Source organism: Numenius arquata, chromosome 10 (assembly GCF_964106895.1).
Source record: "Numenius arquata chromosome 10, bNumArq3.hap1.1, whole genome shotgun sequence".
Taxonomy (NCBI): Eukaryota; Metazoa; Chordata; class Aves; order Charadriiformes; family Scolopacidae; genus Numenius; species Numenius arquata.
The window spans coordinates 23,648,904-23,756,838 of NC_133585.1; the positions used below are offsets into that span (position 1 = coordinate 23,648,904).

A 107,935-nucleotide genomic window follows, 5' to 3' on the forward strand; every position below is an offset into this window, starting at 1 on the left:
ATTACAGTAAACATTCACTACTATCCTTATGCTAACAGGCATCTCTTAAAGCTTAAATGCTGATTTCAAGGTACCCTCTATAAAATAGCTGTAACTGTATTAAAAGGGAAAAAATTCTGTGCCATAAACAAGCTTTTAAAAGAGACTAGTAAAATATCTTAGTAATAAAGTTTTCCAGGATAAAAATATTGCTTCATCCCTCCCACTCCCTGACCCCGTAAAAAACAAATACCCCAAAACAGTTGCAGAACTGCAGGAAGTACTGAGATTATATTTTTCTTCTTCTTTACTTTTTTTTAATTAAAATATTTTTATTTCAGTATTTTATCACATATTAAGGAAGCTGCAAAAAATGCAGCTTTATTAAATATTATTTACCATTACACAAAAATCTCACATATGTGTCCATGGGGTTGAAGACATTAGTGGTATTGTATGAGCTATCCCTTTTCCTTATAACTATATACCTTATGGAATGATGGAGAGACTTAAAAGACATTTGACAGCAACTGAGGAAAGGGACTGGAAAACTATTGGCAGAACAAAGAAAACATATGACAGCCTCTACGTCTCCTTGCTTCCTAATTTTAAAAGTACTTCAGCTTCAGTATTTTATTTGCGTCCCTGTTGTTCTTCACATTGGAGATGATTCAGGACATAAAGGACAACTTGATAGCAGAAAATGTACTGATCCTGCAAGGGAAAGGAAATCACAGAACATGTGAGAAGTGTTTGCACCACCTAAGGAATTCTCTCTCACCTGCACCTCACAGGTGCACAGCACTTGATTTCAATACTATTTCTACAGCAAAATAATAAAAAAAAACCCCCAAAAACCCACAAAACAAAACCAACCACAACGGAGAAATATGCAACCTCAACTTAAAACAAATACAGACACTCCCCTGCCACTAAAGCTGTATTTTTACACAGGACAATTATCCTCCTTTCACAACAAAACCACCTCAAGCAGGGTAAGTACTTTATATGAGTAGAAACAAAGACAGCAAGTGAATTTCAAGGTCTTGCATCCAATGCTAAATAATACAGAACTCAGATGACAGTGCGACTTCTTATCTTAATCTCAGTGACATGTGTGTGGGCTAATGCATTTTTGGGGTGTGACCTGGGGCTCCTACTTTTGTGGTTTGGTTTTAGGTTTTTGGTGTTTCTTTGTGGGTGGGGTTTTTTGTTTGCTTTAAACTATGATTTGATAATTTCTTCACATTCAAAGAAAAAGTTCAGATTTTAACAAGACCTTGTGATGTACACCTCTAAGGTAAAGTTAATTAGCTCTAGATCTAGATTATTCCTAAAACATTAATTTAACTTTTGGTTGAATTTCCCCAAAGGAGATTTCAAGATGTCTCTGTGGTAGTATCAATGATTCATAGCAGCTACAGTTAGGCCTTCGCTTCAGTTTATAATGCAATTTTTAGCCAAAAAAGCTCAGCTGATTTCCTCTGTAACGCATGCTTTTAAGAAAAATCTCCCAATTTTTTTTTTTTTTTAAATAGAGATCAAACTAGCACAGCATGTTAAAAATTGCATGCATTTATAACACTGCTACTCACTGGTATGCACCTGATTTAATTCTCATGACACGAGTGTTACATTAGAGGGCACAAAGACAATCATCGTGTGCATAACAGAAAGTTTCCTGGCACATCAGAGTTAGAATTCCAGTGCCCTTCCTTTCGCGTATACCTGGGGAAGCCAGAGACTCACCTCTGTCTGAACCATCCCATGTCTCTGCAGACGCATTGTGCGCACCAGGTCTGAGATGTCAAACTACCAAAACAAACAACAAGTTAAATACTTAAAGACATACATGCATATAAAGGAGACATCCCCAGCATCAAACCAAGGAATCCAAGTATGTACATTAAACATTTACTAGTGAAACAAATAACAATTCACTATATCCTATGCTTGTCTGGTAGATAACCAGCATGTGCTGTCTCTGGGCAACACAGATGTGGCACTCCTACATCAGAAAACAAGAGAAGGAGGGTGTCTTTCTCTGTGCACTGGCTCTCTTGATTACTCTTGCTGGGAGCTGAGTGTGCAGAAAATAGAGTCCCTTGGGCCAACCTAACAAAATGCTTTTTATTTCCCCAGGTCTATAAAGTTCTGGACGTTTAATGAGTGCCTAGATACCCTGCCAAGCTAAGCGTGACATAGCTCATCTTCTCTACAAATACACAAAAAGATTTGCCACACCAGGCCACTGAAGGACGTAAGCATAAGGAAGTTAGTACCCTCCTGTGGATCACCTCAGAAAACAAACCCCTGGTTGTGCTGGAAAAGTTAATTTACACACCTTCATCTCCAGCTGAGATGTTTGTACACTGGGGTTTTGATTCAGTTGCCTAAACAGATACTCTGGTTGGCTTCTAGCTACCCTCCAGCAGTTCATGGATCTCTGAGTGCCACAATTCTCAGCCTTAATGTCATTTAACAGGATAGTTGCACTAAGTATATCCAGCCAGGTAAGGCAGGCATTTTAACTTTTCCTTCAATTGCCTGAGTCATCACGGCAACACACTGTTGTTCCCAAGCCATACACCAGAAGTCTGCTACGGTAGGAGATGTCCTTGCAGCGTATCCTAGATTATCTCAAGCAACACCTAACAACGTTGGATTGCTAAAGTATCAACAAAAAGGACACTGGGCTAACCTGAGAACCAGTGGATGTTAGAGCTCTTCACCTCTGGGATCATCAACAAAGAAACATTTCACAGGCACTACTGTTTTACACCCTGATTTATGTTTCATTACGTCATGGCCAACAGCATGCTACTTTCAAAAGCATGACATATTGTTTAAAATTGAATAGATCCAATGGAATACATTTCCTGCAAGTCAAAAGCACAGCTTAGCCTATCCTCTTGGGTACTCACATTGAGGTCTCTGCTGATTAACCCTAGAACAACATCTAGACAGATAAGGGTCCCTGATCGTCCAATGCCTGCACTGCAGTGAGTTACGATAGGTCCCGATTTGTGGACATGCCGCATGTAGGAGATAAAAGTAAGCAGGTCATCTGGTTGAGAAGGGGTGTCATGGTCAGGCCAAGCAATGAAGTTCAGATGGGAAATGTGCCGTACTTCACCTGTCTGAGGTTTAAAAACAGCAATAACAACAAAGTGTAACACATGGGAAGAATAAAAAGACAAAAGGTACATTCCCAAAGGAAATAGTCTCAAAAGAGAGGGATTTGCCCAATGAAGTTGTTCTGTAATTCAATAAAATGAGAGAAACAATGAGCTAAACTTAAAGTAACTAGTAAGTAATGGAATAGTATAACGTTCACTGTGCAGACTGAGCTGATCACACAAAGGAATGAACCAGTCAGACTGAATTATTAGTTAATTTCATATCCCTATACGTGTTTCTGTGACCAAAGGCAACTTAGGGAGCCAAAATTTAGAGTCTCATTAGCATAATGAAATCATCTCCTGGCCCAACTGCCTTTGCCTGTAAGGGTCACAGAGTAGCACAAGCTGCAGCAAGGAGTAATTGCTCAGTAATGATTGCTGGGTAAAGAGAAGCAGCCCTGGGTTACCTCTTGATGTAGACATTGTGACTGAAAGCAGACAAGCTGGAAGTATAAGGATAAAAATGCCAAATCCTTGAAAAAAAAGATTTCTCAGCATGCAGAATTAGATTCACTTACCTGGATCTCTTCTAGCTCCAGCACTCTAATGATGAAGCCCTTCAGCTGCTGGAGTCTTACAAGAGCAAGCCGTAGTCTATCATTTATCATGGTAGTTTTATTGAGTACATCTGGCCAGTAACGCTGGCATTTTATCTTTTCTCCTTCCACCTCCTGAGTCATCATAGCAATCACAGTACAGTTTTGCTCCCAAACCATTTGCCAGAAATCTGCTACAGTAGTTGGGAGAGGTCCTTGACATGCAATATAAACAAACTCTTCATTGCCCACTGGCATGCGAATGAAGCTGGCGTTGATGTATCCACCTTCAATCCCAAGAGGTACTCTAGTGGTATCATCTGCAATCCCCACACAACAAAACACCCTCAATGTTATGTGTGCACATAATTAGACCATCACAAAATAAGAGACATTGAGTGTTACACACTCACACAGTACTTAGTTCAGATGCTTCCAGATCTTATTTTAAAAAAATAAATCACTACAATACTTGCTTTAGGATATGAATCAGTATTTCTCTTTGAATAAAGAAGATGGCTAGGGGAGAAATCTACAGACAGGCAGGATATGCAATTTGAACTGCAGCATTTCTGAATCTGAGGTTGCGTATTTCTCACTCAGAGCTAACCTTTGTCAGTTCTCACTTCTACTCACGTCTCCCACCTAACAAACAGAATTTTTTTGCAGGTAATTTACTGACAATAGTATACATGTCTGTTTTTCTGATTTTACATAGGTAAAACTGAAAAAAACCTTGTCTGGCTCTATATGTATATGTCATTTAAAACATAGGATCTGCTGAAACAACTGAAGAATCTGTGAACATCCATCCCTACCTACTACAATAGTCTATTGTTCACCGATCTTAAACTGCTTTATAAATGCTTGCTTTAGATGTGTAGAAAATGAGTGGCAGATTTAGTTTTTTCCCTACTCGGTAGCAGAACTAGGATTGGGAATCAAACTATCTTGCTTCTGATTCAATTCATCTGACCATACAGGTCGTAACAAAATATCAACAGTGAACTTCAGATTAGTTAGGACTTACAAGGAAGTATGTTTTTATATCTGTTCTTTTTCCTATTCTCCTTTGCTTGTCCAATCAAACACTGATCCAAAGGTTTTAACTCCTGAAGGTTCTGTAAAGAAGCAATTATACATGCATTAGAAAGCACTGAATGGTTAACAACTGTTAAGAGCAGTTATGTAACCAAGTCTTTTACAGAGTAAGTTTAAAAAAATCCTAATGAAGATATGCAAAATAATTCAGTCACAGGAAGGAATCTAATTTCACATAGCTAAGAAAATGAAACAAAATTTTAAAAGCCTATTACCCGGTAAATATTTTACCTCATTCTCCCAAAAAAGAGATCGTGTAACATGGTTGACTTAAAACTTTGGAAAGGCTGTTTTCACGTTCTGCTGCTAGATTTCACAGCATTAATTTACCCTGTCTAGCCTGTTAATGTCAGAGTCACTTGGTAATGTAGCAGAAGTAAGAATGATGTAGACACACTTTTGAATTGAGTTCCCAGTTCAATCTTATGTCTCAGTAGCTAGTGGGGAAGGGAGAGAAGTCTCTGGTAAAAGAAGTCTTTTCATCTCTTTAGAGCTGCAAATTAAAGAGCTGTGGTATTTAAGGCAGTGATGAACCAGCCATTCTATTTCTAAACGTTTCATAAGAGAAAAAAGGACTTTAAGAAACAAATAGTTACTCACTTCAATCTCTTTAGAAGGGACTCCCTGTTCCAGCAATCCACGCAACATCCTGATCACTGACTTCAATTTGGCTCCTGAGTACTTGCCCCCAGGGATCACATTCACAGTAGGGAGCGCAAAGATCTCTTCATTTGTCACTAAAGGGAAATCTAGCAGAAGAACAAGACTATTTATTTATTTTATATAAATCAATAAATAGCTAAAACTATGGAAACATAAACTGTAGTGTAATGTTGGATTTCCTTGTTGCTGTTCCCCACTGTATTACCTGTTTTCTCTAGAATGCCTCCATACAGCAGAGAGAATACAAACCTCTCAGTTTGACAGGCAAAAACAAATTAACAAAATGAATAGGGCACAAAATCAGCTTTGACGAATCCAGGAACCAAAGGGAGTATTTTCCTGAACTTCCAATAAATACACTGAAACAAGCTTCAAATACATTTTGTATCTAAGTTCTTTACATAATAACCTACAAAATTGATGAATGCACACAGGGGTGAACTCAGACCTCTCCACTTAAACATCACAGCCTGTGCCTTTGTTTTTAGCATTTACACTTAATATGCTTTTCAACTGGTAATCATAAGATGTGTTAAAAACTATCTTCTTTTTTTCAATAAAGCTTCCTTCTGATCAGGCCTCACTGCTTCTCTGCAGCACAGCAAAATTAAGAAACCAAGAGTCTCTCTGGTATCACAATTAAAAGTGTCCTAAATCTAAAGCTTTACGTGGATTACTCTTTTCTTTTAATGAATGCAGACAAAAGGCTGCTGTATATGAATTTCAGGAACTGACATTTGTTATGTTATCTCAACAAGTTAAGACTAGATTCTGCCAAACAGGTCAAATTGAGTAGTGTTCCACTCTACCACGCTGAGCAGCAGTGGGAGACTGAGAGTCAAGATAACGACAAAATACTACCTAAGATGAGCATGGAGTGCTATGTGAAGAAGATAATCTATCTATCTGATCACGGTTAAATATCTATATTGTTACAGCTTTTGTCAGACATATTATGGAAGAGAGCATCTCAGCTGGTTTCAACTCTACTACAACTACAAACACAACATTGCCAATATTGTTCCTATTAACTCTCACACATTTATTTCACAAAGCCGTAAAGATCCTTTCCAGTGGGTTGCTGAGCTGTTAGATTTCCCATGATATATCTGTCATTACACCCTCAAAACATATGCATATTTTAAAATTAACTTCTGACATTTTGTCTATTTAACGTGACCCTCAGTTTTCACTGATTATTTGTTAAAGTTCTTGCCTTTATTTACACGTTCCTGGACAACTGATTCAATTGGCAGTTCATCACTTCCCCATGTTATTTCATCTTCGTCTGCTTGGCTCAAGGGAGGTTGTGGAGAAGATCTATAAGAGGAAGAGGTATGGAATAAGAAAGAACACCTAGAAATAACCAACACACTTGCAATCTTAGAAAAAAATGGCCAGAAAGTAATTTATAGCTACAAGTATCTCTGGACTGGATCCATACCAGCAATCTCAAAAAACCCCACTTTTTTTCCTTTCTTAAATCCCCAGCAGAGATTTGAAAAAGGTAACAGTGGAAAAAGAGACAGGTAAAAGTGGAAAAAGATATAGTAATAACTATCACTGCAATTACTTTTCAAGGGCTAAGCAGTCAAATAACATCCAATAGCAGATTTGTACTATTCACATAATTCACTACCTATTCACTAGAGTATCTAAATTGCAAGTTTTCTAGCTTTGTCGAAGATGGTGATAAATGTATGAAGTATTTTAGGTCATAATGTCACTGCTTGTGCCAAGTCTCAACCCGAAACTTCCCAGAAACTTTATCAAAACGTAAAAAGAAGTTTGATTTTTTTTTTTTTTGAGCCATTTGAACACAGTCCAGTTACTTGTTATAACCACATATCAAAGGAACAAATAAAACTAGGGCATAGTAAACCACATAAAGCTGGATAGTATTCAGGCAAATTATTACCTTTTAAATAACAAGAATAGACAGAGAGCAATTCAACAAGACATTGCCCAGATATTTTATTGGGTTTGGTTTGGGGGTGGTTGGTTTTATTTGTTTTTTTTAATCTCATTCTAACATATTCCTCTTCAGAGTTTGAGACTTCACAGGTTTGCTTTCAAGCAAGACTAGAAAAGAAATCTTACCCTTCTGGCATAGCTTTTACTTCACAATCGTCTTCACACCCATTTATGTGTGTCGGCTAGTGGAAGAAATATGTCAAAACACATCAAAGGACATAGTTATAACACTCACCCGCTGTAGATTTTAAACAATTAACAATTACAGGGACTATTTCTGAAGGGTACTAAGTTCAAAGCAGCACACAATGAAAGACTCTACTCTTTTAGACACCTTATTAACCCAAAAAAACAGAGGACAAGAACACTGAGCACTTGGAAAGAGACTCTACTGTAACAAGGCCAAGAAGCTATCTGAAAATCATTCCTGACTCACAGCAGCAGTAGAGCCACCTAAATTTTCCCCAGTTGACTTTCTGTGTTTCTAATACTTCGAAACCTTTCATGAGGTAAGTTTGACAGTAAAAACTTTTGCCTCCTGTCAAGCCACCATTGCTATATAGAACAGGGCTTTACCTCTAAACGACAGGTACTCCTACATACGCCTTCCTCAGATGACGAAGACTCAGTAGAGAAGGTGGCATTTCAATCCTCCTTTCAAGAAAAGCTCTACTTTATTTACAAAGATACTTATACTTATTAGGCCAGCTTGCAAGCGTCTACTACCATACTCGGAGAATTTTACTTGTGGATCTCCTAGAGCATGCTGACACAGAGCCAGATTCCTGATTTTACTCTCAGCTCTACTAATGGACAGAAAGCTGCAACAGTCAGGATGTGCTGCATAGACAGAGTTCTGCTGATTTGAAATATGAGACAAAATCTGGGCATCCAGTGACTGATATAAAACAGGACATGCAATAATGTAGGGTAAACCACATATAGAAGTTGTTCAAGTTAATGCACGTATCCTAGCAAAAAGTAGGAGGAAGAGAAATCTCAAATTTACATTTCAGACAGTTAAGTCTCCACAGTACTCATTGGGACTGCTTCCCTTCTTTGAGCAGGAATTAGGGAAATCTTTTAGATTAAATGCCTGAAATAACATTTACACAGTAGTTTATTATCACCGTTTTCGAGAAAAACTGTTCAGCTTTATATGAGGAACAGTGTAAAATAACTCTATGCTTTGTCATCTTACGCAGCTGATTTATGATACAATAATCATACAATATTTAAAAAATAAATGTTTGTACACCATTTACAGCTACTACCAACAAAGATGTTTTCATTTAAAAGACATGTAAAGTTATTTCCACAAGTTCTATGCCAATAAAGCAAATAATAAATTGAAAAAGTGTCTGAGAAAGCAAAATCAGCAGACAAACGTCTGCCAGTTTATTGCCATCCCACCTCTGAAAAATCTTCAGGTAAAGATGACCCATCACAGTCTGTGTCTTCAGACTTATCTTCCGTCAGCTTTCCATTCATCTCTACTGGAACAGGGAAATCAGGAGATAGAGCATAAACAGACCCAAAGATGCCCATGAGTCACCTTCTCAGATGTGCATCCCATTACACCTGTCTGGCACTACACAGGGAATACAGGCGCCAGAATCACAGACTCCTCATGGTTGGAAAGGACCTCTGAGATCACCAAGTCCAACCATACACACACAAAAAACCCCTACAATAGACCATGCCACTAGAGCATGCCCTGAAGTGCACAGGGTCAAGATGGTGACTCCACCACCTCCCTGGGCAGGCCGTTCCAGTGCCTGACCACCCTCTCAGTAAAGTCATTCTTCCTAATATCTAATCTAAACCTCCCCTGCCACAACTTCAGACCATTTCCTCTGCTCCTGTCATTTTTCCCTTGGGAGAAGAGGCCAACACCCACCTCTCTACACCGTCCTTTCAGGGAGTTGTAGAGGACAATGAGGCCTCCCCTCAGCCTCCTCTTCTCCAAACTAAACATGCCCAGTTCCCTCAGCCTCTCCTCGTATGACTTGTTCTCCAGACCCCTCACCAGCTTGGTGGCTCTCCTCTGGACACGCTCCAGCAGCCCAATGTCCTTCTTGTGGTGAGGGGCCCAGAACTGAACACAGCACTGGAGGTGAGGCCTCATCAGTGCCCAGTACAGAGGCACCATCACTGCCCTGCTCCTGCTAAGAAACATCTTCTAAGTCCCTTTGCTACCCTTAATATATAGAATAATCAGACTTTAGGCTCGTTTCTTTTTTAACTGGAAGAGCTGTCATTACATGTGAGGTTGTTTGCATAGCTAACAGAGTATCTATGCCACAGCATAATGGATGGACAGGGTACTGCTAGTAAGTTATCAGATTCCCATGTCCGTAGTGTTTCTGCAATTCAGCTATATTTAGACCAGCAGTAGATCTAAACCAGGATTCTACCTGCTCTTTGTATTAACAAGACCTAGTTAAAGCCACTTGTATCTGTCTACTACAGTAGTTCCCTGCTGCTGTATCTTATGGAATCTATTCACCTTCAGTTGCAAAGGCCACATCCTACCCACAAGAAATTGGAAGTAACAGAGCTCCAATTAAATTCTTCAGCTAAGGTACTGGCACAGCCATTGCTAATGTAATGACCAATGCCAATAACCCAATGAACTTGAAGAGCAGCAAAATAGCTGAAATAATTATAAATTTGGAAGGTGTTCTAGAAGGAACCTCTACAGGAGCAGCTGAACTTTTGGAGCATATATACATAGTGTGACACCACAAACGAACTACAAATAATATTCCACACTAGGTTTCAGTTAAAAACAACCAGAGCTGAAGAGATGGAACAAAGGAAAAGAAAGGTGTACAGACAGAAGCAGGTATCGAAAAAAAGTTTTTCTAAAAGAGATAAAGGAGATTGGCAGATTGTTTAGTTTTGAGAAATCTCAACAGATTTCCAAGGTGTGCAATCTGCAATCAATGAAACGTTTAAGCATTTCAACATGACTGTAGCTGCATGACCAGGTACATCAACATGAATGCTTCTCTAGAGATGATTCCAGAATGGGATTCATTTTTCCAGATTACTTAATACAGATTTATCAAACCAGAACGTGACTTATTAAATTGCATCTGAAGTTCACTGGAATCAGGAAACATTTGTCTGTGTTTTACTTGGGAAAATTTCAGTTCACACATCAATTCAATGCCAACTCTCCTTCTTGCCAAATCAATTGCTTCCTTGGCACCTTGTTTCAAGGAGCATTTTGCTTTAATGCTACGCTTTTTTAATGGCTCATGTTACCTGGCAGGTGATCCTTTGATGCAGCCTTCTTGAGACGTAGAAGACTCTGAGTCTCTGAAGTTGCATTATTATGATTTAAAAGATTCTGGGCTTCCTCATCTACAACATCCAACAGATACTGGACAACTTCATTGTGATCATCCTCATCATAATACTCATCATCTGGAACCTCTGTTTCTAAAGAGAAATAGTACAAAATGACAACTTTTCCCAATATAAGATGTTTTAGGGGAAAAAAATTAAAGGGGCAGACACCGTGGCATTATTTCCAGCTGTTCCCATGGCTTTTCTTCATTTCTCTCTAGCACAGAATTCAATTTCCATAAATCTACTTCCAACATCAACAAACTCCTCTAAAGCACAGTACGCTACTTGGAGATTATCTTCTAAAATTGACTATCCACCTAATATTGACTTATTTCAGCCTATTCAACAATGCCTTGATTCTCTTGTACTTGGACACTAAAGAATAATGCTGTCCCCCATCTTACCTCCTCTTACCTGATTTGTCACTGTGTTTAGAAAATTCCAACATACGATTGGAAAAGCCAAAGGAAAGTGCATCTCCAGATCCTGAGAGATTCATTAGTCCTTCTGCATGATGGATACTGTTTTCTGTATTTGCCTGAGAAGATCCTAGGATGCTATTGCCATTTACCTAAGAAAGCGAAGAACAGTACAAATTAACTATTAAAGAGTCTGGCAGTTGGTTGAAGCAGCAAGCAACCCTTAAAAAGTTCATTGCTCTACTTAGCAACAAATAAAAAACCCTATTCATATCGTATTCTCATCTGAGATAGCTGGGTGTTGGGTGGGCAGCTTTTAGGTATGTTAGAAGTTTCACATGAAGAGAGCAAATAAAAGAGACTTAAAGCAACTAAGAACACATGGTGATGAAGAAGCAACTACTACCACAGAACATATAATATTTAACATTATTATAACCTCTATAAAACATACGTAGTCTTCGATACTTTTTGGTTCCACAACACGCCATTTCTCAGAAAACACAAAGCGGGGGGAAAAAAAAGAAAGAAAATCATCTAGTAAATGTAACATGCAAGCATCTACAGAAACTGTGAAGAGAATGGAGTTTTCCGGGTCACAGCCTTGCATCCTTCTCATAAGACCATTCGTCTTTTGATAAAGCAGCTCCCAAAAAAGAGAAGATCAATTAAAAAAACCTACATATTTATTATGATGACTGCTTATTCACATCAAGTGACAACAGTGGGTTTGCATACTTTCATTAAAGGATTGTTTAATTTATTTTTTTACTTTAAAAAAGTGTGTAAAGTAGATTCTTTTCTATGGTTAATGATAATAGGCACAATGGAGGAATACTTACCTTGGGCCCGCAAGCATCAGTTTTATTTTCTGTTTTGTCACAGGGGTCATCACAGGAACAGCCTAAACAAAAATAGGAAAAACCCAGCAACTTCACAGCAACTTTTTCACAGAAATTAAATTAGCCTTCATCAATCATTTTTATAAAAGAAACAAGGTATTTAATATTATGTTATAATATGAGTAACATTTCTGCCTTCCTGGTTACTGGGCATTGCCAAACTCACGTCTGATGGACTACTTTATAATGGCTTTTTGAATGTTACATTAAATAGGATCATGAAGCATGAACACTAACACAAGTAACAAACTCTAAGCAAAGAGAATGTTGCTAAATAGCTCAACAACATACATGTGCCTTTGGGAAACAGGGCATGATTCCCTTTCCCTTGATATGTACAAAATACAACCCCGCAATCACTTGGCACTAACTTTTTTTTTTGAATCATCATCTGACATTTGGGTCTTTGTTCTGAGGTACCTTTCCCTTTTTGGTAAAGAAAAGAGTGATACTATGACACCAGAGACCACCACCTAGTGGTGGTGCTATTATGCTATTAGTAGCATAATAAAGAGACAAAGCAGAACTAGTAGTTGCTGTATACCCAGCTACTAGTGAAGTTCTGGATTTTCATATACATTGTTTTTACAAATGAGGAAACTTGTAGATAAAATAACTGAAGGCTGAGAGTAACCTTATATCTTGTCATGACCTACGCATGACAAGTCATCTACAGGAAGAGAATTTTAAGTGAGGTCTTCCAAAATTTGGTTACAGGGCTTGTTCCTAATGAATATCTGACTAAGCTTTTTGAAACAAAATGTGTAGCATACTTGGAAAATATGTAAGTAACACTAAACTGTAGGAGTTGCAATAATTTTATTAGGCAAGATCAATACTCAGTTATTTAGACACATTAAAGGAAGCGTGAAAAACTAGACTATGATAAATCAAGACAAATGCAAAGTGGCACATTTCAAAGAAAAAGCAAATGCTTAAGATGCTAAGTAACCACAGAGAGAGTTGCTCTGCATAAAAGCAAATGCAGGTGGTAGAGGATCCTGAGTCTACACGAGTAAGCAAGGAACCATTTAGCAAGAAGTTGTTAATCTCACTCAGGATGTATTAACAGGAATGCTGTCTATATAACCCTGGAAATAAATCTTCCTGTCTGTTGGCACTGGTGAGCCTCACCCAATGCCATATGTGTGACCAGAAGCACCACATGTGAAGAGGAAAACAGAGATGTAAACAAACTGGAAGGGAGCAATAAAATCAATTTGGGCTCCTTTGGTCTTGAAAAAGAGAAGTCTAACAGGAGACCTGAAGCCCTTTCAAATATAACAAATTGGCATTTTTATGCCCGATCAGAGGAAACAACAACATAATTAATAACAATTACAATGATGACGATAATCGATTGCTTGGGTTTTTTTGGTTGTTTGGGGTTTTTTTGTTTTTTTTTTTTTTGTTTGTTTTTTTTTTTTTACTCCTTGAAAGACATAGGGTTGATATTAGAGAGAATTTCTAAACTACAAGAGAAATGGAATCATAAAGAGACTATTGCTTAATCTCTTTTCATGGAGCTTTTAAAAGAAAGATCAAGCAAACACCTTGGAGCTAATCTCAGTAAGTAGAGTTCTACTGCCACTGGGCACGGATGGGATCTTAAGGCCCATATCAGTTCCTTCATTTTTATAAACGTGCATTTCACTTGCAGTAAGTAAAATCTTACCATTAGCTTTCCTTGGCCATGGATTTGAGTTATCGGGGCTTTTGGATTTTGGAAACACTGCATGACCATCTCTATGAAAAGAAATGTTTACAGAAATTTTTATTAAAAAAAATAAATAAATCATGGTAATCATCAGATATTGATGTAAATATGTGCTGTTAGTAAAACTGCTAATCAGGCTTTCTAGTACAACAGTTTTGGAATACTTAAAATATTCAATGAGAGAAATTAAGCACTCGTAGTTAGGTTAGGTCCTACTTCAAGGTGCACCAGAGTTTGTTAGAGCTGGACTTTCCTTCTAGATTCTGACAAAAAGATAAGACCTTGCAGCCTCAGGACTTTGCAACTTCTTCCCCTTCTGGGATAAAATGGAGTGGGAAGAAGAAAGAGAGAAAGGAAGCAAAGAATCACAGGCATGGCTGGAAGACTTCAAAAATTAAGTAAATGTTTCAGTCCCAGGCAAACATTGACACAGAGTAATCTGGAGAGTTTTTTAGACTGCTCTGTTGCCACAAAAGAAGCAGCAGGGATCAGTGAAAATACAATGGCACACTAGGATCTGTGCCCTAAAGTTTTGATATTCACCAGTGTGCTGAGACATCCATGTGACAGTGGAACTACTTAAGCATGAAACAACATTTTATCTTCTTTTTATGATTATAGAACACTCAGTAGCAATTTTAAGAAAAAAGAGTAATGGTATTTAAATAACCTGTGTCATATTTTGAACATTTGCACTTCATAGCTGGACACAGCCTTGTCTTCCCAAGAAACACAAAGCACAGCAAGTACCAAGGACCCTTCTGCTCCACTGAAGCACAAAAGCTGTGTATATACAGACCCTTTTTGTGGCATCAGCCCTCAATAACACGCTAGGTAGTACTGCTCTGGTGAATTAGTTGTCATACCAGAAACACGTTTTTACCTTTCATACAATCATGCGAGAAAAACACAAAGTACAGGGAAGCATTTGCTTCCAGAATATACCTGGTTGCTTTGAGCACTACTTTTGGAAGGTATGTTTCCAGCATTCTTTTGGCTTCTCTCAGAGTCATTCCCTGTGTGCTTACTCCATTAATATAATGGATAATATCTAGTGCACGGAGACTCTCCTCTCTGGCAGCAACCGATCTGGGGAGAATGTCACTAATATACACAACTTGGTAAAGGCTGTCATGGCCTCCTGATAACAACAAACCTTTGCAGGAAAAAGGGAGAGGAAAAAAATAATAAAATAATCAAGTACTTTCTTTGTAACTGAAGGGAAAAATTTCACTTTAGAGCAAAAAGTAGTCTACTTCTGTGTTACCTAGCTCCTCCTTATGGCACGTTAGTGTAATATCAGGCAGTAAATGAGGCAACACTGGCATCTTGGGTAACTCCAAAACACGCCCTAGCACTAATTTGACAGTCTTTGGGGCAGCACGGAGAAAGTTTACTGCTTCAGTATGACTCATGTTAGTGACATCAATGTCATTAACCTGCAAAAATAAAAGCAAGAGATGCCCTTGTTAGGTTCTAAGTAAAACGGCTAGCACTACTGCACAAACATTTATTGTTCCTATTGTTGACATTTGACATTAAAGGACAAAACAACAGATGCTTTACTGCAGTTCATCATACTTACCCAAGGAGACAGAACACATAAAAGTAACACATAAAAGTGAAGACACAAGTTTACAGTCCAAACGTCAAAATATTAAACAATCTGAAGTACATTATTTTACTGTTCCTATTTAAAAACTTAGAATGCTATGATTGCATAGACAAAAACCTCAAAGACTGACTCACAACTTAATTTAATTTGACTTGTATTTGCCTAACTTTATTAAGGTTTAATAGCATTCAGCAGTGCTTCAGTGTCCTGATCTAGCAATGACACACACGTGCTCTGTGCAATGCACTTTGTCACTATTGCTCACAGTCCCTGCAAACCTAAATGCAAGTTTTTTGTCAATCAGAAACTAATACTGTAAGGGACAGGATGCCATTCAGAGGGACCTGGACAAACTTGAGAAGTTCGCCCACATGAACCTCATGAGGTTCAAACAAGGCCAAGTACAGGGTCCTCCACATGGGTCAGGGCAACCCCTGGTATCAACACAGGCTGGGGGATGAAGAGATTAAGAGTAGCCCTACTGAGAAGGACTTGAGGGTATTTGGTGGATGAAAAGCTGGACACAAGCTGGCAGCCCAGAAGGCCAACCATATCCTGGGCTGCATCAAAAGAAGCGTGGCCAGCAGGGCAAGAGAGATGATTCTGCCCCTCTACTCCACTCTGGTGAGACCCCACCTGGAGTACTGTGTCCAGCTCTGGAGTCCTCAACATAAGAAGGACATGAACCTGTTGGAATGTGCCCAGAGGAGGGCCACAAAAACGATCAGAGGGATGGAAGACCTCTCCTATGAGGACAGGCTGAGAGAGTCTGGGTTGTTTAGCCTGGAGAAGAGAAGGCTCTGGAGGGACCTTATTGTGGCCTTTCAATACTTAAAGGGGGCTTGTTAAGACAGGGAAAAACTTTTTAGTAGAGTCTGTTGTGATAAGACAAGGGGTAATGGTTTAAAACTAAAAGAGGGAAGATTTAGACTAGGTATAAGGGAGACATTTTTCACAATGAGGGTGGTCAAACACTGGAACAGGCTGCCCAGAGAGGCGGTAGATGCCCCATGCTTGGAAACATTTAAGGTCAGGTTGGACCTAGCTCTGAGTAACCTGATCGAGTTGAAGATGCCCCGGCTCATTGCAGAGGGGCTGGACTAGATGACTTTTAAAGGTCCCTTCCAACCCAAACTATTTTATGATTCTACGATGAACATCTGTACTACGTGGTATGTACCTGGTAAACTCTTCTACAGCAAGTCTCTTCTCTTAAAATTATTTCCTAAAAACATGCCAGCCATAGATATATTTGACCAGCAACTCCTCCATATATCTGAGCAACCACCTTATTTAATCAATGAATGCTTTTCTCTTTAATCCATTTTTTGCCATCATGAATAGTCGTTGCACACATGCTAAACTGTGGGACATAACCATAACTCCCTTCAGCAATCTTCTCACATGCTTTTATACTTACACTTCTTTTGTTTAAGTGTTATCAAATTATGCCTCTTGAAGGTGCATGCTTTTGTTCCTTAACCACATTTACTTAGGCCCACAACAGAGTTGGCTTTTTTTCTTTACTCAATGTTGTGCTATTCATGCAATCCCTGTATCTGAAAATTAATTCTCTCACTTTTATCAGTCGGTCTCCAGGTTGTAGCCTCCCATCACTTTTGGCAGGATCCTGAACAATGTCGTGAATGTAGCAGCCAATGTTATCATTGCCTTTGGTCACTGTAAAACCCAGACTACCCTTTTCTGACTTTGTCATGGTGACTCGGAGCTCCACCTCCTAAGGAAAGAACATAGTACTTTACAAAACAGACAAACAGAAGAAATTTGAATGCTCTACTGAATTTAAGACAGTTAGACACAGACAACTGATTTACCTATTGGTTTAAGTGGAACACAAGCATGGACAGTACCAAGACATGTCTTAGAAGGCTCAGCTTAGAGGTGCTTGCTTCAAGCAGCTAACAAATTCAGATGGACTACTGTTTTGCATGGAGTTAACCTTGGGCCAAAGGCCTATGATCTAAATAAAATTGCAAAGGCGTATACCAAAACTGTCACCTTACTTTACCCTCAACTAGCTGCCATATATAAAAAAGGCTCTGTATTTTTCAAATAAGACAACTCATCAGGAATTATTCAACTCAAGAAAGCAGGTGAAAGTATCTTCCTACAGGGAGATACAATACCATAGCTGATTTTGGAACAGAACACATGGACATGTTTTGCCTATTTTAATTTGCATGAATTTTGATTTGAAAGATACAGGTCTGCCTCATCTGCACAGAGACTCAGAGCACCAGGAAGGTTTGAGAAAAACTTCTGAAGAAGGGACTATGAAAAGGACAGCTTGCTTCTTCTCAAACTGGAGTAGGGGCTAGAATAGCTTTGTAACGTGAAAGACCCTCACTATTCAGACATATCAAAGCTCAATTTCCATATTTTTCAATCTATGACTAGATTATGTGAGGATGCAGAAGCAGAAGTCCCTTCTGATACACAACATATTTCTGGGGTGGCAAGAAGCTATCTCAGAAGGGTCTCAAAAGTATGCTGCATTTTGCAGCAGAGCAGAAAGTCTTTGGGATTCATAGATACAAACGAAGCAAAGAACAGGGCCTCCTGATGTCCCTTCTGCCCTGATTTATCCTCTGATCTCTGAACAACCACAAAGAAAACTAACAGGGCAGAAGCAAGATGTCTGCCACTTAAGCTTCCTCTGAGTACATGGGTTTAGAGGTAGGTAAACATTTCATGCCAAGTTTTCCAGGCTAAAATGTCACATGAGATAGACATATACACACCTACCTACATACACACGCATGACTCCACAGTCACAAAGAGAAACAGATCAACTCCTCAAGAGCCCTGACATAAAACGCCTCAGACATTTGTATGAGGAGCTGCCGTTCACTGGTTACAAACGGCACGTGTGTGTGTGCCATGCATAACACACACACCCAAGTTATAACCCATACCCCAAGTAAAACCTACAACTATCCCATTTGTAAATTAATACGCCTAACTTCTATCCAGCCACTCTCAATACCATGGCTAAAACAACTTCCAGTTGGCCACAACAGTAGGTACATTTATGCTACTGAAAGACAGAAATAGTAAATTACTGGCTCATATTCTTCAGCGTTTTTTTCCAACTGGCTGAGTAATGAATCCATTCCTTCCAGGTGCGGAGTCAACTCAGAAGCAGGAGTAGCGAAACAGTCATTTATTAAAACGGATGTGGTAACATCAGGAACAGTTCTACAGGTTGGGATCAAGGGCAAGTCCAATGGCAGATCACTACAGATAAATAAGCAAAAAAAAAAAAAAAAAAAGGATCAGGTTGTACAATGTGGCTGTCACCCATAAATGAATATATGGGCCAATATTGACTTTATGCAGATCTAAAAAGCAAAATAAAAAAAGTATTTCTATGAATAGGTTTAATTATTTTTGTAAACACCTTCTGCAGTATTATGAGGATCGTTATAAACAGCATACCTGTCCTCAAGCTCTGACTTGCTAGGAGTCTCTTGATCAGAATATAAGATGGTGCGCACAGCCTCCTCCTGACCACCATATGCCTCACACTGACTGCGTGCCTGTGTCATAGCTTCATCTGAAGTTTGGTATAGCGCAGAACTCCAGCCAAGGCCCACCTGTGCTGGCGAGTCTATCACCTCCTCATCACCACTCCTGCTGCTGTCACTGTAACTGTCTCTTCTAGACGGAGATTTCAGCCTTTTCTTGCTCAGATCAGCAGTTTCATTTTCATCTGAGCTGTCACCTTGCTCTGCATTTGATGGACCAAAAACTTCTCTGTTGACATCTGGAAATACTTGTGGGGGTGAATGGATGGGAGTCTACAGAGAGCAAGGACATTTAAGTCATCAAACTCCAGTTTTGCTGACAAAAAGTTGCAAAGACTGCATAAAATCACCCAAATCAATTAGCTCCTTCCATTCAGGTGTTGCCTCAACAGTGTAAACATATCATAGCACAGTTTCACCAAGTTCACCGCAACTTGGCCAAGACAAAGTGTGCAAAAACTTTGAAACGTATACTGCTAAAGAACTGCAAATTAATCTAATGAAAACAAATACTCTCTTGGCTTTAGCCTTTAAGCCCTCAGATGCCTTTAAGCTACGCCCAGCAGCCGTCTAGGAGATTACTGTGAAATCCCTTCCACCCAGAACACACTGCTGGAGCTTACAGTGCAACTGAAGGCAAACTGCTCTCACACAGGAGGGAAACAGGGAAGCTTTAAAGCAAAAAGCTACATAACAGCCTACAAAAACTATGATAATTTACACCAAACGGAGACTGCTAAGCCAAATTGTTAACTCCCATTAGAACGAAGGCTAGTTTTGCCACTAATCACATATTCCCAAGCATGATGTTAGCTAGCAGACACACAAAATTTAAAAGCTTCATTTACGCTCTTATGGCCAAATTCTTGTGTTCATGAACATATTGATCTGTGACAATGTTATAAAAGAATTGTCATTTGTTTATTGTTTTTTTCCTCTTCTTTCAATATACACGCTGTTTTATTAAAGTTATTCCATACTACAAACAGGTTAATTACAGGAGTAGTTATTTATATTATTAGTTTGTTCAGCTGCTTGTCTCTTACTCCAATTTTAACTTCACTTAAATTTGTATTCAGATTTGAATGGTTTTTTATTGTTTGAAAATGATATTAAAATAACTTAAATTGAAGACTTGTTTCCATTAGTTTCATACTTTCCTGTATTATGGAAATACTTTTCAGGCAAATTCCGCTCTACATTCCCTTTTGCTGAAACACATTTAATTTCCATTTCTTCCAACTATCCTAAAATGGGATTCTGTTCTTTCGATTTACTTATTGGAGAATTTTGAAAATATTCTTTGGGACACCTCTAATTTCCAGTAAGTAAATACGGCAATCTTTTCCCTGGTTTTACATGCATCAAAACCAGCCCAATTGGTGCTTAGCAAAATTATTCTTCAGATACGCTACAGAAATATCCGATTTCTATTTGGGATCAACTTCAAACCATTGGTCTGCAAAGAAAACCCCACCACAGAAACAGTGAAATAAGTTCTTTTTCAATGTCTTAAGCCATAAAACGGAGGGGAAAAAATTATTAAAGCCCTGAGTTCTTTTCACATTTCCACAAAATGCTTAGTACACTCCTGAGTTTTACACTTTGTGTAAGATTCGTGTAAGAATCACGTTTCTGTGAGTATCCTCCCCATCTTGCCATCTGCATCTTGCATTTAACTAACCCACCCACCAGATCGAATAAATGACCCTTCAAATAGCAATTTAAAAAAAAATAAAAATCATATGCCACACTCCTTACCAACAAAGAAGGATCGATGTCTGGTAGTATACCAGCTGGCGGCCGACAAAGCAGAAGAGAGACTTCTGGAGATGTTCCCCTCAGAGCAGAGATGACTTCCTATGGCCCCAGAAGAATTTGTTATTAGATGAAGACCCCCCCAAGACTTGTAGGAGTACCACAACATGAGTTCCACTATTAAGATACAAACCTGCTGGGATAAACCCTTTAGTGATGCCCCGTTCACTTTCAGAATGACGTCCCCAATTTCTATCTGCCCACTTTCTGCAGCAGGCTGCCCAGGGAAGAGCTTTTTCACCCTCACAATAGTTGAGCCCAGCTGCTCTGGTGTAAGGTTATCTTCACGGCAGAAACTGAACCCAAGGCCTGAGCTATTCTTCATCAGCTTCACCTCAAACGTGTTGTCTGCAAAAGAGACAGTAACTTATTATTTCCTACAGCACTCTGGCCACAAAGAAAAGTGGCTGGTATTCTTACACTAGGCATGACAACGCTCACTGTCCCCCTCACAGGGTTCTTCCACTTTACTAAGCACTAGCATTATCTAAAAGATACCTCCAATTTAAAGAGGACACAATGCTGATGATGACTTCTCAGTCTGCTGGCTTGCCCTGGCAACACCCACACTACACAGAAAGCAAGGGTGTCTCCAAAATACTGCTCCCCGGGAAGTCCATTAAGGAGCCTGTTAAAGCACAGAGTGACACAATCTTTCTGGTCACTGATCAGACAGTGAGAGCAGCAACTGGAGTTCCTCACAGATGGGATAAATTCCATGCAGGAAGACCAAAGGTATCTGCAGTGGTTTCCCCATCTGGGTAGGCTTCCCTCCACTTTCACGCGTCTCCAGCATGAAATATGCCAACCTCAGGTCAGCTACACAGATCTCCCTTCTCTCCTCACCCAGCTCCTGACATCTTCTCTCACCTAGACAGGAACAGCAGGACCTACAGAAGCTCTCATTTATATATATTTTAACCTCCCCTTGGCACTCCTTAGTAGCACCCCTTTTACTCCAACGTTGCTACAGCCCTGGCCTGCAAGGCTGATGAAATCAGGAAACAAGGAACAGTGAGAGAGCAGTTAATAGTAACTGAACAAAGTTACCAAGTTGTGAAAGAAATTCTCACAAACACAACAGCACAAAAAGGAAGAATCTGCATTACATGCAAGGCCTCAGTATAGATTCCTGACAGATCTTTCTGCTCTCTGTCTCTTCTACAGAAGATTTGAAGAAAAAAGTTATAAAAACTAAAGGATGCTTTGAAAGTTCAGACAATTGTCCTATGTGACCTGACCTGCAGTGACAAAGCCGTAATCTTTGGCATCTGTAGTTCTTGTCTCTGGTTTCTCCTGTGGCTCACATTGCCCCACCTGATTTGGGGGTGTGCACTGTGGTGTTACTGGAGCATGAACACTGGCCACTGAAAGCTGACCTTTTTCCAACAGTAGATGCACCACCTAAAGAGATGAAACATTTTCCAGTTAACTGGCAGCAGTGATGGAGATAGCACAGACTAGAGTACATGTTTCTTTCTAACTTCTCGGAGTCCTAAGTTCTACAGCAATAAACTTCATAGATACCTCCTTTCCCATACATTCTCCATTTGTTCCTTATTTTAAGGGCTTTAAGTGACAACCTCCAAACTACAGTAATAGCCTTGCAAGACACTTGCTAACATGGAGTAAGAAGGGGTTTTCTTTCAATAAGGCTGTGAAGACATTAAGAAGTGTCAAAGATGGTATCATTTTCATATCTGTACAGGGAATAGAGTTAAAAGCATTTTATGAAGTGAGCACAAATAGTAGTCCTTACGTCCTGATTTCAGCTGGGACAGAGTTAATTTTCTTCCTAGTAGGTGCTGTGTTTTATATTTAATGTGAGAATAATGTTGATAACATTGTTTTAGTTGGTCCTAAGTAACACATTAAGTCAAGGACTTTTTCAGCTTCCCATAGAAGCTGAGAGAAAGCATAGATAGGACAAGCTGGCCAAAGGAATACTCCATCCATAGACATCATGCTCAGCATATAAATAGGGGTTGGCCGGTGGGCAAGAATCCACGATCGAATGGTGAGCAATGGTATTGCATCACAATTTTGTATATTCTTTTACCGTTGTTATTATTATTATTTTATCTTCCATTACCGTTCTATTAAACTGTCTCTATTTCAACACACGAGCTTTTTTCCATTTTTCTCCCTATCCTACTGGGGAGTGTGGGGGGAGTGAGTGAACAGCTGCATGGTCCCAGTTGCCAACTAGGGTTAACCCATGACACCATAGAAGCTCTGAATGTGTACATTCACTGGCTATTTCGAGGTGTGCATGTACTTCCACCTATGAAGCAGCTGCCTTAAATAGCACTATTAAAGGAGGAGACACCACTGACAGAATCAAGCACTATCCAAAAAGGCCAAGGCTCAAGTAAACCTACCAACACAGCAGCATATATGGAGGCCCTTATTTTCTCAGTGGTTCAGATTTGTCTGAAGCATGCTGCTACAGCTGTTTTCCAACCTGTGCACCTGGGCTTCCTTCCTACAAAGCCTGGGTACAAGGAAAAAGCAATTCCATGCAGACCTCTCACCCACACAGAGACACAGAATTTCACTAGGATGGGCAGCGAGACCTGAGGCCCAGGAAGGCAAGGAATCTAGGAAAGCACACCTAAAGCAACCAATCTTCGGTTCCTTTACTTCTTTTCACCCATGAAGATCTGGTTTACTACAGACAGGAGTAGAACCAGCAGCTGCTTACCTGCCCAGTGTTTCTCAGCATTTCAACAGCTTGCTTATGGGTAGCACCTTCCAAACTAATCCCATTGACGGAGAGCACACGGTCACCTACAAATGATTGATTACTAATTTAAGAAAAAGTAGGCAGAACATCTATAAATAACATATGATGCACAGAAACCTTCAAGTCTCAGCTAACAAGAACAGTTAATGAAGTAAATTCTCCTTCCCCTCCACGCTCTGAGTAAAGAAGAGAACTTTGCGACTAAACTACACAGTTGGACTCAATGATTTTAAAGGTCTTTTCCAACCTAAATGATTTTATGATTGTATGGAATAACCTCACATCAAAGCTAGTGTTAACCACCAAAATGACAGCCTGCCACAAAGCTCTGACTCTTTATTACAAACAAATCTTAGGCTACAGTAGGAATTCTCACTTCAGTAAAGAATGTGGCCTGACTTCCAAACAAGAAAAGCCGTAATCATTGCAGTGATTTTCTGTATTGAGTTGCCCAGCGTGCCAAGCAAGAAGGCCACAAATAATACAAAGCCCTCTCTCTCCATAGCTGAAAGAGAGAAGTGTTCTTCATTAACACAGGCTGCATTAGAAAAATAATTTAAAACCTGACCTGCAGCCTACTTCCTATTTTTCCCCTTCACAGTCTCAGTCTTTTTCTGTTGGTTCTGCAGCTGTTCTACACCTTTTTTTTTTTTAATCTTCACCTGCAGAATTAGTTATCAAGCCAATATTTAAAATTACAACTGCAAATGCAGTAGCGTGGAAAAAACAGCTCTTCTTCCCAGTGAAAAAGGTGCAATGAGAGGAGGCAAACAGAGTTCCTAGCTTCTAGACCACAGTGTATTGTCAAGTCCACTACAAACAGTTATCTGCCCTTTTTTTCACATTAAGAGTCCCAACTGAAAGAACTGAAATACTACCTTTTTCTATTCTTCCATCTGCTTCAGCTGCTCCCTTCGGAATAATCGCTTTCACATAAATACCACCATGCCTTATGCTAGTATTTACACCGCCCTAAATGGAAAGCAAAAATTCCATTTGTTAGTCTTTTTGCAGTTCGAATACTTAGTAATCAAACACAATGTCACACAAGGAAAACTCTACTCAGGAAGCACTTGGGCTACTGGTATGTAAAAAGAACCACCAAATTATCAAAACCAAAATGTTACACAAAGCATGCTTTCACAGCCATGCAATTTATTATGAATGAAATCAAGGTGGAAAGATTGTAAAAACACAATGCATCACAATGGAAATGCACCCAAACCCAATAAATGTCCTTCAGCAGAAACATGTCTGCATTACGCTGGACTTCACAGGCTTGCATGCACGTCAAAGCTCAGCGATGTGCGAGAGCACAGCATGCCAAAGCAGAAGATGCATATCCATGCAGTGTCCTGCTCCAACACACCCTCTCTGATGTAACAGGAAACTAAGGAGTGCTGCTTTCTCTCAGGTCATAAAAGTTTGTAGATCTAAGCCGAAAAATTCTGCTCAAGCTCAAAATAGCATTGTTTTGGAAGGGCCTTAGCCCTTCTGCTCACTGCAGGGGGGGGCTGGACTAGATGATCTTAAAGGTCCCTTTAAACCTAGACAGGTTTATGATTCTGTAATTTAAGCAACTTTTCCTTTATCAAGTTACCACGCAGTTGGGCAGAGATATTTGAATATTAAAAGATCAAAATGTATTTTTGAACACAATATAAGAACAGGAGCAGCAAAAAAATCTCAGTTATAAATCATTCTCCTCTTCCCTGAAGTACTCCTCTGCAGTACGGCAGGCCCTAAACATAAACTACCTTCAAAATTTTGTAGCCCAAAGAGAAATTAGTCCACTAAAAATACATTTTTGTCCCGTATTGCAAGAAAGCAGTGTCTGCTTATTTGGATGTAAGTAGTTTTTTTACTTTCTGCCTTTTGTCCAGCAGAGGGAGAACAACGAACACGGTATATGTGTGTGGACATGCACAGATACTCTTAAGGAACACTACTGCTTCCAGTGCCTGCGATGCAGTTAGGGAAGGTCTTACTTCTCTCCCTTGTAAATTCACATTATTAGGTAGCAAGGGACAAAGACCATCTTGCTTTTTACACTTATAAAAGCAGTGTCTGCGATAAGATTCTATTAGGACTTTGGGGCTCCACCGTAAAAGAACAGAGGTTACTTGAAGGGCAGATGACAAGAAAAGGGATATAAAATAGAGTTACTTTTCAGATTTGGTAAGATTAATCACACATCAGTAAAACTATATACTTAACAGTGATTCCAGAAAATACTTTGCTTCCTTGTAAGTTAGCAATCTAATGGGTTGCTGGGAGTAGAGAAAAAGAGAAAACATCTAAAAACCTTGTCAAACAGTACCGTGACACTTATTCCCAAGCCGTTATCTTTTTTGGCTAGTTCAACCTCAAAGATATCTCCAGGTTTAAGTGCTGCAGTAACCTTTTTAGAATTCATTTTGTTTGCTGTATTCGCTGAGGAAGATTCCTTTATTAAAAAAAAAAAAAAAAAAAAAAGAAAAAGAAACAAGCGAGAGAATGATTTGCCATTAGAACCGAAGTTTACAGTAAGACCCTAAAGGGTATGTTTTTGAGTAAGGTGCAGTCAAAAGAAGTCCACATGGCAAAGTACCAAGTAAGACTCAAAAGGGTCATTGCCACTGCTGCCATTGAACAGGATTAGCACAGTAAGTATGCTTGGCCTTCAGCAACTGAGTCTTTACTGTCAGAGTTGCTCACAAAACACAAACTATAGCACTTCAATAGTGCAGCAGTCTAGAATCAGTTGGATTAATTTGCAGGAGCTGCCACAACTTGACTGAATAACCTCCATCAGCTGAAAAGAGGAATCGCCGCCAGTTAGGAATTAATTTGTAGTACTTGCCATTGTGTACTTTCAGAAAGGTGAAGCCGCAAGCTGTCTCTGTTCAGAGCATGGCTCACTGCTGAACTTCACTACACAAGAGCAGCTTTCCATGGATTAGATCAATCCCTAAAGATCTTGCTACCCATTCTAGATGCACCACTACTACTTTAAACTAGGAAAAACTTAAATTTATCTGCCAGGTGAATAAACTTACCTCCAGGGGTGGTCACCAGACTATGATCGTATCATACAAACACACAGAAATGAAAGGAATTTTTCTACAGAATCAACAAGTGCACTGTATGTTCATCCCAAAACACTATCTGCCTCTAGCAAGACATGCCCATCTCATGACAATAGAAAGCTGGGAAGTTTTTTCAAGTTACAGGAGTGATTTTCTCCATTTATTTTGAACAAAACCACGAAACTATTAGAAATTAGCTATTAGCATTTGCCATTAGAAGGATAAGCTGCAGGCTAGGCTGTCCTTCCCCCACATCCTTTCACCTTATTCACACCCACAGTCAGCTATTTCACTACACTGATGGGAAATATTCATATGAAATACACTATGCCTTTTTAGCTGGCTGTTGCTCCTGACTGCTGGAATAAGTTGCTTCATCCATGTCAGAATCTCCTCGGTCAGAATATTCCACAGACTCCACTACCCCGAGCCTTTTATTTTTTGCTCGAGTACTGTCAGATGAGGATCTTCTTTTCTCATTCATTTTAGAAAGCCCAGACTGGGAATCACTGTAATGCTGAGCATCCTGCTGGGCTCTACCACTTGAACGTTTGCCAAAGAAGCTGGCTGTCTGGCTCTGAGACAGGCTGGCGCTCTCGGTTCTGGAATCCTGGGAGCTCATGCTTCCATCACGCTTGCCTCCTGACAAACCAGACAAACTTCCCGAAACTGGCCTCTGGTGACCACGGGACCGGTTGCGTTCTTCTGAAGAGGACTCTGCCTCGTTGTCCTGCACCAACGATGGCCTCCTTAAATAACCCCTGGTCCCATTATTGATGGGCGCGGCATTAGATGATGCTGAAAACCAGGAGACAAAAGTCATCAGTAGCTGGTAACGTGATGTCTGCACTATGACACAAATTTCTCTCCTTAAAACCACCTAAGCTTTTCCTGTTTATATTATACAGAACACTTTCTTTTTACAATGCAACTGGTGGGTCCTCGCCAAAGGTTACTGTAAAACATAACTTTGTTCGGTCTCAGAACACAATTTCAAGCATATACTAACTGGGGTTCCTTACAGAAGTGACTGCAGTTAGGGTGATGTTTTACAGTTGATTAGATTAGTAATTTTAAAGAAACACAGAAACTACTTTAAAAAAAGGTGTCAGAGAGGGAAGAGTGCTCAAACTCAAATAACAGCTCTTTAATAATAAGGAATATTTGTCTCTGTACCTTTGGATAGCTTGTCCTTGGGCTGAGAGATCACAAGTGTCACGTCTTCAGGTGCATTCTCCAAAATTTCTAATGCTGCATGGTGGCTGACGCCTTCTAAACTTGTGCTATTTACAGATATCAGTCGGTGTCCTGCACAAAAGGGTTTGTTCAGACACAATCTAACATCTACATATTTATCCATCAGTGACTGTGGAGTACAGGTCTGAAAATCTCTACACAATGCATGGATTAAAAAATATCACTAAAATTCAAGTGATGCTGGAATAGGGAACCCTAATCATTAAAAAACCCAAAAGCCTAAACAAACCACAAGAACTGGTTATGAACATTTCCCCTTTTTACACCTGCCAAACCTTTCCAAATTATGATTTCTACCTTCTCTTCTGCTGTAGAAAAACAGATGCAAAGGCAAAAATCAAGTAGCAAACTACGTAATATGCAGTTCAGTTCAAGGCACAGACTAAAATGAAAAGAACAAAAAAGCAGATATTAAATAAAACAAATTCTTTTCCCCTCTCTGCTATAGTAGCCACATGGTTACATTTTTTTCTATAATCAGAGTATAGATTTTGAGTTTTAAAAAATTGAAATTACAAAGCATCTATATAGGGAAAAGAGCGAATAACGCTGTTTATATGTAACTTTAATTTTCTGCTACTTCAAGCTTTATCATTTTTACTTTGATTTGAATGATTTTCAGTTTTGTATAGTTTAACAAAGTAGTATCACCAATTTTCAGAAGTTATCCAGAAGGCAATTGAAGGTCATCATTTGTAAGGGACTGGCGCCCGCAGCCATAGCTGAAAATTTTACTGCATGTGTGTTTGGCCTTTTCTTTCACGTATACACTTCTTATTTACACTATTCACCTGGTTTTAGAGATCCTTCCAAATCAGCTGGCCCTCCAGGAATAACTGAATGAATAAAAATTCCCAGATCAAGTTTTCCCATCTTCTCTCCACCGACTATTTGAAAGCCTATTAAAAAAAGGCCCAAAGCAGACAAAAATGTCAATGATCACAGCGTAACTTAACACAATACAAGTCCGTATTTCAGAAAGGACAAAAGACTTAGTCACTCTAATAAATGCAAAGTAATAGAAAACGGTACATCTCAAAAGATGTCTACATGAAAGTAAGTGGTAAAGCTTTTTTGACTAAGCTTCATTGCATTCTGCTTTTGAGAAAGCAATCCACTTTGTCTAGCTGGCTTCCCAGAAAATTCCAATAAAGGCTACAGAAGACAACTGTGGCAAGAGAAACACACACAAAACAGATGACATTAAATGTACCTTTGCTGACCATATGAAATATATTTTCTCTTATTTAAAAATTTTTGGTTTTCTCCATTGTTAGATGCTTCAACTAAATGCTTGACCCTGGTCTTAACTGAGTTTTTCAACTCCCTCTTTTCTTTTGATGCTTCTAATCTAGGTCTGCAAATTTGACTAAGTAAACCTGGGAAGTATGTTCAAGACAAAAAAAAGAAAATAGAAGATATCAGGTCTTCTCTATTCTAGCTAAAAGAGCAAAGTACCACAGATTTCATGGGGAGGAGAGAGAGAGAAAAAATGGTGCATTTCATATTAATTTATTTCCTTTTTGGTCAAGTCTTAAGTTACTGTGCAGGGTAAACACTAAATATTGCCTTTTCACCTCTCCAAATGTACACAACGGTCCTATTCTGAGTAACAGACAGAACAACATCCTTAAGGACACTTTAGAGAGCTTCCCTAAAACACAATACCAACACCAAATTATTCATTACTCATACAGGGAAAAATTATGTGGGTTCATGAAAAAATTCAGTGGTAGAAGAAGGAATGGAATGCAAATACTCAAATTAGTGTTTCATCTGATCATACTGTAAAAGAAAAACACTCCACAATTAGCTCATAATGGCTTTTATAACACCTTTTTTTTTGTTTGTTTAAAACCTTCAAGCTGTCACAGCTGTGAAGTTTCCACAAAGACAAAAATCTGGTACCTGAACACAGAAATAAACTTTAAAAGCTAAATTTTAAGATTGCTAATTTACAATATAAATATTATCCTACACTTACAATATGGAAAAACTGAGAAACAGACTCACTTAAAACATCACTCAACAAATCAGTAGCAGGCGCTACCAAGTCAGCATCTTGAATGCCTTCGAAATCCAGCTACTGTCTGCACTGTTTTCCTCATTCCTACAATAAATACTTAAATATAGACCAGAATACACATGACCTCAAGGCTTCAAGGAACACACATGACAACAACAATTTTAAAGGCACTTACCTAGGCCAAGTTTTTCATCCTTTTTCAAGTTCACCAAAGTGATCTCTCTTTCTGGTGAGGCAACTCTGGTCGGTGTTGTTTGCAGAGAGTCAACTGAAAAGCCAACATTTGGTTATCAGACATTACCTGAGTACTTCTCCCTTCAGGTTTGCCATCAGTTCTACCCATTAAAAAAAGATTACTTGTCTGATAACCTGAACAGCTGTTCTGAACTACCTGGTCGAACATCATCTTTCATTTTCCAAGTCACATCCAAATAAAAAAAGAAACAGCAAACAATCATCGTTATAATGCACTCCCATCTTCAGCAGTTAAAACCTTTTATTCCTCCTAGGAGAAGCACCTAGCATAGTCCCTTGGAATCACAACACAACTGAGCCCTAGAGTCTTCTAATTTATTAGTCTTAGTTCAGCAAAATATTTAGATCTTTCCCATGCCCTGATGAGGTAGGCAGGACACAAGCACATTGGTAAAAGTGAAACTGAGGCTTATTATATGAAGTTTATATACAGGCTGGTACAAGCAGAAAACAGTAGTGCAAGAAGTGTAGTACACCGCACCACGCGGAGGAGGAGTTCTTCACCCACAAAACCAAGTCAAACCTAAAGAGTAGAAGAACTAAAAAGAAAACAGTCTTCTTGAGCTCTACAGAACCAGTAACCCTACAAGGAAGGAAAATGAGCTTTGAAGGGCATAGTATGTTAGGTAACAGCATTCTTCAAGTCTCAAAGTAAACAGACACTATTCATATATGAAAAAATATTACACACAAATGTCAAGATATTCCAGAAATAGGAATTAGGAATAGAATTAGGAAAAGGTCCAACTAACTGAGGGAGGTATTTGATTTAAGAACAGTGAAGAAACAGGACAGAAACAGCACTTTGGAAGTGTTCACAAACATACTGAATTAATTCTACAGGCAGATCGATTATCAACTTACCATTCTCTTTTAACAGCATCGGTGACGGAAGATTTCCTGAAGTATTCATGCTAACACCTGTGACATGAATGGAAGTATTAGACATTGTTATAATTATTTTTTTTTTAATAAAAAAACTACCAATGAGTATTTTAGACTTTACACGAGCTCACTGACAATATCAGATTACTTAGTTATTTTAAAAATTAAAAAAACATTAGGGTAGTTTTGGATTAGCAAATCCAAATTACTCATGTACTTTGGTTGTAGTTCAAGATTCAGATAGATGGGAGCTCATGCAAAAGCAAAGAATTAAAGACAGGAGAGAGGTTTGGCCTTTACAACCACTGTTAACTTCAGATAAAATTAATGGATCTTGAAGAAACAAAGTCAAGACAGAATTTTCTAACAGGATTAGATGAATATGCATATAACCTAATATATTAAATAACCAAATATGACTATAACCTAATAAACCAACACAACGTGAATCTTATAAAGATTTTGTACGGTAACAAATAAGTTGCTGCAGTAACAAGCAATTTGAACCAAGTATTTCTCTTTGAATTGGTTTACATATAGAAACTTTTTTTTTTTTGATTGGTCAATGCTAAGCAAATATGGCCATACTATAAAGAGGAGAAAATAAATGTACTAAGTTATGAAAGCAAATGAGGTAAGTTAATTCGGGCTTCTTAGGAAAGCAGTCCTGGCTTTTTCCAAACCTCTGAACCTCAAAGTTTTAGCTGATGAGTTTCATCGTGCAAAGAATCTGTGTCCCCCCAGCACAGGCAATGTGATACAGCAAGACTTTCTGACATACAGCTAGAATCCTTACCAGAATTGCTGCCCAGATTATGGGTAAGCACATGAGAATAATAATTTTAAAGCTAAAAGTGTAGAATAAATAGCTGCAAGCAGTCACTAGAGAAGCCGCTCGCCTCATCTCACTCTTCAATAGCTGATGCTCTCTGTACTGAAGCAGCGTGGTTCCCAAGCCAGTCCTGGTTTCAAGGGCGGTGGGGGCAGATGCAGTAAGTGTTACACTCTGGTTTTGGGTGTGTTGGTTTTGGGTTTGTGGTTTTTTTTTTTTTTTTTTTTTTCTTTTTCTTCAGGTTCTTTTGCAAGTTTGTCTGCATCAATCCCGATAAACTTAACCTTCTTCCACTTCCTCTGATGTTCCATAACTAATCAATACTTTAATATTAAGCAAAAGCAAAGCAAAAAAAGCAAGCTAATGCTGCAAGTGTTCCAGTCATTGTAGTCTCTATTATTACAGGGAATCTCCTTTAACCAGAAATTGATGACACACAGATATTAAAAAATAGTGTACAACAATGCAACAGATGAGTTTAAGTCTATTTAGCTGCTCAATCTTTTTTTTTTTTTTTTTTTTAAATGTGAACTCTGTATGTCAATGCTCAGTAAGATGATTTGTGTGCAATCCAACCCTTGCCAAGAAAATGGAATAAGTACATCTGGCTTAGCTCATTACAAGAATGTTGTGAAACACCCAATGCACTGCAAAAAAAATTGTACCTAATTTATTATAACCAAATGAGACCAAATAAAAAAAGAACTGTGCAGTTACTGTTCAGAGGTACCAGCCAATAGGCAGCTTAAGCCAAATGGTGTGCACTTCCAAAAATCACTCCCTGCATCCTTTCCACTTAAAGAGTTCAAGCTTCACAAACACACTGTCAAGACTAGCAAATTATTGAAAGATCCACACAATAAAATGGTACTCTGAAGTGACAAAATGGAAGATGTTTTCTGGAACAGTTTTACTGTCAAGTATTAATACTTTGCACTCCTGTGTACAGACTGCTGGTGTCCAGGTTTTGATTAAATGCAACAATTATTCAGGAACAACAGGCAATTGGCCTGGATTACTTTACATATAATACTCTGCTCCCTCTTTCAAATTGAAATATTACCATCAGTTAATAAATATATGAAAGCACTACACCCAAAGCAATTTTAGAAGTTAGTTAGTAAATACAGTAATATTTTTTGCATGCTGACCTACAACATAGGCTTGACCGGTATCTTCAATGGATGATGAGTCCGAGTCATTTTTCTTTCTTTCAGGGCTTCTACTTAAACCTGCATGAGATTTTGAACTTAAAGGGGAGAAGGAGAGAAGGGGGAACCAGACAGAGGGAAGAGGAAGTTGGGAGAGGGAAGGATCAATGTAATAAAATAATGGTATGAATAACAAAGCAAAACTGATGCAAAATGTACATTGACTGTACACAAAGATACTGTAGAGTGGTCAGAGAGACTCTTACTTGCTCAGTTTTAATGCTCCCGCTGCTGATCCAGTATCAAATTTTGGCATTTGCTGAAAGACTCTTCCCATTACGTCTTCTACTTTTTGGGGGGAAGAGTCCAAAGAAGTAATAATATTTTTCCTTGGGGGGTAAACCGAGATGTGGCTCTGACTCAGATCGTGAAATGACTTGCTCATAACCCTGGGTCTTTCCTCCCACAGATTCGTATTGTTCTTGTCCTTCGATGAGCCAGGAAGCGGCTGGAAAAGTGAGAGCTCAGAGCAGGACAACCTTTTCAGAATCTCTGCTTGAACAGACAGAGGTCGAACAGCAAGTCGGTTCAAAGTGCTGCTGGCCAGGCTACCAGTACTGATCGCTCGTCCCATGTTGAAACCTTTCACAGAGTCTGCATGAAGGTTTAGGCTCCTGAATGAAGCCCTTTCTGTGGATTGTTTTTTTTTTTTAAACAGAAAACAAACAAATTTAAGTTATATAGCAGAGTTAGTGTGACCTCCTTCTGTAGAGCATGTATTTTAAACAACCAGCTCACACAAAGCACATTTCTTCTATAGGCTCAGAAGTATGTACCATCATCAGGTACACACAACCAACCCACCATGTGAGTCTACTCAGGATACAAAGTTTGGAGTTCATGACATTACACTAACCTGACCATCTACCACATTGAAATCCAAAACCACAGAATAGCAGAACATTTATCCCCTTATTAGTATGAAGCCTCATCTTCCCTGTTAAACTGCTGTGCCTTACGTACAGACACATCATCTCTTTCTGCAAAGCAAATAAATATCCTCAAGCCAAGTGACCTAGAAGACTACACTTTCTTTAACCTGCTCATACAAGTCCTTTCTAGAATTTGAACAAATAGGGCTCCCCAAACTCTACATTATCAGATTCTACCAAACTTCCATTCATCGCTTAGCTTTCTTCACATGAGTCCCTGACATGCTTACAGTACAGCTGCAAAGTCATGGGGGCTGGGCAGCATCTCGACCTGGTTCAAGAGCATCAGTTGAGTCAGCTGCACTTGGGGACTTCCCCTACCAGAAACATCCTAAATGTTTTAGCACAGAACAGAAAGTGTTGGCTAGGGTTTGCCAGACTTTTTGACTCATGAACTAGGATTCCCTTAAGCAGCAGAGAGGAACAGGTTTTGGATTGTAATTAAATTACTGTCAGCTGAGTCGTGGGAACTGTCTAGGTGGACGTTCTTAGATGAAAGCAAATGCAAGATAATACAACTTAGCCTAACCCCCTCTTAATTCAGAGCAAAGCTGAGTAGGGCTCATTTCTGGCCTAACTGCCTCCTAAGGCTAGCAGTTAAGTTCCTGTGGCTTGGCTCTTGCACAGAAACTTGATAAGCTGCATCAACACGTTTGCTGGTTAGAGCCTTTAAAGGAAGTCACGCCATCTGAACCCTTCATAAACTCCATTGATGTCTTGGAGTCAGTTCCCAGGGAAGTCTGAGAAAAAGCAATGCTCAACTGCGTATATATTTCTGATTTAGGGTTAACTAGTTTGGTTTTTGGTTTTGTTTTTTTTTTTTTTTTTTAAAACTCCACATACAGCTAGGTAAGCAAGCTGCTTCAGGAACCTGCACTATGACTCAAAAGTAAAACACTACTTTTTGGTACATACCATCCATTAGCTTTACTAAATGCCAAAGTATTTACTGCTCAAGAGTGTATTTGGCAAATGCAGCCCCAAGCACTGTCATTCCAAAAGCCATTCCTTCTTCCAGTACCTACGGCAGGAATTAACTGCAACGTTAACTCCTGCTTTCTCTAGAACAGGCATACAGATTGACAAGACTTAGTTGTGGAAGATATTTTTTTTTGGTCCTTTTTAAAGGTGAATTAGTATACAACTACCACTTCCTTACCCACACCAAATTCCTCCTCTAGCCATAGCCACCAAACAGACTAGACAAGCTACATAAGAATGTTTTGCTCCATTGGACCAGAGCTCCATAAATCTCAGTGTTCTGACTCTGACAGAAGCTAGCAATGACACTTGCTCTTGTGTTCCCATCCTGGGGAAGACTACCTTAATAAAATATTCTAATATCTCTTCTCTTGACACCGTACTTACCCACCTTCCCTATGGATTTCAGATGAATACCTTCATATCATTATCTATATAGACATTAGCCTTTCACACCTTCTGCCAAGCCCTTCACTGAAAATTCTCACGTGCTCAAAGCTCACTGTTTATACGGCTGACTTCACTCACACTTCACCTTTGTCGTTTTCTATATGCGCTTTCAGGAATCCAAACACCCATCTTAAAACTCAGTACTTGGTTCTGTTCACTGCGTGGCCACAGAAGTCATGCAAAACCCATCATTCCTCATGTTATAGCTTATCACCTTTCTCATGCACCATGAAATTGCTAGGATTTTTTTTTCTTTTTTTTTTTTTTTTTTAAAAAACATTGTGTCTCATCTCTTTCTATTCCTGCAGAAAGAATCTCTTTCTATTCCTGCATTCAAGAGGCATTCTCCTGTGATTTTCCAAGCTTAATTCTTTCAATTAGATTTCCACGTATTAAAATGGTTTCTCCCAGGTCACTGAAGGCATTGTGCAACAAGTGAAAAACATGCCACAGTACATCACAGGGGCTACAAAGTGCTCTCCCTTATGCCTTCAGCCTCTTGTTAAGCTCCATGAAAATCTGTTAACCATCACTATGCATGTCAGGCCTTCCCCCTTGTCTCAAAATATTTTCTCCATTCATTGGCTGAAATCAAGGTTAGTCTTACAAGAAAATGTAATACTGTACTTCTGAAGAATCTTCCAAAGCATATTAATCTTCTGAAGTCTGCTACTCCACCCCACAAACACTGCAAGCATTACAGGCACATGCTTGTGTTCACTGTGCTGGTAATTCAGAATCAGTCCTTAAGTAAGGAACCTTCTACATACACTTCCCGTGGTGATCAGCCTTGAGATAGTAATATTGTCACCTGCCTTGTTTTTTTACTGCTTTGCTGAGTGCTTCCAGCCATTGGTTTTTACTGACATTTTAAGGTCTCTAAAAAAAAAAAAAAAAAAAATTTCCCAAATACTGCCTGGGATTTCACTGCTCAAACAAAAGAAAAGCAGTATTTATAATCAATATCCTATTTTGACTGCTTTATCCTTGTTTTCTCTTACCTGTATTACAATACATACCTTTTTTAAAAAATATTATTCTAGTAGCTCTATTGCTAGATGTATATATCTAAATATATATATGCAGGAAAGAGAAACACGGCTAATCAATTTATATCAGTAAAGTTACGACAAAGGCAAACTTTGTTTGAATTGTTTTTACTTTTAATAAACAAATGTAATGGAATTAATCATAATACTGACTTATTTGCTTCTGATTACGAACGATTGACGAAATCTGAGACCTCTGAATTCCAGGTGATCTATACTACATGGAAGCAAGCTATTATTTTTCAGACTCCCTAAGCACAACAAATACTGCATCTGTAAGAGCAGCCAAGTCTGCCTAGCTAAGAAAGCCTTTCATGTACTGCTTTTCTTTGCAATTCAGAATAAGCAAGCACCAAGTTAGAGAGTGGGACAAAGGGTTTAAGTCACTTGGTCCTATTTCTTTGCACTAAAGTTAACTGAACAGAAAACAGGCTGTGCAGTTGCCGTATGCCTTTCCCCACCCCCACCCCCTTTTTAAAAAAAAATAAAAAATTAGAGGTCACAATCTCCACAGCAATGGGGTCAAACTCCATCCCAGCCATGCTGGTGGAAGTCCAGATTAGCAGCAACTGGAATGCAGACAGATAAAAAGAGGGAACAAAGAAAGAATGAGGAGGCAGACCGAGCAAAACAGGCTGTGCTGAAGGCCAGCCAGCCAAGGGAGCTCTGCTCCAAATAGCAAAGAAATTAGCGCACAGGGTTTTTTCAATTACTGCATTCTCCAATTAATATTTTCTATCTAAAAAGAACATCTTTACATTTTCCAGTATACACACAAATTCAACAGCAATTTTGAAGAAATCAGAGTAGCACCAGTGCTGTTCCTTACTAGGACCACCGTTAACTAGACTAAAGACAACTACACCCACAGCTTACAGCCGCAGCACCACAAAACACCCCCTATTGTATTTGCCCTCACACGATCACACCATTTCTTCTGTAATTGCACATTATCAAACCAATTCACTACACATTAAACAAAAGGCAAAATTCCTATTTTATTGAAATATCTTCAAGCTACTTCTGAAAAAAAAACAAACCCAAAAGCCATTAATCAAATTCATGACCTATTTCTAGATTCCTTTTATTTTACAAGAACTGTTGTGCACCAGCTCTGTGTGATCTGCTAACTCTGTTCCCTCCCTCCCCCCAGGAAAAAATAACCAAAGTTAAGTAGTAGATTCTCTTTATAGTATAGTATATTCCCTCCAAATGTAGAGCTGCACATATGTAGCACTCAGTAGAATTACTGAAGCTCAAGTTTAGTTTTTCTCCTTACAAAAATACATACAGATTGCTATTAAAAACCAACACAGCGTCACAGTCCTTACCAATGTCCTGAGTGTCTTGGTTGCTCTGCCTGGCTCTCATCTGCAGCTGAAACTTATGCTGGGAAGAGCACAGATGCAAAAGGTACTGGCAAGTTTTACTATTATCAGTCTGAAATGCATGCTTGATACCATCCAACGTGTTCTGCAAAGTTATTTTCTTCTTCTACACAATGCAGAAAGAAAAAGGTTGAAGACAATGATTTCTTTTAGCCTACAAAGAATTTTGTATTTGCTTGTGCACAGTTAGTGTTCAAACTTTAATGAAGCAAAATGCACTGATGGGAGAGATTTCTGTCAAAACAGAGGTTGAAAGTAATTTGAGATTTACAAAGCAGCACTTTAAAGCTACTTCTGGGCTAGCTGAGATGGTACTTTATTATTTTTTAATCCGTCTCTGTTACTGTTAGTGCTGACTAATGACAAGCAGTACTATTACATTTTTTAGAATGGGGTGTTCAAAAGCCTCTGAGGAAGTCACAAGGGCTGCTGTCACTTAAGAGAAAAAGAACTAAATGCCCATCTAATTATGAATCTATCAGTTAATGTTCCAGGTCTGAAAATTTTTCTTTTCAGTGTTTTTAAACTTCAATTTACCAATTCTAGTTAAAAACATCAAAGATGAAACAGGCTCTAACTTTTCAGTAAGTTAAAAGACAGAAGACAGAGTTAAAAGTACTGTTTTCAATGCCTATATAAAGGTAAGGGTTTGAAGCTCAACACCTCATTAAAAACTGACACATGACCACAGATTATTGTGTATCCACCAGGGTTGGCTGGTACTGTGGAGACCAAGTGTCAGCCCCCGTCACCCATTATCATTTAACTTAACTACTCTTAGGTAATGTAACAATTTAAAAGAAACATAGGTGCATCTCCTAGTTACACCGAGTACTGGCATTTGCCAGTATCCAGGTTCTCTAATGCAGGATTCTTACTCCGGTGCTCCTTCACTACCCATGTCCCATACATGCATGGGCAGACTGCCCAGAAATGCAGTAAATGGGCAGAGGGGCTCCCCATGGTAAGAGCAGCTCTTGATCTACCTTTGTAATAGCTTCTTCCTTAGAAGGCAGGGAAGCCACGTTTCACAGCAACACAGATTTGCCAAAACACAGGTGCTAAACTCTCTTCTGAGGCTGGGACCTCAGCAGCATAGAATGCAAGGTAATAAAAACTAAAAAAAAAAATCATCTTTAAAACATCAAAACTCCTATTTCAATCCCATAATACAAAACCGCTCAGCCACACAAAATGTAGTCAGATTACACTGTAAAAAAGCAGTTTAATTTGCAAAAAAATAACAAGCACACAAAACCAGTATCTGGAGATACAAATATAGACACGTACACACAGAAAAGAGACTTACACTAAAAGAGATTTTCTTTGTCTCTCTCCATGGGAAGCGTAGTACAGGTGTGCGGGCACCATTGTGAACTTCAAAAATAACAACTCCTTTGGAGCACACTCCCAGAAGGATACCTGTTTGGGATCTCTTCTCAGGCAACACATGATGAAGATGAACCCCATATTCTGTGAGTCTCTGACACAACTGTACAGATCAATGCAATGAAACTTCTAAGAATATGAAGTTAAGGCTATTACAAGCTTTTTGTACCTCTATATAAATATTTTAATATATGGATTTTAGAAAAAAAGATTCCTTTCTGCCTGGTGATTCCACTTACACAGTTTACAGATGTTGCAACAGAGACACATCAGCTGCTCTAGAGGGTTCTAAGTCTTGGCAGTATCTCTTCACCTGCCAAACACTCCAGCAAATCAATCTAGCATTTCTTAGAATCAAACAATGAAAGCAGGAACCAAGAATGCCTGTGAGTAATTCAAACTTGCACAAAACAATTGTTGGCAACAAACTGTAACCATCCAGACTCACTTGTTATTGACACATTAAACACAGAATTAGATTAATGCTGCAATTCTGTAATCACATTAAGGCATCATAGCTGCCAAAAGACACTCAGTCCGCATTCCCGTTCATTTCTGCTTTCTCTTCAGTATTGGCATAATGGATTAATGTAATGACTGTAATGAGGGAATCTTACTGCTCTCCCCACCCCACCTCCAGTCAGACTAGGTTTAGCACGAATCAAGTCCCCTACTCTTGTTCTCTGTGGTTAAGTTACAAGAACACTTCTGTCAAACAAGCAACAGCCTTAGAATGGACAAAGTCAACCGAGCGCCTCTTCCATCATCTTCTCAAAGAGACTGTGGAAATACAGTGTGACTGTGGAATTACAGGTGTCCTGCTTTGAGGTAAAACAGAACTAATTTTCTGTTCAGTAATTTTTCCTTTTTAGCTGGGCCTCTTCTAACTAACTAAACTCTGAAATTAACAGCATATTGTTCAGAAACTACCCTCTCTCATAGTGATAAGACCTGATTATACCAAGGAACGCTGTGCAGAGAGGCCCTTGCTTATACTTATTGCTATAATAACCAAGGTCAGGTAAAATTGTTATTTGCCCCATCGGAGGGTCGGAAGCGGAAAAGCGTAGAGGGGTCACACCTGTGGGGAGGAGTGGACAGGAGAGGTGACCCAAACCTGACCAACAGGGTATTCCCTCCCATCTGCATCACGCTCAGTGTAAAAGCTGAGGGATCAAAGGGTCATCTCTCTTCCTTCAATGGCCAACATCTGAGGAGGACCCTGTCTGTTCATCTGCCTTTGATCCCGATCCGAGCAATCCTGACTCCAGATCCGGAATCCAGCTCCTGTCCATCACCGAGTCCAGCCTGGGACTTTTCCCTGTGCCTGCTGGTGACATGATCATCACCCTGGGAGCTTGATACAGTTTTGTATATACTGTATACTTTTTAAAAATTATTTATTATTTCATTATTTATTAATATTTTCATTAGTTTATTTTTTTCTAAACTCATGAATCTCTTATCTCTTCCTCTCCTCTCTTTTCCTTGGGGGGGGAGGGCATCTGTCATTCTGATTAGTTAATCTGGTCAAAACCACGACAACAGGTGATCCAGTGTCTCAGCAGCAAACCATCACCCCCAAATTCATTTGCAGCCATTGTATCAAGAGGATCTAATCATTATCTCCTGAGCAACAGCAGCAAACCCCATAATTACATTTCTTAATGGGTCCTTTTAGAATAAATGAAATATATCTATGATTATAGTTTTCCTATCACCTTACATAGTACCTGCATGAGAAAGTCTGCTTGGTAATGCTCCTGGCTTGCTTCATACCAAGCACTGTAAACAGCATTAGCTGTTACAAAACTTTTCATAATTTAAATATGTATTTTTTTCTCAACAGAAAGGACAAAGGATGTAGGGAACATAGGGTGTGCTGTCTCATAATCATAGCTTCCTTTAGAGAAAACTCAAGGATCAATAGCTGCTTTTAACTAGTTTGAGCTAAAGCAGGAAAACTACTGGTGGGAAAAAAGAAGTGAAAGGAATTCCTTCCCATCTATTAAGATTTCTTTTCACTTGTCATGACGTGTCTTTTGAGAAGATCTTTTCAGCTTTCTTCCTTTCAGTATCGTTCAGAATCTGAGCTGGTTTTCTGTGCTTTCACTAGAAGTCCATACACCCATATTCCCACAAGGAATTTCTTAAGCCACAGATTGAGTAAACTGCTGCCCACTTACCTTCAAAAATTCTAACTCTGTCTCTTTTTCAGATGCACCGACATAAGTGCTATGCAATTTTGGCAGCTCTTCTTTGATGTAGGACAGATCTAATTTCTCCATCACTCTAGCCGGGACATAGTGCTCTAGTCTGAAATATGACATGCCGTGCACCTAAAACACAAAAAAATTTTGTGATAGCATCTCCATATACCACTTTACAAGCACAAATGAAGCTTTTTACAGAGAATTGCATGTTACAACTGAGTAACATACTCAGAATCTCAACCCTGACCCAGAGCTTAATTTCACATATGGTTTCTTCCTATTCAAGCCTGACTCTGCTTCCACTGAAGACAGAGGGTTCAACACCCAGATCTTGAACTAGATTCTGCAACAGCCCTGTGTTAGACTAAAAGAAAACTTGCCCACAGCAAAAACTGCCAACGGCATATCAGCTGAGCTTCCAGTCCAGGGCAGAGCAGAACTGTGAAGCATGTATGGCAGCTCAGAGTCCATTCTTTAATTAAGCAGCAAGAACACAGTTTCTCACAGGTGAAATTGATTGTGTACCTCTGCCTGGTAATCTCCATACTCGGCTTGGAGAGCTAGGGATGCAAATAATAAGGCTGTCTCATCATCACAGTGCATCCTGTCTTCCAGGATGTCCTTCCGCAACTGTAGATAATACTGGTGACAGGTCAGCGTATGTCTAGAACAGGAAAACAAAAAAAAAAAACCACAAAACACTCCCACGCCATCTTTGGTACTCTTCCTGTTAGAGAAAATTTCCAGTATTTGACTAATATTCAATGTCTGTCCATAAATTTAGGGCTTAAGGGGTTGAAAAAATTTTCATACACTCACTGTATAAGGCTGACATCATCCACAAAAAACTTTATGCGAAAAAACAGAGTGAAGCTGACAAGGGGCTTGTTCTTTTTCTTTGGTTCTTCTTTCCATCCTTCTGGAGCAACTTTACTTAGCTTTATGTCAGGATCAACGAAGAAAAATTCATTGTCTGCCATGAATGTTAAAGGGAAACACATGGGTAAAAACATTAAAACCAAATATTTTCTCCAACTGGAGGATCAAGATCAGATTTACAATTCTGAAATTTGGTTTTGAACAGTAAGGTTTTCCGTTGACTAACAGTGGATTTTAAGTACAATAACTATTAAAGAGAACACTGAATAAGGGCAGAAGAAATAATTTTATAGTTATCCCAAAGACATCAGTAAAAAAAAAAATTACCTTCTGTGATAGCTACAAAATAGGAGCTAGGGTTTCTTTAAAAATTTAAATTTCTTATCCCATAGGAAATCCAAAATCTGTCGTTACTTCCCTCTGTTACTACTTCTGTCCCATCTACATTTCTGCAAAATGTTCTCAAGGTTCTCTAAACTGCCACGAGCACTGGGAGCCTGCCATGGATGGAGTAAGCTCTTGGGCTGCTATCTCACACCAGTACTCCGAGCGCTACAGTTCTGCAACAGCCTGTGAGATATGCCGACAGGAAACCCGGGTCTGAACAAATTACTTCTGGCACAATGACCTTCTACCCAGTGCGAAAAAAACAGGTCCAACTTCTGGTCTGTTCTAATAATGAAAAATTAACAGCTCAGGAGCAAATTTTTTCTTCTTAAGGCAACTCCCTCTATACAATGGGCCTTCCTATACATCCTAACGGGTCTGCCTCCACAAGAGGCTGTAACATTGCCTAGGGCACATTAACAACAGAACTCAAAGCCCTTTCATGCCCTCTTAGGGCAGTCAGAGTGTCAGAGTAAAGGCAAGAAACAGCAGGGAAGAAAACTCAGCAACCAGTGGGAAAAGGCTGCCCAAGATGAGCTGCCATTACTCAGGCAAATGTAGAATTTGATTGTGCAAAGTTGTTCTTCTTTGAGAAATGTATTTTGCCTCAATACAAGAGAGCATAACTGAAAGTAAATGCTTTGTAGATGCCAGGCAGTCTCTGCTTATCTTTTCTCAGCACCATGTAGCTAATTGCTCTTATTCTCTACCTGTCAACTACATCATATCATTATTCTTACCTCTTAAAGTAGCCAATCCAAAGAAGTGATGCTCCACCAGGCCAATATGGGCAACAACCATATCAAAGACGTCTTTACACACTGTTTTGGTATCACAGGTCAGCTCCAGCTTCTGGCCGCTTAGAAGCATCACATTTACTTTTCGCCTGGTGTCATCATTCTTCCCTTTCTTAGTCTGCATTTTGTGAAATAACATATCCCAACATTCACACTTGTGGTAAAAGTGCATTTGTTCATTTAACATACTTCCCCTGCCACTGATTGCCGTTGATTCAATAGACCCTTTCTTACCAAGATAGACTTTGGTAGATCCAAGGAGATGAATGGCTCAATCGTCATTTTCACAAACTCAGGGCCAAAGAAATTCTGCAAATCACAAGAGTATGAATGAGAACTGTGTTGCTGGAACAACAGACTGAGGCACAGTTAACTCCTGCCCTGAAAATGCCAAAGAGGAACGAAAACCCTAAACTAGAAAATTGCACCGAATTCCTCCCATGAGTTGGTAAGTCTAAAGAACCTGAGATTTTGCCAGCACGCATGCCAGATACCACTGCCAAGCTACAGTGTTGGTGACATTATTACTCTGCATATTTTCCTTCCTCTGATGGGCAAAAAGCCAACACTGTAATATTATTTATCTTCCTTTAAAATACAGGGTGTGGGTTGCATATTGGGATCATCTGGGCTTATCTCAGTAAGCAACCACCTGACATTACACTAAGATTTTCTGCATGGGTGGCAATTCTGCCTTGACAAATCTCTGCTTGTGACACACAAGTCTCATCTCCTGAAGACTGAAGTGTTTCAGCCTAATTCTATCTGCTGGGTTCAAGTACAGAACCTGGCCAATTTCTGTCTGCCTGTAAAATGTTCTACTAATTCACCCTCTAAATTATAGGACATTACCTGTCCAAACTGTTACCGGAAGTTCTCTGCAGAATACTGACTTCAACAGCACATTAAAAAGGTGGCCCAAGATTCACCTTTTGAGGGAAAACCTTCATTGGCTACTACCTACTACGTACTCTGTGTAAAACACCCACACCTAAACCTCTTAAGCGCTGAGGGGGAATCAACCTGATTAGTTAAAGCCTACATGAACTAAGTGGTCAGTGCTATGGACTGGAGACAGACACAGCAACTACTGCACTGAATTAGGACAGCAAATTGACTTTTGTTTCATGTTTTCCCATCCTTAAAAAAAAAAAAAAAAGAAATTAAATTCACTGAAAGCAGCAGCAGAGGGCATCAAGCCACCACCACTCCTAAACATCAGCCATTCTGTTTACCTATACCTCTGTCGTCTTCTTTCTCTGTAGTCTTATATTTCATCCACAAACCAATCAGCTGGGAAAGGAAAGGTGAGTTTGCACAGTGATTCTGTGTGAACCCAAGGGCCAAAAAAAATCCTCTCTGCCTTTCTTTACCTTCCCAACTTGTTCATTTAATAACATTTGATGCTGGTAGTACACATCCACATTCCACTAAGAGAAATAAATACAAATCAAAGTGGTTGAAAACGCTACAGAATACAGGAGAAAGCAACACCTTACCTTTGTTAGGATGTATATTGTTTAATCGATGCAATCTTTAGTCAAGGTTGCTGTCTATTTTAGCACCTCTTGATACTGCTTTAGGCTACTTAGCCACTAATGCCACAAAACCTCAGAATTTTGCTCTGTGAGAGTATGTCTTTCCTGTCAGTGCAACACCAAACACCTAGCATTTAATCTGTTGATGACTGTTTATTACAGGATCTAGTTTATGAATCTTACATATTAGAGTTTCAGTCAAGATACTGCTCTGTTTCAATGAAAATAAGAGTTCACCTGAGATCAGGGCATTACCCTCAGTTTTCTTTGTGTCATGGCTGTTTCCAGGGCTATTTCTCTCAGTGGATCTCTGGTGATGTCAAGCATTGAGGACCTAATTGCATCTCCTGAGTAGAGATTATGTCGGGACTGCCTGAGAGCCATTCTAGCTTGCAGTTGCATCATTTCTTCTTCCTGATGCTTCAGCATCATTTCTTGACTTATTAGATTGCCTTCAAATGGTGCTTCATGTTGCCTAAGGTATAGTCAGAGGGGATGAAAGACATTAGTAGGTATGCCTAAGACATTCTGCTGCTTTAAGTACTTACTTAAGTGGAAACCCAAAACACAAAAACCAGTTATCAAACACTACATTAAGCACAAGATTTATTCAGCAGCCAGGAGGTTAGCACTCTACAGCAAGCCTTCAATACAGAAAACGAGCAAACACGCCAAGTTTCTAAAGCTGCCTGTCGTTTATTCACATGAAAATAAAGGCTCAGCTGCAGTCTAAAAAATACTCAACACTACAAAAACAGTGAACACACAGGAGGAAGAAAAATATTAATGCTTTGGAAAGATTAATTTTTCTGTTCTGTGAAAAAGGCACACTCAAAAACATGTTGTTAAAAGAAAAAAATAAAATCACAGAATGGTTAAGAGTTGGAAGGGACCTATAAGATCATCTAGTTCCAACCCCCCTGCCATGGGCAGGGACACCTCCACTAGAGCAGGTTGCTCAAAGCCCCATCCAGCCTGGCCCTGAACACCTCCAGGGATGGGGCATCCACAACTTCCCTGGGCAACCTGTTCCAGTGTCTCACCACCCTCACAGGAAAGAATTTCTTCCTGGTATCTAATCTAAATCTCCCCTCTCCCAGTTTAAAACCATTACCCCTTGTCCTGTCACTACACTACCTGTAGTGTCACACTACACTACACTGTCACAAAGAGTCCCTCTCCAGCTCTCCCGTAGGCTCCCTTCAGATATTGGAAGGCTGCTATGAGGTCTCCCCGGAGACTTCTGTTCTCCAGGCTGAACAACCCCGGCTCTCTCAGCCTGTCTTCATAGGAGAGGTCCTCCAGCCCTCTGATCAGCTTCGTGGCCCTCCGCTGGAGCTATTCCAACACGTCCATGTCCTTCCTGTGTTGAGGACTCCAGCTGGACACAGTACTCCAGGTGGGGTCTCATAAGAGCAGAGGGGCAGAATCACCTCCCTCGACCTGCTGGCCACGCTTCTCTTGATGCAGCCCAGGATGCGGTTGGCTTTCTGGGCTGCCAGCGCATGCTGCCGGCTCATGTTGAACTTCTCATCCATGAGCACTTCCAAGTCCTCCTCCTCAGGGCTGCTCTCTAGCCATTCTCCACCCAACCTGTATTTGTGCCTGGGATTGCCACATCCCAGGTGCAGGACCTTGCGCTTGGCCTGGTTGAACTTCATGCGATTTGCACGAGCCCATCTCTCAAGCCTGTCCAGGTCCCTCTGGATGGCATCCCTGCCCTCCAGCGTGTTGACCGCGCCACCGAGCTTGGTGTCGTCGGCAAACTTGCTGAGGGTGCACTCTATCCCACTGTCATCAACAAAGATGTTGAACAGCACTGGTCCCGGTACCGACCCCTGAGGAACTCCACTCGTCACTGGCCGCCACTTGGACATTGAACCATTGACCACAACCCTTTGAGCGCGGCCATCCAGACAGTTCCTGATCCACCAAGTGGTCCATCCATCAAATCCATGACTTTCCAATTTTGAGACCAGGATGTCGTGCGGGACAGTGTCAAATGCTTTGCATAAGTCCAGGTAGATGACGTCTCTTGCTCTGCCCTTGTCCACCAAGCCTGTGGCAGTATTGTAAAAGGCCACCAAATTTGTCAGGCACGATTTGCCCTTGGTGAAGCCATGCTGGCTGTCTCCAATCACCTCCTTATTTCCCACGTGCCTTAGTGGAGATTCCAGGAGGATCTGCTCCATGATCTTGCCAGGCACAGAGGTGAGGCTGACTGGCCTGTAGTTCCCTGGGTCTTCTTTTTTCCTTTTTTGAATATTGAGGTTATGTTCCCCTTTTTCCAGTCAGCGGGAACTTCGCCAGATTGCCACGATTCCTCAAAAACGATGGAAAGCAGCTTAGCAACTTCGTCCGCCAGCTCCCGCAGGACCCGTGGGTGGATTTCATCAGGTCCCATGAACTTAGGCACCTTCAGGTTCCTTAAGAGGTCTTGAACCTGATCTTCTCCTACTGTGGGCAGTTCTTCATTCGCAGAGCCCTTGTTTTTGCCTTCCGTGACTTGGGCAGTGTGGTTAGAGCCCTTGCCGGTGAAGACTGAGGCAAAAAAGTTGTTCAGTAGCTCAGCCTTATCCATATCCTGGGAGGCCAGGTCTCCCGTTTCCTTCTGGAGAGGGCCCACAACTTCCCTAGTCTTGCCTTTATCCCTGACATATCTATAGAAGTTTTTCTTCTGTCTTTGATGTTCCTGGCCAGATTTAGTTCTGCCTGGGCTTTCGCTTGCCTGATCTCGTTCCTGACCACTTGGACAGTTTCTCTATATTCTGCCCAGATAGTGTACTTTATATAAGTAAATATTGCTGCAATCACTTTCTCTGCAGGAATTCTTTACAAACTCTTTGCACAGTGCTGTTATTTATTCCCTGATTTTTCCTGAGCAGTAGAAACGTTGAAATATTTATATAAATACTTTATATGTTTCAACATCCTATATACTAAGTTATTCTAAATATCATACTCTGATGCTTTCATCATCTTATTTTGCTGAAAAAAAATAAAAATCCCTTTTCTTTTAAATTCATAAGAATGGCTTGGTTGATCCACAGCCACCACAAAAAAAGAAAATAAAAATTAGACTCTAAATTAATAATCTGAAGGAAAAGAGGAGGAAAAAAAAAACCCCAAACAAACAAAAACCCCATCAGTATTTTTGAAAAACGCAGCAACCTATCCTCCAGTTCTTTTCTCAGCAGGTATGGATCCAAAATATCCAACCAATTTTATTCTCTGTAGAAGGAGAGAAATCCATGTCCTATTTTGGTTGAACAAAAGCCATTTTTTATTTGAAAATCAGAAGGTCAGGAAATACCAAGAAAGAAGAAATCCAAGAAAAATAAAACCAACTTCCACTCCCCTCCCTCTGTCCCACACTTACAGAAAAACACCTTTAAACCTCAAACTAAATGCAAACTAATCAAGGCTTCTTTAGAACTCCTAATACAAGGAAAAAACCCAATGTTTTTTCTCCGTTGACAGAACATGATTTCAATTTTTTTTCCCCATCTTTTTTACAGCAAAGTTTCTAATGAAAGCCAATAGTGTGAACAGTGCACTGCATTCTCTTCATTTTTTTTAATACTAAAGTTTCATTGGTTGGCATACAAAAGCAGCATTGAAGAAGAGTTATATTATCATGAGAGTCCAAACAATAAAACGCCACTAATGTGCCACAAACTGAGTAAAACAATGCTGAAGTTCCTCAAATGGACTTTCAGGGAAGACACAGAGTAGTTACAGAAAGAGGTATTAATGTAAGTCCATTATCCCTTCCATCGTGCAGGGCTTTCGTAGCACTGCTTCCCTTTTCCCTGCTCCCTTCCTTTCTGCAACAGACTTAATGTGCACCAAAAGGACAAAATAATGAGAAAGGGCCTCAGACCTGCAAAGACTTGTGCACACACCTAGCTTTCCACCAAGAGGAAGCTTATTAAGATCGGCGTATGTGGGAATATTCACAATGAACTAAGTTAAATACACCCACGAGCGCCCTTCAGATCAAGGCCTAAGGATGGGCTCTGAAAGAAAATGAAAACAAACACTTTCTGAACATAAGTATCTATGAGTTATCAAAGATTATAAGAAAAAGACAGACATGTTGCAACTGGCTGTATCTGAAAACACTTGTGAAGGTGGAAACCCCTACTGCAGAAAAAACCCCCTCGCCTTTTTACTAACAAAGCTCTGCAATAGAAGCAATCATAAGTTACTGTATAGAGTATTATTGTTACGTTGGTTTATCATCTTCGTTGACATGTGTTAGTTTCTCTGAAAATGAGAGCAGCTGTAGGATGTTCAGGGAGGAAGCTCAAAAAACCTAACGGTTTAACAATTTTCCTAACTTCGTATATAAGCACTATCACCAACCAGAAATCAGCACACTTCAGCATCCTGGGCAAATAAAACTAACTCTGGCTTGATCAGACTGTCAGTTTTCTCTGGAGGGTATCAGCACGATTCACTCTTTAGGTTCCAAGACAATGAGTACATCTCTCACTCCACAGAAGAGGAGATACTGTTGACAGATACAGGTAGAGCTCTTCTGTGAAGTTCAGAATACGCAAGTATTATTACTCCAACCAAAAAAAAAAAAATTAAATCCAAATTACATTCCTAACAGATAACATCATAGAAGTCTGTTTCCTACGGTACTTCATCAGACAGGTACTTGGCTGCTACTCTGTATTTTTATCAATGTCAGACTGCAACCCAGAGTCTCACAGTTACTCATTAACCTGACGATGGTTGGTGAGCAGTCACCTGGAAGGCTGACTCCTACAAAAGAGGGAAGCGAATTAACTCCTCATCTAGTGTACTTACCAAGAAATGAGCAGGTATTAGATCAGAGAAGGAAGCTGGAAGAAGGGAAGCAGGCAGGCATTCTCTAATGATTAGTGCAGTGGAAAAGCCAGGAACAGACTTAGAAAGACGGATGCCTTTTGGTGAAGTAGGAAGGATACGGAAATGAAATCTAGTGGAAGGAAAAGGCAAGAGAAGGAAGGGATCAATGTCAGCTGCTGCTCCTAGAGAAAAAAAGGAAGAAATAGTAAAGGAACTAAAAAAAGAGGCGGACAAAAGTAAGGAACACAAGAAGCAAAGAGGAAAAACAGACACAAGTATCCATTGCCATGAGGAAAGCATTCCAAGAAGTTTAAAGGATAACAACAGTCACAGACCACATGAAGGTTTTGAGGGTACTCTGAGTGTACTACTGAAAAATCCATGGCTTCTGCTAGTGTAAGAGCAGGCCAGCCCACGCAGACAGCACAGGTCACACTGGCTGATAACTCTAAACATTTCATTGGTTTTTTTTTAGTACCGGTGGCAGACTCACTCAAATCCAAATCCCCCTACTTGATTTACATTTCAGTCTTAGAAGGATAATTCTGTGGATAATTAAGTAGACTGCCTCTAAGGTCACAACACAGGAGCAGTCAATTTAATATTTATTGAAGTACAGATGGTATCTCTGAACATAAACACTGAAATATGCTCCCAAGTGCTGATGGAACTCAAGTAATGGATTAAGTTGCATATACTTCCCCAAACACCGAAATCAAACAACCAGCCAAAAAAATGTAAACTCTGAGAATCTGCTCCTTGGAACTACTTGTTATCAAGAGTTTTTCTTTCAGAGCTTATGTTTCTGAAGTTATAAAAGTCACGGGCTTGTGCAACACAGCAAGTTTTAAAGCAGCAACATGCAATTTTCTGGATAAAAATATTAAGTTACTTTCTTAGAAGTCTCCCTGCTTAACCAGCTACCATCTTTGATGGTATTCCTTTTTACATTTGTTGGCACTGGAAGGTTTCAACAGCTGTTGGAAAAAGACAGAGAGAGAGCATGCATTGTTTTCTTCTTCAGCACACATAATTAAGAGAGATATTATCCAAGTATTATGTTAGGACCAAATTCTGCTTGTGACTGCTTTCTCAGTAAGTCTACTAAAAAAGCTAGTAAAACTAGCTTTCAGGAGTTCAGCCTCATTTTTCCAACTTCGATATACTTACTAGTCTGGTACTTAGATTTTTTTTTTTTTTAAAAAAAAAAAAAAAGCTTTTTCACCTTATGAAAATGGGGGAACAGTTATGAAAATCAGTAAAGAACTGTATGTGGTACCCTACCATGATATTTTTGTGCAAGTGCAGCGGGGTATTTTTTAGCAAAGGCACAGAGGGGCGGCCAAACAGAAACAGGAGATTCAAAAATACTAAGCCTTGAAGTAAGACTGTACAGTTACATACGTGTAAAGTTCACTCCATTGCTAAGCACAACAGATAAGTCCATGCTGCACTTAGAAAACAATGTTTTCCTTCTAGATTTCACACATATATAAATTATGTCCATTAGGGGTACCAGTCTCAACAGAGCATTATAAAGCAAAATAACATAAAATGAACTATGAGAAAGTATATTCTGTTTTATCATGGCATTTTCACTTGCATAATAGGCCTGATTCATTTACAACAATGTGACTCCTTTACATACACATACTACTTTCTGTTTCTGAATCATTCTGTAAATAGAAACAAAAGCTATCTATCAGCATCTGCAACTTACTGCTGGTTTATTTTGAAGCATAGCTACAGTGTTGAATTGGCAACTTCCCTCAGTTCCAAGTCACAGAAGAATGAAGGTGGACCTAGCAGTATTCACCAAAAGCAAAAACTAATGGCAAATAAATTAAGAAAGCTATACCATCACCCTTTACACACAGTAGTCATAGTCTACTTTGCCATTTTAACGTAATATTATCACAGCATAAAATGAAAAGCAGAAATTTACAGCTCTTTAACAGGGTTACATGGAATTCAAACCTGTAACCTGAGTCCTTGAAAATTTGCCCTAAAAGCTCACACAGCAGCCAAAATTTTCTTATGTCAAGATAGGCTGGATTTCCGGAGGTTGTTTGGACACTGCAGTTTAACACACACCCTGTTACCTGAATAGATACCATATTCCTGCCAACAAAGCTGTGTTAACACAGCTAAACAATGCCTAAATACTTCTCCCCTGCAAGAAATGCCAATATATATATTTCTAAATGATGTCATATTTTTCAGGCAAAGTGCTAGTAAGAAAGATCACTGAAAGCTGCAAGATTTCAAAGTTACTGTTCCCTTGTTATCTACACTCTGATACCCTGAGCCCCTGCCTTACTCGGACCCAGTTAACAAACACAACACAGTGCAAGAAGCAGACATTAATTTATTTTCATCTCCACATTCAAAGCATGGCTCTAACCCCTATTCACTGCACATCACCTGATGATAAACAGACACGGAGGACACATTTGAGAGCCTTGCCACGTCACCTGAAACGGCTCCAATCTTCAGACACCTGTAAGTTTCTTTAATAGGCTAGACCAGGATTCCCATCCAACTTATGCCAAAAACGTAAAAATATCCTCAAATATTGAGCACCACAACAATCTTTCTCCAGATCTACCCCAAACAAAGCAAAATACTGCTGCGAAGGCTTTGTTGTTGTAATGTGATGAGGAAAGAGGGGGGAAAACACGTGTCATATTTTTCCCCCCCTTTCTCACTTACAACAAACATTGTTTTAAATTATTTTGATAAAATATTCCAAGGTGATTCAAAGTCTGGCAGAGAGTAGAAGAAAATTTTCCATTGAAAGGTCAATGTCAATAAAAAGTCTGAAACATTTAGAATGGAAGCACGCTCAAAACCTAACAGCTATGGCAAGATACACTTCTGCCATATGAAGATGCTGTATTCAGGTGATGTACAAAGCCAAAACTACTTTTAAAGCAGTACTGATGAAGAGCACTTGAAAAAATAAAAGATGTAATATTCAAATACACAGCATAGCAAAATAAATTTCAAAAAGCATAAATTGTTACTGAATTGGCCTGCCTAATCCAACCACAACAACATAAACTAAGAGTTTGCCAGAATAACCAATGCGATGAATGACTTTTAGCTTATTTTAAAGAAATAAGCATGCTATCATTTCCTTATTAAATGAAAAAAGGCAAATTAATCTGTATTAATATCAGTACTTGCCAAAACTTTATTTTGGAAAAGTATAATGAAAATAAAAAATATTTAAATTTCCAAGCAGAACATAGCCCCTGGCCTTCTGATACAGCAACTTGATAGAGGACAACCCAGTCTCCGTTAAATATGAGAACAGAGGTTGGACCCCTAACTGGTTTACTTACCTCTACACCACAGTGCATCACCAGACTCTTACTTCAGGCTGAAATATGTAATTCGAAAATGCTATTTTATTTCAAGTACAACATGCCATTTTTTAACCTTAAACAGAACCTGGGATGGGAATGAAAAATTTGCTTGCAGATTTAGAATACTTTCTTTGACAAAGACAAAGCACTACAAGATATATTGTTTTCACAGGGTTTACCTTGCCCTCTGAGAATTAGCTTGACTCGATGTGGAGATATCGTCAGCACCTGGCAAAGCACCACTGGCATCATCTCTCTTGAAACCTTCATTTCTTCTCACTAGCAAACCAAAAGACAAATTAATACCTGATTGGGCAACAAAGCACACAGAGTAATCCCGTCTAAAAATCAAGGACTTGAAGGTCATATGAGATTACTTAGAAAGAATCAGATTCATGTGTTCTGCACAATAGCATTACAGTATTAGAAAAACTAGCATTATGAAGCTGATTGCAATTTTCAAAGCAGTCTTATAGTTTCCCCTGGCGAAGACAGCTGCACTTCACAAGTGCAGAAGAACAATACTAAGGAAGGCCTAAAAATAAACACAATAAAAAACACACATATACAATTGCATAGACACCTTTCAAGGTGACACGTTTCTTTGTCAGCCATGACTTGAGACACGTTTATGGCAGAGACATCATATAAAACCACTACAGAACAGAAATAGAGCAGCTAGGTAAAGAAAATATGCATCCAGTCGACAAGAAGAGAGTTAAGAAACCAATATATACATTGCTGAGCTCCTGTGTTTAATTTTTGTCCCTGAAATCTGACAACTCCTTATAATTTATCTTTTTTTTTTTTCTTCTGGCAATATACCAGCCTGCTATTCTGTTTGTTATAGTTACCTCCTTTGCTGGTACATCTTTCTGTAGGAGCACCTGAGATGCTACACTTAGGGCTTGATTTTGCAAACTACTTCACTTTCATCTCTTACTGAACCCTTCACAAACAGAGCTAGCAGGATGGCTCTTACGGAACACATTCCAGCCACGGTGATTTAGAAATAGCCCTTTCTGATAGTCATTTCACTGAGCCCAGAATACTACTAGGAGCCAGAAAGCTGCTCTCTCTTGCCTGTACGAACTTAGGAGTCGTTGACTTTGGACCGGAACACATAACACATAAACAGCCTGTTCTAAATGGTAAAAAATGAAGGGAAATGCGTTATAGGAGCCTTGCTACTTCTTACTGATCCTTAGGCTTCTGGCTCAGTAAGTAGGAGGAGAAGGAAGGTTGCAAGAGCGGTGAGGACACAGAGGCTGGGTTGGAATTCTGTGCGTACAGAATACATATGGTGCAGCTATACTCTAGCTTCCTAACTAGTGCTTTCTTTCCTCATTTTCATCAAATGGTTTGGCTTGATCACTTACAATGATTCTGTGAAATGGACTGTTTCATCAGCTGTGCTCTCCTCTTGACTTCTTTTCACCATTTTAGCATTTCTTTCAAAATACGCTCCAAGCATTTCCTTCCATGCTGTGCTTCCACTATCCAAAGAAAACCCTTCCTGCCATTTATCAGTGAAAAACTCTTTGTACTATCTCCTGCTTTTCCAAGCCATTGATTTCATAGAACTTACCTAAATTTATCATACAAACAGCCTGTATCACTTTTAGATTACACTGAAATCCTTGGCCTATAAATTATCACCTGTTTAACTCTAACAAGTAAAACCCACTGATATAAGAAGAATTAAACCATGTATGTCCCACATAAAGATTTTGCAATTTACTATTATTGTACGCTAACAACTCAATCATTTTTGTGCCTCTGAAGACAGCCTGCTATATAAAACCAGCACTCCACTAAAAAGTTAACCATTTCCAGCTAGTCCTACCAAGTTCCCTTCCAGACTGCTAAATGTCAAACTCACTTCAGAACAGGCTGCCAATTATGCTGAGCTGTACACAATGTTGTAATTACATGAGATCTTACAACTTTGTATTAGCGGTAATTATCAAGCCTCCTACTAAAGATTTAACTTCATACTTTTGGGGTCTATTATTCAGCTTGAACTTTCTTCTTCAGGCTTTTTGTTTAGTTGGTGTTGGTTTTTTTTTGTTTTTGGTTTTTTTTTTGTTTTGTTTTTAAAGACAGGTCTTACCTTGCCTGAAATCTGGTTCCGAAGAAATAACTGATGGACTTTCACTCGAAGTACTATAAACGTCGCTGTGGTAAGATTTGTACCTTCTCAAAGGCTCTGAAAGTTTAAATCAGGGTATCAGAAGAGTAAGACAGCAACAGCTCTAATGCAAAAATCAAGCACAAATTAACATTTGAAATTTTTTAAAATCTTTTCAACACATTTTTAAATGCCCATCTGTGGCTATGGGGTTGGAGAGCAAACACTCAGGGGACGCTGTGCAGTCCCATTCCGTCCCTGTGGCCTGCCTGGCCTCTCTTGGCTATCCTAACAGAGCCACCTCCTCCGAACTTCTCTCTCATCAACACTTTCAAGTTAAAATTAGTATTTAACAAAAACAACAAAACCCAAGACAGAAACCAACCCATCCTGCAAACAAAACTGATGGAAACATTTGGTGCACACCTCTTGCGCAGAAAGCAACCTGCAGGACTCAGTCTCTGGTTCCTTCACGATGAAAAAGGAACAATATCCACAGAGACAAAGCAAGAACTGGAAAATTACAATTCATTCTGCTCATCTTTGACATCCACAAAATACGATTATCAATCAATTAATAAGCCCTACAGGATATTTAAATAATCTAATAGAACAGCTAAACGCATGTGATGAGAAATCGATACAACAGTCTCAGTTCCTACTCTCAGTGGAATCTTTAAACAACACAGTGGAGCAAAGGACTGCACAGAGTTGGTGTGTGCTTGACATTGCAACAATCTCCCAAAACTTTCCTATGCACAAGCCAATGAACAGCCACAGAGTGTGCAGAAAACAAAACAAAGAAGTGTCCACATTTTCGGATCAGCAATGTTCCACTAAGTGAGAGACAACTTCAGGTGTCCTTATTTGCAGAAGGCTGTCTGGCCCAACTACAGTTCATGTGTTTGAAAACACAAGTGATGATATAGTGGAAACACACGTAACTGCTGTGAAGAAGTGCAAATCACTACAGCAAGGAATACAAAATGTAAGAGTACAAAATGTGGAATACATGAGCAGATGAGTTTGGACGCTGCAAAAAGCAAGTGAAGAGTTTCCACCTACCCACATCCAGAACACAAAACGCCTGCTGAAAAATCCTGCGAGAGCAATAAACCTGCAGTCAGAGGACAAGTTAGACATGAAGCCGACAGCAATACTGATTCAGACTTCCTACAGAGGGAGGGAAAACTCCAATGGGGAAAAAGGCATGAAAAGACATAAGATAATGCAGTTGACCAAGACTAAAGACTAGTTAATTTTGAATTTTGGAGTATCAGCTTCCAAAACCTTCCTCCTTGAAAGCCAGCATTTCCCCCTTTTCTCCCAGCTCACTTGGGTTGCACCACTGTCCCACCAAATACAAGATTCTTTGAAAAAACTGGGAAAAGAAGCAAAGCTGCCCATCAGGCTGTGAAACCAACCGCTCCTACCAGGCAACCGCAGTCGCCCAGCTTAGCGGCATAAAGCACAATTAATCCTAAAGACGTTTCACATTACTCCCAGAAACGAGCAATGCTGCTCGCACATTTGCAATCCAACCTACAGCAAGATGAAGAGTATTCACAGGGGGTGCGAGGGTGGGGTTACTTCAGCTTTTCCCAATGGCTACCTTCAGCTTTCTGGATTTTACAACAAAGAAATCTACCACAAATTTAGCAATTATTTGCCTAACAAGGGAAATGAAAAACAAATTCAGTGGGTAGCATTTGGAGGTGCATTTTTAAAATGCTCCCATCCCTTTAAGCGAGGCATCAATCCAAACATGATACTGGAGCTGCAGCACAGAAACGTTTAACTGAAAACAGATCTCTTCTTTCCCAGTAGTTTTATTAGCTGTAGGTTTTTCAAGTCTGCTAAACTGACTCTGAAGCAAGAGGATAGAAAGGGAACAATAAAATATAACATGAAATTTTAAACAGATTTTTTTTTTCCTAGTCAGCAGCCTGGCCTTCCCAAGTCACACACAAATTGTGGCTCCATCTTGCTTTTTCGAGACATGAAATATTGCAAAAAAAAAAAAAAAAAAAGTAAACCAGTAAAACAGAAATATGTAACTAAACCACAAAACAAGTGTTTGTATGTGGTGGCGTGATACCTAACGGGGTACTTGACTTCTCTTGCTTCATCCTGTTAGCAGGAGTTGGCGCCCTGCTGTAGGCCAATGGGCGAGCTCATGAGCCAAAGAAACATAAAGCAAGATTCCCAGTCACTGCTTATCTCAATGTTTTCACAGGTCTCCACATGAGGCCCAGATAGGTTTAAAGCTATTCTCCCAGCATCTGCGAAGTAGAGACAGAGATGGGACCACCCTCCTTTCTTGTCACATCTAAGCGAGACCATACAACTTATCCCAGTAACACAAGCAAAGGGATTCTTCTCATCTTCATGGAGCTGCATCAATGACTATCAGCCTGTTCAGCCTAGGGACAACAATTTAAAAGCAATGAAGCAGCTACAGCCTGAAATTCAGGGTAAATCCTCTAGATTTTTCTTTGCTTTGCCCAGTTAGGGAAAAAAAAATATATCTACATGTAGAACTGTTTGCTGCTGGGGCATCTTCTCTTTGGCAGCCACCCTCCAGTTCTCTGTTGGTACATACATGTCTGTGTGCACCCCCCTGCACATCTCCCCAACACAGCACCTCCTCTTAACCAAACAATCTCTTCTGGGGCACGGACAAGATACACACTGCAGACCTGCAAACGTTCAATTAAATTGTAAGTATTGAGACTACAGTATCTATAACGCTTGCAAAATTACCCACATAATTTATGTTGTCTCCTCTCTTTCAGCAAATTCTCCTCAATTCCAACATATCATTACGATTTAACTTCAGAGAAGGGACTTGGATCATGTCCAAGCCAACCTCCTAATTAAGAACTGGCTTCCAAAGGTCATGAAGTCCCAATTCTGGGATCAAGTTACAGCTGAGCTTTTCATACAGCAGTTTCAAAAATGAGCCTGTCTGGATGGGAAGGAATGGGAAGATGACATCGATAAAAGCTAAAATAAGTTACCTCCCATATTTGAAGCTTTCCTTGGGGTTTTTGAATGGCCTTGATTTGTTGGTTTGGGTTTTTATTTTTTTGTGTGGTTGTTTGGTTTTGATTGTTTTTTGGTTTTTTTAATGTTTTGGTGACTGAAGACAGACTTCAGAATTGATTTAACTTCTAGGAAGATCAAGCACATGGTAGCAAAAAATCATTCTACCAGTTACCACTGTTAACAATTCAGCGTTTAGATTACAGCCTCAGAACACTTCAAGTCATTTCATACCTTGGTAGAAAAATAAACCTGAGCTTAAGCACGTTTTAAGTCCACAACTAAAATGAATATATAAAACCTGTACTAATGAAAGTTAACATGCGGCAGCGTCCTGTGCAGAGATAAATGAAGCATTACAGCTTGAAGACCCTGTGTTTGTGCTGCTTAGCGCTGCAGCGACGCCTTTTCAAGCTCCCCATCAAAGCCAGCAGAGCACAACCTCACTGGCATAATGCAGCACAGAATAACAAAACACACTATTTACGCACAGCAAGACATGCAAGCCCAGACAAGTGATTTACAGAAAGCCTCACCTCAGCCAACTTCAACAGAAACCAGAGAGCCACATTTAGCCTGGAATTCCATTATCCTGAATACGTGACTCACATTAGATACACAGCTTTTCAAATACACATTATTACAGAATTATTACTGGCTGTACAGAGCAGGAAAAGGACAGAGAAGATGGCAGAGGTAAAGAGGCAGTCCCATGACAGCAAGGGAGCTCTTGTTTGCTCTTTGAGGTTTATTGGTGGGTTTCTCTATTACACAAGAGTGTTACTATAACACCATTTAAAACATGTTAACTGTCCCTTAGGAGAGGCTGGGACTTGCTTCCTTGACAAGAGTTTAACCAATAAGTTACAGTTGTATTTAGTCTTCTTTTTCGTCTTTTGATCGAAGAAAACTTGAATTATCTTATGCAAGGCAGCATCGGTTTACCAGAAAGAACGTTGAGATCCAGAATAAATCCCTGGTAAGGATTCATATCCAACAAGTGCACAAGGGAAACAAATCCATTCAGCCTTCTAGGGGAGCAGGCTCATTTTAACTCGCAACGTTCCCACTGCCCATGTTCTAAATGAAAGAGCTGTACGGTGCAGGCAGCCCCAGTCACCAGCCATCCGGGCGGCTCCCTCCAGAGCCTAAGGGTTCAGCAGGATCCGAGTCACAGGAAGAAACAGAGCCATGTAAAATTGCCAAAAACACACATCTCTAGGGCTAGGCTGGGAAGGAAAACAGCAAGATTAAAAATAACAACTCCAGGGTCTGGTAAGAACTTAGTGTCTTGTACTTAGAAAGACGCATTTTTTTTTTCCTGGATCTGTGTCATGCCATCTAGGATAAAGTATGTAAATGGACACAGATTGAAAGTGTGGCAAATAAAGTTGCTTGATTTAATTTAAATGTTTTATCCAACTGAGTAATGTGTTGGCTAAAAATTGATAATCCCAGACCGTGACCTGCCAAAAGCTTGATAAAGAAGATAAAGCAGATGCCACTTTGCTGGGCAATTATGGAATTTTAAGAGCTGTTTTACTACCTTATGTTAAACTATGTAATTCACTTAGTCATTCACTACATTCACTTACATTCAGTATTAGTTATGTAATAACTAATAGTGGCTGATGCCAGAGAACTTGTACTTTACAGAAATCCCACAAACATTTCTTTCTTTTTCGTTGAAAAGCCAACTTCTGTAGCGTCAGTAACATTAGCAACTGAAAGTCCTCTATCTAAAATACTATCAGTCCGTTATCCTAACCCTTCAGCTTCACTAATACGACTTCTGAACATTGTTCTAACTGGACCTTATCCTTACCAGACATACCAACCATATGACATACCAACCATTTCGCCACTGCTCAATTTAAATGGTACTGCAGCACAATCATCGGAAGGCATGTGTAAACTCAGCCTTAATTCGCTTTCACATGCAAACAGATCTGTCATTGTGGATGACTCGCAGTTCCTCTGCTTAGGGTACACATGAACTGAGTGCATACAATTAATGAGAAACAGAAAGTATGCACAATTCATTGAATTTACAGAGGTAAGTTTGTAAATTCTTCTTTTGCCCCAAATCCAAATCTCCCATTTAACCCAGAATTTAACCCATTTAACTTCTGCAGAAGCTCCCAAATTCATCTCTCTGGGGCTTCATTTGCTGGGATAAATTTACTACCAATAGTTGCCTGACTACCTGCAGAAATTTTCCCTTATTCAAAAATGCAGCTTCAAACTAACACAGCTTCTAAAATTGGGACATTTTGAGTATCCTTAACCAGAACTCGCCACCTAAACACATAGTCATAATATAGTTGTTTTCTAAATGAGGTCCAGATGACTCTTCAGGGTAGCTAATGAAAACATTGCTTTGGGAGATGACATAGAAGACTAAGGAGGCAGAGACCCAGCTCTAGAAACAAGAGTATTACTGCTTCTTCCTGCTGACTGTCCGAAGCAGAGAGCAGTAAATGAACAAAAAAAATAAAAGAAAAAAAAAAGAAGAGACTTAATTATCTGGGTTTTCAGTTGGAAAAATCAAAGGTAAAAAGAGAGATGGATAAGCACAGCTTGAGGCTCTGGGATTCATATGGTTCCCAACTGCAAAAACATTTAACAAAGGCTTGAGAATATTCCCAAACCACCCCCATTACCCGACCCCTGGACTCAGCATTCCAAAGCTTCAGCAAGAGCAGCTTTTTTGGTATCCTCCCCTCTTTTCCCTCCCTGTTTCCTTTTCGACCCACAGCCAGCTACATTACGACTCTCCTAACTGGTTGTGCGCTCCTGTATTTCACCAGGACATAAGCAATCTTTACATCTTGCTTCCTCATGCATCTCAGGAACATCATCCTCATAAGCAAAGCAACATCCTCATAAGCAAAACTGCATATAAAGCAGCAACACACATCCACTCAGAACAAGGCGGGTGGAAGCTGCCTAAGCAAATAAAAGGGAGAGATTCATACAAGGCTGCCATCTTGCAGCCTTGTGGCCTACTATTGTGCCATCTGAAGGCAGGCCTGAGATATGAAAAATGAAGCGTGTTTACGCTTCATAACTCTCAGAAGATACCATCAGTGTTGTGGGTGAGAAGGCAAAGACAGCAGGGGGGCAGGAAGAGCAGACGATGCCTTCACGCTCCTCAGCAGCGACGCAGGCTTGCAAAACGGTACTTTTTCTCTGAAACGGGACACTCTCAGTTGGTGCCAGGGAACAACTTCCAAGTTTCAAAAGAACAACAAAACCAAAATCTGCTCTCCTGGTACAGATAAACTGCTTGAATTTAACACCTAACAACTTAAGAACTCTAAACAACTTTACCTAAGCTCACAAAACCTACATAAAAAAACCCAACGATAACAGCAGAGATGCAGAACTCACTCTCCCATCTCTTGGCGAGATTAGCACATATTTCTGGAGCCTGTTCTTAGTGCTCAGAACTGGCTACACCTGAGGTCAAATAGCAGTCTCTTTCCCCTTCCGGCTAAGCATCTAACCATAAACAATCATCTTCAGTACATGAGAGCTAAACGGCCTCTACCCTGAAACCGTACAGCAGAATAACGTGGGAAACAGCAAGTTCAGGAGCAAGGCACTTGAAATGACACTGCCTTTGGAAGGCTTGTGAGGCTAAATCCGAGATGTTCTGACTGTAGATTACAGTGCAGTTTAAATGGTCTCTAGGCTCACTACAAGCTACTCTATCACAGAACAGATGTAATTAAAGCTCTGTCATTCTTCCCACTCTAAACTCCACTTTTCATGAGTTTATAATTTGCATTGTAAAAATCTGTTCCGAGTGAAAAGTTGGCATAGCACAGCTTCCGCATGAGAACATTTTCTTTTTCCAAGACAGTCAGCTCCTTAAGGTTTTATAAATAACAAAAAGCTTGCCAACTTATTTTGGGTTAAGTTAAAGAAGAAATAAGCCACGTGTCCCTTAAGTTCCTTTGTAGTTTGAGGAGGGAAGCTTTATCTGGCCAAGTTTAACCTGCAGAGAGTCCAATGCAACTTCACAATTCAAAAACTGAAAACCAACATACAACTGAAAGCAGAGGCTTACTACAACTTACAGACTTGACTGTAACCTAGATCTGGACTCAACTAAATTGAAAATATTCCCAAACCTACCAAAGAGAAGGCAGATTGTGTCCTCTCTACTAAAACCAACCACCAACCCTGTTCCCATGACTCCTGGCCCATTCCTCCCCTCCAACCTGAACAGATCCTTGTTCCTGACTACTCAAGTTTTCAAAATACCTTACGCTCTTTCTCTGTTTCCCCTTTCAATGCCTCTCCTTTGAGGTCATGCTGTGTTCCACGTAGAGAAAGAGTAGTAGTTTCTGTCATTTTCTGTGGACTTCTTTCCCATCCATTTCTAATTGTTGCCCACCTATCGGCTGTGTGACTACCAGCTGTAGGCAGTAAGACACTCTCACATCAAGTGAGGCGACATTTTACCACAGCTTTCCATGCAGCCGCCCATATCTCACAGCTAGGCTGGACTTACGTCAGAAGAACAATTCCCCACACACTTGCTAATGCCTGACATTTGAAATTATCTGTCTATCCACTAAGTGCTTGAAAATCGCATACAACAGTAACGCACAAATAACTTAAAGACTGTATTTTTCATTTCTTTGACAGATGAAACTAACAATAGACTCTTTTTATGAAAGATCTCAAGGGATTAATCTGTTATAAACAAGATGTGAGATAAGAAATAGTAAAACATATGGAAAAGAGGAAAAGGGAAAGAAGTCTTAGTAGACTTGCAGACTTTATGTATTACGGCTTTTGTGAATCTGCTCATTAGAGTGGAATAGAATACTTTGTCAGGCTTCTCAAGCCCTGTAAAACACAACAGCAACTAACTCCTATGTGAAAAAGTATTCCCCATCCATCTTACTAAAATACTCCTTTAAACCGTCTCTCATTAAAAATTCACAACTAGATTCTTGCCTGAAATTTTTATTTAAGCAGTTAACTGACCAAAGAAAAAAAAGAGCAGCCTAAAATAACACAGCAGAGCTACACTCCCGACCGCAATGCAAGAGTGAGACATACCTCCTCTCTCTGTCCAAAGTAGGAAACTCAGAAGACAAGAACATTGCAACCCAGCTATCTGTTGAGAAAGTATCTTCATTTTTTTCTAACAAGTAATAACTGAGAATTCAGAAGGATGGGCAGTGAGTCATTAGCTATTGCCTCAATCTTCCCCGTACAGATTTGTCACTCAGCTCCTGTGACTCTTAAGCCCCAGTTCCCGGGTTATTTTGACTGCACTTTCAGCCATCCCCTTTATGAATCAAGTAGTTTCACACATCCAAACTATCTCAGTTTGCAAGGCACAGGCATATTATGTTTTCTGCTGTCTCCCAATCTGTTTGAATGAGAATGATAAACTCTTGCTCATCAATGGGTTTGGCCAAGCTGTTGGTTTTGCTGTTGTGCAACACAAACCTGCACTCCTGAACAACAAGGTTATTGAGCTTTCCCAATGCAGGGAGTGGCCTCCCCTTAAACTCTGCCAACTGCCTATCTCCAAAGATCCCAGTGGACTCATATACTTGAGATGGGTCCTTTCAATTTCAGACTCGTTAACCAAAAACCAACCAACCTTCCCGGTACCTCATCAGACATCTCACTGCATAATGACTGACGGTTAACTTCTATTGAGACAAACAATGGTATCACCACAGTACTACTTCCATTTATGTCCACCTCCTCACATTACAGTCTAACCCTCACTGGAAGGCGCTAATTTGATAGCACAAAACCACTCCAGCTGTCTTGTCTGTACAACTTCTCCAGAAATCACAGTAGCTTTTTGAACTGCCTATGCCATTTCATTCCCAACTCCTTTCTGGAGCACAAGGCTCCCAGGCATAGCAGAGTAAGAATTGTTTTCCCATGCTAAGTGCAATATAAGCATATTCTGAGATGGCCACAAGGGGCATGAACAGGTATTTTTAGAAATTCAACCTTGACAAAAGGCTTTATCAGCTCTCCTAAATACGGAAGCGTTTACACCTCAGTGCAGGAAAATGAAGCAAAAATGCTTTTTTTCCCCCACAGTTATTTCCACCACACGACAGACAGGCAGCCATGAGTTTTCAACTGTATGGATTTTAAATGCACCTGAATAAATGACTGGGCTAGCTCTTCTACCATATACCTTACATGACTAAATTATGCCTTTTGGCCCATCACAAGCAGGATCCAACTCTGCTCTCAGTTTCTACCCAACTGTCCCAAATTTACAACCTCTGAAAATCACATTTCCAAAGCAAACAAAATATGCAGTTCCCGTTAGAGGGTTCTGCATAAAGACCATTTTATAAGTTTCCACAGAACAAATACACAGACCTTCCCCCCACCCCGCCCCATTCTTTTAATTAACTGATGGAACTTGTTGTGAAGTATTCCCACTGAGTTGAAGATCTTAACATGAGCCCAAAAATAACTTCATATTTACAGACTTAAATGCATCATCCAGAGTTATACAGTGCAAAAACAGAGATCTGAAGATTAAATTCTCCCTTTCCTCTGGGGTATAAATCCATCTCTAATAGCTGGAGATGAGGATTTTCCTTCAAGGAAAATTACTTCACAATTGGCTGTTACCAACTTTTTTTTTTTTTTCTAATTATAATTAATGAACTTGATACTGGCTGACTTACAGAAATCAACTATTTTCACTGGGTAAGCAATCTGGACAAGCACATTTATCTTCATTGGCAACAGACATTCTAATGCTTTCACTTTACCTAAAAAAAAAAAAAGAAGACGAAGCGAAGATCTCAGCAGTTTCAAGAGCTGCTACAAGAGAACTCAAATTTCTCAGAGAAATCTATGTCTAATGACTGGAATACTTAGAAAATCAAAAAGCTTCACTAACCTTCTACATTCATAGCTTCCCTCAGAAGCTGCAACTTCTTCTGTCTCTCTCTTATCCTGTCAAAGGCACTTGATATTGCTGCAGAAGTCGATGTCTCAGGCACATGGCGCGTTTGGTCCAGTTTTTGCGGCCCAAAGACATCCAGTGCTATGCTCCCATCAGAGTATCTTGCTTCCTTGTTTCTGGTAGCAGTAGAAGTCCGTACTGGAAACGCGTCACACTGATGCTTGTGCCCGTGAGAGCCTCCAGCATGGCCCCTCTCAGCTGCCTTGTCTGTTGCACAAAGCAAATCTGTGGAGGAAGCCCACACTTTCCTCTTGCGAGTGACATCTGTATGAAGGTGACCTTTTTTTTCAAACTCACTGGTTTTACATATATGAGGACAGAAAACATCTTCCTGTCTCGAGTTGTAATCTGTGGAAATGCCCTGGGAAAACTCCTCCTCGACTTGTGTTCCTCTGATGGACAGAAATCCCATAGACTTGCTAAGTCCTTTGTTAAGCATGGTCTGTTGCGAGAAGTGAGTTTTGTGTCCATCGGGTGCATCGACCACTAATGTTTTTCCTGGAATAAGGAAACATTTCATATATGTAATTTTGTACTTAATACACCAGAGTCCAACACAAGTTACTTATCGTTAAAGTGTATAGAGAGCACACATTTTGGCCTTGATTTTGCCATACAAAGCATTAAGACAGCTACTTAAAGGGCTGTCTCAGTCAACAGAGACAGAACTCCAACTGCTTCATATCTGACAGGGATTTTATTTTTTTTATTTCTGAAGTGCTCAAGAAAAAAATATGGCCTACTATAATTCAGCATTAACATTAAAAAAATGTGCTGAAAGTTGTGTTCTCATTTTATTTTTAAAATAGTCTGGACTATCACCAAAATTACTGTTTAACGATCAACCTGAAACCAGCCATTCCTCTCACCCCTCACACCCAAAGACACCACCTACAATTTTCAATGACAAGTTCAGGTTTGTTCTACGGATTTACAGATGCCCTGCAGCAGTGGCGTAGTAAGAGAAGAATGACTATGTAGTCAGGAATTTTAAAAATCCTGGATCTTCCTTTAGTGATTATTTTTGGTGATGACAGTCTCTCCGCATAAAGAATACTCAAAAGCAACAAACCTTCTAAAAGCACAGTGATTCTATGAGCCTATACACTTCCATGTTTCATTAATAAATGGATCAGCCAATACTAATGAACACTCTCCCTTCTCCCTCTCCCTTACCATAAAATTACTTCCAGAATAAAAGAAACTATCAGAGGTGGAATAATATCAATGAAATATGTGCTCTCTGAAAAACCCCCATCATGGTCACCAAGAAGTTTTGATGATCATGTATGTCTCGGGCATAAAATTTTCTCAAAGCGTTACCCCGATTTTACAAAATTAATTACAAACAAACATCGGTAAGGACAATCAAATTTCTTAACGTTAACAGGTGACCTACAAGTTTACCTTCCACATTCTTAAGCCTTCGTGGGATCAGAGTAAAAGAATTATAACCATTATAAGAGTAACACCTCAGAGAAAAGCTAGTATCAAAGACTACCCAACTGCTACTTGCTTTCTGTTAACAGATGAAATTTTTTTAATGCTTCTGCATTATTTAAGTTGCAAGAATCCAAAGTCTATGGTAGATGTCACACCGGCAGTAATTTACTTGTAACTCCAACTGGCCAAGTACATTGCAAAAATTATTAAGATGAATTCTAACCTTTCCTATCTGCAGCATATACACTGCATTAATATGGCAATCTCGACTTCATCATGCTACGCCAACAAGAAAACCCAATGAAAAATATTCCACACTGGGTAGCCTAAGCAATACCTGCCCACCCAAGTGGAGTCAGTACAGCATGTGATGCTTTTCTAAGAGCTAGCTCCCTCTCTACTCTGATATTACCATGGACATCTTTTAAGAAGCAGCAGCCTTGAAGACAGCCTCACAAAAGAAAGCAGTCGTGATCTCAAAGTAACTTACTGTGCCGTATTTACTCGTCTCAAAGATGGCTCTATAGTGCTGCGCGCTGCTCTTCCAAAGTCAACTGAAATCAACTGCCTCACTTGCACAGTAGGCTCCTGCTGGTATTTACCTAGAGTCTATTATCCTTTTGAACTGAGTTCCACAGAATGCTTTAAGGACGCTCATAATTGTACTCAGAAATGCTTTAAAAGCTTATGGCTTTCCACCTTTCAACTCCGATATTCTACTTGAAGAGGGGCTGTTAGTTTTCACTTGCTATTTCTGTGATATTAAGCTCATAACGGGTGTTGAAAAAAAGCAAGACTAAAGCCAAATGCAAGCAGGAATCCCCTTCAAATGCACGATGGCAAAACATTAGGGTTCTATTGTCTAAAAAGCGTCTCATAAATTACACAGTTCCCACATGTTCCAGCCAAGAGAATAAACCAAAAAACTTTGCCAATGAGAATGAACTTCTGAAAGGTTCTGACATGTCACTTCATATTTTACAAATACGGCTTTAATCCTAAACTCCAGTAAACATAATTATGTTTGTGGTCAGGTAAATCTTATGTTATTGTCTTATTTTCAGACTATACATCCCTCATAAGGCTGGTGAATTACATATAATATTCACAGACACAAAAAAGCCCTTTAAAAATAGCCATTCACTGTGAAGTTCCCACTGTCTAAAGCAGTGGGATGATACCCATTCTGCAAACGCATGCTTCACATTCACCTACATGCACATCAAGAACACGATTTTAACTCAGTCATTTGTGAGAGAGATAAAAAACAAAATACTGCAGTATTTAAGATCGTCAAAAAAAAAAAAAGCAAATCATAGAATCATCCAGGTTGGAAGAGACCCTTGGGATCATCGAGTCCAACCATCTACCCTACACTACAAAGTTCTTCCCTATATCATATCCCCTAACACCACATCTAAATGTCTCTTGAACACATCCAGGGATGGTGACTCAACCACCTCCCTGGGCAGCCTGTTCCAATGCCCAACCACTCTTTCTGTGAAAAATTCTTTCCTAATGTTCAGTCTAAACCTACCCTGCTGGAGCTTGAAGCCATTCCCTCTTGTTCTGTCATTAATTACCTGTGCGAAGAGACCAGCACCAACCTCTCTACAGTGTCCTTTCAAGTAGTTGTAGAGAGTGATGAGGTCTCCTCTCAGCCTCCTCTTCCTCATACTAAACAGTCCCAGCTCCTTCAACCGCTCTTCATACGATTTGTTTTCCAGGGCCTTCACCAGCTTCGTTGCCCTCCTCTGTACTCGCTCCAGCACCTCAATATCTCTCTTGGATTGAGGTGCCCAAAACTGGACACAATACTCCAGGTGTGGCCTCACCAGTGCTGAGTACAGGGGCACAATCACCTCCCTACTTCTGCTGGTCACGCTATTTCTAATACAAGCCAGGATGCCATTGGCTTTCTTGGCCACCTGGGCACACTGCCGGCTCATATTCAGCCGCTTGTCAATTAGAACCCCCAGGTCTCTTTCTTCCAGGCAGCTCCAGCCACACTTCCCCAAGCCTGTAGCAATGCACGGGGTTGTTGTGGCCCAAGTGCAGAACCCGGCACTTGCCTTTGTTGAAACTCATGCCATTGATGTTGGCCCAATGATCCAATCTATCTAGGTCTCTCTGTAGAGCTTCCCTATCCTCCTGGGAATCAACACTCCTGCTTAGCTTGGTGTCATCTGCGAACTTACTGATGATACACCCTATGTCCTTGTCAAAATCAGAAGGAGCTCCAAGAATCCTCCCCAATAATGACAGTTCCAGGATAATTTTAGGTAGAAAAAACCAAAACAATCTCCTCTACACACTGTTTTCACATATCTTTTTAAATGTAAAAAAACCCAAACCCACCTCTTCAACACTGAAAATACTTACATGCACAAGACCTTACTGAACAAAACAATGGCAAACAAAGCAGAAAAAAATCAAGATAAACAGAGAGCTGCAACTCCAATACACTACCAAGGCTATAAAGTCTGGATTATTTAGTATATCATCAGTTATGGCTCAGAAGAACATTCCTAGTTCAAAAAATTATTTAGGTCTCTGCACATTGAAGTGTTATCTTGTTTCAGGATCACACCCAGTGAAAAGAGCCCCAGTTTACTTTAAGTACCAGTGGGTATCCTCACCATAGAACAACCAGAAACAGAAACACATCTGTTGTATGCTGGTGGGAACTGCAATGGAAGAGCCCAGCTGCCAGTGAAAAAGAGTGCTAGGGAGGAAAGAGCACCCTTCTCACCACAGCTGTAGTTTCTACGGACTCGTAGCATTCAGACGAGATGTAACAGAAGCTGCTTCCAGTTCATGCAGAGGCACAGAAGACACAAGCTCTTTGCCCTGACATGCAAGAGATGCTTTCTGTTCCTCAAGTCACCCACTCACCTGGAGCTTCCTCATGAGGCAAAGTGGAGGCCATGAATGCTACCTCATCAGCAGTGACTAGGAAATATCGCTACAGCTTTGTCACTTACAGCGAAATGTGTCATGAGACAGGAGATGAGCCATCCCATCAGGAAGCAGCGCAGGAGGCATTCCACTTCCACCTTGCTCTTCGACTCTGCTGAGTGGAGATGTCTACAGGTCTAACTCATATCCACATTGACTTATGCAGCCAACATGGGGTTTTAAACATACTGCCAAATGGAATCTACAGCTGGCCTTAGTATTCAGTATTTAAACTGTAAAATTCTCTTGGACATCTTTATTGCTCTTTCCATTCCCACTGCTTTTCACCAGTCTTGGCACTTCTTCCCACCTTTGCAAAACTCATCCCACCCTACATAACATTATTTCAAGAAGCTCTCTCCCCAGACCGGCTCACATGATCTGTTTAAGAATCATCCTCAGAGAAAGGCAGAGAAAAGACTAGAGGGCAAGGGGTGTGCAGCCTGCTCACATGGGCCATCATGAGAAGGCAAACCAAACCAAAGCAGCGATACAGAACTTTCAGATCCATACTTTACATCAGCCAAGAATGCATGCTGATCTTCGCACCAGAGGTCAACAATCAAGGACAAGACTTCTCAGAACAGAAGCAACTCAATTGCAGATACCAGTGAAAAAACTGGATTAGGCAACCAGCCAAGGCAACCAGTTCAGGCCAATTGTTTTTTTTTTAATAACTTAAATCTGTCCTCATCTCTCCTTACTTTTTAAAAGTACTATTATAGACTTTTGCAAAATCAACTATTATTTCCACTTTTTTTCCTGGACTTCCTCACCACACTACCTCAGCATTACTTAGATCAAGGGTCTTAAATGACTATGTAAGTCTCTTTTGGCACAAGGGTCATATATCCAGCTTTCAGCTAACCTCCAGAATAAAGAAGGGCATATGATTCCAGTCTGCTCTAATACATGTATTTTCAGTTGAATGGCATACGCAAGTCCATAAGTCCATTCAATAAACCAATACGTAGTTTATCCATCAACTTTTTTTTCCCCAGCTTTTATGATGAAATGTGGGGGAAAATGAAGTGAAGAACTGCCAGTAAAAAATTATGTATGAAGAATAAAGATCCAACTAATGACCAAAAGGAACACGACTGCATAATGGAACTTTTATGTCTTTAAATTATAATGGATGGAGACAGTCAAACTACAAAGTCCCTTTAAAAAAATGGCTTGCATTTGTAAGGGAAACTCTGGAGGTCTATCCAAAGCATCTTGGCTCCACTAAAGACATTTAAGTATCTCACCTGAGACCACACAGAGCTACTCCATGTTTCAGTTACCCAAGGGTATAACAGGACAGAGAAGTACTTCCCTACTTGTCACTGGTAAGACAAGCCATTAGCAATTAAGATACTACAGCATGTAAGTAACTTCACAAGGCATGCTTTCCCCTTCCCCAATTACTTCTCTGCTGAACTAAACTCTTCTTCATGCTCATCTGAATAGTATCTGGGTTCTTGATTTCACATATTGCCCTTGGGTGTTTATCCTCTACTTGATGTTACATTAGTGCAATTATTTATAATTACTGTAAATAATTCGAATGCAATTACAGTAATTGCATGATTCCAAAGTATAATATATAGTGAGGGAATATATACAATAAAAATAGCAATTAATCACCAAAAGTTCACAACGAAATTCCCTTGTGGTGCTAAAATGAAAATCTACCTTTCCACAAACCTTTAACTGCCAGATGTTACATTTGCTAAGTGACCATTGAGCTGCTTCCTCCTTCTTTTGGTGCCTTCAGCCATACATGCAACTATACCCTCTTCAACACCAGTGTCTTTCACAAACCAGCTGTTACTCACACTGCCAGTAACCTGGTGGATTTTCCCTCCGAGCAAGAGAGTCGTTAGTCTGATCCTAACTAAAATTCAGTCTGTTTGCAATTACTTGTGTACCAGATCAATCACCCAGGCAACTAATCAAATATTATGTAAGGGCAAACACAGTCAATGTCATCAGATACTATATCTGTTTTACTGAATAAACACAGCTCATGTTTCTTTAAAGTCTTGCTTATTGCCCCCTTCTTTTGTTTGCACAAAACAGAATGCCCTTTTCAGCTCTATTTTAGCAAATCTTATGGATATATACAGATATATACACACAAGGGGTGGGGGTAAGGAAGTGAGAGGGGCTGAGGGGGACAGAGAGAGTTTGCCAGCATATGCATGGAAGCACAGAGCATCACTGCCAGACTGCGTGGTCTGAAAACAGGAAATTATTATACAGGAGTTTAAAAAAATCTCCCACAGAAAACAGCACAACAGAAGAATCCTTATCCCAAGACAATGCGGTTCGTTTCTCAAATATGAGTGGGTAGCTGATGGAGGCGTTGGGTTTGCAATCCCTTTGGACAGACAACAGAGCCAGGTGCAGCCTGTGGGTTGACTGCTGGGAACGGCACCTCCTCCTTTCTTTTACTTTTTTTAAATTGTTGAGAAAATTAAAGTTTCAGATGGAAGTACTCCTAAAAGAATGCATTCTTCATGAAAGAAGCAATGAGCTAGACATAGGACTGTTGAAATCACTGCAAGTAATGGCCAAGCTATAAATCCTGCAGAACAATTTGCGTTCTGGTTTGGACCAACACGGCTCCTCTAACAAAAAACCAAATAGCTCCAGAAACCAGGCACCTTCAGAAAAGCGGTAGTGAACCTTGCCAACTGGCATTTTGTAAATGCAACATTTTACCTCCTGCCTTCCTCAGCACCTCTGCAGAAAAGACACCTGTACCACTGCTCTTCCCCACTCAGGTTTATGGGCCAATTTTTTCTGGTAGGGTTCTCAACCAAGTAGGCAAAAGGGTCACCCAGCTATTCCCTCCCTGGATTTTCTGCATACCCCAGGAGAAGTTCTGCAATACAGCTGCCTTTCTGCACAGAGACACCATTTGATACCTCCAGTTTGATATCCTCACTTATTTTTGCGTCCATTCTTATTTTGACTTCAGACTTCTGAGTTCGTCCTCAGCACCGCTGGGCCAGCACTTCCAATACTGACAGGCTAGAGGCTCATTAAAGCAGTGGCAACTATACTTAAACTTAAAAGATCTCTACCAACACCAACCACCAGCACTGCTAGATGCAAACAGAAACACTTCTTGGAAGAAAGCAGGCATGGTTTCTGGAGTGCAAAAAGAGTAATTTTTTATTTTTTTTTAAACCAAGAAATCTTCATCTGGCTTGCATTTGGTTTTGCTGAACTCTGGAAGTTATTCTCCACCTACTCAGTTATTTTTTTCTAGCATTGAGGAGACAGGGTAAAGAAAAGAGAAAAGATGATATTTCCAGATGAGAAATTTTCAAGTCAATGGAATTAAGTTTGGGCTGTATTTTTTGGTAAGTTAAATCTGTGTGCTTCAATTTAGCAAGAAAACAAGTAAACTGTTTCAGTTCACACGTAGAGGTCATTGCTATGAACCATTTCTTTATAGACTAAAAGCTGCATTTTCACCCAGAGCAGAAACTAAAACATAATCCACAATCAACTTCCCTGGATCAAAAGCAAAAGGGCACACTTTCCTTTGTCTGAGAGTTTTTGCTGGGCAGCTACAGCAGTAACTGATATTCCGGAGAATATTCTGGAAACTGAACGCTAGAATTTCTTGTTAAAATTAAAAGCAACTTCACTTAGCCTTAGAATCTTTTATTCAGTTTACAAGACCTACCATTTTTGCTGCACCTGACAGAGAGTATAGTCTAATTAAACAGGGACTTCATCAACATCTAAAATTTTGTTCAGTATTTCCAATTATTTCCTGTTATGTACAGTTAAAGTGAGCCTTAATAAACTTTTAAATTCATTTAAAGCCTTTATTCACGTGGCATATATTCTTTTGGTAGAGACAAAGGTTGGAATTTTGCAGGATACAACTGCAGTATTGGAACAGCCAGGTCTAACTCGTGACAGTGTACCACATCAGAAAAGTCAAGTTAAAATAAGAGACCTTCATGGTAGGAAAACAAAGCCAAGACATCTGTTAGCTAGTCCCTTTAAAAGATGAAATATCTCTGCAAAGGTCTGTCCTTGGTGTTCACAGATCATCAACATAAGTTGGAACTTTGTAAATAAACACACAAGGTGCAGCATTCAGTTTCAAGGGAGCTGAGATGCAGGCCACCAGGCATGCTCTCCTTAGCTCCCCCAGCTAAGGAGATTTCAACTGGGCTTTAAATAGACTACGCATCCTTTTGAGGGATGAGTGCCACAGCTTGTGGTGAAGGGTAACACGGTGAATTAATTCTTGCTTTATGTTTGGAAGAGTTTGACAGCTACTTACTCATTTGTCACACCAAAAGAATTTTATGAAGCTACTTCCACAAATACTTACTGAAGTAGACCTCTAAAGGTCTAAAGTGTTTTGAGTACAAAACTTAAATAACGCTCATGGGTTCAGATGACTCACACCAGATTTTACCACTTCTATTTCTGCTGGCTAGGTCAGGGCCTAAATACTGTGTTCCGACTATGACTTGACTAAAAGCAAACATTCTGTAATATTAATTTAGAATAAATTAGTTCTGCAGTCAGCCCTGCCATAAAGCTCATTCACCAAGATGGCCACAGAAAGTGAGTCATGAAAGAGACAAAAAAAAAAAAAAATGTAATTGAGGAGAATATTAACATGAGGCTATTTATTAATTTAATAATTATCTTCAAGACATAAAGATGGAAATGAATGCCTGAAAATACCCAGCCTTGGTACACAAGGAGAGCAAAATATCCGATTTAAACACATGAAGTGTAAAAATATTTCAAAACATTTGTCCTAAGCCAACAATAAAGCCCTGGCACTTACAATTTTGGATGACCATGGTATGGAAAACTGACCTTAACATTAATGACTTTCAAAAACTGAAACAAAAATGTTAGCATTTTTCAAAGACTGCAAATATCTACAGTATTAGTTGGCTAATCTCCAACTAGGAGCACATCTCTCTTACTGAACCATCTCTATATTCATGACCTTAGCATGATTTATCAGCTATCTGAAGTTTGATATTCACAGTAACATTCTGATACTCTTTAAATTCCTAATAAACACCTTAGATCTAAGCTGTCATATGGAGAAAAAAACAGCAATTTTATTCATTGAAAATTGTCTTTAAGTAAAATTTTCACAATGACTCAACAGAACTTCACCTCAGTGAATCTCAGACAAGTTTTCTGTCCTCTCGGGAAAGATATCTTCCTTAAATATACTGGTAAAATGACTGGTAAAATTAGACACATCCTTATGTGTGCCACTCCCCGCCAATGCCCAGTGCTAAACTGGGCCCAATATGTCTTCTCAGAGGAAATTAAACCCAAACATTTAGATAGAAGATGAATGACAGAAATTCTAAGTTATTAGAAAGACACTTAGAATCATAATCCTGCCTGGTAGCTTCCTACCCTTCTAAGTGTTTGCCATTTTGCAATTAGAGTAAGAGGCATATATGAGGAAGGCATGTATTAGGAAAGCAAACAAGCAGCTTTTCAAGGAGTTAGTCAAAAGGCCCCCGTGGGAAACGGTCCTCAGGGACAAGGGGGCAGAGCAGAGCTGGCAGGTCTTTAAGGACGCTTCCCATAGAGCACAAGAGCTCTCGATCCCCAGGTGTGAGAAATTGAGCAAGAAAGGGAAGAGACCAGCATGGCTGAGTCGGGACCTGCTGGTCAACCCAAAAGGCAAGAAAGAGCTGCACAGGCAGTTCAGGCAGGATCAGGTATCCTGGGAAGAGTACATGGACACTGCCCGGTTATGGAGGGATGAGGTCAGGAAGGTCAAGTCGCAGCTGGAGCTGAACCTGGCAAGGGATGCTAAGAATAACAAGAAGGGTTTCTACAGGTATGTCAGCCAGAAAAGGAAGGTTAAAGAAGGTGTACCCCCCATGATGAACAAGAATGGCAAACTGGTAACAACAAACGAGGAGAAGGCTGAGGTTCTCAACAACTTATTTGCCTCAGTCTTCACTGCCAAACCCTCTCCTCACACCTCCCGAGTTCAAAGACCAGGTGAAAATAGGGGCTATGAGAATGAAGAACCGCCCACTGTAGAATCATAGAATCATCCAGGTTGGAAGAGACCCTTGGGATCATCGAGTCCAACCATCAACCCTACTCTACAAAGCTTTTCCCTACACCATATCCCCCAACACCACATCTAAACAACTCTTAAACTCATCCAAGGATGGTGACTCAACCACCTCCCTGGGCAGCCTGTTCCAGTGTCTGATCACTCTTACTGTGAAGAATTTCTTCCTAATGTCTAGTCTAAACGTACCCTGTTGCAGCTTGAAGCCATTCCCTCTTGTTCTATCGCTAATTACCTGTGAGAAGAGACCAGCACCAACCTCTCTCCAGTGTCCTTTCAAGTAGTTGTAGGGAGTGATGAGGTCACCCCTCAGTCTCCTCTTCCTCAATCTAAACAGTCCAGCTCCCTCAATCGTTCTTCGTACGATTTATTCTCCAGGCCCTTCACCAGCTTCGTTGCCCTCCTCTGTACCCGCTCCAGCACCTCGATACCTCTCTTGTATTGAGGTGCCCAAAACTGGACACAATACTCCAGGTGTGGCCTCACCAGTGCTGAGTACAGGGGCACAATCACCTCCCTACTTCTGCTGGTCACACTATTTCTAATACAAGTCAGGATGCCAGAAGTCCAGGTTCGAGAGCTTCTAAGGAATCTGAAGGTACATAAGCCCATGGGACCTGATGAAATCCACCCACGGGTCCTGCGGGAGCTGGCGGACAAAGTTGCTAAGCCGCTTTCCATCATTTTTGAGGAATCGTGGCAATCTGGCGAAGTTCCCGCTGACTGGAAAAAGGGAAACATAACCCCAATATTCAAAAAAGGAAAAAAGAAGACCCAGGGAACTACAGGCCAGTCAGCCTCACCTCTGTGCCTGGCAAGATCATGGAGCAGATCCTCCTGGAATCTCCACTAAGGCACGTGGGAAATAAGGAGGTGATTGGAGACAGCCAGCATGGCTTCACCAAGGGCAAATCGTGCCTGACAAATTTGGTGGCCTTTTACAATACTGCCACAGGCTTGGTGGACAAGGGCAGAGCAAGAGACGTCATCTACCTGGACTTATGCAAAGCATTTGACACTGTCCCCCACGACATCCTGGTCTCAAAATTGGAAAGTCATGGATTTGATGGATGGACCACTCGGTGGATCAGGAACTGTCTGGATGGCCGCGCTCAAAGGGTTGTGGTCAATGGTTCAATGTCCAAGTGGCGGCCAGTGACGAGTGGAGTTCCTCAGGGGTCGGTACTGGGACCAGTGCTGTTCAACATCTTTGTTGATGACAGTGGGATAGAGTGCACCCTGAGCAAGTTTGCCGACAACACCAAGCTCGGTGGCGCGGTCAACACGGTGGAGGGAAGGGATGCCATCGAGAGGGACCTGGACAGGCTTGAGAGATGGGCTCATGCAAATCGCCTGAAGTTCAACCAGGCCAAGTGGAGGGTCCTGCACCTGGGACATGGCAATCCCAGGCACAAATACAGGTTGGGCGGAGAATGGCTAGAGAGCAGCCCTGAGGAGGACTTGGGGGTGTTGGTAGATGAGAGCCGGCATGTGTGCTGGCAGAATGTGGTTGCCAGAAAGCCAACCACATCCTGGGCTGCATCAAAAGAAGCATGGCCAGCAGGTCGAGGGAGGTGATTGTGCCCCTCCTCTCTGCGCTTGTGAGACCCCACCTGGAATACTGTGTCCAGCTCTGGAGTCCTCAACATAGAAAGGACATGGACTTGTTGGAACGGGTCCAGCGGACAGCCACGAAGATGATCAGAGGGCTGGAGCACCTCTCCTGTGAAGACAGGCTGAGAGAGCTGGGGTTGTTCAGCCTGGTGAAGAGAAGGCTCTGGGGAGACCTTATAGCAGCCTTCAGTACCTGAAGGGGGGGCCTATGGGAGAGATGGGGAGGGACTCTTGATTGCAGAGTGTAGCGACAGAATGAGGGGTAATGGTTTTAAACTGAAAGTGGGGAGATTTCGATTAGATATTGGGAAGAAATTCTTTACTGTGAGGGTGGTGAGGCACTGGAACAGGTTGCCCAGGGAAGCTGTGGATGCCCCATCCCTGGAGGGGTTCAAGGCCAGGCTGGATGGGGCTTTGAGCAACCTGGTCTGGTGGGAGGTGTCCCTGCCCAGGGCAGGGGGTTGGAACTCGATGATCTTTAAGGTCCCTTCCAACTCTAACCATTCTGTGATTCTGTATTTCAACTACACACAGCAGCAGAATAGTACAGCGTCAACAGAGGAAAAAAGGACTTTGCTTTTCTGAGTTGTTTTTTAGTTTCTTTTTTTTTTTTCTTTTATCATTGCTATTTTTCTGAAATCCTCAACTGACCGCCTACTTTTGACTCCTCAATCTACAAGATTATCATTGGTATAATTAGTACTACATTCCACAGCTCACTTTCCCAGACATCTAAAAGCTGTGCCCCCAGTGCAGCTGATCTGTGCTGTTATTGACAGAATTTGCACCAGGAAACCAGCATACCATTACAGAAAAAGAAATAACCGAGCATTAAATTGCCCTAAATCAAATGTGAGCTGTCTCTCATTAGTATCAGACACACCCATTTCACTGAGTCCTCGCTAAGTTTCAGTATACATAATCAGTATATATGGAATTGAAAACAGCTAGAGAGACGGTTTGGTTATGGGGGGATGGGGATTGTTTTATTCTCTTTCGTATTTTACTGATACTCTCCATTCCTGTTCCCTGGCTTGAAGTCTCAGTGAAATGAAGGTCAAGGAATGTTGCTAAGATCAAAATACAGAGAAGTAAGATGGTGCTATTAAAACATACCAGGAAATGGGACTGGTAACAGAAGTAGAATTGAGAAAGGTTTTGGGGAAGCCAAGAGGGCTATAACCATCTAGGGAAAAAAAGAAAAGAGTTCCACAGGTAATCAATGTGATGCACAGAAGCAGGATACATGGAAGCAGGACAGGCAGAACATAAAAAAAAAATAAAGGAATGATTGACTTTTTTTCTTATCTTCTTTTCTGAAAATAAATATTCAAGTAACAGAAAACATGGAAAACATTTTCTACTTCAAGGGATAGAGGGAAGAAAGAAGCATAACACCATTAATAACTCATTAATAACTCATACTTTTGGGACCAGGCTTGGAGTAACGTAGACAAAATAATGTTTGCACTGTAACAGTGAAGCACAAACGTTCATTCCCTGTGGTGCCACACATTATCTAACACTCTACACATGCATGTACTTTGAATCAAGAGAAACAGGAGTTTGAGGACGAGCCAACTTTATAGACTGGGCGGTTATCAAGTTCCCTCATTTAATAAATATTATTTGTGTAAAGATTATGTTTCATTAGATCTCTTCAGACAATGTGATTTTCCCTAAGAAGAGAAACCTTTCAAAAACTTTTGACTGAAGTTGCTTAAAACCCTGTTTTGAATTTACTGGTCGACAGCAGCTGAGCCAAGTGGACTCCTCAGCCTCAGAGAACTCTTAACTGAGGTTGTTCTTCTCCAACCCAGTTTCTCAAGTGCACACACTGCAGGGAACCTCTTCTGCTTGGCACCCTGGAAATCCTAGGCAAAGCCAGAAGGCAAGTGAGCACAAAGCAGCAAGACAAATGTTCAGCTCCACAGCTCTTCAGAGATTCAGACACTGCATCCTAACGGAACTTTTCAGTAATTAAAATAAAAAGCAACACCTCTCAACCATCTCAGAAGCAAAGTCATACATACTAAGTGATTCCAAAAAAGTAAGGTTAAGAGGAAAGAATATCCTAGCCATGACATTTTTTTCAAGTCAAAGGATGCGGTAGAAAAACAGCAATTAGATCCTCCAGTTTATATCCTTTAATTTAAAAGGCATAGTCCTCAGAGAAAGTTTCAGACATTACAAGGATGTTATTCACCCTAGAACTGAGCCAGAAAGCGATGGAGGATCCTGGCTCGAGCTACTACATCAATCTCCAAAATTTAGTAGAACCTAAACCAAAAGTTTTTTTGTTAAGACATATGTAAGACTTTGGGGACAAACGTTACTTCTGGAGGAAAAAAAAATCTGCTAAAAAGCCTAAACAAAGTTGTAGGTAGGAAAACAAACCAAAAAACAACCCCAAACCACACGAACATTAAAAAAAAAACAAAAAAACCCACAAGTTAAGGATTTTCTAATAAATGAAAAGCAAACCAGCAAAAGACTGTTCAGTTGTATTGTGAAAACACAACTAGAAACATCAAAGAAAAGAATAAACAGGGTTGCTACTGCAGTGAGAATAGAGTTTAAAGACAACCTTGCTACATCTCCAAAACTTAACAAATATTCTGACCATTATCAAAACACAGTGTATGATGACTGTGGAATAGAAAGAAGAATAGATGATGGGAAGAGGGTATGGAAATGACAAAGCCTGAGGTAGTAGCTGAATGGTAGTGTGCTCAAACATGCAGGTGTGTAAAGAAACTGTGAGTATGACAACACTGGAAATTGGGGATAGGGTTAAAGAAAAAACTAACAATTAAACAATCAGAACAATAAGGTTATGATACAACCCTTATAAAATTGGTAGGAACCAGGAAAAGAATGTTTTAAGAAAGAGCTTAAGTTCAGAAAAGAAAGGCGTTACATGGTTTACAAATCCAGTCAACTACATTACTCCAGTCCCCTGTATTCCTACAGATCTTCCTATTGCTACAAAGGTATTCTGGAAAAGAGAAGAAAAAAAAGCCAATAAGAAAACAAAGGCCCTGAGAAAGCAGTGCATTTGTTCCAGAAAACAAAGAGACAGGTTGTACCAGAAACTGTTTCTAAACACACAGTGCCATATTGGAAGGGCTGGCAACCACCAACATAAGATTTTTACATCAAAAAGTAGCCTAATCTAGAACTCATCTCAAAAGAATGAATAAAGACCACCAATGCCTTGCCAGACTCATGTCTAACTTTTGCAGCTTCTATTGCCACTGACAACTCTATGGATTATTTTGGTTCCTGCAATTCACTGCACTGTTGTTTGGCACAAAACTAAAAGACAGAGGAGCCACTCAAGCACACCAGCAACAGAACTTTTTTCCAAGTTTACTGATGATAAATAGGCAGAGAGACAATGTGGGTGTGATGAAAATTCTGTGTTGCTATCACTTATGGTGTTGAGTATGTGTAGGTGATGTTGCATTCCAGCATCGAGAGACTCCATTTACAGATTAAAATTTTAAGGCAAGAATGGTCTCATCTGATTATCACATCTCATTGCCTGCACCACAACAACTTAAGCTGATGCCTTATAAAATGCTCCTACCTACCCCTACAATTATTCCAGAAAAATAGGAGACCAGTCTTCTGGAAGACTACATCTTCTTGTCTAAGAAGCCTAGTACAGAGCTGATGCTGCCACTGACCTTAAACAAAGACATCCAACGAAGTCATTGCCAGCATCAGCTGTTAGTCTACACAACTGTAGCCCTTTTCCTCCATACTGGCAACACCAACAGACTGCCTCTGAAACAGTCTGTCTCTTCCCTGCCCCCTGCATTCCTCTTTCTTTATTTCCCTGAAGTAACAGTACAACCCTACCTGGCCTCCACGTCCACCTCACACTGTCAAAGCACAACAGAACTATGACGGAACATATAGTAGCTCTCTTCAGAAAAAAAGAGGAGGCAAAAAAAAAAGCTTTGTGTGCAGAGAAAAAGGGTCCAGGGCTGCCTGGGAAGCAGGGAAAGAAGCTGTATACAACTAGAACTATGAAGAAAAAGCAGAGTCCACAGGAAAGAGGGCACTAAGAAAACCTGCTTCCTGTTCCTCTAGCTGACCTACATTGAGCTGAAGAATCCCTTTCTCCAGAAACCTTTAAAACCTGTTCCTACCATCAGGACTGAACTTTTCCAGTTCAGACATATATTTTATTGAAACAATTATTCTCATGTAACCATCACCAACACTTAGCTAGACACTGAACCATCAGAGTTCTGTGAATGTCACTATTTAATTTCTTTGGCCACAAAATCTACACAAACTTGGTCTTCCACAGACCTGTATGTATTGTCATAACCCTTACTGCAATGAAGCACTTACCTGTGGGAAGTCCTTTTCCCCTTAGCCTCTCCCGAATAGCCTGACTCCTGTCTGGCTGCAATTTTCTATCTCCATTACAAGCAAGTTGATCCACCTGCAAAACAGGCAGTAACGCAAAGTCAAATATTGAGAGATCTCACATTAGTATGAAACAAGTGTCCATAATGTAAATGCACAGCATAAGTCAGTGCCAAACAGTTAAGTTCAAATTCAGAGTGGAAGTTCAAACTTTTTTCATAAAAACCAGGTCCATCAGTGAGATTATCCCCTAGAATTATCCATATTTGAATAATCTGTGCATTATTTTACTACACATTTGGTCTGCTTTTGTCCAGTAAGTGTAAATTAAGTTCACAAGCATGTAACTTAAATACATTCCACCCCTACAGCAAACTGAAGAGATAGCAATACTCAAAAATCATGTTCCATGGTTGCAACATGACGGGAACTTATGATTGGCCTGACGAGTTTTCTGTTTAACAGGAAGAACTGTTTTGTACCTGATAGTTTTAGGCTGATACCTCACACAACTTATTACACATGTAAAATCTCATGCATTTGTGAGAAGTCTCACCTTTAGCCGCTCAGGTACATTCCTTTCCCATGTCAGGCATAACTACTCCCATTAACTTTTTAACTTTTTTTTTTTAATCACTACTTCTTTAAAAAAATATTATTTCATATGTACAATCATTCAAAGACCAGCTTATTTGATACAACAAAGAATCTTTAGTGAGATCTTTTGATATGGCAGGAATTGGCATAACTTGGACAGTGGATTAGCTGGGAAGCGGGAAGGAGAAATCAAGCAGCCTTCCATCCATCACAGTCACAGTGCAACTCAATTAACATTAAACAGATTTAATCAGTCTTGTGCTGTATTTTACAATTACTTTACAAAACATTCAAACAGGACCTCTCAGCTGTGCTTCATAGGCCACCAAATGACCAGTTATAGAGCTAAGACCTCTCTAGCCTTTGATTAGGCAAATCGAGATTGGAGGCATGCTGACCTTGGAACAGCAAGTTGCACTATGATTCTGAAAAAAAAAAAAAATTATATGAGAGGTTACTGGCAGAGGAAGTCTAGAAGATGAGCACAACTTCAGCACTGGGTAACCACCAGTAGTCCCGCTCCTTCATTATCAACACAGTACAGGAGACAGGAACACACTTGCTGGATTCAGCTCTCCACTGGATTCCAGTACATTTATTTGGGACCACTATTGCTGTCTTTGGCAGGCTGGTCTAGATCAGTCTGTCACACTGACCTCAGGCTCCCTCTGAAAGCCAGCTGACAAGAACAAGATGAGAAAAAGCAGAAAATTTGCTAAGCAGAAAGGGTCATTAAGAACTTGGGAGACCAATGATTCACTTTCCACAGTGGTGGTTTCTATAGCTTGTGGCCTGATTTAAGGTTTAGATCTTTATTTTAGCAGATTCACTGATTAAGGCCCCGTAGGTCTTTATTTCATTGAATCACAGACTAGCTCCACTTGGCCACTACACAAGACTTCAGCCATTACAGCAAGAAGTACCAGACTGACAGACATAACCTCACAGACTGGACGATGCTTTGGGGAGCTCGGGTTCAGTGCCATTTCTGGAGGCCTGTCGTAATCAGGTGCTGCCAAATATTAGACAAATGCAGGGACTTCTCACCTCCTGCATTTCCAAACCAGATTTATGAAAAAACTATCCAACAATTAGATCATAGGAATTTTATTTTAAAAAAGGAAGCATTATCAAATAACTTTTTTTTTTTGCAATTACAATGCTGTCTCTCCAGACAACAATTTTCACATTGGCATAACCCCTATCACATTAAAAAAAGGAGTTTCAATGATATAAAATAGGATGAAATTCAGGACTATCATGGGATATCATTCCAGCAATAATAAACTGCTCAGCATTTGTTATAATTATAAACAGAACACAAGGAAAGCAAATATTGGCCAGAGAACAATCTAACAACACTGAAAATTGATGGCCTTCCTTTCTACTCAGAGCCTGGAAATTACGTTAAGTATTCTGAAGTTCTGTTGTAATGGCTTAGGTGAAGGGAGAGGCGGCCTGTCAGGAATAGTAACTTTGCAAGACGAATTCACATAGTTTCTTTCACTTCTGAAAACAGTTAACACATTTTTCATCATTAGACGGTAACGTCCTCCACAGTTATCATACCCAAGATCCAAGAAGTACAAGAAAATTCGCACACAGCCTAAGAAGAGGGACTCTTCCTGTTAATAAGTAACTCTCCAAAAGTCAAGCATAACTTCAAAGAAGAAAATTCAGAGCAATCATTTTTGAAGCATTTTAAGTAGTAGCAACAAGTCTAAAGCTTGCCCCAGAGTTCATCACCTTTCTTTGTTTTCTCGTTTTTCCCTACTTTTCTTTCAGTGAAGACAAACAGTTCACCAAATTATCTTCCTGAGAAACAGCGGTCATGAATGCAAATTCCAGAAGGAATTGTCAAGTGCACAAACTGTTACAGGGGAGAGAAGCAACACTCTCCTTTCAGTACTCACCCTTACCCACAGTGCAACACAGTAAAACCAGAGGAAGAACGACCGCAGACTGACCTTTGGGTCTCTTCCTGCTCATCTCTATTACTCCTCAAAGTGTGCCCAGGTGGCCAATAAGGCCAACAGCATCCTGGCCTGTGTCAGGAACAGCGTGGCCAGCAGGAGCAGGGCAGTGATGGTGCCTCTGTACTGGGCGCTGGTGAGGCCTCACCTCGAGTGCTGTGTTCAGTTCTGGGCCCCTCACCACAAGAAGGACATTGAGCTGCTGGAGCGTGTCCAGAGGAGAGCCACCAAGCTGGTGAGGGGTCTGGAGAACAAGTCATACGAGGAGAGGCTGAGGGAACTGGGCATGTTTAGTTTGGAGAAGAGGAGGCTGAGGGGAGACCCCATTGTCCTCTACAACTCCCTGAAAGGAGGGTGTAGAGAGGTGGGTGTTGGCCTCTTCTCCCAAGGGAGTAATGACAGGAGCAGAGGAAATGGTCTGAAGTTGGGGCAGGGGAGGTTTAGATTAGATATTAGGAAGAATGACTTTACTGAGAGGGTGGTCAGGCACTGGAATGGCCTGCCCAGGGAGGTGGTGGAGTCACCATCCCTGGAGGTATTTAAGAAACGTCTAGAGATGGCACTTCAGGGCATGCTCTAGTGCCCGAGATTGTTGGATTGGGTTTCTTTTTTTTGTGTGTGTGTATGGTTGGACTCAATGATCTCAAAGGTCCCTTCCAACCATGAAGATTCTATGATTCTGTGATTCAAACGCTGTCAGACTTACCCCAGACAGGCTTCCCAGAACCAGTCTGACCAACTGTTTCACATATGAGAAAGAAGGGGCACAGTTACTGTTCCTTATGTGGGCACTGCAAGCATCCAGAACAGTCCGCACAGACACACGGGCATAAATTACATCTTCACACATGCCGAGGAGTATGCTGTTGAGATGATCTCCAAGTTTGATAGGCTAGTGAGAAATAAAAACAGGAGGGATAGGAGAATCAGCTTTAATAGTGACTTGTGGTGCACACAGAAACAAAAAAGACATTCAACACAGTAAAAAAACTATTCACGAGACTTACTGCCTACACTATCTGAGTGCCAATTTGAAAGTCACCACCTAGGTGGTGAAAAAATTGCAGGTGTAGATCCAGGGACAAGCATTCAGCATCTAGATTCGATTCCTACTCTACAACAATCTGGTCCAAACAAGCTGCCTGATCTGTAATGTCAGGACAGCAACACATTTTTGTTTCTCAAGGGCTTAGTGACCAGTGAAAAAGTTCAGAGGAAGTTTTCTTTGTTTTTTTTTGAACATTCTGCCAGTCACAAGCATAAAATTCAATTCTCATTATAATCATTCTGTAACCCTCTATTTGCTATGCTCATTTTCTACAGTTCCTCATCCCACCAACATTTTGCAGCAGCTTGTTAGCATTTCCAAAGTCCAGTGACATCACCAAACAATATCAACAAAAAAGTAAGGAATGAACAGCAAAGCCACTGGTTAAGGAAGCAGAGCTTCATAGTTGCAGGACAACACCCACACCGTTAAGAACAATCTAGATTTAATTCTCCTGTACCCATACAGTTAATCCAGCACACCGTACATGGAATATCGCTCCTCAGGGTATGCAACAGTCAGCAGTAACACTTGTTCTCAGATGCTGCAGACACCTGGGACTTGAGCTTTCTGATCTGCAGCTCTCATAAAGTGGGTGGTTACCAACAAAGTACAAGCACTGCTGTGCTTTTTGTATCACAGAGCACGTCAAACTCTTATAATCTTCCAATCTTCTCTGTATTAATATTCCTAAAGTGTACCATAAAAAAAAATATTCTGGACCACATTAACACATATTAACATATTAACACAGGCTTTTTCCATCTGTGTCACACATCTAATTAATCGTAAAAAATCACTCTTGTATTCAACTACACTCCCAGGAGAGAAGCAGCTCATTAACAGGCAAAGCTCATTAGGCAGGCAAATATGGGGGAAAAAAATTAAAAATGGTAAAATCCGCACATGCTACTTTACATTTAAAAGTAATGCCATACACAGACTGTCCTTTTGCCTCCACAGGGCACAGGCAGTGCATTAGAACATCCCAAAGGTAAACTCTAGAGTTCTGCTCCCCCTTTTCTTCCAGGCATACCTCACCACACTGTCTTTGGAAAAATATTTTAGATCAAAAGGTAGAGCATTTCTTACCACTGCATTACTATGAGACTGTTGTTACAATCTAATACCAGAGGAAGAAACAAAGAAAAAGGGAACTAAAATTCATGCCTACTTTCTGCTCAACACCTACCTCTATCTACCATAAATCACTCTCCCACTACTGCTGAATACTGTTTCTTTCATCTCCTACAAGACAGGAGAGCAAAGAAATGGGATAGCTGTCTAAGAAAATACTGGGGCTTTTGGGATAGGCACAGTAGGCATTACAAATAAGTATCCCTAAAACAGTCATAGCTGCAAATTCTGACTTTTGCACAAGCAGCTACTTCCAAATCAGTAAAACTGAGAACCCAACTACCACTCTGTTAAAGAAAATATTAGGAACTGGACACTTAACTTGCCGAAGAGCCTTTCAAAATTTCCTTCCTTACCCTTATACATAACACCAACTAGTAGGACTGAACCCAAATATGAAATAGAAGTAGCTTATCTCCTTGAGCTGCACAATGCTCTGCCAAATCCCACAACTGAAGTCCATCATTAAATGGGTTTTTTTGGACACATTTCATCTCATTTTCACTCTTCTGGATATTGACTTCTAACTATTGGGGATGGGGAAGGAGCACCCAGGAAGATGATGAATGACATCATCTCCACTCAGTTTTGCAAAGACAGTCTAGGAGCTCTGCTGGGTGTGTGAAATCACCCCATTGGGCAATAACGCTCAGCTGTAAGCAGTCTGCAACTATGTCTGCACTGACTGACAAGTCAATAGCAAAGTCTACTCCCTCTTCCAAACAATTCATACCCTTCCTTGGGCATTGTGTAACATAAGTATCTGTATGTGCCAAGTCCAGCCTCACAGAACTTACAGCAGCATAGAGAACAAACTGCTTTATTAAGAGTAAAGCAGCAGTGTTATTTAAATATTTGGCTTTATACAAGCCTAAACCAAACCAGATCATTTTTTCCTTTGTCAGCATCTTAAACTGTTGTCTTTCAGCCTGTGACGCTACAGGACAGACTAGTCCAGATGTATCTTCATGAAACTATCAGCACCTTCTTTCTGCAAGACACCATCACCCTCACATGCTCCACAGGAAAAAGCTCCAAGTACAGGAAAGAAATTTTACTTTTCAGTGTCTCATTATTGCACCCTGCCATGTTAACTCAAATGCAGATTCAGTGAAACTATCAAGTCTCAAGTTGCAATATTAAACAAAACCAAATCTAAACTTACCTGACTTTGAGGAACTTCATGGTCAGCTCCCCAAAAGAGTGCCATACCGAGAGAATAAATATGGACCTGTCATAAAACACAAGACATTTGTCAACTCATTGAACAGGACTGAAAAGCAAAGCAGAACTTTAAGGTAGAGCAACTAACTTAATATTGTTTTGCCTATGTATATACTCCTGGTATTTAAGCTCAGTTGTCTTTGAAATTGTTGTTCTCCTTTGCCATAAGAGTCAGGGAAGCAAATCACCATCCTTGGATGAGTTTAAGAGTCACTCAGATGTGGTGTTGGGGGATACGGTGTAGGGAAGAACTTTGTAGAGTAGGGTAGATGGTTGGACTCGATGATCCCAAGGGTCTCTTCCAACCTGAATGATTCTATGATTCTATGAAATCCTACTGCTACGAGATGTACTGCATTTAACCAGTGCCTCTCTGTTCGATATTCAGTTTTCATCTCACACTGAAGCCAGAAGCACGTGTCATCCATACAATCAGGGTAGTGTGGGGTACAGACTGCATGGTTGTGTCCAAGGATCCTTTAACACTTTAGTCTGAAGGTAAGGCAGCCCTCAGCAGGACTCAAACAGTGGGCTATTACTGTCAAGAGACCCCTAAGACTGGGATCAAAGGAAAAAAAAAAAAAAAAAAACCAACATGGGAGTATCAATGTCACCTTAATCTATTATTGATATTTTAAGATACAAATACATTAATCATTACATGCATAATTAATTATTAATATCAGCATTAATGACATTAATATATCTTTAACATATTAAGCCCATCAGGACAGGGAATAAAACCTTTAAATACTGCAGAATTAAGAGCACCAACACATATTGTTCCTGTAGGTGATTGAAAACAAAACAGGAAAGTTAGCGCAGAGAAAAAAAAGCAGTTTTTCTGGACTACACACATACATACACTAGTGATTCCTAATAACTTTCTACCAAGTTATTACTAATATTTCTGCTACTTAAATTTGTGTTACTTAAAGCAACGAATTTATTAAGTAATTGTGCTGTCAAAGAATAACAATTACAAGGACAGCAATAAATTAAGAGCGATTCACTTAAGTCAGCCTCTTCATTAACTAAAAGCAAAGCATCTTACTTAAGTCCTAGGTATATACATTGAGAAGATCTGTCCAGACTCAGGTACTTCATATACAGATTTTAAAAACTTAGGTGTAAATTGAACGTACAAAGGTACTGGATGGATGCAACAGAACCTATGAAGTGATAAAAATAATTTTCTTCTTCCCATACGAAATATGCAGAGTTGTTAAAAAACCATGTATCTAGAACTAGCTTAAGGTTGTACAATAGATTTAGTTTCTACTGAGGAGTCTCTTAGCCTACTCAAGACAAAATATATTCTTGAAGACTCAAAAATGTTTGTGTCATCTTTTTTTCCTCTTTTTAGACCAGATTGTTTGAATGACATTATACCATTACTCCACTGTGCCAGGAATTAACCCCAAAACAGAAGTATGATGTATTTTTAGATTTCTATCATAAAATAGAAAAAAGTTTCCAATTTATGTATTCAGAAGAGCAAGGAAGTAATTACTAGATACACTTAGTAGCAACATGTTATTGAAGTTGTTCTCGTAAATTCAACATGTTTTATTCTAAAATTGGAATTCAGTGTACTCAGAGAAGCACACCAATCCTAAACTTCTGTCACTTCAATCTCGTGGGATGGTCCCCGTCTAGCGCAGCGTACGAGTCGGCGCAGGGCAGAAAGGTTTCCAGCGCCACATGGCAGATGTACCAGATACTGCTGACACACGGGCACACACTGGCACGGCTCAGTCCAGCTGACGAACAAACACTGAAGACAGAGGAACAGGGTGAGCTGGTGCGCACTCAGACACAGACGTGCAAGAAAGATATTCAGCTAAAGAAAAAACAGAGAAACAACGTTTGCCTTCGTGATAAAGCTGGAGCAGAACCATGGAGAATTGCTTTGCAATTGTGCTCAGAAGGGAAAATAAGGAGGCAAGTTTTGTTGCCAGTGGCACGTTCTGGCAGGACGGCAGCAGTGTTGTACATGGGTACAGATGAAACACAGCTTTACGCTGGACACCGATACGTAGCCAGCGCTGTGTACCTGGCCAGGGCTCACCCCTCAGTTGCCTCTCCCAGAAAGAAGGCACCGGGCACCAAAGTAAGGTCTCTCTGTTCCATGCAAAGAACAGAACAGGACAGAAGTCACAGACAAGCATCAAGGGTTCTCGGTTAATACCACTGCCCCATTCAACCAGAAACATTATCTTGCAAATACTGAGAAAATTGTTCCATATCTGGTTTATTACCCATTACCCTTTAAACTGAAATACTAGGAAGTTGTCTTTACCTATCCAAATACACCACAGGTATATATACTATACAAGTGAATGCACTTCTAGGGTAATAATGCAAGGGAAAAAAAACCACAAAACTTTTTTAAAAAAAAAAAAGAGCTGCAACCCCAAAATCCATACAGAAACAAGCAACCAAAAAATTAAAGCTAAAAAAGCCTCCCCAACACCATTACTCCACTGTGCCAGGAATTAACCCCAAACCAAAAGTATGATGTATTTTTAGATTTCTATCATAAAATAGAAAAAAGTTTCCAATTTACGTATTCAGAAGAGCAACACACAGCTTCATGACAGGGTAAGGAAGTAATTACTAAATACACTTAGTAGCAACATGTTATTGAAGTTGTTCCCTCCAAAATGCAAGAACAGCACTGAAAATGTCTATTATCAAAACTGTTAATTCTAATCAGAGAAGTGGTCATGGTCCTAAGTCTGCTGGTGTCCAAGAAGCGTTTGGACAACACTCTTAAGACACATGATGGAATTTTCGGGTTGCCCTCTGTGGAGTTTGGAGTTGGACTCGATGATCCTCACAGGTCCCTTCCATCTCCGGATATTCTATCATTCTAAGCTTCAACATAACGGAAAATATTTCTAAAACCAAGAAGTGCATCATCCTCAACAAAAATATTATCGTACAACCATGCAGCCAGACCTCTAAACTAAAACATGCTACCCTACTAATCTCTCTGAAAACAGCTTTCAAAATAAAAGCGAAGTTAAATAGTTTGTGATGTGGTACTCCATCAATGGTATTTCAAGCTTTATATTAACTTCAGGAGATTTTCCAAGTAGAGCATTTCAAAGTTACTTGGAAGTCACTACTACACAGAAAACAAAAATGTACCCATTACATCAATTAAACTCATTTTTGGATTTTAACGTAATGCCTGCACACATACCACGCAACTCTCCCCTAGTCATACATCTAGTCATATTGCTGCTCAACTGGTGTCTGACAGCTCCCTTAAGTTTCTAACTTCTTATTGTAGTTTGACAGCCTTAGGTAGTGTCAGTCAGAGGGGGGAGGAGGGAGAAATCCCACAACAGCCTGTTTACAAGATCATTGCTGCTTGAGGTTTGTGCAGCTTTACATCGAGTTCCTTACAAAAGAGGTAATTCCAGCATGAAAACTAGGCAAAAGTCATCTATTGAAAAATTGTGTTGTAAATACACAATAATTTGGCTAATTTCAAGTGATCGGTAACTTACGGTTTTGTACAATACTACCTAGTGAGCATTCATATTTAAAATACCCTTCTCACTCCAGATCAGGTAACCTTTGACTTAGAGACACATAACATGCATCTCAAAAACAAAAGCATTTATTAAAAAATTCTAGTTCATTTTTGCATTATGATACTTCTAATATTTTCTACAATATATAAATCAACATACAATCAATTTCCTAAATTAATCTTTTATTATATTTTGAATGGTTTGCTTACTCTACTTCCAATAAGCTCGCAGTTATCTCTGACTTATTTCGCATTCAAATTGACTGGTTGTCTTGGAATCAAAAGAGTATTCATTGACTATCATTTTTTCTAATATTTATCCTTGAATACACAGTTACTTTGTGTTAGTAAAGTCGTAACTCGAGGTGAATGTTTTTCTGCCTTAAGCACCTTTGATGTGTTCTGATTTCAGAAGAACAACCAAAAAGGAACACAACGATTTAAAGTAAATGAATTCACTGAACCACAGCAAGTTGTAACAGAGCAAAAAAAAAAAAAGTTTGAATATGTTCAAAGTTACTGCAATCAGCACATGCAAAGCAAGATCTAAGTCAACATATCAAGACAAATAACCAGTACACCATCTAACACACAGTTTAATACAAATGTAAAGGGAAATAGTAAAAAAAAAAAAAAAGGGTGCACATATAAGCTATTATCAGCCCTACTAACTTGGAGTTAGTAATAAAAGTAATAAAGTTAGTAATAAAGTAATAAAAAACTAATAAAGCCATAATAGGACAAAAGCTTTTGTACAAAGCGATGTTTCAGGCAGCTTTCTCCTTCCATATAAGCAAGTAAGCAAATAAACCCAAGAGGAGTTGTACGTTTGAAGCAATTACACAAATGTACTATGCTGTGTAGTTCCCAACCAGTGGATTACAGACCAGTACTACAGATTTACTCCAGTCTTTTTTTTTTCCCTGATGCATTATCAAAGATTATTTTTACATATACTGGTATATACCATTGCCATCATGAAAAGACTTCAGTGCTTTGGACACTTCTAAGTCCATTCGTACATTTCTAAGAATGGTACACATTTCTAAGAATTCAACTGGAGGGTCTCACGTGAGCGGTGCAGGATGAGTACCTCACAGATCCCATCTGCCCTTCCCCACACCTAGATGTGACCGCCCCCTGGGAGAACAGCCCTGTGATTCAGCCGCAAGGCTTTAAATCAAGAACAAGAACCGCAGCAGCAAGTTTTCTTCAAAAGTTTTTGTACCGTCCCAGGCTATCAGAACAGTTAAATTTCCCCTCCAGCATGTGCAAAACACACATAGAACATCAAGTAAAGTTCAAACACAAAACAGATTAATTCATCTCAAGCCCGAAGCTTCAACCTAATGCTAAAGCTGAATACCACAAGCTAAAGGGGTTTATGCAGTTTATATACGTCACTGTACACAATTTGCTTATGTAAAGTCAAAGCTTGTCTCTTTCCACATCCATTTGTTTCCCAATGAATACAGCAACACGGTTTCTGCAGCCCAGAGAGTCAATTTTGTCATCAGCTTCCAGGAAGCAAGGTTATACTGGTATCATGAAATACGTGACACACAGCTGTAATTAATACATGACACACAGCCGTAATCGGAGAGGATTGATGAGCACTGTGTATGTGCTAATGCCAGTATTTGGTCATTGCCTATTGATATGCTCTGTGCTGGAGTCCACCAGCCACAGTGGTACCTCTGAATATTTCCCTCCTAAAGATTAAGAAACATCATAGTATAGCTTTTAATAGTAACAGTTCCCTATCTATTTCAAAAAGAAAAAAGTAACATAACAACGAACACTGGCACAGAACAAATAATGCAATCAGTTCTGACGAAGGTCACATGTCATTTGAAAACTTTTTTCAGGCATTTTTAAAGGCCTGTTTTGTATAATAACTTCAGAGTTGGCACTATAGGCAACGTTACTGTCTTCAACAGTGCTGTCTTTCTTGAAATAAAATACACCTATAAATACTTAAAGGGAGGGTGTCAAGAGGATGGGGCCAGTGTTTTTACAGTGGTGCCCAGTGACAGGACAAGGAAATTGAACATAGGAAGTTCTATCCAAACATGAGGAGGAACTTCTTCACTTTGAGGGTGGCAGAGCCCTGGAAGAGGCTGCCCAGAGAGGTGGTGGAGTCTCCTTCTCTGGAGACATTCAAACCCGCCTGGACACCTTCCTGTGGGACCTGCTCTGGGTGGACCTGCTTTGGCAGGGGGTTGGAGGAGATGATCTCCAGAGGTCCCTTCCAACCCCGTATCATTCTGTGATTCTGTGTGATTCTGTGAAAGAAGATAAACAATTCCAATGGTATGACTACAGAGCTTGGCAGCTGCATCCTACATAACTGATCCTGAATCTGCGCTCATGTCGGAGTTATTTTTACCTCTCTATTAAACCTTTCAATCTACGTTGCTAATTGCTTATCATTTTGTTATAGATAAAATTATATACATATTTTATTATACCACTATTTCTGACTACACTGCAGGGCAAGAAGTATGTCTAAAGGGCTTGCGAGTAACTGAGGTAACAGTGATTTTTGGTGGGTATCCAGTGATACAGTCCTAAAGAAAACTGACTATATACAAGGTTTAGAAGAAAAAAGCTGCAAAGACAAAATATTCAACACAGAAAAACATGTTTTAATAGTCCTTGAGTACACAACAGCAATTGATGCTAATACCAGTTTCCTCTGGAGTAAGAGCATGTTGCTATTCTTCCTGGAGGAAGACTGCCAAATGTTACAATTATTCCCAGATTACAACACCGGCTGTGGCTACCTTCCTAAGGATCGTCAATCCTGAGAAACCAAGGAGACAGAAATAGAGCTCAGCTTCCTTGTTACTCCCCCCCCTCCAAATACCTTTGACTAGGCCAAGGGAATGGTTTTCTGGGGAAAGTGCAACAAATTATTGTTAAGAAAACATTTGAGAAGCTAGTCATTTTGAATATGCATACAAGTGACCTGGAGGAGATCACATATACAAACCTTACCTACCAGAACATCTACCCTTAGAGAAGAGTTGAAAAAGGAAAGTGGAGAGGAACAATTTTGTACACAACTGAGGAATACTTATGTTCATTAAAAAAACTTTTTCTTCTGAGATGAGTGTAGGAATATCCCATTTTTTGAAGACCCGGACTGCTTGAAGAATTCCTTTGCTTACTGCTCAGATACATTTTGCCAAACAAAATTTAAAAAAAAAAAGAAAAAAATAAATTGTTGATGTCACTGAAATCTTTTAGAAAAAGAAAGTGAAGTGTTGCTTTCTACTAGTTCAATGGTCAGTTATTCTGTGCAGCCATTGCCCAAGTACAGCTGCCAGTAGCACACACGACAGGAACCTGCACACAGACACTTCATAAGTGCATACAACCATCACCATTATTCCACTTTTACAGATCAAAACAAAGTAGGAGGATCCCTCCCCCGTCACTAAAGAAACCAACAGTGACACATACAAGTCAAGAACCACAGGGAGACAAACCCAACAGTTTATTTTCTGAAGGGATCAATAGCAGAAGATGACAGCTGTCTGCCAAGGAAGAGGTAACTGTACCTTTTCAACGTCCGACAGAGACGATAGAGAATGGTTCTGCAGAACCTCTGGTGCTGTGAACGCTCGCAGATCTTGTTGGGAGACATTTTCATCAGTAAATGATACACTGCCAGATGGAAGCAACAGGAGAGACCACGGGGAAATGATGAATTCCAGAGCAGTAGGATCAGCTGTATGTGAAAGGGAAAAAAACCAACACATACCTGAAATTAAAGCAATGTTGTTTGATGCCCTTGCTTGATGTTATTTTTTTTGCTTAAAGACACGTTTAATATCAGCCTACATATTATTAATGGAATAGATTCATGCTTCCTTTTTCCACCTATGGTGCTTCATAACCACAGCAATGACCTCAATTTTAATCACACTAAGGAGTAACACCTATCCATTTTGACTATTCATACCAGCAAGCTCAAGAAGAGTCTGCTAAAATACTCACAAGCTCTCCTGTCCTTACATTATTTCATTTATGTTATAGTTGACATATAAAACAATCCCATTTTGTAATGTACATGTCATTAAGGCTAATTCCTACAATAAGAATGGAGTTGACTGCTAAACTAACATAGCACTGCTGCAGCAGCAATCCTCAGAAGACCAAGATAGTAGAGAAAGGAAATACTCCATATTAGAGTAGCTGATAGAACTGGACAAAACGGAAGAGTTTTGGGGCACAGAAGTCCTTTTTAGCCTAAAGAAAAAAATATATTTCAAAACTGATAAAGAAAAGAATAATTCTAGGCAGCAGTGGAAGTGGGCAAAGAATAAACCTGAAACCTTAGTAAGATCACCCATTCAAACCCTGTGAAGAATACTTGAAAACAGAAAAACAAGTACTGAAACTGGAGAACCAAAAGTGACAAAGAAGACTTCCTACACCATGAATATGCAATTTGCCAGCTAGGTTTCTGATGTCTGATAATACTGCTGTCAAACTTCTGACCACAGACTTATGAAAAAAAAAAAAAAAAAAAAGGGGGGTAGGAGGAAGGGGCGGTTAGAAACAGACCACACGTAGGTCTGGGGAAGCTGTTAAAACGCAAAATTTACCTTGAAAGTAAAAGTTAAATAAGGCAGGAAAAAGAGAGCATTTCTTTCAATAAAATATTTTTTTTTTCCTACACGTCAAACAGTAAATCTGCTCAGTTTCCCCGAAGAAGGCATAAGCTTTTATTTAAGTAAAAATAAAAGTTAACTGTTATTGTTCCCTAGGCAAAGAGGCAGTTGCTCAGTTTTCTGCTACATGACATATCAAAGATCTGAGGTAACACATTTGAAGGATAAGTCTTTATTTTCTCTCTAAATAGTAAGTAACAACAGCAGAAAAAAAATTTCCTTTCTCAGCTCCACCACTAACAACGTTTTCCGTTCTATCTGCTTAGGACGTTCCTACAGCGCTAGTTCCTAGGCTGTTCAACTATCTTGTAATCTAGAATATTTCTAATCTCCTAGGAAATGTATTACATTACTGCTTACAGGTATCAGATGTAAAAGGATCTACCAAATAAGTCTTTCAATTTCTTCAACTCCTCTTCCTCCAAAAGAAGCTAAGAAATTGCTTTTAGGCTCTCTACATCCTGTGATACCAAAGCAAAATTATATTAACAACTCGGTAGTACAATTATCCAGAAGAAGATTCCCAACTGTCAGATCCTGAAGCTCAGAAAGTTTCCCCTCCTACCAGTGTGTGCAAGAGATACCATTCAGTAGAGAATCCAATAATTATTCAGTCTACAAGCAACATACGTTTTTCTGAACATACCTTAAATCCCTATGCAGAACTTTGCTTTGAAAAGGGAAAGAGATGATTGAGGGCAAGAAAATTCTAGAAATGGAAAGATCCTACAGAGTCTATGTCAAGTAGTTATTTCTAATTGTTTAATCACCTAAGAACCAAAGGAGTTTGTTACAGTTTTTCTAATGGATTTCAAAATGCCAGTATGTCTTGCTGAAAGCCAGTACAACACACTTAGGATTCACAGTGCAGAACTGGTTTCCCCTTGCTCTGCTTTTTATGACATACAAGAAAGGCTCAGCATTCTTGCCTCAGGGGAGTGTATTTGACAGATCCAGGGGAGAAAGCTGGAGCAAAAAGAAATAAGTAATTGGTGGATGGTATCTCTGATCACGTAGGTTAAACCAATTTAAGCTCTCGCACTGAACTGCTGAGCTCCCCATGGAAAGCAGAGGTCTTTATCACATACAAAAAAAAAAATAATTCCCCAACCTCCCCTTAAAAATACCAAATACAAAACCATACATGATGATATCTGTATTATCCACAGAAGACAAGGTCTCACAGGTTTTTCCTATTCTGTTTCAGTTAAGTAAAATTGCAAGGGACAAAGAAATATCTGTTACTTGAACCTATCAATATAAGCTCAACTAAGTAAAATATATGGCTCAATTAAGAAGCTGTACAAGTATCTTTCTGTTTCTAGACCTCCTCCAGTGACTTCAATTACTTCCAAATATTGCATTTATTAAGGTGTTATAAAAATAATCCAAAAACAACCAAAGAATTGCATTTGCTGAGCTACTTGAGCAACATCATCTAAATTTGGTAAAGAGAAATTCTAAATTTCACACAGACATTTGTTACCAATCCTTACACTGCAGACACAATTTCCCTCTTCCCCACAGCAACCCAATTCACCCCTAGCTACAAAAAGATTTAAGCCTGGAATCACTCTCTTTAATGGCCATGACAAAATATCTGCTTGATACAGTAGTAAAAATAATCAATTATGTACAAGATCATGGTTTCACCGTAGTGTGTAGAAGGACACTTGGCATGATGCAAAGGACCATTATCTCTACAGACACCTTCTCTTACCACGGCCAACTACAAAACTGGAGTTTAAAAATACCTCATATTGCGAAAAAGCCATGAAAATACATAAATTTAAAAGATGAGCTGAAGAAAACTCCCTTGGCAAGAACTTTAAAGACCGCATATAGCAAAAGTAGCAGCAATCAACCTCAATCAACTGAATTAAAAAAAAAAATTAACTAAGAATTAAAATAATAGTATCTGTTCCTCCCAGATGACATTTTGCACTATACCTCTAACCCCACTTCCTCTGAAACAAAACAGAACAACTGCTGTTCACTGTTGTGTCGGTAAGTTCAGATGCTAAACAAAAGAAATGTAAAGATGGGAAGACCCTTCCTATTATAGATACATAAGAAAATATTACATTATATAGCAAAGCATTTTTAGAAAGACGACCTTAGTTGGCCATTGACTTCCAAAAATAACCCTGCAGGCAACTATTGGATTTTTTACTAGTTCTGTGTGTATACAACACTGATACAAAAATAATCTTAAAATATTATAAGGCTTCTGCTTTAAAGTACCAACTTAGGAACCTTAAGTGATGTGAAGTGAATGTGAAGGCTTTATCCTTAACATTTAGTATGACAAAGACTTTAAATACATTTGAACTCTTTGTATTCTGAAACATACTACAGAAGCAAGAGTTGGCGAGATGGAAACACAATTTAATTTTAAGAATAAAAAAACCCCCATATTTAGCCTAAGTCTTCCCAATATTAATTTAAACAAACTTTGTAGCATGTGTATGTCTCCTACAGATGCAAAAGGCTGAATTTATCGATCCACGTAAAATACTTCCATCCACACTCAACAATCTTCATGATCTGAAGCAACATACAATGGATGCGACTAATTTTAAGTTTAGAAAAAAGGCTGATTTTTCTAAGCTAGTTTTGTTGACATTTTCTTAGCTTCCTCTTTTAGTAGCTTTTAACTAACATAGCAGATCATACTGCCTCCATCACAACTTTGGGAATCTAATCTACCATTACAAAGCATGAGAATAAAATAACTCATTCTTCATTTCTTTCCTTAAGGCATGCATCGCAAATGAAAATAACTGTCTCAAAGCTCCTACTATGCAGATTTACTGTAAGAAAATATTTTAAAGTAGCTCTACTCTTACCCTTTCACATGTTTGTGCCATGGGGGAAAAAAAAAAACAACCACCCAAACCCAAACACACAATGCATCAAATAGCCAGGGACCATGGAAAAGTAACAGAAACTAGGTCCCAGTAACAATATTCATGTCATCTTCTGTTTAGGCTTTCAGAAGAATTTACAAGAGCAGTAAGGGAAACATACTCCACAAAATACAGGGGCAAATGACAGAAAATTATATTAAAATACCTCTTTCTAAAAGCACTGGAATTCAGGGTATGGCTTCCTGGTCCATTGTCTGCCCAGGAGGCTTTCAACTGTGCTAGAGCTGTCAGCCTTCTGAGTTCACTCCAGAACTACACAGCTTGGTAACAAAACACTTGTCAGAGCAGAGTTAATCAAGCAGTGCCAAGACAGAGGTAAATTTTGTGGTCTTAAAGTGAGAGAGTGAACCGGTTTTAAATGCAATAAAAGCTGAAATGATCTTCAGCTACATAGCACCTGCCAAACAAATGAAAGGCTTTCAAAACAGTCCATTACATGGTTTAACAGGATACAAGTAGCCAAAGACGAAAAAACTCCACCACATTATAAGAGGCAGTAAGTTCAGACAAATTTAAAATGGATCCATTTCACAACACTGATGGCAGGTAATTTTGAATTCCAAAACTACATACGCCACCCAAGCTCCTTCAGTTTTGCTTTTTCCTACTTCTCTCTTAAGCTGTAGCCATTAGCCAAAATGGTCAGTGATGGATATTTCAGCTGCTTCAGCACAGAAAAGGAATACACCTTTAAAAAGCGCAGAAGAGCCACAAAACATACACAAGGTTTTCAACATTCGTTGCATCTTTCTCTTTGCTTTGCTCTGTAGCTCTCACTGAGACAAGTAAGATTTCTCCTAGCGCAAAGGAACCTGAAGATTTTTATGCTTAGGCCAGGTTGGAGGCAGGCAGACCACCAATGGCTCTCTAGACAGGACAAGATTATGCCAGCGCAAGGGACCACTTATGCTCTGATACTCCTTTGAGCTGGTGCAGCATCTGCCTGCATGCCTGGTGTGCAGGGGAAGCAGCACTCCTGATCCCTCTTCCCTTGGAAACAAAGGGATGGGACTGAGCAGAGAGCTCTGATGGGATACTGAACTACTTGGAAACCAGCAGCACAGGGGGAAACACTGAGAGGCTACCTGAAATTTATTCTTTCCTGAGAAACAATTAGTTTCTGAGATTGCTTACGTTGTTCCCAAGATGCTTGATGGTCACCGTAACACCACACTACCCTTTGTTACCATGCCCACATCCAGCAGAGAGTTCTGGAAAGTGCAGAAATAATAACAGGGCCTCACTAACAGGGCCTGATCTCTTTCCTTCTCAGCAACCAAAAGATCAATGTTACCAGAAGGTGAATAAAATCATTCCTTAACAGTTATTAGTAAAGGGAAAAAACAACCATTTAGCACCTGCCAGCAAGGACTGGCTGGAAAATGTGGTTTTTCCCCTCTCCTATCGCATTTTCTCTCTCCATCTCAAATATGTCTATGACTGCTTGGGACCCAACAATAGTTCCCATCAACACATTTTACACTTCACCTTCCTACTTTTCATTATACTTACCTGAGCTAAACAGATGCAACAGTATGACTGTCAACAAGACTTACAGGTCCACAAAAATCACAACTGTCTTCACATCTGCTTTCAGATGATATCCCTTTTCTTTGCATAAATAATTTCCCATATACAAATTTGCAAGACAGTCAATTTGTAAAGTCTCTCTTTCTTTGCTCAATCTGCCTTTCTATTATCAGACTCCTTTTTTCCTCTTCTCTTTCCCCTCCCTTTAAACACACCTTGAAACACTAAGGTCCAACTATTTTCAAAACCCACAATACATGCTTTAGCATAGGAGTGGCCCAAGGGACATATGAAGTCTTTCCCACTTTCAAGTTTTGATAAATCTTTTCCAGTTAAACCTACCAAATTACAGGGACGCCTGTAATTTTTTTTATAATTTTCAGCAGCAGAGAGCACCGCATGCTCCTTATACTTCTATGCTCACATCTGAGATATTTCACTTCAAAGACCTGTTCCTTTGACCTCATGGAGTACTGAGTACAAGATACAGCATGTCTGAAACAGCTGATACACCCTCTCAACAACAAAATAGTTATTGCAGATAATTAAACAGATGTAAGAGAAGGGCAGGTCTGGTATCGGCCTTTTCAAATCTCCAGATTAATCTCAACGTCACTAGTAAAACTGATGTCAGATCTGCAACTGAGTGCTAGATTGTCTTTCTCCTCTATTTAACAGCTTATAATATGCTGACAAGACAGCTACCAGAGTTGATCTTCCAAATCAGTGATTAGCAACTAGATTTCAATCTAATCTATCATTATTTATAGTGATTAAAATGAATTTGTAAAGTATTTTTAAAGAGTTCACACCTGTTAGAATTGTAAATACAAATAGGCATAAAAATATGCACATTTCTGTATCAGTCACTGAACTAGACATGGTATGATATGTTATTAACTGTGCAAGACATGGCTTTTCATTCAGTGCTTTGAAGGATAAGAAGAGACTCAATAAAAGACATGCACAACTTTTATAAATCAAGAAGTCATCAAATCTGTAACAGAAGCCTCTTTGGAGCACTTTTCCCTGATTTCCTGGAACCAGTTTAAGTAACAAATTAATTGAAAAACAAGCCCTCAGTTGCTGGAGTAGTAGGATTCTCAAACAGACTACCAAAACTCTACCAGGATTACGTAAATAAATAAATGGTTACTTGGGCTGGTAATTCCTTTAAGTGTGTGTGGTTGCTGGGAAAGGAGATTGCCAACAGATGGCAATTTAAGAGCTGATGATTTCCATAGCCTTTTTATCGCCCTCATTTCAAAACAGTTGAACAATATGCCTTATTTTATTTTTTTAAGAAACTTAATCTAGAAAACGCTCATCAAAGCTTAGAAGTTGTTACAAAAGAACATGTTCAGGGACTCCAGAGCTATACACGGAGAAAGAAAAGAGCATCTCTAAGACTGTCAGAGCTGAGCATGCCGTCACCTTGCAGAAGCAAGCTTGCCTCCTTGCCCTCTGCCCAGGAGTGGCTGGTCAGTTCCGAAACATTTTGGAAGCTCATCCTCTGCCATAGAATAGCTCTTCCATGCTGTATGATAGGTCTGCAATTTGACCAAGGAAAATAGGATTTCTCTAAGATCCCCTGTTTGCTGTAAGTCCTCCACAAATAAAGAACAAAATTGAGCCAGACAAGCGTACAGGAACCTCTGCATTTTCTGTTCCTGCGTCTCTACAATGCATCTGTACAAGTCAGCACAGAAACTGATATTCAAGATGACCAAAAAGGGTTTCTAGATTGTTTCCTTAGTGAAGCCAAATCTTCATTAAAGACTGTCTGGTTATCCTAATCTTGCTGGGAGGAATTAGATTTTCTTTGTCAACCTTGGTTACATAGTAAAGTTCTTTCATTTGGGTGCCTCTTGAAGTACATTTTACCACAGGGCTATATCCCAGGTTAATTAATAGCATACAAATGAAAATAGTTTGCTGAACTAGCAGAAGAACAACTCCATAAAACAGCTTCATCTCTAAGAAGAGAGATTCTTCTGGCACTGATTTTATCTGAATTTGTGTTTTGGTCTTCACTGATAGGAAGTAAGACCAGAAGCTTCTGCCACCTTAGCCAGTCTTGGCTGGCAAGCATTCCCTTAACTTAAAAGCACATACCAGAAGTCCTGGGGCAGATCTCAATTTTGTGCTCTCATCTTTCAGTACTTGTCTCTCTGAAGAAGGGCTGACGGCATTCTCATTCTCAATGCTTGCATGCAGCCTTCATAGTAATTACAATAACTCTTTTGTGCAGTACTCTTGGGCCAAGAAAGGGTGAGCTCCTATTTTCAGTGGAGACTTCCTTCTTGAAAAGAATTTAGACCTAGGATAACGTCTTAAGTGGTTTCACTACTATATACTCATGCAACTGGGATCTTTCAGGTCCATTTCACGATGGAGCTCAACATGTTGATTCCTGTAAAGTGTCCAACAGTAAACCTCTTATCATTCAAAAATCTCTCTTTAGTCAAGGTCTCACTTGGCCTCAACAACGTACCCTCTTAAAAAAAGATGAAATTATTCCTCTGATTCTCTCAGAGACAGAAAGAGAGAGAGGAAAGAAAATGTCAGCTTTTCCTTTCTGGCAATACAAGAAGCAGAGGGACAGGACAGTCGGTCAAGTTGCAACAATAAACTCAGCATTCCTAATAGGAAACGCTTCTTACCACACATGGGCTGTGAGCTCACTAGTAAAGGGAAAACAGGAAATTTGTATGGGATATCAGAACTACCCATAATTTGCCTACCAAAAAAAATATTTAAGGGAAGTTGATAAAATGTCTTATTTATAACGCTAAGTGAAGCTTCGTCAGAAATCAAACACCAAGTGGCAGTTTCTGCCCACATCTGCCGCCTTTGGAGTCTTTGTGAAGTATACAAGAGACCACTTTCATAGGTTGCACAAAGTACGAGACAGACCTAGCGTCTGACTTGACAGTTTGTCTAAACCAAATCTTAAAAAAAACCCCAACCCTGAAACAACCTAAATGTTGAGTCTTGCTAAAATTGCAAGCAAAACGCATACACAAAATACAAGAGATTTTTCCCTCAATAACAAAGATGTGCCCCTTGCATAGTTATGTGGCAAAACAATGACTACTTTCAAAGTGTGAGCTTTTGATTTTTCCTGAATAAAACTGACTAAGCTTACATATGCATGCTTAGGTATAAGGAGATGGCCCCCACAAATTTGCTGAAATACTAAGATGCATCATGGGTACATATATTCTGAGGCCAGATTAAAGATGTCACCAAAGTTCAATATTTGAGTTAAGCTTTCATTGCTATAAAAGGCAAAAAAAGGGGGGGGAAGGAGCTTAAGGATTTTCAGATTTTAAACAGAAGAAAGGAAAACACAAGGAAGAGGAAGGGCTCCATACTTGGGCTAAAACATAATTATTAGCAGTATTGCAAATACTTAACTTAGAGCCTACTAAGTTGGGGGAATGGGGGAGAAGAGATACTTACTTCTACTCCTTTAAAGTAGAACAACCCACCCCATTGCTCTTAACAGCTAATATATATAATATATATAACTAATATATATAATAACTTGCTGATTGCATTCTGAGGAATGATACCTACCCCTCTGGTCAAGTTTTCAGTGGTTCATCTTTGCCTCACTTGAGGCTAAATCTCTTCAGACTGGTCATGACTGCACTGTACTGTACCTCTTTCTATGTCCCCTTCAGGACCAAGTGCTCCAATGGTCTCAGACTTACATATCATTTTTTCTATGTTTCTATCTCATTTCAATTAGTCTAAATGCAATGACTCTGTGATGCCTTCCTACCAAAGCGAAGTCGTGACCACATGAAACTGAATGTGCTGTAAGTCCTGACAGAACATGAAGTGGTGGCGGCAAACATCCTTTGGGCTGGGGTGCAGCTAGGCACTTTACCCAATATAACCTAGGAGCAAGTTATTATTTGGGTTTAGAGCCTAGGAAGAAAAAGGGAGTTTACTTATATGACACACAAACATAATCAAGATGTTTCCAGTTCAGTATATATCAGTCTTTCAAAATGCTCACCTTTTGTGAATAGTTCTTGAAGGCTCTCTGCACTTTGATTCAAAATAGCCCATATTTCCTCTTCTTGCAATGGCCCCCCCCGAACCTCCAGAGCCTCTGCCAGTGACACATGCATGTTACCTGGAAAATGAGACAGACAGATTTAAGAATACATAAAAGTTACTTTTTTCCTTGCATGTAGTACTTGAATATTAATAACCCATGTTCAATTCGTCACAAAAATTCTAACATTAATAGAAACCATCAAATATAAATCCTACAAAACATTCCCCATGATGACGAAGAAATTTGAGTACCTGCTATCATGAAGAAGAAAAACTTGGGTTATAACAACAATAATGATCCATATTAATATTGTTGGCTACTAAATCAATAAACTTAACAAGCTGGCATTAGTCCATATGCTCTGGGCAAGAGTTTGCTCCATTTAAAGAAAAAAAAAAAAAAGACAGAACAATCAGTAGTTACAGGTTCATTAACGTAAATCAGTGATTAACATTATTTTGACAGGTTTAAGTCAGTGAAGGTGCTATTAGAAAAGGAAGCTCTTCTTCTGATATATTTTAACAGGGCTGTTTATATTATCTCACAACAAATTAATAAGAAGCATTGCCTGCAAACACACAGGCAAACAAGCTAACTGTGGAACTGATGGTTACCTCCTTCATTCAGATTCTTCATACATTTAAGGAAACAAAGTAAAACAGTGGAGCTCTACATATTACGACCCCAGAAAACAAATAAATACTTCCTTCTCCAGCTAAAAGAGATCAAGTTAATATTTTTTCAAAGAGTTAAACCATTCTTGCCATACCACAATATGATATTCAGTTGTCCAAAACTGTTTTGAAAACTGAAGAATGCACTCCTAAGTTCTCTGGCAATGTCAAAACTTCATCATTTCAGTAAGCTCAGGAGGAAATAAATCATGTGTCTGCTGAACTATTTCAGCTTTCTATGGACTCTCAATGTTCTCAGATTGAGCACTCACACCAATTTCCATTTCTCATTGAGATGCAGCTGCAGTCACTTCTCTCTCTGCTTTTCTCCAAAGCCGAAAGAATAAAATCTTGAGGAAATGAGCTGCAGTAAGAGCTTAAGGTATATTATCAATCATCAGCGATGAGTTTGTTAGGACTCAAAGGCTCCGAAGTTGCTGCTGGAAATGGAAAACACCATTCCACAATAATGCATATTGTTCTGAGATCAGTAACATATCAACAGCTTTAGATGACCCAACGGTACTGCGGGAGGTTCCTCCCTTTCCCTTCCAATCAACTAGCCAGAGCCTCCACACCAGCATACAGTCCTGGCTCAGATTAATATCCATGAGTGTACATCTAACAATTTACAAGGAGGGCAGGGTGACTAGCTATATTTAGTTTCCCAACTGTCTAGGCAGTTTCATGCCTTCCATGTTTTTTTATTTCCAGATAACCAGCTCATAGCAATATAATGGCAATATAAAAGGGTGAATATCCTGTAGTTCCTAGCTGAAAACATGGGCTTTGAAGATTCTTGCTGAAGTACTACGTTTTCAGCTAGAATTCTATACTACACTACTGAAAAATTACATATTGTTGGCTGCATTTCATCACAGACAGCTTATTTTTCCTTACTTCACAGCTTGCCAGCTTTCAGTATTCAGTTATTCCACATAATTAATAAGCTACATCTATTTCACATAATCACAGAATGATATGGGGTTGGAAGGGACCTCTGGAGATCATCTAGTCCAACCCCCCTGCCAAAGCAGGTCCACCCAGAGCAGGTTGCACAGGAACGTGTCCAGGTGGGTTTGGAATGTCTCCAGAAAAGGAGACTCCCCCACCTCCCTGGGCAGCCTCTTCCAGGGCTCTGCCACCCTCACAGGAAAGAAGTTCCTCCTCATGGTTAGATGAAACTTCCTATGTTCAAGTTTGTGCCTGTTACCTCTTGTCCTGTCCCTGGGCACCACTGAAAAAAGACCGGCCCCATCCTCAACACCCTCCCTTTAAGTATTGATAAGCATTGATCAGATCCCCCCTCAGTCTTCTCTTCTCCAGACTAAAAAGATCCAAGTCCCTCAGCCTCTCCTCACAAGAGAGATGCTCCAGGCCCCTCATCATCTTTGTAGCCCTCTGCTGTACCCTCTCCAGCAGTTCCCTGTCCTTCTGGAACTGGGGAGCCCAGAACTGGTCCCAGTACTCCAGATGGGGTCTCCCCAGGGCAGAGCAGAGGGGCAGGAGGACCTCCCTCCACCTGCTGGTCACACTCTTCCTGATGCACCCCAGGATGCCATTGGCCTTCTTGGCCACAAGGGCACATTGCTGGCTCATGGGCATCCTATTGTCCACCAGGACTCCCAGGTCTTTCTCTTCAGAGCTGCTCTCCAGCAGGTCACCCCAAACCTGTACTGGTGCATAGGGTTATTCCACCCCAGGCGCAGCACCCTACACTTGCCTTTGTTGAATCTCATCAGATTCCTCTCTGCCCAGCTCTCCAGCCTGTCCAGGTCTCGCTGGATGGTGGCACAGCCTTCCGGTGTGACAGCCACCCCTCCCAGTTTTGTATCATCAGTGAATTTGCTGAGGATAAGTGCCATCCCTTCATCCAGGTCATTGATGAAAATATTGAAGACAACTGGACCCAGAACTGACCCCTGGGCAACACCACTTGTTACAGACCTCCAACTAGACTCTGTGCCCCTAATCACAACTCTCTGAGCTCTGTCTTTCAGCCGGTTTTCAATCCACCTCACTGTCCATTCATCTAACCCACACTTCCTAAGCTCACCTATGAGGATCCTGTGGGAGATTGTGTCAAAAGCCTTGCTGAAGTCAAGGCAGACAACATCCACCACCCTCCCGTCATCTATCCATCCAGTCATGCCATCATAGAAGGCTATCAGGTTAGTCAGACATAATTTCCCCTTGGTGAATCTGTGTTGATGACTTCTGATAGCTTTCCTTTCCTCCATATGCTTTGAGATGATGCCCAGAACGAGCCACTCCATCATCTTTCAAGAGATGGAGGTGAAGCTGACTAGCCTGTAGTTTCCTGGGTCTTCCTTCTTGCCCCTTTTGAAGTCTGGAGTGACACTGGCTTTCCTCCAGTCCTCGGGCACCTCACCTTTCTCCAGAACCTTTCAAAGATGATGGAAAGTGGCCCAGCAATGACTTCTGCCAGCTCCCTCAGCACTCGTGGGTGCATCCCATCAGGATCCATGCACTTGCAGATATTCAGTTTACTTAACTGTTCCCTAACTTGATCTTCCTCCACCAAGGGAAAGTCTTCC

At 40.0% G+C, this 107,935-nt stretch overlaps 1 protein-coding gene across 1 annotated transcript; it reads right to left on the reverse strand.

Annotated features, from left to right (window-relative positions):
* Nucleotides 1-612: 612 nt before the first annotated feature.
* On the reverse strand, nt 613-104,773 carry PTPN13 (protein tyrosine phosphatase non-receptor type 13). Its single transcript, XM_074154257.1, has 47 exons — nt 104,659-104,773; nt 95,053-95,222; nt 87,881-87,946; nt 85,237-85,422; nt 81,943-82,036; nt 65,400-65,963; nt 55,424-55,519; nt 53,490-53,589; nt 45,353-45,572; nt 43,794-43,868; nt 43,503-43,677; nt 42,316-42,469; nt 42,022-42,160; nt 41,470-41,622; nt 39,204-39,386; nt 37,838-38,000; nt 33,301-33,724; nt 33,035-33,132; nt 31,031-31,087; nt 30,087-30,179; nt 28,677-28,784; nt 27,805-27,936; nt 26,960-27,426; nt 25,866-26,006; nt 24,439-24,532; nt 23,519-23,604; nt 22,056-22,218; nt 20,948-21,162; nt 20,758-20,856; nt 18,908-19,269; nt 18,532-18,706; nt 17,028-17,186; nt 15,101-15,272; nt 14,779-14,989; nt 13,792-13,862; nt 12,057-12,118; nt 11,210-11,366; nt 10,709-10,885; nt 8,849-8,931; nt 7,562-7,617; nt 6,678-6,781; nt 5,399-5,547; nt 4,728-4,818; nt 3,680-4,017; nt 2,904-3,119; nt 1,729-1,791; nt 613-693 (listed from the first exon to the last, which is right to left on the reverse strand). Exons 1-47 carry the CDS (start codon nt 104,771-104,773, stop codon nt 613-615), a joined length of 7,557 nt encoding a protein of 2,518 aa, XP_074010358.1.
* Between the last annotated feature and the right edge of the window lie 3,162 nt (nt 104,774-107,935).

Coding starts and splice junctions, on each gene's coding strand:
- PTPN13 (XM_074154257.1), bottom strand. CDS start 104,773: ATGCATGTGTCACTGGCAGAGGCTCTGGAGGTTCGGGGGGGGCCATTG. Junction 42,161..42,315: donor GATGATGTCAGCCTTATACA/GTGAGTGTATGA, acceptor TTCCTGTTCTAG/ACATACGCTGACCTGTCACC. Junction 21,163..22,055: donor TTACGGCTTTGTCACTGCAG/GTCAGGTCACAT, acceptor TCTCTTTTGCAG/ACAACACGTTTGAGGTGAAG.